The sequence below is a fragment of the Colias eurytheme genome, chromosome 10 (genome assembly GCF_061535395.1).
Source record: "Colias eurytheme isolate Ceu_HAF_F1 chromosome 10, ilColEury1 Martin Lab GWU primary, whole genome shotgun sequence".
NCBI lineage: Eukaryota > Metazoa > Arthropoda > Insecta > Lepidoptera > Pieridae > Colias > Colias eurytheme.
Window position 1 is genome coordinate 6715807 of NC_142989.1, and position 144179 is coordinate 6859985.

General features: G+C 31.6%; 5 protein-coding genes, 1 long non-coding RNA gene and 1 pseudogene across 6 annotated transcripts; 2 read left to right on the plus strand and 5 right to left on the minus strand.

The window, feature by feature from the left end:
- Positions 1-420: 420 nt before the first annotated feature.
- Positions 421-52713, minus strand: TkR86C (Tachykinin-like receptor at 86C). Its single transcript, XM_090106466.1, has 9 exons — positions 52539-52713; positions 30289-30469; positions 24495-24606; positions 20519-20620; positions 16601-16735; positions 10541-10618; positions 9502-9652; positions 7126-7322; positions 421-565 (listed from the first exon to the last, which is right to left on the minus strand). Exons 2-9 carry the CDS (start codon positions 30455-30457, stop codon positions 421-423), a joined length of 1089 nt encoding a protein of 362 aa, XP_089962592.1. The 5' UTR covers positions 30458-30469; positions 52539-52713.
- Positions 52714-55784: 3071 nt separating this feature from the next.
- On the plus strand, positions 55785-65615 carry LOC149905235 (uncharacterized). Its single transcript, XM_090106198.1, has 4 exons — positions 55785-55873; positions 55951-56758; positions 63754-63909; positions 65505-65615. Exons 1-4 carry the CDS (start codon positions 55785-55787, stop codon positions 65613-65615), a joined length of 1164 nt encoding a protein of 387 aa, XP_089962324.1.
- On the plus strand, positions 58824-60681 carry LOC149905236 (uncharacterized). The gene is made up of 3 exons (XR_016457161.1): positions 58824-59395; positions 59522-59583; positions 59658-60681. It is a non-coding gene; the product is annotated as an uncharacterized LOC149905236 (long non-coding RNA).
- Positions 65616-69893: 4278 nt separating the features above from the next.
- LOC149905237 (peptidoglycan recognition protein-like) lies at positions 69894-75593 on the minus strand. The gene is made up of 4 exons (XM_090106555.1): positions 75545-75593; positions 72609-72810; positions 70541-70659; positions 69894-70099 (listed from the first exon to the last, which is right to left on the minus strand). The coding sequence occupies exons 1-4, from the start codon at positions 75591-75593 to the stop codon at positions 69900-69902; spliced, it is 570 nt and encodes a 189-aa protein (XP_089962681.1). The 3' UTR covers positions 69894-69899.
- Positions 75594-101756: 26163 nt separating this feature from the next.
- Positions 101757-107507, minus strand: LOC149905238 (peptidoglycan recognition protein-like; annotated as a pseudogene).
- A 6548-nt stretch (positions 107508-114055) lies between these two features.
- Positions 114056-114640, minus strand: LOC149905239 (uncharacterized). Its single transcript, XM_090106557.1, has one exon. It carries the CDS (start codon positions 114638-114640, stop codon positions 114056-114058), a length of 585 nt encoding a protein of 194 aa, XP_089962683.1.
- A 457-nt stretch (positions 114641-115097) lies between these two features.
- On the minus strand, positions 115098-115979 carry LOC149905240 (uncharacterized). The gene is made up of 2 exons (XM_090106468.1): positions 115841-115979; positions 115098-115643 (listed from the first exon to the last, which is right to left on the minus strand). Exons 1-2 carry the CDS (start codon positions 115898-115900, stop codon positions 115098-115100), a joined length of 606 nt encoding a protein of 201 aa, XP_089962594.1. The 5' UTR covers positions 115901-115979.
- Positions 115980-144179: the final 28200 nt, after the last annotated feature.

Here is a 144179-nt window from a genome sequence, read left to right on the forward strand (position 1 = left end):
ATCATTAAGTCTAAAGCAGAGTTTGTGTGTTTGTTATTTTAACTTCGAAAACACGATTAATCTTGGATCCTAAAATAGCATAAGTTCAAAGGTTTTTACGTTAAAAATGTACTGTTTAATCAGTAAAATGATTGGAGCCCCACGCATGTATATTTAAACGTCTAAAATGGATGAGAATATTGGTTAAAATTGCGAGCGTAGGAAGAAAATATATTAAGAATATAAACTATTTTGGTGACTTTTTCTGGTGAAAAATTTAAAAATCTATCTAAAGAATACCAGACAGTATGTAGAGAATAAAATAACACATACCTACTAGCAATACCGATATGAAATTGTGATGACAATATTAAACATTAATTAAAGTGCTTTCAAGTTCTAAATGACTCTATTTGTTAATCGATTGATACCAAATAATAATTACGTTAACGAGTAAAAACCTGATCGGGATCTGCTGCCAGACTGGGAGACGCATTCGGGGGGAGACTCTGGCAGCGCGGGCTTGCGTCTGATGCAGACGTCCCGCCACCTGCAGAATATGGCTGTGCGGAAGTACGAGCGAAACCTGTCCACAGAAAAGATTTATTTTAGCACATATACAAATAAATTTAAGCATTTCTTAAACAATAACTTATGACATACTAGCTGTGCCGCGCGGTTTCTCCCGCGGCCGAATGTGAAATTCAAGTATTACTAAAATTACGTCAGAATGACTCACTCATGACGAGTAATTCTGCTATATATGTATATTATATAAGCTACATCACTGCCACGTATTATAAAAATTTGCTAAGTGGTTTTCCCGTATAAGAGTAAGAACTAAGAAACATACACACATCCATCCATCCATCCTCTCAAACTTTCGCATTATTAGTTTCAAGCATGTAACTTTTATTATGTGATTTATTCTCTGCGTAGTTTAAAACCATTCTGTGGCTCGACTATAGAACACAAATTTATTGTCAACATCTAAAATTCACCTACTTTCATATTATATTGATATAATATGTAGTATGTACGAATTGTCGGATATGTTATAGGATTTTACGCGAATTACGTGGATTACACTTAAAAATACTTAAATAAACATTGTATTCACAAAATTTCAATAAAATTGTATGTAACCGGACATTGCGGTACAATGATTTATTCTGAGGTTAACCCGTTTTTCTCTGTTCTCTATACATTGTACTTGGTAACTTCGAATTTATACGATATGGATAAAAATCTATTCAACATTTTAGGCAAAAATCTATTTAACAAAATAAAAGCCGTTTGTTTGCTTCATTACACAATGTACAATAAGCTTTGAATACAATAAAAATAATTGTATAATATTATAATAATGGGCACTTTATAAGATACTAGCGGTCCGCCCCGGCTTCGCCCGTGGTACCTACATGTTTAAACTATCCTATCACTCAAGTTGGATCGAACTACACATGGTGTGCGAATTTTATTATAATCGGTTAAGTGGTTTAGGAGTCCATTGAGGACAAACATTGTGACACGAGATTTTTATATATATATATTAAGACTAGGATCCCCTGAATTTCAAATTTAGTTTAAATCCATTCAATGAACGAACAACGAATTGGCATCAATCGAAATAAGTAATTACGTATCTAAAGATATTATTTAAACAAATATTGCATTGCATACCTAAGTTTAAAAGAATTAATGTTAGGCCTATAACTAAAAAAGGCATTGATAAATTTAGAGATAATATTAATAATAAACTGCCTAACCTGAATGATCAATCCTTTTATAATAATCCTTGTGAAATGTTTACAAATCTTTTTAATTTAGTTCATAATGAGTTTAAAGAAATATTTAAAGTTAAATCTTTAAGTATCACCAAGGATTTACCATTTAGTCAATGGGCAACACCTAGTATACACAGATGCAGGAACATTCTATATGAGTTATATGGCATGAAGCAATATAACAAAGACTTGTCATTCCATAATTATGTTAGAAATTATTCAAAAACTTTTAAAAAAGTTTGTTTCACTGCCAAGTGTCTATATGTCAGAGATAAAATACGCAACTCTGATAACAAAGTTAAAACAGTTTGGACAATTATTAATGGTGAAATGGGCAAAAGCCGGACAAATAGTACCATAAAACTTGTAAATGCTGGCAGGGTCATTGACAAAAGTGCTGATGTTGCGCTTGCTTTTGAAGATTTCTTTAGTAGTGTCCCTGTTAGTATTACTAAAAAATTAAATTCATCATCAGTGCTTGCGGAGTCCTATTTGAGGGACCATGTTGCGGAGTGTAATGTATTATTTGAATTGCGACATGTGACTGCAGATGAAATTGTTAAAACTTTTAAAACATTAAACTTAAAAAAAACATGTGATCTCTGGGGAATGTCTGTGAATTTAGTAAATAATATTATAGAAAACATTGCCAACCATTTAGCGTTTATATATTTTAATCAATGTTGTGACTGTGGTATATTCCCTGATTTATTAAAGTTTAGTAAAGTTATTCCTTTATTCAAAAGCGGTGACCAAGAAGACTGTAATAACTATAGGCCTATTTCTATTTTACCAACTTTGAGCAAAGTCTTCGAGAAATTGATTTTAAACCAATTATGTAGTCATTTTGTTTCAAATGGTTTACTGCACGCCAAACAGTTTGGTTTTACAAGGGGGCGCTCTACCACTGATGCTGGAATAGCTCTTTTGTCACATATATATAAAGCATGGGAAAATTCAAAGAATGCTTTGGGGATATTCTGCGACCTTTCTAAGGCTTTCGACTGTGTAGAACATTCCACTCTATTACGGAAACTAAATTTTTATGGTATCAAAGGTTTATCTCAGGACCTCATAGCTTCATATCTTCAGAACAGGGTACAGACCGTTGTTGTTAATGGAGAGAAATCTTGCGGTGCGCCGATTAACATTGGTGTTCCGCAGGGATCTATCTTAGGACCGTTTTTGTTCTTAGTGTATATTAATGACCTACCTTATTATTTGCAGGATATGTGTGAAATAGTACTGTTTGCAGATGATACCTCATTAATATTTAATGTGGATAGATATGACACAAATGTTGACGAAGTAAACTCTGCTCTTTTACGCATATCTAATTGGTTTAATGCTAATAATTTATTATTGAATGCAAAAAAAACAAATTGTGTAGAGTTTATCCTTCCAAATGTAAAAAAGGTCAAAAGGGATATCATTTTAAACGGGGAGGTATTATACCCTGTCGAGTCTACTGTTTTTCTTGGTTTGACACTAGATGAGAAGCTACAATGGGGGACCCATGTTGCCACCACCGCTGCTAAGCTCAGCTCAGCTGCATATGCAGTTCGAAGAATAAGGCATCTCACCGATGAAGATACGGCTAGATTGGTTTATTTTAGTTACTTTCATAGCATTATGTCCTATGGAATTCTACTATGGGGCAGGGCTGCAGATATAGAAACTATATTTATATTACAGAAAAGAGCCATACGCTCTATATATAATTTACGTGCTCGGGACTCACTAAGAGATCTCTTTAAGAATATTGGTATCCTCACTGTACCATCACAGTATATATTTAATAATGTTTTACATGTACACAAAAACGCGGACTTACACACAAAAGTAGGAGATAGACACTGTTATGGCACAAGGAATAGAAATAAAATTGAAATGCCATTTTATAGGTTAGCTAAAGTTAAAAATTCATTTATGGGCCAAGGTATACGTTTTTACAATAGAATTCCTCATAGTATTAAAGAGTTTAGTAGTGTTAAATTTAAAACTTATTTAAAAAATGTATTAGTTCAGAGAGCCTACTACAGCATTAAGGAATATATGGAAGATGAAAATCCATGGAGGGTTGTCGCGTAAGAATAACAGGACAGTTCTTTGGCATATTATGATAATATATAATATTATGTAGTTAGATGTAAGTAACATGTAATGTAAAATTATATTGTATATGGACATGACTTTAAAAGAGCAACTATGGAGTTTCTTGCCGGTTCTTCTCCATAGATACTGCTTTCCGAATCGGTGGTAAATTTAAAGAATGTAATGACGATTCAAAAGTGCTTCTGGAAGAAGTCTAATTGAATAAATAAATGTTTGAGTTTGAGTTTTGTTTGAGTTTGAATATTTTAGTAAACTGAAGATAGGTACTCAATGTATGTACAAAGATTGAACTAAACAAGTAGGTGATACGTATGTCATAGGGTCACTTAGTTTTCGTGTTAATAATATTACCTATATACTTCAACCCATGCACTCACTGAATTAACCGCATTGCATTTTATCAAATAACATTTAAAGGTCGAATAGTTAAAAGCAAAACCTACACTATTGTGTTACTATTCTCTTTATACTTTGATTCTATAGAATTGCCCAAATTTTTTTAGAATCAAATCAAATGCTAATTAAGCCTATATTATATAGTTTATTAAGTTTATCTTCGTTTGTAAACACAGTATATTTAAAATAAGAATAATTTTTAAATTTACTAGATTAATTATTATAAACCATCATAAAAAATCGCTCAAAACTTAAATAAACTTATCAAAAGATTTCTCAATTAATTTATCTCCGATTCTGCGAATAGATCTCTGTGAATTTCGATTGCCTTGTATTAGGAGATTACCAAAACGTCAAGAAAAATCCACGATTTGTGAAACAGAAAGCCGTTCTAATTGGGAAGGCTTATTAGGTACTGATTTATTTATTTAAATTTACATACATTAATCAATTTTTTTAAAGTGAAACTTTTATTACATCGTCTCAAACTTTTTGGTCTGTGTAGCGCATGTCGCGTGTATCGCGGCTGCCGAGTAGGTATACCTAGGCCTTAGAAAAACGTACGTAACGCCATGGAATAGAAACTGCTAACGCTAATTATTGACATAAGCTCATGACATTTTGGTAATGATTCGGTCACACTACCAACGATGACGACGACCACGACCAAAATTCCAATCTTGCCGAAATTTGTTCAAAATAAAATATTAAACTTTCCCGTCATACTGGTACTCGGAAAGAAAAAAAAATTGAGTTCAGTTAATATAAAAATAGGTTTTTTGCGATTTTCGCCGAGACGGTAAGTTAATCATATAATTACCTTTTACCAAAATTGTAGTTCATAAAATTATCTATAAAAAACTTCATATACATTTTTATCTAGGAGCCACCGTTTCTACGAAAAATCAATTTTTTTTATTCGTTGAGCTCAAAAAAAAATTCCAATCACCAGAACGACAGGAAATTTTTAATTTTTAATTTTTAAGTGTGTTTTCCAAAATTTTGTTAAATTGCGACTGGATGAAAATTTTGTTTGTGGTCGTCTTCGTCGTTGGTAGGGTGAACAAATCCTTAGCGAAATATCGTACGCTTTTGACAATTAGTATCGCTAGCGGATTCTATTCCATTGCGATTTGACGTTAGTAAAGGCACTACTCGGCAGCCGACCGTCACGCGACATGCGCTACACAAAGCAGTGTTCGGAACCGTTCCAACAGTTTCACTTTTACCGTGGTTTCAAAAAACCACACAACATTTTTTTCATTACGTTTTTACTACACAATATAAAACTTATTAGATGAAAATCGCATATTTTCTCTTAGGAAATGGGTTTATGGGTCGTTACATTAAGATGGCTTCGCTATAAAGTTAAAACGCAAACTTCGAAAAGGCTTGAAGGTTTTATAGCTTTCTGATATATTAACAAAGTATCCTTAAAGAAAAGACGAAGATAAATCGCGTTTAAAAACCGTTAAACGCGATTTATTCATTCAATTTTTTCCCGAAGTTTGCACAATCCGTTCAAATCTTTAATTTCTATGTATATGTAGTGTATAATATATATACTTGCGTATAATCAAACACAAGTAAATACTTAAATATCCTTATGTTTATAAACCACGAAATTTTAATTTAATTACCGAATAGGTTTTTCCAATAATGACTTACTATCCACTGGCAACTTTTAATTAATCCAGACTGATTATAACACGAGAAATGAAATTTTCGGTTTCATAAATATTAATATGAGTATTTTAAATATCTAGGTAGTAGCTACGGATCGTACCATCTTTCTCTAATGTATGTTACTAATATTATAAATGTGAAAGTTCGTGAGGAGGTATGTTTGTTATTTTTTCACGCGAAAACCGCTGAAGAAACTCTGGAAATACCGGAGATACTATAGGCAAGGATGTAGCTTATGTTCCAGATTCACTACATAGTATAAAACAAAGTCGCTTTCTCTGTCTCTACGACCCTTTGTATGCTTAAACCTTTAAAACTACGCAACGGATTTTGATGCGGTTTTTAATAGATAGAGTGATTCAATAGGAAGGTTTATGTATATAATTTATTAGGTTTTAGACAGCGGGCGAAGCCGCGGGTGGTAAGCTAGTAACACATTCGATATAGAACAAAACAATAGTTTAAAGTTACGGATGGGCGTCGGTAGAAATTCTATCCTTTATAAAATTAATAAGAACCGTCACGTTCAATAACGTAGAGCTTTATAACTTGTCAGGATTATAAATTAACTCCAATTACTTTGGTCGACGAGCCAAAAAGTGTAACGAAGCGATCAAGCCTGTAACTTACAATGAAGTTAATAGGTGTTTTAATAATATAATATTAACGATTACTTGACATTTTACTTTTCATTATATTTTCTTATGAAAAAGCCTCTGTATTGTTCTGGCAATAAATGCTTTATGATCTCTTGAGTATACAGTATACTCTCGACTTTACTCTTAATCCTTCTTTATTCCTTTTGTATTGTTATTTGGACTTCTATATGTTTTGTATATGATATTCACAATAGGGATAAGGCAAAACATATATTAAATACTGCTCATATTTGTTTCTTAAGAAACAGATTCATTTAGCTAGTGGCTTTGTTTGGTTTAAATGAACCTCTAGTAAATTAATAATGTGAATAATTAAAGAAAGAATTGAAATTGAATAGAAGTCGAGGCTGTACCACTAATGCCTTCTAGTAGAAGTTCCTACGTGTAAACGGTTACTTCTCACTTGCCAATATTGAGGCTAAGCAGTGTGACAAGCACTAAGCACTTAGTACAAAGCCTATGTAACAGGAAAAAATAGACGTTGATAATTAATGGATACTTACTTCGCATTCATCCAATAATAGATAATAGGGTTCACCATCGCATTGGCCATGGCTAGCCAATAAAACCCGAGGTATACGTGTTGTATATATTTCACATACAACACTGAAGGATTGAAGTGTGTGTAGATGAAGTATGTGTGGTATGGCAGCCAACAAATGCCGAAGATAATTATCACAAGTATGAACATCTTCACAACCTGTTAAAAAACAGAATCACATTATTGATACGAAATAAAATTATTATTAATCATGTTAATGAAACTAAAATGGCGTTTATGAACGGTAGACTAAATTTCTTATAACTAATTGGCGTAATTTCTTATTATACCAATTAATCTATATTCTATACTAATATTATAAAGCTGAAGAGTTTGTTTGTTTGTTTGAATAATCGCGATAATCTCAAGAACAGGAAAAATCATTTCGGTGTTAGATAGCCCATTTATCGAGGAAGGCTAAATAATATCACGCTAAGACCAATAAGAGCAGAGCACTTCGAGTAAAACCGCGGGGAAGAGCTAATCAATTATTAACGCAAAATCTATATAAAACAATACACGAAAATGTTCCAATGTTCAAAATTTCGCGAACAGTTCAAAACTATTTTTTAAGGCTTTTGCCATAAATATTTTTTAAATTATGAATCAATTGTTTCTTAAATGTGGTTTTGCTTAAGAGATTTAATTTCCAGTATTTGTGTCATCAATAATATAGTGTGTGGATAAATTGAAATGAGAACGCAATCTCGCTGCCTCGTGTTGAACTGTTTTCAATTGTAGTCAGTAGCTAATCATTGAACAACTGCTGCGTATTTTTTTGCACATTCTTCTTATAAGTATGCAACTGAATAACGATTAATTTTTCTGCAAAACCTAAATAATACCCAAACTTAATATAATATACATACCTACGTGTATTTTCTGCTCCTCTTTGAATTACTAATAGGTGACAATAAGAACCTTTCCACTTGACTTATAATAATATAATAAGGTAAAGATTTTATTCAATTTATAAATCTTCACCTTTACGTCTCTTTGATAAATCCGCAGTAGTTTTTCATATAAATTGTAATATTCAAATTCAATTTAGTTCCACTCACTTTGGAGACATAGTGAAATAATATGAATACGATAACCCCAATCATTGATGAAATAAACCTTAATTTTCTACTATGTAATAAGAATTTTTTGATCAACTTATACACACTTTAGTTGAATGATTAATTTTTAATTTAGCCACTTTAAACTATAAAACGATGTCACCAGTTATTTTGTGCAGTATTGGAGAAACATCTGCATTCTCAATTAGTATATAATATGTACTTGTGCATAGCAAACCTAAACATCAACTAAACCAATTTATACATTCGTTGACTCTTTTTTTTGGACTATTGAACCTACGTATCCATCATTCTTCTGATGGAAATAAGTGTAATATGTATGTAGTGTATAATATTATGTCATATAAAGGAACTGCTTTACAACTACGCTTGACCTATGTTTATTGGCTGATAACAGATGGACACAAGAAACACGAGACTTATTTTCTAAAAACTATTTCCAAGAAACGAATACTAAAAATATATATGTACTTTCATACCGTTTACCAAATACGAATACCTTTATTTAGAAAATAACAGTCTCTAAAAAAAATAGTTTATCAAACCCGAATTTTCGTAACCCCACTTCCAAGTACAAGCTGACCTCTTTATAATATCAAAGCTTTAACAAGTGTATGTAGTTCTATTGAGGTCACACTAGATTTCATTATAAAGGCAAGTCCACACAAAGCAAGCAGCCTCGCGAAGCAATTGCTGCGCGAAGCAGCTCGATCAATGTGAACCCACGAACCCACACCACAGATTACTAAACAGAACAGAATTGAGAGAGGCTTCTCGCTCTATGGGGACCCACCTATTCAATTAAACATTAGTTACTTAATTTACTGGCCAGTACATTATTTGCCCTTTATTAAGGAAATTGAAATAGACATGTTACATCTTGGCGTGCCATAATCACTCAAAGTCGAAATATATTTAGCACGGCACAAGGGAAATCACGGAAAAACGACTTCAAATGTATTAGACATTTATTTATAATTGATACTAATGAATTAATGATAAAATATAAATAATAGAGCATACCTAATAATTCATTTCAGTATACATTTGAATATTTATCGGGATTATATAGATAGATATTTGTGTCTATTTGAATCTGCATTAGTATACAATATTTAAACCAGATTGTGTCACACACAATCTTGCTGAAAAAACATACAGTGCAAGCATTTATCTTCTGAGGCTTGCTATCCAAATTGCATTCATCTACCATAAAAAAAACTTTTATTATCTAGTGTATGGCAATCGGAATATACCTTTCGTTTCGAGCGTATAGAGTCCAACTGTCGTTGAGTCAGTTCCCCTATAGATCGGGAACCCCACAACACCTTTCCCATGGCTGAATAGAAGTACGTCATACCCAACATTGGAACTGCGTATGTCACTATGAAGAATAGTACTTGGTACCTGTGAGAGAAAAATTATCCGACTTGAAAACAAAAGAGGCTACATTCGGCCGGTATATTTTTTATGTATGAAGGTACACCGTTTTCGCCGATGTTTATCAACTGATTTAGGTGATTCTTTATTGAAAACAATAAGGCACGATGTCATGTGATAATGGGTACAATAATGCAGAAATATGAAAGCGTAGAGTAGCGTAAATCAATTCGTTCATATTTATTGAACTACGATAATTAGCGTCATAATAATAGTTTATGCATCAATATCCAGAGTACAGAAGATTTTAAAACATTTGCATTAGTTTACCTAATGTAATGTTTAGTTACGTAAATATATTATTTGTTCTTTTATTTTTGTGTATATTCTTTTTTTTTGTGTGTGTTAAATAAAGAATTTAAATAAATAAATAAATATATTAAAAAAGATTTTCCTTCTTATACATAGTCTGAAGTAAATTATTTTTACTATAATTTGACTAAGAATAAATAATTACAACTTGTTTCGTCTTCATCTTAATTGATGTTTTAATATCATAGTTCTGGATTTCTGGATCTAAATTAAAAAAGATTCGCAAACAACAGATCTTATTTTAGCGAAGAAATTAAATATCTCTTCTTTTCTTCATTGGTGTTTTAATTAAATCTGGGCAAAATTAATTCATAGAACTGTACTGTCATATTAATAGATTTTGTTCTCCATAGTCAAATCTTCCATTTTCCAACTCTACGTGATAGAAGGTACCTAAATAATATAATGCATTTTTTGTAAATCCAAAGCTTATCTTTACATACTCTCTTCATACAATACTTAGACTACATTGTAATAAATGGTACGAAAAAAACATTATTATAATATGTATTGTACTATTGTTCTAATTGTGTAAACACTTACATAAAATCCAGGTATGAGACGTCTGGCAAACCATCCGGCCATGACAGTAGGCACGCTGTTTTCAGTTTCCCTTTTGATCTGAAAGTATGTATAATGTTACAATAATATCAAACAAAAATATTATATATTGTATTCTATATTGTTTCTAGTCGTCAAAGGAAAATCTATTGTAACTAGGAATATTGAATTAATAATTGATGACAATGTTGTTTGTTTTGTTAAGTTCATGCTGTTCGTTGTTTGAATTTATTTAGGTAGATAAACTTGAAAATATACTCGCCATCTTTGAATGCTCCCCCCACTCCCCCATGCAACTATTTCACTGTACGAACTATTGAATCGTAAACAATGGACTATTGTTAATTATTTAGAATAATAATTTAAAAAATATATTCATGAGTTTTCAATCTTTAGTGGTTTAAAGTTAACTCAAAAATGGAGCATTTTCGTAAATTTTCTAAAAAATCTTAGAGAAAGTGTAAGAAATGTTATAGTATATGCTATATATTCGTGATCTACTCAATAAGCTCTTTCATTTGATTACCGGGGTGCGGGGAGGGGGACCACAAAACTGGTTGGCAACATCTGTCTATAGGATGTCTGGGATCTATACAATATATATCAGAAGTCAGATTTAGGTCCGCTATTTATGCAAACGAACATCTCCTTGGAGCCCGCTCTAAATACAAATCATTCAATCACGTGCTCGATGCAAATTCTTTTTAAGCTATTGCATAGCTTCTATCGCGGGCCTTGAGCGCGGGTACTGAATCCAGAAATTGCGTAACGAAAAACCTCACGCTCCCCACTCCGACGGGCGCGGAGGTGTGGCTTGAAGGCATAGCATGCAATAGCTTTACCGCGGCAGTCTCCGAGTGCCACACGTCTTTTTTTTCGATGTTTTCATTCATTCATTTTATATAAGAACTTTCTAGGTAATATGACTTTTGCCAACTCGCACTTGGCTAGCGTTGTGAACCCTCATAGAAGGCCTGTGTCCCTGCATTGGGAACGTTATATACAGGGTGTCCCACCGTCGGTATTCTAAGCTCAATGGAGGTTATAGTTTTGCATACGCTGAGTACGTAAAAAATACTTATAAAATTCCAGATGCATATTTTTTTCAATTAGATGAATTCTTAAAACTCTTTGTGTACCCCCCAACAAGCAATCCGCCCAACTTTGCCACCCGCACGCATCGTTCCAGCACACATACTATAGTCAACCACATAATATAATACCTATGTTTTTTCTTTTTTATACTTGTACAAACGTGACCATACATAACTACCTACTTCTTTTATAAATTGTAATTTTTATTTAATTGTTTTTGTTCATTGTAAGTTACTTTGTTGTTTTTGCTTTGTATTTTTGTGTGTTGGAATAAATGTATTTTCTTTTCTTTCTTTCTTCTTCTTTCTTCTTTCGTTTAAGATTATGTTTTCATAGACAAAATGCTCACATTGACACATTAGCGAAGCGTTATATGCCGGCTGCGCGAAGCTAGAGAAGAAAACATGAATTTTAAGGAAAAATTTAGCAAACAAATTTTGGCGTAATTTTATAGTTTAAGTATTTTTTACGTGATTCGCGCTTAGTATACCGATAGTGGGACACCCTGTATACAGGTTGAATTCTGATGGTGATGATGATTGTCACATATTAGTGGAGCGCCGTAAGGTTTATACCTCGGAATCCAGGGCCAGTCAATGAATCTTAATATAAACCTTGAAAATATGTTTTTAATAGTATATAGAAAAATGTTAAAAAAATTTTTTTTCGCGCTCTCAATTTTTTAAAAATTATTATAAACAATTATTAATTTTTTGGAGTTTTCATTGATTTATATTAGTCAAAAGTCATATGTAAGGCATAAAAATGGTCAAACCTCGGAACCCAGGGCCAGTCAATGAATCTGTATATCAAGTATGAGACTGCATTATTAAAACCTCAAATAAAAAAGTTAAAAAAAAAATTGACTGATCTCGATTTACAACAATTTTTAACAACAATTTACTGAAAAATAATTAAACTGCCGTCATTACCACTCACTGCAGATAGCGCATTTGAACACTTTAAAAGAGTATTTTTTGCAAGTTCAAACATGGCTTGGAAGAGAAATATTACCAGAAGAATGGGGTGGAAATATGAATGCGGAATATTGACACCGCAAACAATGACGCAACGACCAGCTCCAGAATCTTTATTAAAAATTATTTTTTGCTCATGCAAAACAGGATGTGGAGCATCTTGTGGGTGCAGGAAAAGTGGATTAAACTGCACTGCAGCTTGCTTAGAATGCAATGGTGACAGCTGCACTAATCCTTCACCTACAATCTATATCAACGAGATCGACGACGACGACAATAATGTACAATGATGTAACAATGTGTATAGTTAATGATAAATTTTTTTTGTAACTTATTTTTTACGATAATCTAATAAATGAACATTGAAGTTACTCTGCACATATAATTTATTACAAATAAAATAAAATTTTTCACTATAAACACTTTTTCCCCCTTCCGCCTCTCATTTTTCAGTAAATTGTTGTTAAAAATTGTTGTAAATCGAGAGCGGTCAATTTTTTTTTTAACTTTTTTATTTGAGGTTTTAATAATGCAGTCTCATACTTGATATACAGATTCATTGACTGGCCCTGGGTTCCGATGTTTGACCATTTTTATCCCTTACGGCACTCTACTATATGTATAAAACTAGATCAGATTTTAATAAACGTATCATTTTCATAATGCTGGTGGAAAATAATAAGAAATACCACGAGGTATTAATACTTATAGAGTAGAGTCGGTATATAATTAATATTAGAAGGGTTTTATTCTGATCCTTTTACTGTGTACATTTCAAGGAGGATTAGACTAATTCGCATCTAGAGATGCTCGAGGATTTGCACTCTGCTATTTCTCTCTCATTTTATCCATATACCTATATAGGTATATTCGAAAAGAGATGATGAATATTAATATTATCTTTATGTATAATACATACTATTAGGCACGATTGAGATCAGCATGACAAACTCAATTCGTTAGATTTTTCGCTAAATAAGGACAGGCCTAAATAAATATTACCTACTAATTAATTTTTCTTACACTAATATGACAGGGACACTAGAAAGCTGTTTAACGAAATAATTCTATTTTGGCAAATAGTCAAATTTTTATAGGTACCAATTGACACAAAATAACCAATATTCTTCTACGTACGATTCCGAGCCTTATATATGTAATACAATATTTAATTTAAACAAGTGTGACTATTGAATAATAACTAAAAGTAAAATATTATAATCTGTAATTATTTATAGTATACAACTATTTCTTTTTCATAATTCAAAAATAACTTATGAAAAAACGTATAAAATTGTAATAGCAAAATACGAATTCATAGAGCACATTCAACTTTACTAGAAATATCTCTTAGCTAGTAACGTACCGTTAATATTACACTTTGACGACACTTTTTCCCGCAAAGAGCAGGAAAACGATGTTTTATTTATAGTGTTCGTTTGAGATGAAAATGTCAGTTTTTACTCAGAGGTTTTATTAAGACGACAGCGGATATCTTTATTTCCGCTTTTCTAAATTTACTTTTTACTTTTACATGGTGATAATTTATTCATCTTCCTTAGTCTGTTTTTGTTCACGGCAAAGATAATGTCTCGAGGGTTTAGCAATAATTCACCAAGTGCGGCGCAAAAAGTTCAAAAAAAGATGACATCTATCAACACTGATGTTACACATGTCTCCGAACATTTTGAATATGCCTGTCTTATCACGATGCTTTTCCTGCCGATAAGTATAAAAATAATTTAATATTTTCATGCTCGTCTACTCCTCTCGTTGCGGTCGGTTCTCTATATTATTACTATTGTAATTTAATTATAATTTACAATTAAGGGCTTCCAATTGTGCAAAAAGAACTAAGAAACCACGAGCACGTAATTGCATAATTGTTAAAGTCTCATTTAAAAAAAGCTCTCATTCGGAAACGCCAATTCTGTTTTCGTTAATTAATAGCATTAAATTGTTTTTAACGAAAACCTGACTGCCATTAATTATTTAAACAACTGATTTATTCCGGACCTATCCAAAACATTTTAACTGAAAACTTCTCAGTTTCGTAGAAAAATAATATAAAATGAAGTTAAACTCAATTGAATTTTGCCAAGGATCTTTCAAAACTTTTTCAATTCTTATCTGTGGTAAATAGTTAAAAAGTTATATAAATACTGTATAGACGTAGAAACAGTTATTTTTTTTTTAATTTAAATTCTCTTTAGGCATCGACTTTCAAACGTTCTAGTTCTACGATAATATTATTTAATTCAAAGGTAGGAAGCGAAGATAAACGAGAATGTGTGAATTTATAAACACTGGTGGTCTCGGTGTAACTAAAGTAATTGATAGTAGTAACAATTTAGTAGCAATTACAAGGCTTTTGAGTAATGACTAAAAAATATTTAATTTTATGGACAAACCGTATTGAAAATTTCAGAATAAAAAATTTTGTTATAGGTATCTGAATTTTTACAATTTTTATCAATAAATGTATTTATTGATAAAAATGTATTAAATTTATTTATTTTTATCACTATAAGTGTTACTCTTTTAATTAGATAATAATACTAGTAAACATTAGGTACAAAATATAATATCAATGTTGTATTTTGTTTATTAAGCTGATATTATACACAAGCTAGAAAGTTTTATTGAAAAATTTTGCATCAAGATTTCCTAACTTATAATTCAAGAAACCCATAATTGGAAAACATGAGCAAATTGCCTTAAAACGTCCAACTTAAGCAAAGTTAGGCTGTTTAACTTTGCTTAGCTCAAATTGCTTACGACCAGTGAAACTCAAGAGCCTTGTTAGTGTTGTAACTGCAACTGTAGTGGGCTTCAATATCCAATGTATTTAATTAAAAAGTGTAATTAAATCGCTCTAGTACTTATTCTAGATACCTAATAAACTCAACATCAGAATGTCATATTATACACAATTATTCTTATTTAATTAGGTACAACTATATCATTAATTAATTTGACGACAGTTTAATTTTTTAATTAATGGCTTCAGATATCAAATAAAAAATATCATCAAAATGTTTCACCAAGTCGAAAGTTGCTAGGTTCCCAATAAAATTTTTGAAAACGTCCTCCTTTTTTTAAAGTAGGTTCAAAATGAAAAATATTTTTCATAAAATTGTCGTTGCGAACATTGCAAAATGAAACTATTTTATCATGAAAGTTTGTGCATTGTGTCCATACAAAAACAAAAAACTAATAACAAAGAAGTTAGCAACAGTTTGGTTACATAAAGAAGACAATCATTTTCATTCCGATCATTTTTGTGATCAAAACTTATTTTGTAATTTCTTGTGAAACGTAAATTAATTTTAAAGTCGAGACAAACAAAACAAATAATAAATTATTTCAAGTCTTACGACCTCAACATGAGTATTGTAAATCATATTTCATTAATTTCAAGCAATTTACGGCCCACATTAATTAAAACAATGTACAAATATTAACCATAAGCCCTCTAAACAAACATTTCATTATTTTTTCAAATTACGTGATTCATTCTACTCTACCGTTACTATAGCAACATGCACATTGCGAAGGTCTATAAAACTGCAATAGTCAGGTCTCTGACTCTACAGAGCGAGCAGCCTCGCGAAGCAATTGCTGCGCGAAGCAGCAGTCAGTTTGGATGTGGCTCAGCCGTGGAAAATGACAGGTGCTGTCATTTTTTTCGGCCGAGGAGACGTTACACTAGCGAAAGAGACCATTCAATCTGGAGGGCTCTCCCTCGGACAGCTCTTGGTTTTCTTGCGCTTATAAGGAATAAGCAAAAATAAATATATGAGCATAGATCTTATTTTATCAAAACCATAACAAATATTTTTTGGTGAACCGTCTAGTATAATATAGCGAGCTACATTCACATACATAGCTTTCATTGCTTCGCGAGGCTACTCGTTCTATGTAGACGTGGCTTATAGGTTTTCTTCTCACATTCAACATGCATACTTACTTATACTCCTTAGTGGTTGAATACAATAGACACGGTATGGCTAGCAGCATTCCACACGCCCAGATTCCCATTATCATGATAAGGGAGCACGTCTTGGACATTCTTGGCCTCATTGGTTGCACGATCGCTTGGTACCTAATAAAAATACTAAGTTAGTACTATAGATAGAAGCACTAGTTGGCCTAGTTAGGTCTCGATAAAAAGTTAATTTTGTGGATATTATTGGTCAGTTTGATTTAAAGTTTTATGCTAAAATCACAATTACCATGTTTGCACAGCCTTACAGATATAAAGGTTTTCGTTCAATAATAATCATAATAAAATATATTAAGTGTCACAAATTTTCAATAAAGGATCGGTACTTACAGAAAATGCTAGAGATGAAAATAAATATTATACAAGTAAAAAACACAAAAAAAAAACAGCATCATATTTTTCTCGTTATTAAAAAAAATACAAACGTAACTAAACAAGCTACACATGCTCCAAAAATTTGTTGTATAATTTACTTCAATATCTTAAAGACAATGCTTTAAGATATTAACGGTAATGTGAGTTTAATAAAACTTTAATCCTTTCGTATAACAATATCAAGTTTTACTAGAGCACAATATTATCAGAACTGAAAGTACAAACTTCACAGGATTCGTACTTATTACAATGCAATTTCATCTTTAAACACAATATTTCTCTTATTTTATGTAGTTTCTGAATAACACAGACGTTGAATCAGGGAAACTTGATAAACTTTATTTATTTAAATTTCTAAAGGCTAACTATAATCACCGCATAATATTTATAATTTATAAAGCGTATAAAAAACTTTTTTTTATGCCATAAAAATTTAATATATTGTTGGTCACCAAACTTTTCCCATGCTTTTCCCTCCATTTTTTGTGGAAGTCCCTATTCGGTGGGTCAAATTATAATAATATTTGAGTCGTAAATTTTTTTTTGTACCTCTTAGTAATAAGGGTGTTCAAGCAAAACAACATGAGCAATGTCAGATAGTTATTTATAGTATAAAAAGTAATTTAGGTAAGAATATGTCCTATTTCCCCATTTTGTTTTTTCCATATTTTATTTTTCCCGCTTTTTTACCTAAGTCTTTTACGATGGAAGTTACCATGGCAATTTTCCCAAATAATAGCTCAAGTTATTTTTAACGAGCAATATGTTTATTACGTAGAAAAATAAAAATAAACTTTATTGGTAGATATTTTAACATATTTCTGAATATCTATAATAATATTGTAAATATATTATCCGTAAATATTTAATTCAAATCCGTTTACTAGACACGTTATATCAAACTAGATAATAGATTATCGAGTATAATCTAAATTATGAATATTCTAATACATGAATACCAAACTTCACCTTTGATATAATATTATATCGTGAATATTATGCCGTGGACTAGAGTCGCGGTTTGTGATATTAAAAGCCGTATACTACGAGGAGGATAAATTCTATTCAAGGGTTTTACCAAATTTCTATACGATGTTTCAAAAACTTTATTAATATACCTACACAACATAATAGTGTTGGAAACTTTCCAACAACAAGCTCAAACATTATTGAAAATGAACATCGATAAAGCCGAAATAAGTTTTATCGCAAAATAACATGGATCGTAGGTTTTTCAATCGTTTAGGTTCAGTGTGTGAAAGAGTGATCGTGAAAATACGCCTTGCTATAAAATGGTAGGCGACGTGTCGAACATTCTTGTGGAAAATATGCGTAAAATTTATATATTTTGTAGAGACTATATTGTACAGTTAATGACATGTATAGAAGCCACAGCAAAGATTTCAATACCTCAGATTTATAAGTTAAACTATGAAGTCAGTTCGTATTTACGCAATTTCATCTTATGAGTTTGACATTCGTTCTTAAATAGCAAAAAAGACTTGCGATTTCAATACATTTTGTATTGAATAAAAGGAAATTTCAAAGCTCTTTACAAATCGTTGGCCGTTATTCATGTTAACGTTTACGGCTTTTGAAGTGACTCGTAGGAACGTAACGATTGTTACTTGTCTAGGCGGTTATAATCTCTAGGTACGTGTATACTTGTGTATATTTCAATCTCATAAATCTCTACTAATATTATAAAGCGGAAGAGTTTGTTTGTTTGAACGCGCTAATCTCTGGTCCATTTCTTAAATTTTTTCGGTGTTAGGTAGCCCATTTATCGAGGAAGGCTATTATAGGCTATTATTATTATAGGCTATATAATATTTATACTAACATCATCAACATCTCGCTAAGACCAACAGGAGCGGAGCACTGCGGGTAAAACTGTGGAGCACAGCTAGTAACATATAATATTTATGTTCCTATCCGATACTGTCGTATCTAAAAACTAATAGAATGAGCTTCTCCGATGTTCCTTGAAATAAGTTTTTCGACAAATTACATTAGGTACCTATTTTTTTATTCAATAACATACCTAGTACCAACAAACATTTGCATTATGCTTGAATTGTTATCAGATATGAACCTTTTAAATTGTAATCTTACTGTAAAAATGGAGCATTTACAAAACAATTAACTACTTAACTATAATTAAAAAATAAGTTATAACATCTCGATTCCCACGATTCCTGTATTTATATTATCCAAGTACGCAATTGTTTTCAATTTATAACTTATTGTAAATTCAAATGTTACTTCCAGGATACTGAAATTAAATACAGCGAAAGTTTTGAAAGTATTCAATTAAAAGTTACAGTATTTCATGTCGTAGTTCTTTACATACAGTTCAAATAAGAGACCATAGTACAAAGTAGAAGGTATGGATACTCATCTTTAAGATAACTGTGTGAATGTGATTTATTTATTTATTTATTTTTTACATACATAGATTCCTTACAGCTATTTGTATTACAATATTTATAATTAACTTTAACAAAACAATACGCCAATAAAAAGGAATACTAATAATAAGACAATTAATGTGACAGTAGTTTTACATTAATTATAACAATGACAAAGTGGAAAAAGTTAATACATATTTTTTTTGGACATGGTATACAAAAAAGAGGAAAACGTACCCATTATAGAATGTTTGGTATGGATATTAGTATTATTAGTCCAATTTTATGCTATTTGCTACAGTAGATAATAATTGTATTTTTTTTCCATTGATATATGTATATTATCTATCTCGTGTCTTTATAGATATATGTATAACTTTCATGCATTAATTATTGAATGAAAACGAGGGACGTAGCTAGTAGATACACAATAAAAGTAAAACTCTTTAATTATTTGGGATATTCGTGTTATTTTAGCCACAAACGGGGACATAGGTAGTACATGATAAAGGTAGATCTCTTAAATTATTTAGGATAGGTATTCTATGTTACGTATTTAAGCCTAAATGTCGGCGTTGAAAACCAGTCACGTAGGAACTTCGCGCTAAATTATACTGATGTGGGAAGCCTTTTATAGTCACATACAATTTTTTTCTTTTAATTTAGTTTTACCAGGAATTTTTATGTATCTTCCAGATATTGTGTCGCATAGTGATATAAGTTTTTATGTTTTGAAATATTTAAAGTACTAAGGCATAACTTGAGAATATGAGAAGATGAAAAGATAAATTTCTCTCTCTATTTCAAAATAAACTTGTATAAGTTCGCATTTTCATAAAAAAATGTTTGTAGGTATTACCATTATAAAAACACCCATATTAGCACATATTTTATGATAGACATCGCTTTCTATTTTTCTACTAAAATCCAATCTAGATAAGAGGACTTTCAAGATATCTCAATAGACACTATAAGCCCAATTTTAAAAGTGAAATTATATAAACATTAGCTACGCATATTAGCCATTGCTTCGAGAACCTTCTTGAACGTTCCAGAATAGTTCGCAGTAAGTAGTTTTTCCCAGTATATTGCTTACCTGTCAAATGATATCCCCGTCAGAGTGAACACGCTTGCCGCCACCGTCACGTTCGCTATGAAGTTGCTCAGTTTGCAATATTGTACACCGAACACCCAGTCACTGTAACAAAATGAATGTATTATTGTTCTGTTCAATATGTTTATTTCATATTGTTTATTTAATTAATTTATTATACTTAGGTAAGCAGTGGCTTGATTTCTTACATGAGACATAACATGTTTAACGCCAGAATTATCAAGAAAATTCATCTATTAAATTCCGGACTTATAATACCGTCCTAATAAACAGAGCTTACTATGTAAAGTTAAATACTAAAAGTTAGTTAGTTATACTTAAAGTAAAAAGGTTATTCGTCAAATTTCCTAATATTCTTTAACATTAATAAAAAGTGTATACTATTTCATTCCCTGTACCTGAATGTGACTACTCCACGAAAAGCGAGACCCCGGTAATTTCAGAAACGATTTGCCAAATTGAATACGTTATGGTTAGGGAGCCAGGTGCAAATTTGGTTAACTATTTCCTCTCAAGAGATAATTCGTCAGACGCATGAGAGTATAGTATTATGGCTGGCGTCCACTAGGCGGATCGGGCCGGGCCGCATCGCAACGCAAAAATACGCCGGCCTATGTTTTGTATGAAACATCGTCCATTAGCGACGGATCGGGCCGGGGCGGGCCGCAACGCATTGGCGGATATCGCTTCGCAGGCGGATTTCTGCCGGCGGTGCGCTGCGGCCCGGCCCGCCCCGACCCGTCTAGTGGACGCAGGCAGGCGGATGTGAGCGGCGAGCGTCTGTTAGATAAAATCCGCTTAGGCGATCCGCCGCGCCCCGTACAGGTGGACGCAGGAGCAAACAGCGCGTCCATTAGAGACGGCCCGTTGCGATGCGGCCCGGCCCGATCCGCCTGTAATGGACGCCTAGCATTATAAAGCCTCGTGAACGTCAGCTGGCGCTCGGTTGGGGGGGTGAGCGGTTGTAGCCTCCCACGCACATAGGAAAAAAAATACATTCATTCATTCATTTCCTCTCAGCTAAAAATTTGTCAAATTGTAGCTAACCCAATATCTCAACGAAAAAAAATAGTCAGCTGGTTACAACATGGTGTATTATACGTCAGCTGGTGTCTCGAACATGAAAGTTAAATTTAAAGAAAAATTTATTTTCCGTTATTTCCTCTCAAACAAAAATTTACCTGATGATAGCTTATATGTAACTGTGGATAAATATATATGTCAGCTGGCTGTATCTTGGTGGAAAAACCGTCAGCTGATACGGGAGGCTACAACCGCTCTTCCCCCCAACCGAGCTCCAGCTGACGTTCACGAGGCTTCATAATACTATACTTTGATGCATTTTACTAATTACCGCTTGAGAGGAACTTGGTCATAAAATCTGCTGCTGGCTCCCGGACCATTATGTCAACGAAAGGCCTATTGTACCCAAATTGTGTTTACTTTTCATTTTCAAATTATATGAGAATTAATTGCTGAAAATAAGTACTAGGGACTTAATATTAGCAAGAGGTTTTAATTAATTGAACCAGAGTTCAATTAAGTATTGCTCATTGGAATTTATATAACCTAGTAACAGGTTTCTATTCAACATATTTTCGGATCACTACAACAAAACACATACATTTAATATTTGTCTTACAAGAATAATGTCTGGATAATGTGAGGAAAAGTAACGTAAAGATACGAAATTGGACTACACGTTTCCCTACGGCCTACAGAACAAATTGTCTAACCGCTAACAGTGCATTTGCATCAAACGAGCGAATGCTTATTTTATCCCCACTATGTCAATTTTTTTTAGTGTAAACGGGCGTAGAGCATTCTTTCGTTGTTCTTAGTGCGTTCGAAAAGATCCTATGCAATGTTATATACTGAACAACACTGAATACGAGTTTTCGTTTAGACTAAAAGATCACGAAAGAATGCTCTTGCTCTAGCTCTAGCTCTATGTTCATTTAATGTAAATGCACCGTAATAAACATAAACACAGTCCTGCGTTTCTTATTCGTATTTTTAACATATTTGTATCATTAAGGGCCGATTTTTCAATGCTTGGATAAAACTTATCCGTCCAATAAAGTATTTCACGATAGTATTAAAATGTCACGTAAACTGTCAAATACGGGCAATTAGAATACGTTTTTAAAATGGTAGTTTTATAAATTATTCGACGAATAAGTTTTATCCAAGCATTGAAAAATCGGCCCTAAAATTTACAAAATATCACGCTCCGAATCCAATTGAAAAAAAATGATATAATCGCATTTGTTTTTAGATTCAATTTGTTATTTATTCGTCGCAAAAGGGCACGTAACATTTGTGATTACATAAAATGGAGGTCATGTCGAATGAATGTAGAAGAATTAAAATAAAACGAATCAAATCACAAATGTTGATGTATTCAGCTCACGCCAAGGATTCGATATTGATATTGTATTTTTAGCTGTACTTATTTTTCAGGTTTGTTTGAAAATCCCATGTTTTATACGATTGACAAATGCTATGCATGCAAAGCGTGTTTTTAATCTCGACCTATAATTCAATGAAAGACAACTTTGCGTGCGGGACATAATTGACGATTCTGAACCATTTTTCTAATACTTCTAAAAATTATTATAGCTGGGCCCCGCGATTTTACCCGCATTGCTTCGCTCCTATTGGTCTTAGCGTTATAATTTATCGGCTATAGAGCCTTCCTCGATAAATGCACTATCTAATAGTGATATAATTTTTCTAATCAGTCCCGCGGTTCCCAAGATTATCGCGTTCAAGCAAACAAAATTTACAATGTAAGTACGGATTACTTTTTAATTTGACGGTAATGTCGCAATTCTTTACATTTATATCCATGTGATGTGATTATTATTAATTCTAAGGAGTTTAAAAAGGCGATAGAAAGAGTGATATAAAAAGTTTTGAATTTATTATTATTTTGTATGTATAATGATGATTACTCATATCATGCATGGTAGATCACAGAGGATAATTCATAATATTTTACCGCTCTAGCGTGATGAACTGATAAGTTCTACGAATTTTGATATCGGTTCATCGTTTATATTTTCCTTCACACGTTACATTATTTTAGCTTGTATTACATAGTTATATTTTTTTTAATTGTCTTTTTTAGTCTTTTATAAATATAAATAAGATTGAATTTAATAGAAGGTTATTAATATCTACAAAACTAATTAGCACGTCTATAGTTATTTTCAAAAGTATTCAGAAAATGCCAAGATTGTTAACACAGATATTATTCAGTTCGCATAGTTTAAGACCCTTTCTTACTTTTAATAATAAATAACTTTTAAATTTATATAAGCAATTTTAGTTGAAACCTAGTTTATTGTTACGAAAACTATTTTGCAAGAACTTTAACCTTCACGTTGTTCTGAAACTTCGTGTAGGTATAGGTATCTATTTCGCAGAATATCCAAATTCTTACTAAATCAATATAGGTTAGCTCTTACTAATTACTATATTAAATACTAGCTTTCCGCCCGCGGCTTCGCCCGCGCAGTCAAAGAAAAACCCGCATAGTTCCCGGTCCCGTGGGATTTCCGGGATTGCGTCAATTTCCCGGGATAAAAAGTAGCCTATGTCCTTTCTCGGGTATAAAAATATCTCTATACCAAATTTCATGAAAATTGGTTCAGTAGTTTATGCGTGATTGAGTTACAGACAGACAGACAGAGTTACTTTCGCATTTATAATATTAGTATGGATTATTGGAGTACTTGTGTATCGTAATCTATTTCACACATAAACCAGGTACCCAACCGATATTTTTCTCATTTGATTTAAATATATATTTCTAGTTTCTACCTCAGGAAATAACATACTTTTTGACACATACCAAACCAAAACTGGAAGGTGATCAAAATATATTTACGGAACGGTTGTGACGCGATAACGCGATAAATTATTTATTATTTATTTAATTAAGGCGAAATACCTGTGTAACATGTAGATAAAGTTGAAGAGGCAGTTCAAAGACGACATCATCAAATCAGCGAAGGATAAATTCACCAAGAAGTAATTAGTGACGGTGCGCATCCGACGGTGTGCTGGAACAAACAAAATACATTTACATGTGAATATTCACTATATTATTCGGCACGTAACTTAGCAACCTTCTTGTAATTGGGTTGATTTCGTGTTACTCACAGTTATTTAACGTTAACCTTAAAAAAGGTAAAACGCGAGCGGTTTTGGTTAGTGTTAAAATTAAGAAGCCTTCTGTAAAATTGTCAAATGGTGCAACTCAAATTTTTCCCTAACCCTTTAACATTGCTAAAGTAACATGCCTTAGTGGAACTAAAACTACCTGTCCTTCTAGGGTTGTTGGCATAATTTATGTTTAAAAGAATCTTAAAGATAAGAGAGTTCGTCTCGAATTCGTATAATTATTTTTCACAAAACACTAAACTGCCATGAAATTCTCACAACTAGAAAAAGTTTAAATGGGGCTAATCGGATTCTTTCATATTAAAAGAATCATTAAAATCGATTAAATCGAATGCTCTGAGATAACACACCCAAAATAATACCTCTTCCTTTTTTGAAGTCGGTTAAAAATTATGTGAATCTAAATGTTGCCAAGTTACGTGACTGTATAACTATGATTACAAGTAGTAGTGGCTTTAATTAGGTCAGGCACAATAGGTTACCATAATGTCATGCATTAGCATCAGTCTAATGAGTTGTAAAGAAAACACTTCAATCGAGGGTTTATGATTTTCATATTTGTAGCGAAATGATTGTTTTTCACATCTCAAATAACTTATAAACATTTACGAAAATCGACGCAGATATTTATAGTGCCAACTAACTATTTTACGTTATGATTATTAATTAATAAGGATAATCTCTGGAATTATCGCTATTTTAAAGGTATTTAAATTTCTGCTATCTTAACTAGATAGCACTTGAGTCTAAATTACACTTTCAATAAATCCTGGATAGTGGGTAGACTTATTTGTACTTATTAGAATAATAATAAAGCAAGCGAAGGTTGATTGCAATAGCGTTCTGTCCACTAAATTATTATATTGTTGGTTGGTAGTCTCAGCAATCTCAACAAGTTACGAGAGGACTTTATCACAATTCGGGAGATCAATTTAGTCTACGAAATCAAACTCAGCCTTAGCCATGATTTAAAACCAAATGTTTATGTAAAAGCTAAATACATATAATTACATAACTAGTTGCTTCTGCCTCAAGCTTAACAAATTATATACTACCTAAATAATACTACCTTCCTCGAGAACCACGTTATCATTGCTGAAAACAGAATGAAAATCAGCGCAATAGAGATAATTGTGTTTATTGTGAACCGAAATACAGATTTGCGGCGAATTTCTAGGTACATGAGAGGTTTTGTTTCTTTTTGCTCCAATACGAAAAAAATTCGGCTTTTCTACAACAGAGGGCGTTAATTTTCAATAGATATAACTTTGAACCTAAACACATACAAATAAGGTTAAAATTTGTGTTAAACGTGATAATAAGAACAGTCGACTGTGACATTAATTGTTATTTAGATTTCTATGGTGACACTCGTAATACTTGTAAATATTCTATAATTTTAAGGAAAAAGGGCATTATTTCTAACAAAAAATAATTAATGATGAAATGTTATGCCTTTATTAGTATAATTACAACTTGTGGAAGAATATCCGCAATGGGAAATGCTGAAACGTGGCTTGGAAGTTGGAAGTCACCTGAGTGGCGACAAGGTCACGCACGCTTACGACTTCTAGTGTCTTGTTATTTAGATTTCTATGTGACGCACAGTTATCCTACCTTAGTAATAACTATTGAGTATATTCTGTGCTTTAGGTAGGTAAAACACAGATTACTAAATAGTTACTTATTCTTTTTTTTATTGAATTCAAAGATCTAACGATAATAAATTTTACCATTCTGAATTGGCCTATCTTTCAGCTTAGCACACAAAAAAATTCAAGCATTTACCGCAATAATTCACGTCACCATAAATCAAAATATGCATGGGGGTGATTCGGATAGCCGTCTAGGTTCTCTACCTCCCAGCTTCAGTATATCACTACTTCTTGGGAGACACCCTGTATGGTCAAACATTAATTTTTCATAATAATATGTTTAAACAATGAAACAATGGAGTGCACTAAAACATTTTGGGTAAACATTGCAATTTATAGTTAAAAAAACAATATCCCACATCGATCATATTAATTCATTCACTATAACCTGTGCTATAATACTCTAATCCGAGGTTTTACGGTTTTGAGTGCTACAGGCACTCCATACTACATAACCACGGATTTACAGCTTTATGTCTCACGCTACGTTATACTAGCATTGGATTTAAAAATGGATGTTAGTAAGAAAGGTGAACCGTGAAGGGTTATTTTTTGAGCTCAGTTTTTAATGGACTGCGATTTATTCTATTCGTGGCTAGATTTTAATGTTTTTCATAGTATGATGAGTTCAAAAGCATAAAGAATATGAAATGCAGTTTAAAACAACGTGATTCTAATATTATAAAATGTTTGAATTTGTAAACGTTTAAAAATTATACCTACTGGATATAATATATTTTTTGATTCTTATTGGATATTTTAGTATACAACGATAGAAAACAGTTACCTAAGTATATTACGAATACTGAGAATCAGTTAATTAAATTTTGCAACTTAAAACAAATTAACAGTTCTTGATTTAACTTCTTTGGTCAGTTCAAGAGTTGGTTCGAGTGGTTCTTGTCAAAATCACTTGAGAACAATTTCGTTGAGTAGTTTACGGAAGCCAAACGTTGTTTTGACAAACAATTCAATTCTACCATGGAGTAATTCAAATATTATTATCAGTTCTTAATACTTCAAAATAATATATTATATATTAGAGGTATTATTAGATATAAGATATTTACACGATTTTGTCACTTTAGTAGATGTTTTATCACCCATAAAGTATTGGCAAACTATCCTACAATGGCAGAGTTTTTTAATAGATATTTTAACCATCATCACTTTTTTAAAAACACGTAGGGATATTATAAAACAACACATGATATTCAGACCTTTATATAAAAAGCATTCTTAAAAGGTCATAAAGGAAGTAATGCTAGATATTTTCTCATGGCCTACGAAAAGCCCGTAGATAATTATTTTCACGCATAATAAACTTTCTCGAGTGAAAATCTTTTGTTTAAATAGTACATTTGTCTTATTAAGGTTGTAGAATATATAAATCGTATTTAATGTAAAAATATAATTATTAAAACGGTCGAGGAGTTTTGAGTAAAAGTTTAAAAAACAAACAAAAAATTATCATTGTCGTTGTATTTTGTAATATTATTATGTATAATAATAACTAAAGGAATTTGAGCAACTCAAAAAACATACAATAAATTGTAGCTCATTCAAAAATAATATACAAATAATACTTTACCCTCATCAACATCACGGTTAATTAATTTATTGAGTAACTCAATACAATGCTAGATTTAAACAAAGGTTTGAACCTCATACCTAACAGCCTTTAATTTCCTGTGTAGGGAATTTAATTTTATTCACAATGAAGTATAAATAACTTTTCAATTCTGAAAAGTTATTTAAACAGTTGGTTATAATTTTTTAATGCTACCTGAAGGGAAAGTACTAAGTACTCTTAATACTGTATATTATAAAATACTCTCAAAGAAAATATATATATATTTTTTTGTGTGGTGTCTCTCAATGTTAGCCAGAAGGGCTTTTACATTTTAACGCGGACGCGCGGGTGAACTGAAGGTTCACCCTGGTAGCGACATGCGCAAGGGCGTCCCGCCTTGACGGGGATCTCGAACCTCGGCTTGGGCTGTCGCTTGAGTGGAGGAGGCCGGAAGGGCCCTAGTCGGACGGAACAAAGAAAACAGTATATTATCGTTGATTAGTAGAAAATTGCATTAAAAGATTTGAAAACCTATATAAGTACACTGTACAAATTGATTAAACTATCAATGGTATTAATCCTAGTTATATTAAACTGGCTGTGCCGCGCGGTTTCACCCGCATTGCTCCGCTCCTGTTGGTCTTAGGGTGATGATATATTGCCTATAACCTTCCTCGATAAATGGGCTATCTAACACCGAAAGAATTTTTCAAATCGGACCAGTAGTTCCTGAGATAAGCGCGTTCAAACAAACAAACAAACTCTTCAGCTTTATAATATTATTATAGTATAGATTATTATAGTATAGACCATAGTGCAGGATCAAAAAATAATTTAATGCTAAAATTAAATGAGTTGATATGGAAGCATCATTGCATATCCAAAACTTTACTGCTTTAGTTTAAACTACCTTACCTTAAAATTAATAATATAGAGGGTTTCTGCTTCTGGGCATCTCTAAGGAATAATATATTATGTGCACATTAGTTCCTCTTAAGCTCACTTCCATAGTTTCAAAGCTATTAATAATTATTTATCGTTGCTTTAAATAGTGAGTTTTATTTGTGTAGATTTAGCAAAGGAGTTTAAAAATCGACAGTTTGTAGACTGTACGTTATCTCCACTGCTACGTCGTAATGCTGCTCTTGCTCTAATAAATCATAATTTTTAAATCTAATCTATAAATATATCTAAATTCCCAATTACCGAAACCGTAACCAATATCATAACCGATTCATCAATTGGTGAAGATTTAATGCTCTATGGATTAAGCTCAAAATTTCAATTCTATAGCTAACGGTCTTAAGATAGATAAATGGAACAATCGTACCTTATTAATACAAAATGTTTATAAAGCTCAATATTTTTACTTAGTTTTGAACGTTGAAAACTGTAACGAAACTTGAATTATATATATGAAAAGGGTTCAGATATTAAAGAAGGTTACAGTTTTCATCGCGACCTGCGAATCATTAATTTATATAACATAATTATATCCATAATAATATTATGTTCCTACAATCAGATGAGAAACAGAACCCTCATAATTTTGTCGTATTTTGCTATTCGTGTATTCGCATGAAATAGCCATTTTGCTCAGACATAAAAAATAAGGGGGGTGTGATAAATATAACACATTTTCGTTTGTAAACCTTTTTTATCTATATTCGTATATTTCCCGTACCTTTGTTATCTATAAAGCAAAACGTTGGCTTGCAAAACACATCAAAACCAATATAAAAAGTAAAGAATTTGTAGAAATATTTTTGTAGGAAAACCCTCAATCCTTAATCAACCACGAAAAGTTAAGAAGAAACCATGAAAAATTAAAATGACTCGTTTCGACCTCACGTTTTCAACGCTAATGCAAAAAGTTTAATCACCAACGATGCCGTCAGAATCCCTTTAAATTGGTTCAAATTTTTTGGTCAACTTTACTGCAAATAAAGCTACGAACTTGACCCATTTTCTCTTCCAGAAATACGCATTTACGAAGAACAATTTTAAGGAGAAGAAGAGGTCAAAGTTGCAGGTCAAGCTAAAGAAAACCGAAGCAGATCGAATCGAATTTGAGATAAATACAACGCAACGAGTAAGCGAATAATTAAATAATGAATGAACTTACTATAGCTACTATGTACCTTTGAGTAAAAATAATAATCAATAGGTGAAAAAAAAAAAACATTATAAATGTACACATTTACAAATGCCTTGAAGGAAATTCATAATTACTTCAAATATTTATAACTCTAAAACTTATTTCGCGCGTCACTTTTTCTTTGCGCTAACTCCTAACACTAAAAAGCATGTAATTCTCAAGGTTACCAACGTACCTGCAACAATCCATATGACAATAGCGTTCCCTCCAATGGATATAGCCAGCATGGCTCCAAAGAGGCAGACCCAGGAGTTGTGGACCCACACCGGCATTGTGATGATCAGGGTTGGCGAATTGGGGTCCAACAGCGCCACCCCCGTGCGCGCGCTTTCATTGGCTTCCATCTTCCATGTGTCCTGTACATGTACATAGTATCTTCATTAATATTATATAGATGCTAGTTTGCTTGTATTATTATTAATGTGAAAAATTCGAGCCGACCCCGTTGCACATGCTTTCATCGGCTGCTTGCATGTGTCCTGCATACACAGGAAGTTTACAAAGTAACTACACTTGATTATAAATTATTTAAATGTTCACCCGTTACTTAAAAATCTAATTGACTTTATATATTTTTATAACAAAAAAATTCATGTAAATAAATTTACATAAATCACTTTTTTTGATAAACTTTGTTTCTTTCACTTTCATTTGGAATTTTTGCACCAACTTCGACCATTCAATGTTTATCCTTTTTCCATATTATTGTATACAAATATCACGTACCGTCCAAGTATTTTTTGTCATAGTTCCCCAAATTATTGAGTAACAATTTCTACCCTCAAGTGTTTCATAGAAAACGTGACCGAAACCGCAAACGATGTCCAGGAGAATTCCTAAAAATATAGTTGGATAAAACAGGCTTTTGTTTCTGATCTCGCCATACACAGGTTTTACTTTTTTCCTTTTTACGGCCCAGTGGGGCCGTTCACTGATGTCAACAGTAGTGAAAATTAGTCTGTGAGCTGTGTCGTTCCTAAATGAAAGGACTTTATACACAGGAATTCGATAGCGAACTGCTGAAACGGAATAACTTACAATGAAAGCCTCCAGCTACCAAAGTCTAGCATAATTATTATTATGGGGAAAAAGTAGTAAGTAACCTGATCCTTTGCCACGTTATTCTCAATTACGGAGAATGGAAGTGATTATAATTCCCGAAACTGAAAGTTGCTTACAGCCTTCTCAGTTCCGCGAATAATAAAAGGAAATAAACCCATTGTATGGCTATAATAATTCCAAGTTTACAAGCAAATCATAACTCATGTCCTATAATAAATTTCTTAGAACAATAAAACACTAAATTTTTATATCTTCATTATTATATTGTGTCAATTTATCAAGTTAAAATAATATATATTTTGAAACCCTCATCTATGTAGATACTGGGTTTTCATTTGTTATCTCTTTGCCTTTGCAGTTAAAAACGATTTTGACTTTTCACTGCAAAAATCGGTCAAAAACTTTTTGACCGGAAATTTTAGGCAATGTAACAGCTACCTACCTATATTGGAATTTTATACAAATTAAACGTCGTACCAACTGCAATTCAGTTCGACATACCAGTAGATATTAAACGAACTTGTAACTAGCTGCAAAAAAGAAATAATCCTCTCTTGGTCCCGAATATTGAATCTTTTGTTCGCCTAATTGTCGATGAAACATGTCACGGCTATAACATTCCGTTCACAAAGAGAATTCATATATTTTCGTCTTTGCAAAGAACAAACAATTCTTAGGGTTTAAACGAAAGCTTTGCTCGTCAGCATTGTTAGTCACAGGTTGTAGTTGACTCGACAAACATTCTGTCAGGATAATATAATCGCCTGTCTATGTTGTAAAATGTTATTCATATTTTATAACCAATTCTAATACACAAAAAAAAACGTTACGTTTTTTGTAAATTGTTTCATAAAACAAATAAATGTTACGTCAGTTACAGTACTATAATTTTGTGAGGCAGTTTACGCAACATATTATAATATAATAGAATTATATTGTAACAAATGTATTGTCAATTTATGTACTAGCTGTATAAAATAATCGTTTGGAAGAACTTGCGATGGATGTGGCAGAGATATGTTTATCTACGAACAAAATGTACCTTTACTTTGGTCAACTTTTTAGGTTTTATTCTGAATTTATTTAAGAAATTCTACAATATTCTTCCGTCATTATTATTTTTAAGAAACTTTATATTTATTGAATTAACATCAAGTCTGAAATTAAGTTTCAAAGGATACGAATTTCACGAGCTGTTCAAAACATGCGCATTATAATAATATGTTTTAGATATAAACAAATTATTGAAGCTTGTTCAAGAAATAATGTTTAATAGTCGAGGAAAACTTTTTGTCAATAATACAACTGACTCTGAACTATAACGAACAAATATCACATAAAAGTTTGATACTGAATATAGCACAAATACATGGAAAAAACCAGCGCGTAGTAACGAAGTATTTCCAAAACTAATAAATCATTATGGAAAGGAATTTTCATTTACAAAGGAATCTCTATATTTCTATGTTAGATACAACATTATAATATAAATGTTTAGCATAATTTATGTAATATGGTACTTCCCCGAACCTTTGGCAGATGTCATTGAAGGGTTTTTCAGACAATTTGTTATCCTTTCGCAAAAAAAGTAATTTGTCAAATACTTTTGTAACTATCGTTGTATAAGAGCACGCATCAATTTGATGAAGAGAAACTGTTAGTGGAATTTGTTAGAAGAGAAATTAGAGTTTAACACCGCTACACCAAAAATATTTAGAAAATTCTGTCAACAAACGCGACGGCCGCTATTAAATATAAAATACTCACATACTTATACCTTAAAATTATACAAAAACTAATTATAAGATGCATAAAGTCAGTTTACACTATTTGAAGAAATTAAAAAAAGTAGGTTATAAGAGAACTCCGAGTCTGTGAGGCTGTGCAATCTTCTTAATTAGTCAACAGTTCTTAGAATGTAAAGCGTAGCATGCTACAACGCATTAATTAGCAGCTTCACAGCTGTTTCAATATTTTTGTAAGAACGATGTAACGTGAATATTAACGTCTTGAAACTGACTTGATTACAAAATAACAATAATAGTATTAACAGTGTTAGTAAAGCACTCATACTTGAAAAGCAGCCATTAGTATCACAAACAATGTTCTTTTAAATTGCTCTTATAATTTATTTTGGCGAGTAATTTTAGAACAAGTAACTTCTTAACGACAAGTATACCTATATATATATAATACTTTAATAATATTTATTATTATTTTAACAGTCACTGATTTGAGTAGTTTTTATGATTACTGAATATTCTGAAGGTATATTATAAAATTGTGATATCGGTGGTAGTGGTTAATGATATAAAAATCGGAGTCGCTTCAGAACGGGGCTCATTCCCCTGAGTAGGTATATATTATTATGTTCTGTGGGCTATTTCCTCCAAAAGTTAATTATTATTAGCCATTACTCTACTCTTATTGTAAATTTTAATGAATTGTAATTGAAGTAGTGACGTATTTTAAGTAAGTTTTTTTGTTTTATTACTGAAAATTGCATCACTGGAAACAGGAATGGTTTAGTTTTTTGATATTTTATTTGTACGATGATGAAATCATTAATATAAAAAATTGAGACAATTATGCACTCGCGTTTATGTAAATTAACACAGTATTGTTAGTATCTTTCCTAAATTATGCGAAACTATCTGCACGAACATAGACTATAGGTACTTTGAATAGATAGCGCAAGTGGCCGTGTCTAAATTAAGCGTTTTGCACTTAACGTAAAAGTGTACACTAAAGTTTTGGCAACTTCGTTATTGCACTAGAAAATACATTGTGCTATAATTAATCATAAAAGCCAATTATTATACATGAGCAGTGATAGGTTAGTTGTAAGAGTTCTTCAATTAAAAGTTTGAGACCACATGAGCGTGCGAAACTTTTAACTGCTGAACTATAAGACCTTGGTCAAAATGTACGTCTCTGAAAATAATTAAGTATTTTTGAAATAACCGAAAAGAGGATAAATATGTGAAGACATGAACATACAGCAACGAACATTACATCAATCCATATCTGACCAGTTTACTCGTATATAGAATAATGTATTAACCGTTATATATTTAAATTTGTTACATTTGTATGACACAAATTCTGATGTCGGTACATCTAGATTGACTCGTTCGTTGATATCCTATTAATTTGGTTACAAATTGAACTTTGAAGTACCCAAATTAAACTAGTAAACATTTCATGAATATTCTAGATACTGGACCCAAGATAAATCAAGGTGCCGTTAAATTTTATTACTGTCGATTGATGAAATTCGATATGATATAGATTTAGATTCCTACATTTTTAACTCGATTTTTAATAGGCAAATATTAAGCTAGTTAAATAACATGGGTTTTATTGAATGTATCTTAAATGTTATAATAATTTATTAAGTTATTTATTTATTATTTAGTACTCTCGTATTTTAAATACTAACAAAGTTAATTTATATGAGACTAAATTTATAGTCGTTAAAATGCTATTATTTTTGAAATTAAATCTAATTAATTTGGTTGATTCTATTCTGTCTACATTTTGCCATAAAATAATCTACAGGCTTAGATTTCGGAATTATAATACAATATTGGAAATACTCGAAGGTATTATCAAAACAATTCATAATGAGATTTCTAATGTATTCGTATACTACAGTAAATACCTGTATAAAGATTGCGGTTTCATCTTACTTTTAGAAGTATAATAAATATTAAATGCGATTTACAACGTTTACCGCTTCAATAACAAGATTAACTGAAGAAAGACATGATCGGGAGAAGGTAAGATAGACTTTCCGTACACTGTGAACAGAACTCCCTCTTTACAATATATCGCTAATGACTTTCATCTACGTTTTCTTTGTTAACACCAAATACCAATTGAAATGATAAAACTGCATACATATGAACTTTATGTTTATTTCCTTAAATTTTGAATGTTAACAATGATAATATGAGCAATATACATTATACACACTTCTTTCTATCACTGGTTTATATTAATTACAATTCAAATTTTAGATCGTATTAGATGTGTTCAATACTCAAACGCTGACGACACAATAAAAGCAAATTACAATTCGCGTGAACAAAAATATAAAATAAAATGACGGTAGGTCGTAAACACACTGTTTAAGAGTACCTAGTACCTACAGAAAGTACATTTTCTTCAATACTCAGTATGTGAACTTCCAACAAAGATAATTTCTTATCCTTTTTCAAGATGATATTTACTAATGAGCTAACTAATTATATAATCATAGTAATTCGTAATTCGTCTTTTTATTTTATTTTCAAAATATACCTCGATTAAGCATTATTACTTTTAATAACGTAGGTACCAAAGATATTAGGTTGGTACATATACAAATGCAATTGCAACAGTTATATTTACTAGGATTATTGTAACTTTTCTCATTTAGTTTATACTGGTTAGTTTTTCTCAAATGATGTTTAAATCGTATTAAAACAGAAACAATTTAGTTGATCCGCTCCGAAAGCAAACGGGAAGCGATTATCCGTTTCTATCTTTATTTTAATTGTGTTTTACACTCCACGAAATGAGAATTTGTTCTTACTTTTATTATGAACATTATCTAGTTAGAACCCATATTATCTTCCGCTTCATGGGTAATTGAAGTTGTACATTTAGAATATGTTTAAACCATTTGAAAAATAAACGATTAAATTACAAAGATTTTTCACGTAAAATGCAAATGAAAATACTTCGTTATTTTGAAAAGTACAATTTTTCAGTTTATCATGATTATATTTTTTTATATAAAAGGTAACTGTAATTTATTATATTGTGTATAATTAATGGTACGGGAGCTATTAACGTTTTAAAAAAAGTCATTTTAGTATAGTTGGGTTTTTGATATACAGTAAAAGTTCCTTATTCGCGGGTAATAGGTTCCGTAAATGTGCCGCGAATAGAGAAACCGTGAATAAGGAATGGTAATTTGTATGGGGTTATAGGGAATACGTTCTTAGGTGACGAAATAAAAAAGCAAATACATAAAGAAACCAGTTTAATTTAAGTTTTTGACCAAACATATTTATTAATTACCATTTAATTAGGTATTATCTTCAGGTTTAGGCAATGGCTTGTCACTTTTTACTCGTTTTTCTTTTTTTTTAGTCGACATTATAAATTCGTAGTTGTAGTTCAAGCGCCTATTATGGATAACGAATGGTTTTTATTTAGGTAAATACATACAGTAAAAGTTCTTTATTCGCGGGCAATAGGTTCCGTAAATGTGCCGCGAATAGAGAAACCGTGAATATGGAATGGTAATTTGTATGGGGTTATAGGGGTTGTATACGTTCCTGGGTGACGAAATAAGGAAGCAAATACATAAAGCAATCAGTTTTATTGAAATTTTTAAACATACATATTTATTAATTACCATTTAATTAGGTAATATCTTGAGGTTTAGGCAATGGCTTAGCACTTTTTAATCGTTTTTTAGTCGAAATTATAAATTCGTAGTTGTAGTTCAGGCGTTTTCTAAGGATAACAATTGATTTTTATTTAGGTAAAAACATATTTGTATGTGCCGATGTACCGATTCGATCCGCGAATAAAGAATTATTTTAGGCCGCGAATATAGAAATTAGGTCGCATTTTTTCCACCCGCGAATAGTGAAACCGCGAATGAAGGAAGCGCGAATAAGGAACTTTGACTGTACTGTTTCTCTTGCTATTTCGGTTAGAGTCCGCGCTGTCTGGCTGCCGGTAGTGGTTGCGTTTATTAGTGCGCACAGGAAAATATCCGTAATTTAAAGTCATTTATTAACGCGTAATTTTTAATCTTTTGCCTTTAGAATGATCCATCAGACATAAATTTGTTATTGCAAGACGTGTTTTTCGTTGTTAAATAGGTGCCATACGCAATTTTTTATTTCAAAATCATTAAAATGTCATCGAAATAAGTGAAATTACATCAACATGATTCCGCTTAAAAGGTAAGTAATAACTTTATTACTTATATTATATTATCCTTTTTTAATACTTATATTGAATAATTAGTAAACTAATATTTTTAATTGATGGTTTCATATTTATTACACTTTTGGGTATTAATATGAATTTGATGATATTTGGTTTTTATCAAGTTTACATTAACGTCCTATTTGAGATTCGTTGGGAAAAGGAGGCACCATGGTAGATTGTTGCTAAAAAATTGTAAATAGTAAAATGAATATTATACATAGTATATCCTTCACGGGGACTCATGTTGATGGAATTTCACTTATTTCGATGACATTTTAATGATTTTGGAATAAAAAATTGCGTCTGGCACCTATTTAACAACGAAAAAAACGTCTTGCAATAAAAAAATTATGTCTCATGGATCTATCTAAAGGCAAAAGATTAAAAATTACACGTTAAAAAATGACTTTAAATTAAGGATATTTTCCTGTGCAGATAAGATGCGCACTAATAAACGCAACCACTGCGACCAGCCAGACAGCCCGGACTCTAACCGAAATAGCAAGAGGAACAGTATATCAAAGAACCAACAATACTAAAATGCTCTCTTGTCAACGTTGGTAGCTCCTATACGATAATATTGTACGTACCTATTCAAATAAATTGTAAGTTTAATAAAAAAGCATAATATTACTTCATTTTGTCTATTTAAATAGAATCTGAAGTAGTCTCTTTTGATTGTTTTTAAACTTAACTAGTGCTGGAAAATATTTATTCTAATGATAAAAATGCCCAGAACCATTTCCAAATATCATAAATTGAGCAGTCTTTGAATTAAATATAATTTCATAATTTTTAAGCCCTCTCTTAAATAATTGAACCAACTTTAAAAAAGGGAATTCCTCGCTCTATTTCTCTAACTAACACGACTAGTTACAGTCATTAGTGCTCCTGCTGGCAGAATGAACCTTTTTCTTTTAACATTACTATGTGAAATATTACAGTTAGATATTTTATTTCTCAAATTTTCTCAAAGACCAGCTTTCTTTACTTTCAATTAACTTCCCTCATTTTATTTCGTTTACAAGAAAAGATTTCCACGTAAATTGTAATGATTTTAAAATAAGATGTTATTCTTTCGCTTTATTTGGTTTCGCATTCTCTTTGTATCTTCTGAATCGTGTTTAAATTGGAGTTCATTGTCAACAAAAGTACAAATAGATTTTACAAGGTTTTTGATTCGTCTTCAAAATGTTATTTTTCAAGAAAAATGTTTAACAATTATTCAGAGAATGGAATTGGCTATAGGTACTCCATAAATAAAGTATAATCAGCTAATATGTTTGCTTTATAAGGAAAAGGAAGAAAAATATTATTAAAGAAAAACAATAGACACAATCACGCAATGTCCGTCATAGTTTCCATCAATTTTAACGCATTATCCCATTTCATTCCTGAACGGTACAATAAGCAAGGAATGAAAGCTGTAAATGGATTCGCCATAAATTGAAGGTTTTGCTCCGATTCATATGTATCCTAATATATATAAATCTCGTGTCACAATGTTTGTCCTCAATGGACTCCTAAACCACTTAACCGATTATAATAAAATTCGCACACCATGATCCAACTTGAGAGATAGGATAGTTTAAACATGTAGGTACCACGAGAAAAGCCGGGGCGGACCGCTAGATAATATTATATTATCTTTACCAAGCACAGGCTATTATCCGAGTGATACCGGGACAGGCTCTATTATACCTACTTTTGTGATAGTTAATATTATTGATTCATAAGACTATCAATTTGATTTTAATACCAAACAAGAACTATTTTACCGAGCGCCAATTGCACTATGTACTGAAATTTACGAGGTAGTAGTTCGATTTTTATACATTTATGCTTAGTTTGTATTTATGTGTTGTAACTTACAACACACATTTAAAATTATATATTTAATTTAAGGATTTTTACCCAATTTAAAGCCAAAAATAAGCAAATAGCATTCTTAAAAATTATGTAAAATCATATACCTAGGTAGTTTCATAAACTTTCAATACTATTATAACAAAGCATATTCTGCACTACAAATTGTTTTGGTTTAAAAAAATTTCTTATTTTCCACCATTCGAGATCAACTTTACTTGAAAATATTTCAAAAGTAATAATGAATTTTTGAATCTCAGGAAGTTTTTCAAATATTTAATAAACGAAGAAAGAGTTGAATATCTCAAAAGCTGATAATAAGAAGAAATTATAAAAAGAAAGTATAATAGAACTTATTTGTGTTATAATTATCAAGTCTGAATAATCTCTTTCAAAGTGTGCTCAAACATTTAAATACTATTATAAAAATTTTGTGCACTGCGATGATATTACTAAGATCGTAAGAAACTAATCTTAGCAAGACGGCAGAGCATCCCGCGGCGTGCAATGGCATCCCGCGACGTGCAGTGGCATCTCGCGGCGTGCTGCGTCATCCCGCGGCATTCAGTGGCATGCCGTGGCATCCTGCTAAAAGCCCCACTAATGCTGCATATGTTTCAACCTTATTTCAACTAGCTAGCAATTATAATTCCTCGACCCCAAAGTGACGCATACGCCTCGCGGGATGCAATGGCGCGCCGCGGCATCCCTTGGAATGAAACAGCAAGGCACGTCAGGCCGCTGCATCCTGCGGCGTGCCGCGTCATGCTGCAGCATCCTGCGACACGTCGCGGCATCGTGGCATCGAAATAAAGTAACTTGAATTTGGCCCTAAGGGCCGGCGCCCACTGCCGGCACGGCATGGCATGGCAGGGCAGAGGTTTTTATTTATTTATTTATTTATTTATTTTTATTACTAATGAAGTTATTTTGAATCTTATTTCAATCAGTTTAGAATTCAAGTTACTTTATTTCGATGCCACGATGCCGCGACGTGTCGCAGGATGCTGCAGCATGACGCGGCACGCCGCAGGATGCGGCGGCATGACGTGTCTTGCTGTTTCATTCCAAGGGATGCCGCGGCGCGCCATTGCATCCCGCGAGGCGTATGCGTCACTTTGGGGTCGAGGAATTATGATTGCTAGCTAGTTGAAATAAGGTTGAAACTTATGCAGCATTAGCGCGACGCAAAACTGATGGATGCCAGAGTGGCTGGGCTTTTAGCAGGATGCCACGGCATGCCACTGAATGCCGCGGGATGACGCAGCACGCCGCGGGATGCCATTGCACGCCGCGGGATGCTCTGCCGTGCCATGCCGTGCCGTGCCGGCAGTGGGCGCCGGCCCTATGCCTGCTAGTTATTATTTTCAACTGACCTTAATAGGAGGTTGAAACATTGACTGTATTTTTTTAAATAACCTCAGAATTAAAAATTTGTCCAGATCTGATCAAAGAATTAAGTTTATTGTTAAAATTGTTTTTTTATTAATTTCTATTGGAAATTGAAAAAAGAGAGTTCTACGTTCACCAATATAGAAAAAGATCGCCATTCTGTGGTAAATCAGTTCTGGTAATATAAATTTCCCTACTTTATATTCTTCTACTATATATTCGAGGTATTAACATAACGGAATAACATAAATAAATAACATATATCGATTCCACGACCTCCATTGATCATGGTCACAAACTGCTACGGGCAAAGTGGATATATAACAACTGCAGGATATAAATAATTTATACTTACTGAAGAAAGTAAGATTTTTTTACCTTATTGTTTACAATATGGAAAAATAAGAAGAATAAAAAAAAAGACGTGTGGCACTCGGGGACTGCCGCGGTAAAGCTATTGCATGCTATGCCTTCAAGCCACACCTCCGCGCCCGTCGGAGTGGGGAGCGTGAGGTTTTTCGTTACTAAATTTCTGGATTCGGTCCCCGCGCTCAAGGCCCGCGATAGAAGCTATGCAATAGCTTAAAAACAAAGAAGAAAATAAGAAGGTACATAATCGTAACTATCATATTAAGAAGGTAATATAATCAGAATTTAGAACATAATATATAAATATAGTTTGAAAAACTAAAAAACACACTTTCAAGATAGATACAACTAAAAAGTAAATGCTGAATAATGTACATGCACTTATATTATGATCATATCATTTGTACCTACTAGCTTTCCGCCCGAGGCTATAATATAGTGATTTTCACAACTTGATAATTAATTATAGTCAATAATATGCCAGTTAATATACCAGATATTAACATATTAATTGCAAAAATACGGGTGCTCGCGCTGTAAAAAAGGAACTTGATGAAACAGCTCAAAGATAAAATAAATATTAAACGCTGTAGAATAACCTACCTCACTAAATTTCTCTAAACCTCTTTGAGGAAAATTACACTTTGTTATATTATTAAAACAGGAAAAAATCTATTATAAAACCGGATTAAAATAGCACAATCCATTGAGTAAAGATCATCTATTTAAAATTATATTTTGTTCAAATCCAGCCCCAGGGCACAGAATATGATATATTAGTACTACCCAGGGCCCCAATAGCTATCGGACAATTATTACGGAATTGTGTTGATATACTTTACTTTGTCGAAAAATATAGACTACGCTTCTTGAGTTTATTTAAATTCATTATTATTTTTCATGAATTATACAAATTATCAAATAACAGTTAAATCATCCTTCACGTTTATTAAATAATTCGTTTACACCAAAAATGATACATTCATAACATTTTTAACGCGTTTGATATATAAAAGTAATCCTTTTTATTTACATCCTATGTTTCAAGAAGTAGGTAGTATAGGTAAGCAATCGGCTTTGGCTATAAATACAACACTTATAGGTCTTAATATCACGAAAATAAAAAAAACGATATTTTTAACGATAGTAAATCCCCACTTCCTTACTAAAATATTTTAAATAAAAATGTATTCTCGTCTATTACGTTCTCGTTTATCCTTTCTATTTTCGTGAAAAATCTATAGCAGGAAATAGATTTTTCACGAAAATAGAAAGGATAAACGTTTATGGAAATATATTAATGTACCTACGTCAGTACGTCTATTAATTTTGTCCCAAGGTTTTGAAACGAAACGTTTTCATAAAATTCAGAAATGAAAATCCTGAACAAAATTAAGTTGCATGTTAAATCGATTAAATGTTGCAACGGTTACGCTCACATTTTACATAATAATAAATGATAACTTTAATTTCTTTATTTATCAAGTATAGTATTTATACTTTTATATTTATAAGCATCGCTAACTACGACTACACGCAATGGTTGTTAATGTCAATCATATTATGAATATGAGCATTAATAATTAAATCAAGGGTTACCTAATAATAATACGGGTATTTCTCCGCAACTCGACGTCTATGCGCCTATTTTGCGTGAGAGAGGGAGGTGGGGGAAACCAGCTAAAACTGAAAACACCCGAGCTCCTCCATGAAGCCAAGCAGCTTGTGAGGGCTGCCAAAGGGTTACCTATTTATATTTAAAATGAGGTTAACGGAATTACGGAAGAACAGCTGTAATATAACTCTGATAATATAACGTAGACGCATATTACATCTATACCAATTATTATGTTGCCGACAGATTATTATTGAAGTAATACGATATTATATAAATATGAAGATAAATAAGAGTTTGTTTCTTTGAACGAGCTAATGAGGAACTGGTCCGATTTGAAAAATTATTAACGTGTTAGATAGCCCATTTATCGAGGACGGCTATAGGCTATATTATATCATCACGCTAAGACCAACAGGAGCGGAGCAATGCTGGTAAAACCGCTGTGCACAGCTAGTATAGGTAATATATAATTTTAACTCAACGAGGAAAGGATCTCACAATAACGACAGAAAGATTAATGTGGATATGATGGACAAATAATCTTATCCATTAAGCTGTAGTGGGGTATTAAGAATGATAGGAAAATAAATTGATCGCTTAATATAAATAACAATACTAAAGGTACTACGTTATTTGCTTCTAATCCAGCTTCTGGGAGATAAATGTGATCTTTATTTAATACCTATGTGAGAAATGTTAAAATGTTTTTTAATTAATTTAATATAGGAAGAGAAAAATATAACGCAATATCTTAGCTTACTCTTACCCGCATTATAATTTGATATTTTATCCATCCAGATCTTAAAAAGGTTTTGAATGTAATGAAATGAACAATGAGCCAATACAATTATTTTATACAATTGTAAACTTCTTCTCAAGATTTTGAACCGAAGTAATAGTATGTAAAACTCAACCAAGTTTCAAAAGTTGACGACTTTACAAATTACATTTGAAAAGTTAAGTTTGACGGCGAACCCCAACTCGAGCAGCGCTTATAAATCCATACTAATATTATAAATGCGAAAGTAACTCTGTCTGTCTGTCTGTTACTCAATCACGCCTAAACTACTGAACCAATTTTCATGAAATTTGGTATGGAGATATTTTGATACCCGAGAAAGGACATAGGCTACTTTTTATCCCGGGAAAATGACGCAATCCCGGAAATCCCACGGGAACGGGAACTATGCGGGTTTTTCTTTGACTGCGCGGGCGAAGCCGCGGGCGGTAACCTAGTATTGAATAAGCCTAAACTTGAACTGACTGAGAAATACAGTTGTAGGGCTTTTTAAAATATTAAACATGAAATATCTTATGTCGGTAACTTTATCGCCGTTCTAAGTCACTATACACTGCAGATTACGATTAATAACAGAAATATAATTGAAACATTTCTATTCTAAATTACATAAAACAATTGAGATCATAACACAAATATTTAAAACATCTGCTTCAAGACCTTAGCAATACAGGGTAATTCTCTTCCTTCTTTCTCGTTTCTGACTGATTTAACCATACTACACCCTATCCGAAATCTAACCATTTTCGAGATATTCGAACCAAATCAGTTTGATTTGGTTTGGTTTGATAGTTTATCAATCGTAATATGCATTTTAATAAGGGCAAGTGGAAGCGTAAAATAATATATCAACCTATAGTGAATTAAAAATAAATGTTTCATGTTTATCGTCAACAAGATATTTTTGGAGAAAAATAGACCACTTTTGTGGGGAAATTGTGTATTAAATACTATTTTATTAAAACTTGTCAGAGATGTAACGTGCAACACATAGGCTATGGAAAAACTAGATTTTGCCCTAGTCATAAATAAAATTACTACCATACTTAATAACCATCACTCTGAAATTGCTTGCTCCGCTTTAATTTGAACCCAAGCCTCTAGGGATAGCTACGTATACATAATTACCACTCAGCTACTGCATAAATAAATTAGTAATTTTAGATCACAAAATAAGATAACGATTCTTCGTGGTTCCACCCGCGGACGAACCCATGGGCAAAATCAAGTAAAATTAAGTTTAAGTAAATAATGTGTCGTGACTCTTGGCCGAGAATAATTATTAATCTGAAATTCGGTGACCTAGTTCTCAGTCACTTCGTTAGGATTATAATATTATATTTGTTGAACTTTGTTTTGAGCAATTCAATTTTTTTTTATGGCGTATTATATTGCCTTCAGAATAGCTAATGCATACTGATAACTTAGAAATAATAATGACTTACATAAGCCTTTGCGAAAGCTTTGCGGTGCTCAGATAAAATATTATGTGGTTTTCTACACCGTCATTCTATCTGCATATCAATTTTAATTCTGTTCAATACCTTTTTAACCGACTTCAAAAAAAGGAGGATGTTATCAATTCGGCCGGTATATTTTTCTTGTTTTAACTTCACATGCGCCCATGCAAATATTAAGACTTACAAAAATATTATTAGGTACTATTCTTTTCCAAATACATATTATCATTGATATAATATTGTTATTGTACGATTATAACACAAGCATAAAATAAGGAAGTACGGTTGATACACAACGTAAATGCCAAAATATGGGGCCATAATATATGTAATTCTATTACCATTTGTTAATCAATGTTTATATTCGTACCATGTGAGCTTTCTCGTATTAATATTTATTCTGCGACAGCGGAATGGAATGAACGGATTAAAATAAAAAGAAAAACTTATCAGTATATTTCCAGTTATTCAATGAATCGGAAGAATATTCCCGTTTTAAACCATCACGTAGATAATAAGTGAGTTTCATAAATCAATTAATAAGTCAATTACATTTAGAAACTTCTAGAATGTTATTCTTCATGTAAAAGTTATTTATTGTAAAGCATTGATTTGTTTAAACTTCATTGAGCTGAAAGAAGTGTTTTACAGTTCATATACTTATCGATTTTATTATAATGTTGGCTTGTCATGTCATGTTATGCCTACTTACTACACATCTACCTTTAAAACCATAAATGTACAAAATTAAATATTTCGTAACACATAGGTATAATATCAATTACGAATAATCGTTATCAGCTATTATGATATTGCTAATATTAAGGCTTTTTGTTCGTAATATTGACTCGGGTAGTTATTAGTCCATTGAAAAGTTACATTTGGGGTTGCGTTTTTTAGAGGACGCATTTTTTTTTATGTGTAGGGGGGTCAGTGTGAAGCTATCACCAAGTTTGTGGGGTCGTGTGTGGCCACCCTTGTCCTACGGCCGCCATCTTGGAAATAGCGGTTGATATGGTTTTCAATCTATCGTGTCAAATTTAATCCAAATCGCATTAGTTGTTTTTCATGAAATGTTGTGTGGGTAGGTCATGGGCAATAATAATAATAAAAAAATAAACGCCTACTAAAGAAAGTTGGTTAAGAAAGAGTAACTTATAGAAATCACCTACATATACACAACTAGAGGTCCGCCTCGGCTTCGCCCGTGGTACATATTTCGCAATAAAAGGTAGCCTATGTCCTTTCTCGGGTATCAAAATATCTCCATACCAAATTTCATGCAAATTGGTTCAGTAGTTTAGGTGTGATTGAGTAACAGACAGACAGACAGAGTTACTTTCGCATTTATAATATTAGTATGGATTATAATTATTATTATTTGATAATCTATAACCGTTAATCTGCTTACCTATACGAATTACGTAAATTCGAATGTCAATAATTTGTTTCCGTTCTTGAAACGCTATGAAACTTTTGATAAAGTGACCTGTAGCACTTTTTAATAAAATAAAATCATATTTGCCGCCCACAGTTAACGCAAAAGCGTTACAACAGAGTTTCTGAGAGCATCTCAAAATAAAGTGAGTAATAAATAAACCTTTATTTTCTCACTAAAAGTAAAAGAGTAATTTTTAGTTGAATAAAAACAACCTTAATAAGGTTAGTCCTTACTTAAATTTTTAGTTTTATAGCATTAAAATCTACACTAATTTGTTTGTTTGTTTGTTTGAACGCGCTAATCTCAGGAACTACTGGTCCAATTTGAAAAATTATTTCGGTGTTAGATAGCCCATTTATCGAGGAAGGCTATAGGTATAGGCTATGTATCATTACGCTAAGACCAACAGGAGCAGAGGCACGCGTGTGAAACCGCGAAGCGCAGCTAGTGCTATATAATGGTTGTTAGTTTCCCAGCCATGATTTTAACAAATAAACCTATGTATTGGAAGAATACAATTTCTGCTTTAGTATTGTTTGAATCCTCTTCCAAATAGTCATGGTCATAACGTGGTCATAACCTACGTTTAGCCGATTATTATCAAATGTCACACGTGTCACAAAACGAATAAATCACTTCGTAACAGCTACGTAATTACAACCACAGTACCACCTCCATACAATCTATACTAAACAATTCAATTCATCATAAATTATTAATATATCTAAAATATATTTCAATGAGCTTTTACTATAAGTTCCGTTACGATTTATAATGCGTATAATTTAATTCATGTGTACGTGGATAATGAATAGAATTGAAGAGGTTCGAAGAGGCCTTTGTTAATCGACAAGTTACAGTTGTTTCAAATCAAATTAAATCAAATCATTACAGTTGTTTATATGTAACTTGAAATATTTTATTTACTGTAACTTTTAATTTGAGTGCAAAGCAAAACTGTAGTCTAATTATCTAATAGTATAAGTAACCTAGTAACCTAGTCAATAATAAATAGCATAGCATCATAATATTATATCCTCTTGGGATAAAAGTTGCTGCGTAAACGATACAGTCCTAAGAATGGAATCTAAATCCCCAGTAGAAAATGAGAGGTATGTTTCCCAAATCTTTCAATAAGCGATGTACATATTCAATTATTCTTTCCCACTTTCCCAATGGGGAAAGAATACTAAGTACGATACGGAAATATCTTAAATATCTTATTGAAGTATAGGTACTAAAGATATTTAGAAATAAATGGGTAGCTACAGCACATGAGTAGAAAGACGGAACAGAGACTAAGCTTCATAAGAACGTGCAAAATTGTTACCTATTTTGGTAGGGTTGTCACAATAGGTTAAGACAAATTAAACAAAACGTTTGTTAAATAGTTTTAAAATTACAAACAAATAAAAACATACTTATAAAATATGTTAAACTTGTAATAATAATGAAAGGTAAAAACACACCGTGTACAATTCTCTTCTTATTAAAAAAGAACCTAATAAAATAAACGCAAGTAGGTACTTACTTGAAAAAGTAATAATCAATATATTAACTCACCTATCGTACTCCCTGGGATAGTTGAAGTATGATATATTTTTAGTTTTTCTAGTAATATTCATACACACAGTACAATAAACAACCATTTTTAACAATAAAATATTACGTTTTATATTAAAATATTCAAACTTGCAAGCTGCAACTAATAAAACAAACAACGTGCGTCGTATCAACCCTGAGACTGTCCTCAGCCTGTGCAAGCGCAGCGGCCTGTGGTCACACACACATGCCCCGCGTACTTGTAGTAGTGCAATCGATTCGCGCGGTTGTATGAAGCTTAGTCTCTGTTCCGTCTTTCTACTCATGTGGCTACAGACACCAAATCTAAATAAGCTTTCATCCAAAACATTAATAAAATATACCCAGTTATTAAATGGATAGTATTATTTAAAAAAAAAAGTTAACAAGTTTAATTTATTACTCTCCTAACCAAAGGGTTAACAAGTTTAATTTATTACTCTCCTAACCAAATCTCAGCCAATCACGATTGAAACTATCCAACAATAAATAGTTTATAAGTTTCGGACCTCTTGAATTGAACCAAACAGGCTTCCCTAGGCAAAGAGGCAGTCAAGTCGTCGTAAAGGGTATGTTAAAGGTTAGTTTGATATATTATTATGGTGTGTAGAAAATATCAATTTTCTTTCACCAGTAAATAAAATTATTCCCCAATGAAATGGGCTTTATTAAAAAAAAATATTCCTAATTTAAATAGGCATTGTGTCAGAGTATAAAAATAAGGGTCAATATTGAATTATAATATTGTTTCATCTTTCTATATATAAAAAATTAATCCCTATTTCTCTTGGTCACGGCATCACGTATGAACGGGTGGACCACAGGGGTGGACCGATTTCGATAATTCTTTTTTTTTATAATATTCCTAGGAGTACGAGGATGGTTCTTATGGAAAGAAAACGTAAACATGTAGCACAGGCGAAGCCGGACCGCTAGTGCCAAATAAAGTAGTCGTGGGTCAGCTAGTTTTATTTATATAGATCGTGACGTTTGATAATTTCCATTACCTAGTTTACGCTTCATTTGAAATCGGCTTAGAAAATGGATCCTTTTTTTTTCCTTATAATCTACAGTAATTCTAATAATAAGTATATAAGAAACAATAACTGCTTTACGATTTGCGTGGGTTTTAAACAAAGCTGACGTATTTTATTTACCTTGTGCAATAGTTCCCTCGATTATAAAAAATTCATATCTAAACTATTTTCAGAATTGAAGTAAGGAATGTTATTGGAGTTTGTTTTATTTTTATAAGCTTACAAAATATACATAAACTATGATTATGTTATTTAGTTATTCGTAGTTAGTCTATATTATAATATGATGTGTTGTTTTTATTTTGTTGAAATGTTACAAAGGGTTAGGTTACAGCTAACAAAAGCAAACAAAATAGGTATGTATTCATAGACTCATTATTAACTTTACAACGATTAGATCGTTACTATAGGTAATGTAGTTATCCACAAAACTTCATCAAAACTATTTACTTTATTTATATCACATAATATATTACCTATAAGTCTACTATAAACCATGCCAAAATATCGACGGAATTGCATATTAAAATACTAATAGAATAAACGATGATGCAACCCTAATGAAGCGCTACAGTTTTCTATGCAACCATCGTAGTATCATAGCTTTTGTTAAAGTTTATCATAACTGACTCAATAAGACCCCTATCGACACGTGTGTGCTAATGGAATCACAATTTTATTTCAAAGAAAATTATCTATATTTAGAAATACTAATAATGAAATAATAGACGACCCAATTGTGAAACCTTTAACCAGAAATTTGTAGTAAAATACTTAACAAGTTCAAGAACCATTGAGTTCTTAAAATATCCTACTCTTTATTGTTACAATAATTTATTTATAGGTTCATACTAATGTTATAAAGAGGAAAGGCTTATATATTTATTTGTTTGTAACAATTGGATTCAAAATCTATTCAAACGATTTCATAAATCCTTTTACCTATTATTAGAAAGATTTACAAAGATCTTTACCAAGTAACATATGCTTTGACATATTTTTTTATTCCGGTTTTTCCCATGCGAATTGTTAAGCGTCTAAAAAGCTTATATATTATATCCTTTTATATCAATTTAGTAAGAAAAATAAAATTTCCTGAGTTGTTTACAGCTCAAAATATAATAAGTAGCAATTTATGGAACTCACATTCATAACAATAAATTGACAAATGCTTTCCTCCAAATGCATGATATCTATAGTATACCAATAATACAATTGGAGTGTCTGTTTTTAATATTGAACTAACTGATTTTTACTAAATGCATATGTATGTATACACTGTACATATTTTATCAAACACAATCACGCGCGCGGGTGTAATCGCGGGTCGCAGACCGCAGTTAGTTTATAATAACATTAATTTTATACATCTTTCCAGGAATTGAAAGGCTATTTTTATCACAATGGCCTTTTTGATAGCACTAAAGCTCTTAATATAACAGTACATTAGTACTATTTGTATAATTTATATTGCTCATATAATGTTTTTATTGTTAATTTATTGCTCCTTGTTAAAAATAATATAAGTTAGCGTGTCCAAATAGAAATTCCACGACACAGTACACCGAAATTGTTTTAAATTACCATATTGTAGGTAAGGTTAAGACCAGCTTAGAACACTAAAGAACACTGGAAGGTTTTGTTCGAGCTACATTGATATAAATTTTAAATTTGATGTCTCTGTTTTTTGGCCTGTGTTGCGAAAAACATTCATAAAACTTGGGGCAGTAAATCTTTTTCTTTATTTCATTGTTTTTTCTTTATTATTTCTTCCAAGGTATTTTTAAAGTTAACAATTACATAATATATAGAAACGTTCTAAAGCGTTATTATTTCTTTTGTTGAAAAATTTTCACACGAATTAATTCATAAAACTTATATCTAAGCTTACATTTATTTGTATTTGCATAAAATAAAGCATATAAATTAAAATCCCGTTTAAAACGATTCTACGAATTTAACTTTCGATAAGGCTAAATTGATTTACTACATTGTTATCAGCTGTATAAGTAAAATTGTCACTCATTCCTGATAACTTAAAATTAAATTGAATGATAGCGAGGTCAAGTAATTTCAGTACAAATTGGTGCCAATAAATGTTTACTTGAGTAAATTAATATAAGAACATTTCGGTTTGATGTCATTAATACAATTGAATCCCTTTTTACTTGTATTGAGGATATCTATGGTACTATGATAATACAATGAAAATTGATTAATTACCAAACCTAAAAGCTTCGTAACTACCTACTTATATTATTTTGTGACTATCTATTATCTCGATATTATTGCCATGTTATAATATAAATAGTTAAAAATTGAGAATAATAAAGTAGTAGGTACTTAGCTTTATATTTACGCTTGTATTCAGTAAAAAGTGAATGATAGAAACGTGTAATATATTGAATACGTTGATATTTTATAAAAAAAAACTACCTCTATACTTTTTTACGTGCACAATAAAGTTTTTGAAGTGAAAACTTCTCTTCGTTAATAATCAAGTTTTCACTTCTGCCGGCACTCCCGGAGTGCAACCCGTCTTTTTTTTGTTTATTTGTTTGTTTGTTGTTTGTCTATATACAAAATCTTTCATATTAAGAACTATCTAAGTATTAGATAATAAAGTTTTGTTTTCATGATTTTTCGTTAATTTATGAAGAAAAGTAAACTTTTTCTCAAGAACTAAGTTTATCGAATCGAAACGAAAGAAGTTAGCTCCAGCCTTTTAGAGAACGTAAATCTTCCCCTTTATATCTCAGTCTAACATCGGATTTACCGCCATATCGAACTTGAGACTTTAAAATAGATGTAATAGATACACTTTTCTATTTCCACACTTCATTTGATTTATGTAGTCTATTGAACTGAACCAAGACTCAAATTTGAATTTCAGCTGAATTAGATGGAGTACAATCCTCAACAATGTTTATGCATGAAAACTTTTTCAACTCTCCTACCATCAATTCGGAATGTTGTTTCTTGGTTGTTTCTAATCAAAAAAAGCTTCAAAGATTTTGTTAATCTATGATAAATGCTGTATGGACTTTCCGATCAGTTTTTAACAGTAGTAATTAAATAAATGACCTTGCCATCATCAATCCAACAATTTGTTGTTGATTAGTAACCAAATCTGCATTATATTATGCTTAGGTACGTACTAAGCACTAAATTTTTTTATATTAAGATAAAATGTAAGGAAATACAGAATGTACACAAAATTTAATAAGACGACTTTTATTTGAAAGAAAAATTAAGTACGCAGAGAACATTTTTAGTCTTCAAAATATTTTCTAATTGAAGGTGTAAATGTTTCGAGATTTTTCGTACTCTAATAACTTCGAAAAGAGTATTTTTAATGTTTTCAAAGAAAGATATGAGGCTCTATACAAATGTAAGTTAAGAAATCATGCCTTTTTCATTAAATTAATAATATTGAAGCATATTTTGGAGCTGTTTTTACTCCTTTCTGTAGGCGAGTAATGAAAGTAGTGCCATAACAATAAATTGTTATGAAATAGGTTGGTGTTAAATAATAGGTAAGTATGATTTTATTTATTTGCTTAATTAATTACCTATATGATTATATTTTAATATATTGTAATAATTTCTTAATTACGTTTAATAATAATTAAACACAAATACTTTAAACGACCTAAAACACTGCAATCCTAAATATATTTTTAAATTAAATTAGATTAATTAAAATATAATTAAATTAATTAATAATTTTAAGAAATAAATCCTGAAACATAACATCTATTTTAGTATAATTAAGCGAGTAGTAAATAATAATTACAACTCACGTTATTTGTTTATAAATAAAACCACACAACAGAAAAACATCCAAAAGTTATTAACACACACAAAATTCCCGTTTCAATCACATTTTTCACACTTCCATGCACTTTATTTAGTTTAATTATTATTAAAGGACGATAACTTTATTTCGTATCGAAGAGAGATAGTGTAGACACGACCACTCTGTTCGCGTGCCCGAGTTGCACTGAATTTGTAACTTTACGGTCATTTATGGTAAAAGCTTAAGCTTCTTCTGATCTGAATTTATAAGCTTTTAAGCGTGTTCAGACAGTCGGCTTCGCAATATCTATGTGACTGACCGGTTGGCTTGCTTGGTAGTGGCCCTGCCTTCCAAGCCAGAGGTCGTGTGTTCGATTCCCTACCGGGGCAAATATTTGTGTGATGAACATAGATGTTTGCTCAGTGCCTGGGTGTTAATTATCTAAATAAGTATTGATTTAAAATTATATATGTATATTTAACAACCATCTGGTTTCCATAGCACAAGCGAAAGCTTAGTACCCATACTAAGCTTTCGCTTGTATCAGACCGTGCCGTGTGTGAAAATTGTCCTGAAATTATTTATTTATTTTAGTAGCTTGATTGATGCCGCGGTAAATATTTTTGACCAAGTTCTTCATAAACTATTAAATACTACTAGCTGTCCCGACTCCCGACAAACGTTGTTCTGTCTTACTCTTATCACGGGGTATGAAAAATAGATGGCCGATTATTTCAGTGTTTATCGGCTGGTAGAATAAGATAAGACGGTCAAGTTTGATCAGATTAACGAAATGAATTTCTTGATTCGTCTGAAACATTTTTGGATAATTGTTATCTTCGATGTAGAGTTATTCTAATTTGATCGACAAAAATGTTCACAGAATTTGTTAAATTTGTATATGAAGTAAGATAATTCATGCGGATAGTATCTACATAAATTATTATTCATGTATACTTAAGTTTTTGTATTCATAAAATAATGATACATATTTATAAGTTATTATTTTTGATAGTGCATTTGATCAGTATTTTGCCCCTCAAATATCAAAGAGTATATAATATAATCCATTTTCTATTATATGATATATTTTAAATTAAAGTTGTATTATACACACCTAGCATAATTTAAAAAAATTAGCTATTTTTTGTGTTTGATTTTACGCGAATCATTATTTTAATGGATTTTAAATTTAATTTTATAATATTTTTTATTATGAATAAATCGTGTTCAAAATACTTTTAAAAGTTATTAATTTCTAAAGGTTAAATGGTAGGAATGAAGCTACCTATAAGCCTTTAGTCACATTTGCTTTTTAAATAGCAAAATTCCAGGAAGAGAGAGCTAGATTACTTTTCCATTCACTTGCGTAATGAAAGATTTGTAATCGGATTTAGAATGCGATTTAACTGTATTATTTAATGTAATGAAAATTCTCACACTCAAATGTCATACCTATTTAATTATCACATAAGGAATACAAGAAAAGTACTACCTACCTATTTAAAATATAATCACTATCTACATCGAACTATATGAATTAAGATCCTATAAAATTGTAACTATTTGGTTCCTAGAATAAAAAGTTTTGTGTATCGTCCCTACTTTTAGTTCGCTGAATTACTTTTTATTTCTGGCAAACTAGTACATTTATTCAATGTCCTGGAGCCTACAAGTGACCTGTTTGTTTCAGTGATATATCCATACTAATATTATAAATGCGAAAGTAACTCTGTATGTCTGTCTGTCTGTTACTCAATCACGCCTTAACTACTGAACCAATTTGCATGAAATTTGGTATTGAGATATTTTGATACTCGAGAAAGGACATAGTTTTATCCCGTTTTATCCCGGAAATCCTACGAGAACAGGTTTTTCTTTGAAAACGCGGGCGAAGCCGCGGGCGGAAAGCTAGTATTATATAAATGCCTTTTGAATTATAATTTATAAAAATTAAGAATACCTTTACCTTTTTACCTTTTGTACTTAAACTTTATATTTTTACTTATTATTTCACAGTAAAATGTTAGACTTTTCTTGTATAAGATAACTACATTTGTTTAATATATTTTCACGTTAAAACTCTGTTCTAAAAGAGACCAAATTAAATTATAATAATATTATTGTCTACAAAAAAGGGAGCATTCGAAGTTGACATCGACTGGAAAAATTTAAGGAACCCAAAATAAGTATCATCGCTTCGTATTTTATCTTATGTCTTGAGCTTTTTTAAACAATTAATTAGAATATAATGTATCTGGAAGTATAAAACATAATATATGTATATTATACAGGTTGTCCCAAAAAGTAGTGATGAATGGAAGTGATTCACATGGGGGTGATTCGGATAGCCCTCTAAGTCCTCTACCTCCCAGCTTCTGTATATCACTACTTTTTGGGACACCCTGTATAGGTTACTTACTCATCGTCGTTAAGTTTAACACTGAATTTTGATATTTTGGTTTTATGGCATTCAAATGCTTTATAAATATAAATTTATTAAGAATATAGAACAAATTCGATCACGAGGCGGGACTTGACACTGAGTTGGTCAGGCATCCACCCCAGAATCGCGCGAAAGGATGCGGGTTTGAGTCCCGCCCCGTGATCGAAATTTTTCTATTTTTTATAAATTTATATAAGTTTAACATTATTTCGTTTTAATCGTTACTAGTAGTATTAATGTGTAAACTGATAACTTAATGGTTACGGTATTACGTTGCCTAATATTTTTCTTAGTAAGATCAAGATAAATGTTTAAATGTTTAGATACGGCTTATAAAACTATATAATAAAAGATTTAACCGTTACAATACTGAATACTGAAAAACATTCAATATTATTTCGAACTAGCTTTGAAATGGATATCAGAATTGAAAAACCTTGCTTGGTATAACCTTTGTTTCTTCCAATAAAAACCTGTAATAGCTGAATATTTTCATTTTAACTAAACAACAAATAACCACCAGTTTTACATTTCGTCCATCCGAATCAGCAATACGTATAATAAAATATGAATATGTAATATCAAGAAAAGTCGGCTAATAATACCAATTACTTTTAATCTTCTTTTAATAATTACCTACTTAAACAAATTAGTTCCGATATCCAAAAAGATTCCATAAATTTTAATGTCAAATTTAAGAAAAGGAAATAAATAAATACTGTCAAAGGCACCGAAAATGTATTAAAATATATTTAGAAAAAAATCACGATAAATTAGTAAAAATCATTCAAAAATTCTCGTACAATGCCAAATACGAGGCGTAGAAGATTTTCCGTACAAAATGAAATACGGGGACGTGATATGATGAAGTCACAGAATGGGACGCAAGTGAAGTAATAGTTAATTTTAATATTTTGTATGTTTGTTGTTTTTAGACCCTAAGAATAGATGATGTAATTTTATTTTACAGCGCTAACCAAGAATCGGATATTAAAGCTATATTACAATCGCCGCTAAACATTAAACAGAACAAACCCAAATCAAAAATATGTCCCAACACTTCAAAGAAATCATCCAATCTCCATATTGTTGATCAATGCCAAAGCACTTCTTACATTTTAGCTACTGATGCTATTTCACCAACTATAGACAAAGACGTCACGGCAAGCTCTAGTAATATTGATTTATTCAATATCTTAGGTGCAACAGAGGAAATTATGACCAAAAAAACACAAGATGCTTCCAATGAAGAACAAAAAAATATATTTGAAATGAAGCATGTAAGCGAAAGATTTCCGACAAGACGTGACAAGCATCCAAGACAGCATAGAATTAAAGTACGTAGCCCAAAACGAAAGCCTCCTAATATCGAGAAGCATGAAGTTATGAAGCGATCTGTGGGAGTCAGTTCTATAGATTGGAGTGAAAATGAAACAGTAATACAAGACGAAGTCCAACCTGAAGTGATAGAAGATTCTGAGGCAACGGTTGAAAATGTACAGGAGGAAGAAAGACCTAGTACTTACTCTATGGACGATATGTGTAGAATATGTCACGGTGGGGAATCATTATCTCCGGAGCTGGGTCAATTGATATCAGCCTGTTCGTGTAGGGGTACTGTTGGGAGAGTTCATGTGAAGTGCTTGGAGCGATGGTTAACAGAATCTGGAAAATCTAGGTGCGAGCTATGTGGGACTAGGTATGCTACGCGACGTGTACATAGATATGGTGTACTGAGAGCTTTAGTCATGTGGATTTTGAGCCAAAATGCTAAGCAGGTAATAAAACAATTTTCGGTTTATTTTATTTATTAGATTGGTCGAATACTTCTACGAATTTTAAATCAAATATCCACATCTGGGTACGTAGAAGATAATGAACTCGTTGTTTGAATAGGCATTTTAATTTAAGCCTCAATTGCCACTTAGCAACAGTTCACAGATTTCCCAGAAAATATATCAATATTGAATTATAATTAAATTCTTCGGATATTTTTTTGGGATATATCGCTTGCGCAGTAATATACATGAGGCCGTGTAAAATTCATTTTAATATTTTGTTTCAACAATCAACATTCTCCAGCAAAAAGTAAATAAAAGTAGCTGGAAGCGCTCCTTTAGAAATTATAGCAGTCGAGTTTAATGAGTTTGAATTATTAACTGGTACATGTTGGTCGTTTCCTCCGCGTTAAGGTTATAAGAATCATGTACCTAATCTTTAAAGCCCTTTGTTGACCTCTACGCAAATTATTTTTATATTTCTTATTCGGTAACTTGATATTCCCAAATTAATTTCTTAGTATTTTAGGAAAACATAAAGCAAGAGCCTTTTCTAGATCTTATATATAAAAATGAATCGCAAAATTTGTTGGTAAGCGCATAACTCGAGAACGGCTGAACCGATTTCGATAATTCTTTTTTTATTATATTCCTTGAAGTACGAGGATGGTTCTTATGTAGAGAAAACGTAAACATGTACCACGGGCGAAGCCGGGGCGGACCGCTAGTATTCTATAAATTTACGTTTCATTAATCTTTAATAGTTGTAAAGTTAATCGGTTTTAAGAAACCCTGTCTAAGGGATGTTCTATCTCTCAATTGACGGAGACGTGACATTAAATTTTGCTTCGTAAAAAATACTGAGCTTAAAAAATAAATTTGAAGGAAATCTGTGCGTGTTTTGGTTAGCAACATTCGGATTGAATTTCCTTATTTATGGTCCAAATGTTTACATTAATTCTCGGCGTACAGCTACTACATTTATTGCCCAATTGAGAAATTATGTACTGATCCTATCTGAGCGTAGGTAATTAACTACTCACATGTCTAAAGAGTAACCACCAAATTCTGAATACGATGCTCAGAGAAGACTAGTAATAAAGAAGCAATTTACAACAAACATTGTAAACTGAGAATCATCCTGTTTAAATTGAATCAATAAGATATGATACTATATGAAACAAATATACTAAATGCTCTAGTCAAAGTCAAAAGAAAGTCCTAAGATGATATAAAATCAACTTTAAAAAAGAAATCCTTTATGATTGCAACTTTTTATTGCAAATTAAAACTTTTTATGTAAATTGAAAAAGCACCAATTCGCAGTTATTTTCACCCTTTGCTATTTCAAATTCGCTTTCCTGAGAATCGGTGCCAGGAAGTGAATACAATAGAACTAACAAACCAAATCTTTCACAGACTCAATTCTCAATAGAAACTGCACTATTATGACAGTTTGAGCCATGTTTTTGATTTTTTAAGGTTTTACAATTTTTGCTGTTTTATCGCTTCGTTTTTCCTATGCATCTATCAAAAATTCAATCTCAATTAAAAATTATTTTAGTAGTTAGGAATGTTTTACCGGATTTTTAAACAACTGATTTATTACATACTCACGAGGAATCGTGGCTTAATATCGCGTTTCTAATAAAAAGTCGCGTGTGTTTTGGTACAAGCAGTCTGTATAATCTTATTTTAAAACAAATAATAAACAAGTAAGTTTGAGAAGATCTTGTAATGTCTTAAGCGTTCGCTCTATGAAATCCGTTTAACGTAAGCTATTAAAAACAAATAGTACCAAAGTGCATCAAACGTTGTTAAAACTTAGCATTTGAAACTTTGAGTACCTATTAATTATCCTTTCGAAGTTTACAAAGATGTAGGAGGCGTATAATTTAATGAAGCTAACTCAGCACTCGATGTAATCCATCTAGAAATAGTTGGTAACATCACTTTTACTAAAGTAAAACTGACGTTTTCACAGGAATTCCAATTACATATAACACTTGGATAAATTTTCTGCATATCTCATCGCGCGTGTGAATTAAATCAAGATTTATTAAGGTGATGAATTAATTTTTCTAACATTTACGGCCCTTTTCAAACCTTCCTAATTTTTATATTATTAAAGTTGTCGTGATGAAAATTCTTGACAAGAAAGTTCAATAGTAACACAATACGTCTACCGTTTTAGAAACATGATTCCATGATATTTTCTCGATAGAAAAAAAATACAAAGTTATCATTGTTATTTTTTTTTAATCTCTGGCATCTTCAAAATAACAAACGTAAAGTTACGACTTTTTGGATATTAACTATAAAATATACAACCTATACGTCTACCGTGTTAGAATTTTGAAATAAGCGATGGTTTTGAAATAAACAAGAAATACTTGAAATTAGCGCGCGACCAGCCAATATAGCGAGAGCCGCCCTGTACCTTCCTACCCCGATCGCTGCACGAGTCATTCCCGCTACGGCTGTCACACGGGGAACTTGTGTCGCTCGCGCAATCGTAAAAAAGGGTGACAACACGATAAGACAAAATGAGACAAATGGGGACAATAAAGAAAATAAGAAGAAGAAACATAAAGGTTGGAGGAAAAAGAATGCTTACAATTGGAACAAATTAATGAAGTAAGTTGGTTTTATTTTAAATTTGATGATAATTGTATTATAGACGATGTTTGATATGTACCCCTGTTTTAAGTACATAACGAATGTGTAAGATTTTTTCATTTATAGCATAAATAATCTTTTCAGAAATCCGGAATCCAGAAGGAAAATAAATCCACTGATTGTTCACAATGTGAATCCACTCCTTCGTAAGTACCTTTATTCAGTCAAAAATGTATGTTATCAAAGCTCTACTGGTTTTATCGCATGATTCCATTTTTAGCAAAAAGCAACAAAGTGCAAAGAAATAAAAAATCATGGTGAACTTAGTGGAAGTATGGCGGACATAATATGGAACAGGAGCTCATTGGAGTAGTATTATATTTAAAAAAAATACGAAATAATTTCAAGAATTACATTTCTTAGAAGGTGGTAGATAAGTATGTTGTATAAAGAATTTGATGTTGATATTTATTTCATTTATACTTACTACACCTGTGCGGGAAATTGCTTAGTAATAAAACAGGTTTATATTCATATTTACATAGTAATGTGAGTTTTCATTTCGAAAAATTTTGTGTAAGTATATTAAATTGAGTTCCTGGGTGATCTGGAAACACAATTGGGCCCGGAAGATGGCGCTGCAGTCACTCCTCCTAATGACATGAACCGATTTGGATGAATATTTGTGTGCACATTTCATTTTTGTGTGATGATTGGTTGATTCGCTTTCACATTAGCTAATATTATGTATTTTTGTTGTTAGAAAGTAAACTTAATTTAATGTTTATAATACATTATTATTGGTATAAATAAGCCAGTGTTCGTCTCACATTGCTGTACCTGCCTACCTACCCTACCAGGGCCTGACTTTGTTCTGGCTATTTTATTTTGATTATTTGTAATGAATAATTACAATTATAATAGAGTGCAAAAAATAAATACATGCGTCAATATATTTTGTGTTTTTTTTAAACAATTTTTTTATTTAAAAAAATATCATTCCGACCGCGGCTTTGCCCGCGTGGAATTAGATTATATCGTGAATCCTGTCTTATCCCACAGAAGTGTTCAGTTCGGATAAAAAGTATCCTTTGTGTAAATCCAGGCAATTAGCTATATTTTATCAAAATTGGTAATGTAGTCTTGACGTGATTAAGTAACAACTAACAAAAAAATATACAAATTAACATCCAAAGTTTCGCATCAGTTTTACTGTATTAGTGATATCTTCCACTCTTGACTTTGACTGAGAAGAATTAGGGTTTATAACTTCTTTCAGAAATATTACCTTTCATTTCTGGGCATGACGTAATATCTACGTCAGCATCAAATCTAAATCCATTCAGTAGTCCGCGTTATTGAGTACCATTTCATTTTTTCAGAGTAACAATATTTTTTGTTATTTTAAAGATTATTTATAACCTGTATTATTTTGTAATAAAGTAAACATTACGAAATAATAATAATTATTAATAATGTCTAAGTAGTTGTTAAAAAGAAGATTATTTGTTTATAAGCAAGAAAATAAAACCAATAAATCAACAATTAAATATATGTAGGTATAAGAATATTATAATTGTATGACGACTCCATACATGTTTGTCCCGAGTCGGCCAGCGGCAGCGCGGCGAGTTTGCAAGAATGACTTCGCGCATACCCGCGTTCGCGATAGCGAGCTATTAGACTCCGCCCGCCAAGCAGTAGATTTTTTTTTGTGTATCGTCTTAAGCCTTAGTGGCTTGACTTAATATGCTTATCCGAGTGGAGACTACAAAGCGCTATTTGAATATATTATTTAAGAAATAAATAACGTAATTAACATACACAACGCTCTCTAGTATTTATTCCATCTAGTACAAAGCTTTGTACTAGATGGTACAAGACAACACTGACAATCAAAACTAACATTATTCACTTAAAGAACTATGATGTATATTCAAGAATATGAATTTCAAATGATATGCAAGCTCCTCAACAAACATTTTCTAAATTTTTTAGGGTAATAACATTCACACAAGGAAGTAGTTCCACATTTTTATAACAGAGTTCTTTACAACTCGTCGTTTTATTAGTTTTACAGCCGTGTCACATACGGCCACAGAATAAATAATATTTCCTTCCAAAATTTTACTTCGTCATGTACGTAATAATGAAAGTTGTTGGAACTTATATTTTAACTAAGAATATAGATCATCGAAAAAACATGTCTTAACACACTTCTGAAGCAAGATTTTCTCTACTTTATTCACTGTTTTCTTAAACCATTGTTCCATAAGATAATATAATTCATATTCGGTCTAGCGAGTGACTTTTTTATGTTTATTTAACAAAATTAAAATAACTTCTTGTATTATGTGTCCATAACGCACTTATATCAGTGACTCTAAAAAAACGACTGCTTTGGGTAAATTATTTTAAACATAATATTATTATAATACCGACCGAATACGACCCAAGTTAAAGCCTCTCCAAACTAGTACGTTTATTTAAAGATATAATATTAGCAATTGTTTGTGTAAGAAATACACACTGAAATTATTGTAAGATATCTATGAATGAGTTGAACAAACATCTAATGGCGGCGGTACAAGGGTTAAATTTTAGCCCTTGAGGGATAATCCATACTATTAATATTATAAATGCGAAAGTAACTCTGTCTGTCTGTCTGTTACTCAATCACGCCTAAACTACTGAACCAATTTGCATGAAATTTGGTATGGAGATATTTTGATACCCGAGAAAGGACATAGGCTACTTTTTATTGCGAAATATGTACCACGGGCGAAGCCGGGGCGGACCGCTAGTTATTAGTATAAATCTCATATTTTATCAAGCTTTTACAAAATAAATTGAGAAGAATTCTCATATAAGATATAAGTTGCTAGTATATTAATTTTTAATGGCTATATTTTTTATGTATTTTTGTGTTATTTGAATTAGTTACCTACCTAAACAGGTTTCGTGAAAAGAGTAATTATCTCTTCCAACATCTTTAGCAATTCGTTTAGGTTATATTTTGACTACTTCTAGTTAATAGTTACTGGCTAACTGCTTCTATAGTTAACATAAAAAATTGTCACGTTTTATTACAGACATCAGACGTGTCAAAAAAGGTGTAGAATCGAGGAATAAGGTTTTTGTGCAAAGCTCTAACATTTGCCAGAGTAACATCTGTTCGTACAGCGTTAATATAATTTGAACCCGAACGAACATTGGGAAGTGGATCAAAGTAACCTTGTAAGACCATTGAGGTATTATTACTACGTATAGAGAGGACACCACACAACAAAATATTATGTGCGACAAGCGCGGCGGCGTGGGGCGGCTAGTGAGTCATACACTTTGTAGATATTCTGCCTCTTATTACTTATAAATTAAAACCAATCAATGTAACAAAAAAAAATTGGTTTGAGACGATTGACTCTAACTCGTGTTACAAATAATGTAGTAGCGATGTCCTCTCTAGTACGTAGTACATAGTAACTCAATGTGTAAGACTTCCATTTGCATGGTAACAAATGGGTCAGGTGGAGATAATTAAGCGCTTGTTAACAGTGGAAAACTACGTTGTTATTGTGTACGCTTTCTTGTAATTTCTAAGAAACATTAACATTTAGCTCACGAAGATCAACCTACCAAACTACACTAATTAAATCACAATTATTGCGAAATAGCTTTCTTTCACGTTTATTTGTTATTGTTTATTCAATGTCTTGAAATAATGTCCTTCGTTAGTTTTGACTAGTCTTGCGTGCGTCTAGGTACATACATATCTACATTTAATATTATTGTTCCATAGTATAAAATATTCCACCGAATCTCATCTGCAGAAATATTGGCCTCTCGATGCAAAGTCCATTCATTTATTCCAGTTAGTTATTAATATTCTCCTTTGAAAGTTATGTAATATGTCGAAAATATTATTTTCTTAGAATTAATTATACCGCCTAGCGAATACTAGAAGTTGCTTCGTGCATAGACAAATAGGAAGAATTATACATACTAAGGTTTCATAGCCGTATATAACTGTTCATTTCTTTATTAATATTTACAAGCTCAAGAAATTTCCTTCGAAATTCTATTACTGGTATAAACTATAATAAAAGTTTCAAATGTTCAATATTAATAATGCAATCGGTGACAAATTCAACAAAGCTAAAACCAACAACTTCGTTATACCCCACTTACTAAATATGGACTAGCTGATCCGCTAAATATTGTTATGTTGCCTAAAAACATAATATACTTTATCTATTCCAACACCTAATATACACAAAACATAATAAAAATCAGTAAAGCTTTTTTTCAAATCTGTTACGCGACCAGATAATTATATATAGATTAACACAATTTCTACCAAAGCTTATTATTTTCAGTTGATGGTAGACAGCCTGGGGATAATGCTGATGTCACCGCTAGCAGTGTTAGCGGCCTGGCTGTCTGGCAGAACCCTGGCTGGTCTCATGACGCAGGAAACCCACGTCACACCCTGGCCCTTGGCGTCGACCTTTGTGTTGGCTTGCATGACTCTGGTAAGTGGTTAAAAAAGCAATGCATAAACGATATGCCGTGGACTGGAATAGAAAATAGCATATCAGTGAGAGCTTACACCTGTGTGCCTTTTATGAGTATCATAGAGATGATTATTCATAATTATAAAGCAAAGCATACACACAAATGGCAATTGGTGTTTTTCCCAGAAAATAAATTCAATAATAAAAAATAGTGAAATGTAGCATCATGTATAGGTATATTTCTAACTTCAAAGATACAATTATATGAACAAGAAATACACACTTCTGTTAAATTCAAAATAGGGTTAATTGGGCGATGCCACAGCTGCAATTGGCGAAGAACGAATTAAATTCATACGTGTAATCCTGTATCTGGAGTAAAAACCAGAACCGCAGGCGCCAAAATAATTACGTAGCCTCAATATAATAGTTGTTCTAATTAGCGCGGCTTGTTATTAGCACCGTGCTCCATTAATTTATCAGTTTGGCGTCCTTTTAATACCTAAAACTTTATCGTCAATAGGCCATTTTATTACCTATTGCGCGAAATGATCTAGTTAACTTATATAATTAAATTACTCGTGGTTCTCGTTTGTACTAAAATGGTGTGCTGCTTCAAACGCGATTCTAATTCCCTCATTGAAATGTCACCGCAAATATTCCTGTTATACTTACCTGGAATCCTAGGTCATTAATGCAGGATTTGGTTCAGTATTATGATGTTATACGAGGAATTCTTCAATTACTTATCGGATACGAATACTGAAGATGTTTTGTTGACGAATGAATAGCATGTGGGCTATTTTGATAGAATATTTATAATATTATGCAGAAAAGTGAAACGTTGGGCATATAAACAAACAGCCTATTCTACCCATTTGTTTATAGTGTTTTTGTATTTACCACAAAAATGAAATAAATATATGATAAACAAGACCCAACAAAAAAACTTTACCCATTTATTCGGAAATAGTAACAAAACAGAATTGCTGCAATTTGAGTTTTATTTCCTCCTTCCTCTTTATTTCGTGCCCCGTTACTAGAATGCAAATGTTATGTGATTCATTCAGCTTTTGGAAGTAAATCTCGTAGAAAAAAATCAAATTTGCTGCTGTCCAAAATAAAAGCAACAAAGATTTTGTAAACATAGCATTCATTTAAATTAGACATGCAATAAAGTATATTTTTACGACGACCAATATTTCAAGCGCTCTGTACGTAGGAATATTTCTTTAACATACCTACATAGTTATAGCAATGAAATCACCATATTGGTTTTTTTATCACGTGCCATAAAATGGAGTAAACAAAAATGTTTAAAATTCCTACAAAGTTTTGAGATAATACAATCATTTTATTAAACGAATTTCAGAACAAACTAAATTTAAAATAATTCTACCTTTTTCAATCAATAAATGACCTGGGGTAATGACCCCAAGCCCGTTGGACGTTATAAATACTTATTAAAAAAATCTTGTGATTTAATACGTAAGATACCTGCAAGATACAAACCAACATTTTTACTTAGCGTACATTTTTATTTTACGTATCGTACGACTCCCCCTTAAATTTATTACTATGATTTGATTTCAAATGAATATTATTTTCTTCAGGTATGTTACTATTGTTGGATAGTCTCAGCTGCGACTCGACACGCACTTGGCTGGTGGATATGGTACAGATCACAGTACGAAGTAAGACTGCAATTCGCTATCGACGAATAAACTTGGCTTAATTAAGAAGTGTGGGGATGTATCTAAATTTTCGGTGCTTATAAACGCCTCGTCTGAATATTTGACGTTTCATTTCTGCCCTTGAATTTGAAAATTGTATTTGTGACACGTGTAGGTTGTATATTTTATAGATCAGATTTCGTTCATCTCAATCTTCTGATAGGAAGTCTAGCGAAAATTATATACTCTACTGGGAAATTTAAAACAGTAACAGATAATAAAAGACAACCCCCTTTTTTAAACTATCACTTACAGTCACAGCCAGACAGTCTGCCCGTGACCACGCTTGCTGAAAAGTGTTCGAAACGTCGGGAAAATAATTAGTGTCCGACCGAAACTGGTTTCCAGGCCGAAACCGAAACCGAAACCGAATGTTCGGCCGTGGCTTCAGTTTCGGCCGAAACCGAAACCGAAACCGAAACTCACGTGGTCTAGTATGAAATTTCTAAAAATACTGAACTTTGGTGCATTTTACCTATTATTTTGCCTTAATTAGGGCATGAAAGGAAAACACAGTATATTAAATTTGTTGTAATCATTTATTTAATATAAAATAAAAAAAATAATATTCTTAAAATATTAATAATAACAAATTTAATTTTTATTATTTTTTCAAATTAAGTTCTCGGTAAAATCAGTCATCTAAATCAAATCAGTAATTGTTACTGTTACTTTAAATACTAAGTTTTGGTATTTTGAGATCTTTCTCTTTATTAAAGAGTCTTTAATACTTTGGATTGGTATTTGTACTTAGAAGAATAATAAGTCTCTTTTAGGTACCTCTTATATAAAAATAATAATTATTAATTACAATTACACCCAGTTCCAATCTCAACATAGATAATCAAAAATTGTTTCCACCAGCGTGGGTCAACCAACGCTTTGACAGCGTCCGTCAAAGCGTTGTTCACAAAGTTCACTGAACTTGCGAAATAAGTTTCGGTTTCGGCAAAAGTTTCGGCCGATTTTGGCCGAAACCGAAACTGCGGCCGAAACTTGATTTTTGGCCGAAACTCGGCCGAAACCGAAACCGAAACCGAAAGTTCGGTCGGACACTAAAAATAATATTATGAATAAATCGCGTTTAAAATCCGTTAAAAATCTTTTATTTCTAAATGTAATACTCGCGTAAAATCTCACACTAGAAAATACTATCACTTACATTTAAGATTTAATTAAGAATTCCGATCATTTATCCCAACGCGACGGTCGCTGCACTCCTTTTTGCTCTTTCTTCTTTTGAAAAACAGTTTATTGCACCCTTGTTAACATCAACATTCTGAATCCATTAAGGTGTGAAGATATTTAGAACAATATGATGCAGTCATGATCACTCTTTGACGTTTAGGAGGTTATTGAACGGCTTCTTCATTATTAATGAATACCTAAAATAAAAGTTAACGTCTTGTTACAAAAGACGAACAAATCACTTATCACCGATCGTCTCCAGTCTTATTAACATTTAATAATAGGATGGAAATATTTTTTTTGTAGAAACTAGTTCTACGAGATAGAGTTTAGTAACATAGGATTTATTCCAAAAGCAATAGAAGTACGTTACTAAACGATATAACTATCACAGTTGCTCCAAGTAAAACTATTTGAAATAACAATTTCTGTTTTTTACGTGAAATTAATAAAAAATATTTTTAAATCTTAATACAAATTTTCAACAGTTAAATAACACTCTATTATAATAAAAAGATCATTACGTCGGAGTTTTTATAATTATTTTCTTTATGAGCCACAATGATCTACGGTCGACTTTGATCCTGTTGTTTGAATCTTCGACACGAAACGTTTCAGAAATTATAATATTTATTCCTGTGATTTATTCAGTCAAAATCATCTTTATTTTTGTTTAATTAATACGTAATTTCGTATGTGAGGTATCATTTTCAATTCAATTTTCGTGTTTGCTTGAAGCTATTAAAATCACTTTTTGAACTAATATAATTTAAACTACTATAATATTATTATACATATAAAGCTGAAGAATTTTTTATTCGTTATGTTTGAACGCGTTAATCTCAGGAACTACTGGTCCAATTTGAAAAATTCTAATAGTTATGATCTGAGTCTTATTAGATAGCCCATTTATTGAGGAAGGTATAGCCTTCCTCAATATTCTATATTGAGGAGTGCTGCGGGTAAAACCACGGGGCACAGCTAGTGTAGGTATAAAGTCTACTATCACAGACTAATAATAATATACTACGTATACAACTACTTTAAGTACATTATTTTTATTTGTTCTGTTAATTTACCTCATCTACCAAGGTAAAGCTGCATTCCAATTAGTAAAACAGTATATCTAAGAACTAATTCATCAAGTTTTACTCTAATTACCATGCCTGGCTGTCCGTCAGAGACTAACAGTTGCAAGTTTCATAGAATTAGTTGGCCGCAATACCGTGAACGTACCTACTTGAAATTAAAATTTAACTTTTTACAAAGTTAACTCACTTGCTAATAATTTATGTGTGTCTACTTTTTTATATGTGCTTGGAGTAATTGTGTATTCGCTTACTTAAATAAATGTTACTATTGTTAGCAAAACCCAGTTTAAGTTTTTAATTATTATTGTATGAATTATGAAATCGAATTAAAATAACCCCAATACTAATTTCATGAAGCAACCACGATTCATGAAAGTTAAAAATCTTTCAAGTATTCACACATCCTCCTATAGAAGATTACGTATAAAATCCTTCATGAAATAACCTCCACGAAATCCAAACAATGAGTTTTGCAAGTGATTAAAGACGTGATGTACATTGTACATCTCTCATGTACGAAGGCCAAATTAACGTAACAGGATAAAGTGTATTTAGCAGAGACAAAAGCTCCTTTGTACCAGGTTTTGGGAATTTCGGAAACATTCTGTCTTCATTCGTATTGATTATTGTAAATATTTTTGCGAAAGCTTGGCTAGGGTTTACAATGTTAAAGATGTAATTAGCATTTTACAGTTATCGATTAACTTAATTTAAAATTTATCCTTCGTTGTGATATACGAAAAACCCTATAACATCACAATCTATAAGTCAGTAATATTAAAAATGAGAAAAATTGTCTATCTGTCTCTTCTTTACGCCTAAACCACTGGAGCGATTTGGGTGAAACTTAGTACACAGACAGGTGAGTATGTGATTGAGCCCGAAGAAGGGATATAAGATAGACAGTTTATTCTGGAATTGCCACGGGAACAGAAACTATGTGGGTTTTATTTTAGTCTTGCGGGCGAAACCGCGGGTGGATAGCTAGTTTTATATAAAGCAAGTTACAATTGTTACAAATATCCTGGCTTTCTCTGTAGATTTATTGTACTTAGATGCCTGTTTCCATCGGCCAGCACTTAAGACTTAACTTTGTGGCTTAATAGCTCGCAATTTATAAATGCCGTTTACTTGACGTTAATAATTTTATAGTGATTAAAGAAAATTACAGTTAACAGTTCACTAAATAAAAACAGTTCGTTCATATTTTTGATAAATAGAATTTTGTGATTCCATTGTTGTTTAAACGTTATGATTTCGTTACTTTTGCAATTAGTCTGGTAGCTTTTAAAAATTAGATTCATTCAAACATTAAGCATTAAATCCTAACTTTTCAATGTCAGTTTAGACTCGTTTAGAATTTATAGAAAGATGAGTAATTTATTTTATTTTCTGCCTCTTATCCAAACGGCTCTATAAAATATAGTCGAATTGACCGCCTTCTTTTTCGAAGTCTACATCTAATATATCCATACTAATATTATAAATGCGAAAGTAACTCTGTCTGTCTGTCTGTTACTCAATCACGCCTTAACTACTGAACCAATTTGCATGATATTAGGTATAGAGATATTTTGATATCCGAGAAAGGACATAGGCTACTTTTTATCCCGGGAAATAGGATAGGTTTTTATCCCGGAAATCCCACGGGAACGGGAACTATGCGGGTTTTTCTTTGACTGTGCGGGCGAAGCTGCGGGTGGAAAGCTAGTATTATATAAATCTCGTGTCACAATGTTTGTCCTCAATGGACTCCTAAACCACTTAACCGATTATAATAAAATTCGCACGCCATGTGCAGTTCGATCCAACTTGAGAGATAGGATAGTTTTCATGAAAAAAAAACGTAAAAATGTAGGTACCACGGGCGAAGCCGGAGCGGACCGCTAGTACAAAGTATATAAAAGCTTCAATTTACTTAATACCTAACTTATTGTATGAATATTTTTTATTTATTTACATATAAACCTTCACAAATAAAACTCTGTAATAATGATCAATTTTTAATCGACGTAACGTCTTCCATCCAATCAGGCCAAGTTCTGAGAACTTGGTACAGGCGGCGTCCAGGGCTCTGAGTCGCGATCAGCTGTTTGTGAGCTACCACCTTGTAGTCTGGTGATAAGTGACCGTTTTCAACACCACAACGGATCAGTGCTTTAGTAGCTTCTAGCTGAGCGGTTGTTGGTGTGTCATCTGAAATTGTAAGGATATTGATTAGATTTCTTAATTTTTTTTGTTACTTAGAATAACTTCTCATAAGATGCAGATTTCTTTAGAAGTTAAGGTAGATAGATTTTTAAAGACGCAGACGCAAGACCACTCGCCTTAGAAACGCTAAATCTATCTTTCTTCGACATTCTATAAGAAGGGAAAGCTGATATTTTAGTGCTTTTAACTAAAGCAAAAAATATAGATACTTATTTCATTTGTTTTTTAAAACAACTATATGAAGATTTCGTTATCTCATCTTCTATCTCAATATTTACGGCAAATTTCGGCTAGTAGATGCTACCTAGATTCTAAAGGTAAATCAATTCATTTCGAAGCTCATTTATCAAATTATGCGGCAGCACGTTCAAGCGTTGTTTCAAACTCTATCTATTATAGAATCATCAGAATTTAATCTATACTTACTGTTATAATTTCCTATAAAAGAAATCGCAATGGATTTCGTATTGTAGCCTATGGTATGTGCACCGACGTGAAGCCAGCCGCTGCCTTCATATATTTTACCGTTACCACCTACGAGAAATCTGAAACATAAAAATATAATTTAATAGATAAATTATAACTTTTAATTGCCTATATTCTAGTAAAACAATATTTACCGGGGGATAGAATTTCACTTAACTGGGACTAATTTCTTATACGGTTCCAGACACAAGTTTTAAATAAGTGTGGATGTCCAAGAGTAAGTGGGCGAATGCAAGATTATTCTATCTTCACGTAATCTTCATATTTTAGTCGTCAAATCATTCATTAAATGGTTCTACTTAATACTTCACTATCTACTGCTAGTGTGATTTATTTATTTTATTTGTAAAAAAGAATTTGTTTTTCATTTAGTAAAAATAAAAAAGTATCTAGATTCAAATTCCAGGATCGTTATAAAAAATTATGTACAACTTTTCAAGATCGGTCGGGATATATTGTGATCAGTAGGTACGTATGTAATATAAATAATTTACTGTTATCCTTTGATTTAGTTAAATAACTAGGTTGAAATTGACTTTCTTTATCTCAAACCTAACTGCGACAGGTTATATTTGGATTTAAGTATATAAATAAACGGAATAATGAGTTATTAGCTATACATGATTGATCAACGGAAAATTTCATCAATTTAGTTCGCAAACAGCGAAATAATTAGAAGTAAGAAATGAAAACAATTTTGAGCTTTTCATTTACGATAAATCCCTGAAAATTAATATTATATTAAGCAATATTAAATAATTTCTTAGAAATTGGTCATATAAATATATACTTAAATCGATGTGCTAAGATTAATTTTCCAAGAATTATAAATGCGACTTTACAGTTGAATAATATCAAAGCCCACTCATATGTAATTTTACATATATGAACGGGACTGATTTTGCTACTCACAAATTTAAATATTGCACGCCTCATAAGCGAAGCGTTGAGGTGGGTACTACTGTCACTTCGCGCAAAACATCTGATTTTTCAAACTTAAAATGTCTTTATGTATCATACATTGCACTTGTAAGATAATACATACACACACATATTAAGAAAAAACACTATTTTTAACATTCATGATATTTTTGATGTCATTTTTGTTATTTAAACTAGTTAAAAAACAGTTTAAAAAAGTTCTGTCTTGGACGTCCGTGTGTCTGTATGTGCGGAGGATTTTCTTGTTAACACGATAGCGACCGAAATACTTTACTAATCGAGTCTTTTTTTTTCTCTTACGCTTGAGTATGCTCAGGAATATAACCCTTTCATTTTTCAGGGTCTCATTCGATGTGGTTTAATTGTTATTAAATAAACAAAAATAATAATTAATAAATAATTATTTAAAAAAAATTACGAGGCGTGCACTTTTGGATTTTCCAAATTATTAAGTATGTCTATACTAGCCATATTCGCATAACATAATATGAATATAACGAAACGTCGAATAAAAGCCAATAATAAATTGTTATTCGGCAAAGGAATCGGAATTTCCCATAAATATATGTCCATAAACATTATAATATATTGTATATCATCAGTTTCATTGTATGCCCAATAAAGTTCTATCCCTACGGAAGTCGTACTCAATCTATTTCTGGAACTATTAATTTAATTTCAGTAATGAAATTTCTTTTAATATTGAGTATCTCCTTGAGCTCTAAAGGATCTTTTTTATTGCTTTGTGAACGCAGCTTGATCAAAGTCCGAGGAACAATTAAGAAATACTACACTGTCTTTAATAAGATAAAACATGAAGTATGTTTACTTCTCCCTTTATATTTGATTTTTTTTATATTATACGACCTAGTTGTAACTATTTTACAACTGTACAGTAAAAACAACTGATTGAATGTAGGTACATATACGAAAAGTACACTAATGAAATATTATCGTCTGGCTAAGCACATGACTATAATTTTTCCTTACAGCATGTGAGTAAAGCTGCGGGATCCAGCTAGTTTATTGATAAGAGTCATAATACTATTTATCTATGTTTACTTACGACATTCCAATATCCCAGAATCCCAGCTCATCCATGTGAATATTCTGTATGTTCCTCACGGTGTCTGCACACGCGGCGTCCGTGGAACAGAAGGGTGTGACTGTGTGCTGGATGATGACCAGGTCCACTGGCCTGGGTAAGTACTCCACGTGCAGGGGTAATAGCCCGTCCCACTCCTTTTTGGATACAATGTGCGGACATGCTGGAATATAAAATAAAATAAAAATTTGAAAGTTGGTGATAAGCACACTTTTGGACAAGAAGGAATATAATATGTGAAGATAATTGATTCGTAGGTGAAAGTCATTTTGGGACGAGAATATTGGGCAAATCTAGCATAAAAAGTGGATCATAAAGTATTGTAATGATAAAGAAAAACAAATCAAGCTCGACGAGATATATAGGACCCTTAATTTACTTTTATTCTATCTATTTATTATATCTCTTGGTTTAAATAATATTTTTTACGCAAACACGTTATACATAGCAGAAATTTAGACGATGCTACAAATTAAACAAAAGCATGTTTTGTTAAATATATTATGTAGAACATATTGTGACCCGGTCTCCATCATGACAGCACCATCCATTACCCAGTAAAAGCCAAAGCAATAACGGACATAGCACATGTCGCCGACATTCGAGACTGATATAAACCAAAATAATTTCCTCAAACCGATATGGGTGAGCTAGAATCGCTTTACAAAATTCCGGTTCGGTATATTGGTGCTATTGGTATTTGGAATAATATTGTTGTAGGATAACCAATATTGCTATATATAGAAATCTAAAAAAAATATTAATTTTGGTATAAACTAGAATGAAGTTGAAGGGAAATCTTGAACTAAACTAAATACCAGCATATTTAAAAGAAATATTAAGATGCAACTGAACTATTGATATATATTTTTATGTCAATAAAGATATAGTCATCATACAATGATGATATTGTGTAATTGTGTAATAAATTAAATACTATTTAAATTACAATAGTACCTATAAGATAGACTAAAGCTACAGTTACAGCTAGTTGAGGTGAACGTTTAAACAACCAGTTTCACAATTTAATATAGCTTTCTCATACAGTTGCATAAGGCTATAAATAATAGGCATGTCAAAAGTTCTATCTTCTACTATGTTAATTCAAAAGAAAGAGATACAATTAAGAAAATAAAGTCAATTCACGTTTATTTTCTCTCCTCAATGTAGCATCTTTGATATTTAAGTATATATATGTTATAATTTTATTAGAATAACATTTAAGGAGCAGTTCTACGAATACACTCACCTTCTAATACCAGATGTCACAAAGTACCTTAATAATTGAAAACCAAAGAATGATATTATAATACCTAGTTTTGCTACGCGACATGAAAAAAGAAAACATTTTCACTCAAAAGATAATTTGGCCACTTAATGGAATAACTGTTGAATATTGCACGTTTTAACCTAATTAATGAGTTCTAATTCCTCTAAAATATTTTGAAGATAGAGTTCTTACGGTAGAGGTTCTTATGAAGAGAAAACGTAAGCATGTACCACGGGCGAAGCTGGGGCGGACTGCTTGTATTAAATAAATCTAAACTGTAATGACGTATGGCAAGAAGGCTGAGGTCACACATGAATAAAGGTCGCAATATAGATGTAACAATTCCTAAACCATCTAAAAGTAATATCAATTTGATACTAAATCCAGTATTATCCAGTTATGGCTACGTTTTATTAACTCAAATCACGATATAGAGTCGTTTTATAAAGCGTACCAATGCATCATATTTTACTTACTATACCAGTATTTTTGTAATAAAATCGAAATAAAACTGTAACTAGTGATTTTTGTGTTTCTCTAACCCATTGAGCCCCGAACGGCCCGATCGGGCCACGACACAATAGATTTTCTATTGTGTCTGTGATTCCGGGGCCTGAGTTATTAAAAAATGATGACTTTTGTTTTCATACCTTTAATATTAATAATGATAAAAAGATATGATAAAAATGCAAAAGAGATCAAAAGGATTAACAATCTCAACTACTCACGATCATATCAACAATTCATCAATTCATCTTTCAATCGTCAAAGTCTTAAAATGCCTCTAAATCTCTGTTAAAAATTTTAGGCCCTATGCGTTATTCTACTGCACTAGCTACAACATAACTAAGTTACATCCAAATATGTTGAGTAGTTTTTCTCGATTGAATTATAAATATCCATACTATTCATCCAAAACATTCAAATCTTTTGTATATGTATCTATCAGTAAAGATATTATTCTCTCTAAAAAGAAATAGGTAGTAGGTAGGTCAGGTAGAGGTAAGGTTAGTTGGTTTAAAATCTTACCAGTTATTTATTTACGTAGCCATTCTCAGAAATATCAATCGGTGCAGGGAATTCACCCAACGTAATCGCAACAAATAAAAATATTTGGTTGATATAATACCATATTTTTATACACACTTGATAAGAAAAAATTAAAATATATTATAATGTTATATTGGATTAAAATCCATGTCTCAAGCACATTATGATTTAAAATAGTAGGTAATGTTGATAATTGTTTGTGTAATTTTAATACTAACATAGTTTTTAAGGTAACAAGATACTAACAATTATATGGATATTGCAATTATCTGAAATAAATCAAATAAATAAAAAATAGGTACATACATATTTTATATTTGGTACTTGTGTTGTGGAGAAGAGAACGGTGTATGATTAAAACATTTTTCAGTTGCTTTATTACTTCAGGTCAAGGGGCAAATGTGCTTAATATTGAACTTGAATAATTTATGTAATGAACTTGTAAGTTAGTTAATATTAACGATTTTTATACTTGATAATTTTAACATAAATATAACTAACATAGCCATTATCTACATATAAATAAAATACTAGTTTAATACATGACAAAAATAAACACAAAATAAAATAAACTCACACGCATCCACAGCAAACAAGTCGGATATCAACAAAGCAATGAAGATCATGGTGACCTGCGCACGCGCTCAATGTCAGTTAAACACTGACCGTAAGCCGCTAGCCGTTTGAGTCTAGACGGAGCCTGTAAGATTGGCTTGTCTTGAGGTTAATCATCCCTGCGAAGAAAGACTACTTAAAATATTATGTACATATGTCAATTCAGGACTTTTGATTTGATTAGTCATAGTATTTACCTAGTATAAAGTTTGATAGTGCTGACTCTCCTTTTTCACACATTAAATGTATAATATTAAGAATTGAGCGCTTTTCTCTTTATGAGATACATTGATTTTGCGCTATCTAGTTCCATCATGTCTTGTTTAAATAAGTAGGAGTGATATTTCTGAACACTTTTTCCGAGTTATAATAATTAAAATTAAGAGCTCTCATCGAATTTGACTACAATCAAAACATTGTTATTGGAATTTAAACTAGCCTTCTTATTATATAGTGGGCCTTCTTCACAATGGGCAGTGTTGGCCCAACAAATGATCGTCGATGTTTGCTGCCAGTGCCCCGAATATGAATAAACATCTAATATGACAACCGATCATAGACATTAGTCCCTCTACTCTATCGATTGCCTCTACCATTGTGAAGAGGGGCCGTAAGAGTCAGGAAGTAAATGGTACTTACCTAGTCAATCATAGATGACGTAGGGCTCCCGGTCCTGTACTGACCTTTATCCAATCAACAGTCGGTTGAGCTATAAAGATGATGGAGTAAGAAGGACACTAGTTTAAAGTATTAGCACAGATTACTAGATACATAGTTACTGTAATGGCATTATAATATCTCCGTGCAATGTATTTAGCCTCTGTGTACACATTACTGTTCTATAACACACATACTACATAATATAATGTAACTAGCTGTGCACCGCGGTTTTACTCGTATTGCTCCGCTCCTATCGGTCTTAGCACAGTATTACAATATTATTTCCTATGGTAATACTGTGGTCTTAGCGTGATGATAATAGCCTTCCTCGATAAATGGGCTATCTAACAGTGAAATGAGATTCAAATCCGACTCGTTCCTCAGATTATCGCGTTTAAGAAAGCAAACCAACAAACTCTTCAGATTTATTATATTAGCATAGATTAGAGTAAGATTAACTTTAAGACTGTTGTCAGATGTGTTCTATAAAATACACAAACGAAACATAAGTATCATAATGTATTGATGATTGATATACAATATGCCTCAGAAGCTGTTCTCAGAAATATGTCAAATACAAAATTAGTCAATCTAGAAATTAAAGACTTTTTAACGAATTTTAAACGCGATTTATTCATTATATTATTTTCCCGACGTTTCGAACACTTTAGTATTAATATTAATATTAATTCTCATAAGTTATGTAAACTTTATATCGTTTTCCTTTTAAATTTACTTCAATTACTTGTTTAAAGCAATACAAATTACAACTACTTTACGATGCTTTTGCTAATGAAATAGCACTAACTTGTGAAATTATATAATACCTACCTACTTATCTAAATTATATGGAAATGTGTATGATAAATAAGTTATTTAATCTTTCGTTCGTTTATACTTCGACTCATATTTTAGTAATTTAATTAAATACTCACTGGCAGTTTTTGGATATCTACTGTAACAAAAGTTCCATCCATAGAAACTTCAGACACTGAACTTTTAAGTGGTAGCTCTAATTTAGTATTAATTATTAGCATTGTATTATTTTCGTTATTAATCCTTCTCTACTTCCAATCTCAACAAAGATTCAAGCATAAGATGGCACTCTAAAGTGTATGCACACAATACATGCATTTGGTTTTATTAATCACGTAGGACCTATGGGACTAATGGGACCGGAGAAATAACTTTTGAATTTCCGAATCGTACCCAATTTTAATAGTAACTAATTATAATTGAAAATACATGATCATATATTATATTGCTCAATTGCCTAGACTTAATGAGGTTGGTTACACACATATTGCTATTTTAGTAGACTACAATAAAACGATGATGCCAACTTTCTACACGCTTTCCATTCTTGCTCCAATATCATAAGATATAATTCAATACAATACATTGTGTACATACAGTATATTGTGTTATATCGTTTCGCAGCTGTTTATCACTCTCAGTGCATTTGGCCGTGACCCCAGTTATTGTGAATCTGCTGAACTTATAAATATTGTAGAGATAAACTACGATAACATGGCGCGCCCCTCCAAATTACTGTTTCAATGTGTGTAGTGACATCCTTACGAAGGAGTTTGTATGTAGTTGTATATTCGTCTTTAGTACTTTACGTCCAGATTTGTTGGTCAACTAATCATAAGTTGCCGAGCGCCCAAGACAACGCACGTGTCGTTTTCATAGAATACGTCAGTGCAGCGCCATTACTAATAATAATGAGCGATTAGAGCGTGACTAGTCGAGCAACAAATCCGTGGATTTGTTTTTGTTTGACGGCCGTCTCATTACGCACACAATATGCGTTGTGAATCTTGGTGGTGCATTGTAAATACTTTCACAAATACTTTCAAACGTTTTGAATTTTGGAGGGGCGCGCCATGTTATCGTAGTTTATCTCTACCGCGCTATGATAAACTCAACTATTGATGTGTTTATTGAATGACGTTGTTAACTGCTTGTCGATGACACTAGGAAATATTACGCATTTTTTGGTGACACTGACAAAGGCCAGGGGGCGTTGGTTGGCTTCACTCTATTGTTATTAAATCGCTTGTTTTTTTTTTGTTATCGTATCTGAGTTTCATTTTGTAATAACACGAATTATTAAACAAAATATTTTTTCAAATTCGATCACAAGGCTGGATACGAACCCGCAAAAGGCGAAAGACGCTGTTTTTTTATTCTTAAAAAAAACTCATCATTTTCAATGCTATTTATAACTCGTAAACTATTTTACGGGTAATTATCCTGATTGAATCCTTAATAATTGTCCTTCACTTACCTATTTAATAACATTGGTTTATAATTAATATTTAATACCAATAAAATATGTAATACTATAATAGCAAAAAAAAAAGCATCATGTTAGGTATAGGCATAGAGGTATTATTACGTACGTACATAGTAACTCAATGGTTATAGGTACATATTTCATAAAAATATGTATAAAAAGCCTAATATAATGAGAAGAATAAATATTGATGACTAACAGATATTATTGATGTGATAAACTAGGGACTGTACCGCATTTTTTGCAGAATTTTTTTGTATACTTTATTACGGTACGGTACGGTACGGTACCAAAACGAATTAGGTATTAATTAAAATCCAAACTGCGCATCGCATTCATTGACAGAATACTTGTTTAGCAGACTGCAAGATTTTTAATTTGGATGAAATAACAACACAGTTCAATTTAAAAATATTTAGAAAGTAATAATAATATATAATTAAAATTAAAATAATATATAATTATATAACATTTTGAAACTTAATATGTTGTTAATAATGTAATAAATCACAAAAAAATTACGAGGTTACTAATATAAACAAGATATTTCTTACAAATAATTTTCAACGTTCAAACTTCAATGAGACTTTCATAAGAATGAACAAACCTGCTCATTGAAATGATTTTAAACTGCGTTTTCCATATTATATGCCGCTAATCTTATGATAAGTTTAGCATTATTAACATGTTTATTTACAGTTTTCATAACCCGTTCAGTGTGAACATTAAAATACGCCTGTAATTTACTCATGGAATTAACCGCAAACACAATATTTGCGTATATTAGAGTATCAGGCGTAAATAATTAAGATTTAGAATAATTTAATGATAAGGTGAATTTAAATTAATACGACGGGACACACGAACGCAGCGCCAAAACCTACAGGTATGAGATACGACGTACACGGGAGTAGCTAGCTTCAGATATCTGGGTTGCACGATAACTGATGCACACACCAGAGAGGAAGAAATTAAAATCCGCTTCCAAAATACCCTCAAGTGTGGTGCAGCCTTGCATAAAGTGCTCGTGTCCAGGCTTTTAAGTAAAAACACCAAACTGCGGATATACAAGACGGTTATAAGACCAATACTTACATATGGTTGTGAAGCCTGGACCCTAACCCAGAACGAAGAGCGTAACCTTTTAGTTACCGAACGAAAGCTTCTTAGGAAGATCTTTGGTCCTATCCAACAAGAGGATGGAAGCTGGAAAGTCCGTAAGAATGCCGATTTAGAAAAACTCATGGCCGAGCCAAATATACTTGGGGAAATAAAATCACGACGCCTGCGTTGGCTCGGTCATGTAGAGCGAATGGGTGAGGACCGAGGTCTGAAGAGAGCATACTTGGGTCGTCCATCGGGCCGACGGCCAGTTGGTCGACCCAAGTATCGCTGGCGCGATCAAGTGGAGAGGGACCTGAGTAAGCTAATGACAATTGGCAAGAGACCGCTCAGGACCGGGGAAGGTGGAGAGTTCTCGTCTCGGAGGCCAAGACCCACTTCGGGGTTTCAGCGCCACAGGAGTAAGTATTGAAAATCGGCCCTTAATAAAATATTATTCGCGAAAAAAAAGAACTTACAAAAAAATTTTTGTATCTACTCCTTTATTGTTGCTGTCAATTTAAATACAGGGACTATACAATACGACACCTTGCATAAACATTAATGAACTTAAATCTAGATTTCCTAGGCCAAGTAAACAATAGGTTCCTAATTAGATACAAAAATATAATGGGATTAATAAAATTCAAATTTAATCGCAGATTAAAAGTGGTTCATACCTATCTTACCTCTTATTTAAGGCACATTGATTTGGTTCACAATTCTAATAAGTGTTTTTTATTTTAGTACTTTCAAATATACAAAACTATTGAATTTTATAACAATATGATACTACATAATATTTTAGTACCTATTCAGACTTAAGTACACAACTCGTACTCAAAACATCGAGTTTTTTTAGTTGACCAGACGATCTTGAATTTAAAATTTGTTGTTTTTACAATATTCTTTATAAAATAGCGACCAAATTATAATTTCAAGATTAATGTCTACGAAACTTAATTAAAAAACAGATATCAGAGAAATCTTAATTAAACTAACTTAGTCTAGCCTTCTATTGGAATAGTCTAGAATCAAAAAACCAATACAAAAGGCAGGTCCCACGGTTGGTATTATGGTGTGCACTGTTCAAACAAATAATTAGGAACTGAAAAATTATTGAACAATCCATACTAATATTATAAATGCGAAAGTAACTCTGTCTGTCTGTCTGTTACTCAATCACGCCTAAACTACTGAACCAATTTGCATGAAATTTGGTATGGAGATATTTTGATACCCGAGAAAGGACATAGGCTACCTTTTATTGCGAAATATGTACCACGGGCGAAGCCGGGGCGGACCTCTAGTAGAATCATTAAAAGGCGGATCGAGCCTATGGCCCTTATTGTTGCTGTTGTTTAATTTTTGACGGGCCCATCGAAAACAAAATTTTCAAACAGACGATAAAAAAATCACTGACTCTTAAATGGAAATTACAAGTCTAACAGTATAAAGAAACTTTGTAAGTAATATTTATTGTAAAAGAGACAAAGTGACGATTGCGATAGACGGTGAACCAGAATAAGTACAAAAAGAAAGTTTATAACTTTTTGGAATAATAATTATTAACAGTCTAGCGATTTATAAAACTTACTTTACGTTTTATTTAAATTGATTTTCCTGGAATATCGTGTCTCGCACCTCCGCTATTATAGTCCTTTCCACCTAAGATGATTTCTGTGACACATGGATTTTTGACACGTGTAGAGATGTCTTTACTGAAATCATATCAATTGTTTTCGATAATCGATAATATTTTATATGGAAATGAAATCGATTTGAATAAAGTACCAAAATTAGTTTTTTCGGCATTTCGCCAACAATTAACTAAGGAAACTTAGCAAACAACAGCAATAAAAAGTCAACAATAACAATTAGTAATAATAACAGAATACCACGTAAAGTATCATTATAAAAATGCAACTTGTATGCACTCGTACAGACGATTGACTCGATTGACAAACGATCACAAGATGGGCGCCGATTATATGATTTTCCAACTCTATGATTTTTCAACGATCCATTTCATGTACACAAATTGCGTAAGTATTATATTTTTGTGTTATTTTATTTTATTTTTCATTATATTAAACTAAACAATACTGTTTTCGATTTATAAGTTTAAGATGTTTTATTTTTATATTTTTGGCAATAATTCCGCCATAAAATAAAAATATTATGCACTAAAATTATTTTGGCGTTTTAAACATAAAATACGTAATTCGGAACACGATGAAGTGTCACAGGAATCATCATAGGTGAAAAGGACTATAATATGAATTAACTTGAGTAGGTACTGAACTTGAAGCCACTAATTTTATTAGGTACATTTAAAGATTGTATATGTAATTAATTTATTGTATATTTTGTGTAACGCTGTTTTGACAGTGAATATAATAGGCTTGAATACACCGTCTGGTTGGTAGTTCAAATGGAGGATTAATAATTTTATGATCGTATGTAGGTACTTGTAGTAGTGAAGTCCCGTGTCCCCTAGTGGGGTAAGGGGCAGAAGCATTATGCATGCATCTGTTTCACTGATCGATTTTCTTTAGGGTCAAGTAGGTGATCAGCCTTCTGTGTCCTGCCAGACCGAAACATTTTTTTTTCGCTCTACGCTCACGCGTCAGCCACTGTACCAAGGCGGCGGCACGCGGCGGTATGTACTTGTGCTGTAGCCTGTAGCCTGTAACCTTATTCATTCTTTGGTTATAGAATTATTTGTTTTACAAATTTACTGATTTTAACATAAGTGGTGTTGAATAATCGATTTTGAAATCGATTTTAATTAATGCGACAAATGACAATGTTTAATTAAAAATTGTTAATCTACACACAAAAATCGAAAAATAATATACGGCGTAAAATATAACTCGTAATATTACATATTTTTGTTCAATTAAGCTCCTGATTTATATATTATGTTTTAAATAGGTAACTTTAGTGTGTGTAAACCGGATTTTGGATTTTCATATTTTTTGCAGGCATAAAATATTATGTATAAAAATATAAAATAGAGTGATTTATTATCAATATTATCAATATTGTAATTAACTAAACAATAAACAAACTGATATTTTATACACTAACACAACAAAGTTTTCTTAACAACTAAGTTTTATTACGTTTACGTGATGATACTGGCATGGTATCGAGGTCAAATTTTAAGGAATAGGTATGCCTAAATGTGCATATACTCTATAGTCTATACTATAGACTATAGGCACATTTAGGTATATATACTATAGAGTCTATAGTATCTATCTTTCAGTATCTTATCTATTTATGTTTTTAATCTGTTTTTAAATCCTATTTCAAAGGACTTATTCAAATTCAATGTTCATATCAATTAAAAGGTTTCTCATTATGTTTCAATACAATGCTATAGAGAACAATAAAGCAAAACAAAAATACTTGGATCCTTACAGATAAATTATAGTAAATTAGATATTATTTTGACTATTTAAAACAGCTATGACAGAAACTTTCACGTAATATTGAATTATACAGAAGTTATCAAACGTATTTTGATGTTAGAGGTCATTCTATTCGGCCAACAGTGTGATAAGATGCATAAATACTAAAGTTACGGAACAAGATGACTTCAAAACACTGTTACCGACTTTTTCCTTCATCGATAACCTATTACTTTTTAGATAGATTCTGCTCTCAAATTGACATGAATGGGTCAATGACCCAATTGATAGTTAAAATTTTACACGTTTAATCAGGCGTGAGTGAGTCGTGACACGATAACAGCTTAAATAATATTATAATTATATTCATTTAGAATATTTTGAGTAACTCACGAACATAAAATTTTCTGATAGCTCTAAAAGTTTTCAAAAAACAAACGGTACGAACATTTCCTGGAAGATTCTAGACCTTTCTAGCGTGACGTTAATTTCTAAAAATATTAAAATGCTTTCAAAGAAATTGTATACATTTTGAGATAAGTAATAAATTATATGGAAGAAACATAAATAATAATAATTTGACTTCGTTGCTTTTACAACAACAACAACCTGAGGACAGTTATGCATCCCTAAATAATGTGTATCTATACATATAATAAAATCGTAGGAAAGTCAAAACTGTACATTGAATATTTTTTTAAAAGAATACTTGATCCATGATCTATAATCGATATAGAAGCCAAAAATATAGTTTTTAGAATTTTTGTCTGTTTGTCGGTTTGTCTGTTTGTCTGTTTGTCTGTATGTATTTCCGGGCTAATCTCAGAAAGTACTGCATAGATTTACTTCAAATTTTGCATGAATATTCCTAAGAGGTCGGGTGAGGATAGTTTAAACATATTATCATGATATCACCTTCGCGGGAGGAGCTGTGAACCTTTATTTTTCTTACATATTCCGTGTACTACGACAGCGTACAATCTAAAGACTCATGTTTAAATGTTGGTTTCGAGTAAGCCATGCTATTATCTAGCTTTACAAAATAAAAACTATGTCATTTACGTAATTTGGGCAGAGAAACAGTTTAATGAATTTAGTAGTATAAAGACAAATTTGAAACAGCGCCATCTATGAGATTTCGTAAAAATCAAATCAATTTACATGTTATCACTACTGAACAACTGTTGAAAATTAATAATTTAAATATAATCATGTTATTTATTTAACTCTTTAACCCATATCTTCCCTTCCCTATAAGGTGCGCTTATATTTCGTGTGAATATACTACATTTTTAAAAGTGAGGGTAGATGTTTATTATTTTAAGTCAAACTAGACACCATTACAATTAATCTACTATTGATTGTGTTCATTGGTTACATTTTTAATCTTCGTGTTTTATACATTTATAAAGAATAGAAAAAATTCGATCACGAGGCGGGACTCGAACCCACATAATTTCGTGATCGAATGTTTCTATTCTTTATAAATTTATTATTTATAAATTTATATTTATAAAGCATTTGAATAAATAAATAAATAAAATTAAAATAAATGTCATAAAACCAAAAATATCAAATTCAATCTTCGTGTTTTGTGAATTTTCACCATGCGTTCCCACAAAAGGTAAGTTGTTACTTTTATAGGTATTTATTTTTATAATGATAGCAATTCATGTTTTTTATTGGTTTTATAATGGTTTTATATTACACTTTTAGAATGAAATAATAAAATGATGAATTCTTTTTGACTTTTACAAGATTTTGAGGTGCGTTGGGAACAGTAGTTTGTTGATAAAATTTTATTTGTAAGTAGCTTTTTTAATATAAATATAAAACAATTTTTCTGTCTGTATTTATTTGAAAAAAAATTGTACGTACCATGTCAATCTTGAAAATAAATAGGTCTTGTGATATGCAATTAATGTCTATATTGTTTATCATGCAAGACCCAATTTCTTACTGAGTAGATTCCAAATGGGTTATTGAATTATTCCTATTTTCTATTTTAATTTTACTTACACACTTGCAATATCTGTAATTGATTTCATACTTTAGCATGATAGCTTTTTAATTCAATAGCTATAATTACAATTTTCTTTATATACTATAACGCAAAAATAAAAACATTCCGTTTTTTTAAGTGAAAACTCTTTCGACGCGTTGAGGGTAAAATTTCAAGGCCGCGTCTTGACAATACCATACCGTCATCTCATGGAGTAAGGAATGGAGTAAGGCGACGATTTTGGCATCTTTGTATCTTGCCAAAGAAGTTTCACTTCTGACACGTGTTCGTCACACACTCTTTTTTTTAATTGCTTGTATGTTATAATCTGTTTACGCAACTCACGAGCAAAGGTCAATTGCCAAAAAAAACACGGAAAAGTTTATCTTCTTATATATAAAAATGAATCGCAAAATGTAATGTAAGCGCATAACTCGAGAACGGCTGAACCGATTTCGATAATTCTTTTTTTATTATATTCCTTGAAGTACGAGGATGGTTTGTATGTAGAGAAAACGTAAATATGTACCACGGGCGAAGCCGGGGTGGACCGCTAGTAGGTACTATAAGTACTTAACTTTCGGACATAAAGCTGAGACTCTGTTTCGACAGCCCACCCCTCGACAAATTAATCGAGGACATCTTAATATTTTTCCCTTTATTAGGTATAAAGGGATTTTAATAGTACATAAGTTCCATTGTATACGAAATTTCACGAGGTACGCAGCATTCAAATTCTTATAAATAACATGTTTCTGGGTAAATATTGGCTTATGTCTGAACTCTGGAGCACGACTATTCATTGAGATTTAAGAGCATATTGTGAAGCTATTTATAACATAACCTATAATATCCAAAAATGGAGAACTGTTAAAGAATATTTACTGTACTGTCGTCTTTTCTATTGTTTAGGTATGTGGCAGTTACACAGATTATAGTGAGCTAAATTTAAGTTAAATAATAAATATTATATTTTCTAAGAATGGCCAACATACGGACTCATACTTCGTGCTGATATAAATTAAATTAAATTATTTAATTGATATAGAACATGCTGCGAAAGCGTGTATTTGTTAATATGTTAAATGCGTACATCTGGAACTTCTAATATTGTAAATTACAAGATATTTTTCTCTATTTTATTTATATCACATCTTAGTTTCTTTCTTCCATAATATGTCAAATAAAATTAAATATTCACCATCAAATCAATATAAAAAGATAGGTTTTTATATTATTATATCATAATTTATAAAAAGTTATAAGCGTCTACGTTCTTGAATTAAATAACATCAAATTAATATTTGAAATATACAAAATCCACTAAGTATAAAAATACATACCTACCTAAATTGACTTTTTGCAGTCCAACTTTATATCATAATAATATATTTACATAAAAATTAATACTGTTAAATGCTAATAATATAATATAAGAAATACTGACAATACCAACATATTATTTAACTTAATTTACATACAATTGTAAAATCTCTGAATAGTAGACAGCTATTAAATTTTATTACTTAGTCATTGAAACCTTCTGACACATTGCGACCTTTTTAGGGTTCCGAACCTCAAAAGGAAAAGTGGAACTATTATAGGATCACTTTGTTATCTGTCTGTCTGTCTGTCGGTCTGTCCTCTAATCAAAAGATTTATATGCGATAGATTTATATATATTTATATGCAATATTTAGATTTATATGCGTTGGCTTATATCTATAAGCCAACGCATATAAATCTAAATAACCAACCAACGCAATCTAAAGATATAGCCGTTTATAGTGTAAATTTTCGCAAATTTCGACATTCGCATGGGAATCAAAACCTACAGGGTATTTCCCGTGAACACAGAGTCTCGAAATTGGGAAAATTCAACGTCATAATATAGAACAGATAAAGGAAAAATAGGTGTGTTCGGAGCCCTCTGTGCGCGAGTCCGAATCGCACTTGACCGGTTTTATTTCTATGTTTATTTTATTTTTAATTAATTAAATAAATAACAAGTCCAATTTAAACTAATTTTAAAATAAACTTGCTTTTCGCCCGCGTAGTAAAAGAAAAACCCCAAAGTTTAGTTTCCATGTGATTTTTTCTGAGGCATCTTTGCGCCAAATTTTATACAAATAGGTTCCGTAGTTTAGGAAATAAGAAAATATAGACAGGCAGGGTTACTTTACCATATTAATAAGGACGTTTCAAACGATCTTCTTGTATAAAATATGGTTTACATTTAATATTGTGCCTAGTAAATTACGTAGAAATAAATTCTCACTTTCACTTATTATTATGATAATACTAAGATTTATATTTATGTCCTCTATCTCATCAAAAACTTCGAGGACTCATAATTAAGGTTTAAAGACTTTATTACTCATAAGAACAATTTGTTCACTTAAAATGAGTTACATGCTATCTTAAATTAAATTAACTTAGTTCTCTAGTTTTAGTTATCATGCAATAATTATACAAAATAAGCATAAATTCTACTGTACTATTCTAAATTACAGTAAATGTGATTTTTAAGTAATTTTTTAAATACATTTAGACTTTTACAATTTTTTAACTTGTTTGGCAATTTATTAAACATTTGTGCTCCTTCAAAGAGTATGGTTTTCTTCCCGTAGTTAGTTCGAGTCGAGATAGGTTGAAAATTATTTTGGCTTCTCAGGTTATACTTTGTTGATTTTTTATGTAGCTGTAAGTTTGATTTTTTTGCGTTTGTTGTTATTTTTTTTATAAGGATGCATGTGGAATATGCGTAGATTTGTGAGAGTTTAAGTAATTTTGTTGATGAATAGAGCGTTTTTGTGGGAGTTAGGTACGGGTAATTAAAAAGCGTTTTTATAATTTTGTTCTGAGATCTTTGTAGTGTATCTAAATTTGTTTTGGAAGCTGATCCCCACATCTCAATTAAGTAGTCTAGATGTGTCTTTACTAAGGAGTTATAAATCATTAAACGTTCTTTTTTCGGAATACAATGTGTTACTCGATGGAGTGATTTTAGTAATGATGTAAGTTTATTTTTGATATGATTTATATGTACTGTCCATGTGAGTTTATCGTCTAGCCAGAGTCCAAGGTATTTTTCACAGTTTGAATGCTGTATGATTTCGTTATCTATGGTAATAATTGGGGTAGAATTTGGAAGAGGTTTATTTTTTGCTTTAAATATCATGAATGAAGTTTTTTTAATATTGATTGTGAGTAAATTGAATTTAAGCCATGTAGAAAGTAAGTCTAAATCTTTTTGAGCTAATGATATAATGTTATGTAAGGATTTTGTCAAATATTATAAAGGGCCTAGGTAGGTACTTCTAGATATAATATCATAGTATTATGTTCTTTTTTTGTCACCTAAAATAGTGAAATTACACAGGTCAACTTTTTTTATTTTTTTATAAAATACAAAACTACCTGTTCTGCGAAAGATGAATAGAACATTTATTTTTTAGAAATTTATATTAAAAATTCTTTCACGTTGATAGAATATTGAATCATTTGGCGTCATGATGGCGTCATGCAAATTATATTATATATTAATAATTATATTATATGTTAATACTATTTAATATTATCAATCACTTAAACAAAATATATTAATAGAGATGACATTTGAAGCTTTTGACTATCTATTCTTCTTTTTTAAATGCACAATCATTTTCATCATACTCAGAAAAATGTTATTAATTTAAATTGATACATAAGTGGAAAAGTGTTCTAATAAATCAACCTTATTTGGTAATCTAATGCTTTAAGAATATATGAATGTATAAACACCTAACACCTAATTCTAGTATGTATAAAAATAAATATGACAAATTCTTATGAAATTGATGTTCCGCTATTATATTAGTTTTGTCTATTTATTACTCTGTAGCATAAGCGTTCTCAGACGAACGGCAAGTTGTGAATCAGCCGTCGCCACATGTCGACGGCAGTCGTCAAAGTGTCGGCGGCAGCAGTCAATATGTCGACGGCTGCCGTTCGTCTGTTAGAACTCTAATTGTTACTCAATAAATTGACAGTTTTCTAAAGATAAAATTATTCTTAAAATCAGTTAAGTAGATCCATTACAATACTACAAGTAATAATCACAAAATAATAATAATCCCTCACCAACTCACAAACTCTTCCTCCTTTATAATACTAGGTATAAAATAGAATATTATGATATAGGTACTAGTTGTGCTCCGAGGTTTTACCCGCAGTGCTCCGCTTCTGTTGGTTTTAGCGTGATGATATTTAACCTCTAGCCTTCCTCTATGAATGGGCTGCTATCTAACGCCGAAATAATTTTTCAAATCGGACCAGTAGTTCCCGAGATTAGCGCGTACAAACAAACAAACAAACTCTTCAGCTTTATAATATTAGTATAGATTAACATTTTAAATATTCTAGAGCAAAAACTCTTACAGCCGTACAAATAAACGAGTTATAACATTTTATGCAAAGAATAAACTAAGAATAAGGAAAAATCATACAAATAAACACGAAATAAATGTAACCTAGTATAACTTCGTAATAAGTATTCATACTAATGCTATTCCGTCCTTATTACGGCTACCACCCTAGTATAAGTCTGACATAACCGAGTTATAACATATCTTTTAGTACATTGTGCTGTGTTTTACAAGTTTTAGAAGCAATTTTCAATCTAAATTTGAGATAATAGCAATGAGAGTAATACGACAAGTAGAAAAAGTTGAGCAAATTAATAATTTCATTACGTACCTATTGAAATGGAAAATTTTGTATGAAATGTCAAAATATACGAAATTATGAAAAACCCTTTTGATATTTATAATGATTTATTTATTTACAACATGCGCCAAACCATACATACATAAAACTTATTTCTAAACTTATCACAATAATATATACACTTTCGTTGAAAATATAAATCTTCTAAGCCTGGAGTTGTATGTTTTGAGTACCAGTTATTTGGCAACTCTCTATCTCAAGGTGGGTTTATCTTCGTATAGCGGATCGCGTTATCTATCATTTGCTTGCATATTTAATGATATATTTAAATTATTTCCAATAAATATTTAAAAAATAAATTAACAGAACATCGTATGATGAAACTTCACAACAAATTCGACGAAGTCAAACGAGCGTCAGCAAAATGACAGCACCAAGGCTTAACCGTAGACAATTTCAATGTTTTTCATAATTTTGCTCGGAGCAATTAACAAGCCTGGAGAAGTAACAATTAATTGAACGTTTCTTATATAGTGGCTCTCTTTTATTCAATACCCTAATTAATGCGATAGAAAGAGACAACACACTGTTATCGGCTTGGCATTCAAATCCACATGTAGCCACTTTTTGTTCTAAAAAGGTAGTGCTTGCCACTTTATCGAATACTAAAATATCGATAAATAAAAAAAATTAAGTTATAAAATTGCTTGAAGATAATTTAAGATTCTTTTAATTTTGAATTAGGGATAGGTAATTCCAAATTTTAAGATTCGTTTAATTTGGAATTATTCATTTACGATGCGTATTGCATTGTATGGTAGTGGTATTTATAAAAAAATATGGTTGATCTTTTTACAAATCAATAATCGTATCCTACTAATATTATAAAAGCAAAAATATATAAGAATGGACATTTGATATTCTTTCACGTAAAAACTACTGAATGAGTTTTTATGGAACTTTACAATTATACATATTATATATTATAGATTAAACATCAGAATAACATATAGGCTACAATTTACCGCGGGAAAATAACTCATTCCCACAGGAAAAAATTGGTAAAAGTTTAAAATAAATTGCTTCAAATAAAACAAATAAATTTTTTTTTTTTACAACATTTTATTTCGATACTTAATTAACAAATTACAATATTTATTATTTCAAATAGATGCCACCTTAAACTTGTGGCACAGCATCTCTGCAAAGCACTTTACGTTTCTTCCCGTCTGATTCGAAATGATTTGAACAAGGCCGAGAATGTTTTGAAGGCTTCCAATTTTCCCTGTGCTATAGCTTTAACCCAAACATCTTTTAATTTTTCTCAAGCCAGAAACCTGCAAATAACAATAAAATCCATACTTAAATACCTTTTTTTTTCTCCTAACCTAAAGCAGTCATTATCAATGAAGTACTTCGTACCTACTCAAGTATCGATAATTGCACAACACTATGGAAGTTATATTTTGCATTTTTTCTAAAAACTAAGCTGATTATGATTTCATTTCAATGATTACGGTTAGATAAAACATAGATGATTATGAAAATAACGTAAATTAACTTATATATAATACAATTAACAAAAAAATTGATCAAAACACTAACCTGTGAAAAGACAAATTCCAATCTTCATCCGATTTCCCAGTACTACGGCTTTTACAGCCGTGAACAACACAAGCCATGTAATCTTTAGTAAATTATCTTTTCAGAAAATAACATAAGAAACTAGAAAACACGTTTTTCACTTCAAAAACAATAATTAAAATCACCATGCGTTAGTGACCAGACTGGTCACTAAAACAAATTTCAATGGCTACATGTCATTTCAAACTGTCGAACTGACATATATCTGTCCTCTTTTTTCGCATGACATTTTGCCATAAGCCAAAAAGGCCAAACTAGTGCTTTATTGTTCAATTAATTGTTACTTCTCCAGGCTTGATAATTGCTCCGAGTAATTTTGTGAATGAATTGCGACGTTGCCGCTTCGCGCCTATTGCATAGCGTGAGCAATGAGCATAGATACATCGAAGTTATTCCAAATTTATTTGTAAGAAATTATGACATCCTTATTCTTTATTTATTCTTATCATATCTATGCATTGCATAAGGTTTGAATAAGCAAGTTTTTATTTGTACGGCTGTTAGTAATAAAAAATTTTAAGAATCATCAAAATCCATTCCACATAAAAGAAGGGGATAAGAATGAAATAAGAAATAATATTACGTGTAGTTTATTTACTTAATGTGCCAAATACAGGTCCAGATTGTCAGCTGCTCTATATAATAATATATGTTATCATACCATAGTAACATAATATGTAATAGAGAATTAATATGAGGTTATTATTACTCTAAAAATACCTCATGAAGGCCAGTAAGTAGATATGTCGTATTATATATCACCACGCGACAAACTAAGCAGTGATGCAGATGACAACATGAATAAGACTTTTTAACGAAATAATTATTAATATTATAATAAAACTCATTTAAAGTAAGTAAAATATTATGAACTCTGATGATAATGTAAGCGTAAACGATGATGCATGAAAAATAATAATAATACAAAATGTAAAACAGTCATCAAAATTGAAGCGTCTGCTCTGTTGCCTCCTATTGCATTAAAATATGTATTGCCAGAAATTTTAATAATTTACTAAATATTGACTTTCTAGGTATCGATAGGCACTCTCAAGATATATTGATAAATTAATAGCAAATAAGTATGTACCTAGTTCATATTTCATAAAAAACAAATAGCGACTTACTAGGTGATAGTTAAAAAGGATAAAAAAAAGTCTTCAAAATATTCCAAAACCTTGTTTCCTATTCGATCACACTTCCTTATTACAATTATAAATTATTTCTGCCAAAGGTTTTATTAAATTCCTGTTATTAAAAATATATTTGCATTAGATAAATAGTTTAATGAATTATTCATAAGTGACATGAAATGTGAATCGACATAAACAAATCTGTTCATAAAATTTAAACATTTGACTACTAAAATGAAATAGAATTAGTCCATGATTATTCATTAGTTATTAATAGACTTGAAGGTAATAATCGAAAATTTTACTTGCATTTTTAACTCATTTACATTTTGCAGGTGCCTTTTACAATTATTAATATGTATTTTAGACTTGCTTTTTGGACAACTTTTAGCATACCTATCGAAACTATAAAGATATTTTTTTCAAATTCTAATATGCGCTATTCAACTTAAATCTTAATTTAATTCTGCTTATGAATAATTTATAATATAATGAACTAATTGCAACAAACAAATAAATAATCTTATAGTCAATGAACGTAGAAGGTGAAAAGAAACTTGTATAATGTCATTTAGTACATGTAACTCAATGCATTTACGGTATGTGTATTTTTAATCGTGTCAGATGCAGAAGCTTGATAATTAGCACGATTAGAAGTTTCACACGTCCTTAGAAAATTAAAAACAAAAAACATTATTTTTAAAAGCGAGATATTCTAAGCAGCCAGCTATATTTTAAAAATAGAACAACATATTATATTTCAAACGCCATCGTCACATTCTATAAAAAAAAACATCTGTCATAAATAGAGATGTTCTCGAATGTTGATATCGGAAGTAAATACCTACACCGGTAATACAGTTAAAGGCCTTCAACTCTTGTTCGGTCCAATGTGTGAACCCATTATGTTAATGACTGTACTATGTTAATGCAATCACGTGAATTGCTATGTTGAACTTATCAGCGAATTATTAAATTTTGGTAAACATAACATACTAATGACATAAAATCTCTTTAAAAAGGTGTAGTTTTCTATTTACAATTTACAACGGTATTTTCACCATATAGGTAATGTACCTAGTATATTCTTAATTCGTGTAATGTCAGATATCGTATCTAATGTAATAACTAAAACTAAGTATAAGTTTTTAATTTTTTATAATAAATATTAAATTTTACGAGGTACGAGGATTCCCCATTTTTATATTTTTCGTTTAACGCGTTTAAAATCTCTTTATGTAGCAATTACTATTAAAATATTCAATTCAGTGTGGCTTCGAAATATACAAACCCAACTTCTTATCAATTACGTTCTTTCAAGTTCCCAATGAAAAGTTTTCGTTGGTAATTGAATTTCTAAAATGCAATTACACCTTGAACGAACCATTGAACGAACTGACTTTTCAAACTGTTTCTAGAAGAATAAATTCAAATAAAAAAAATTCTCAAGAATAAAAAATATCTAACATGGGACTTACAAGAATAATTACTTAATATGTTGTTAAAATGTTTGTGTTTTTCATCCTCTAAAATTTAATTTCTATTTTTCTTCAAAGTAAAGAAATGGTGAATATATCATTGGCCATAAAGCAATTTCTACGACGATATAACGACATCAAATCAAATAACAAATACAAATTATTTTATTTAAAAAATATTTGCATTAGGTATAATTTAGAAAATTAGTAAATACTTATGGGGAACTTAACTTAATTTAAATTAATTTAAACTTAATTTGTAGGCAGCTAAACTTACTTTACAAAACGTAGGAACAATAATAATCACTACATTGTATAAAACAAAGTCGCTTTTTCTGCCCCTATGTCCCTATGTCCCTATGTATGCTTAAATCTTTAAAACTATACGCAACGTATTTTGATGCGGTTTTTTGTAATAGATAGAGGAAGGTTTTAGTACATATATAATTTATTAAGTTTTAGACAAAGCGGGCGAAAGGCTAGTATATTATATAATAATATAAAGTACGTTTTGTTTACTACAAACAATAAATTGTAATCGACACGCTATAAGAAATAATAAACGAAGGCATTGAACAATCAGAAGAGTACAAACAATAAATTGTAATCAACACGCTATAAGAAATAATAAACGAAGGCATTGAACAATCAGAAGAGTACAAACAATAAATTGTAATCAACACGCTATAAGAAATAATAAACGAAGGCATTGAACAATCAGAAGAGTACAAACAATAAATTGTAATCAACACGCTATAAGAAATAATAAACGAAGGCATTGAACAATCAGAAGAGTACAAACAATAAATTGTAATCAACACGCTATAAGAAATAATAAACGAAGGCATTGAACAATCAGAAGAGTATAGTCTTCAACTAAAATATATTTATCGGTTAGTTCATTTTATAAGTGATCCCTACCAAAGTATCTAATTACTTCCTTTTCTTAGTTCATCGACTATAATAATGAAATCCAATAACATAGATATTAAAACTTTATAAACTACTATCCTACTTTGAAAGAACTCTTTCACAAAAAGAATTTATATGTATTCTGAGTCCTTGCACGAGCAACAAAGTTCGTTTTTGAAGTGAAAACTTCTTTAGCGGCGTTGGGTATAAAATCTAAACTCGCGTCAGGACACGTGACCTGATCGAAAAAGCGTAAGACGGATGGATATCAAACATGCTCAACGTTAATAATCAAGTTTTCACTTCTGCCGGCACTCCCGGAGTGCAACCCGTCTTTTTTTTTATTATACAGGGTGACCCAATATTGGTATACTAAGCGCGAAAGAACATGTAGTTTTGCATACACTGGACACGAAAAAAATACTTAAACAACAAAATTACGTCAAAAATTTTTTGCTTAATTATTCCTGAAAATCCATGTTTTCTTCTATATTCATATACCGCTTCGCTATAGCACATAGAGTTCTAAGAATTCATCTATTTGAAAAAAAATGCGTCTGCAATTTTATAAGTATTTTTTACGAACTCAGCGTATGCAAAACTATAACCTCCTTTGAACTCAGTATACCAACAGTGGGACACCCTGTATATATTATGAAATTAGTATTTAGGTGGATACCTAAATACTAATTTCATATATAAATAATTAATACTACCATGGACGAATAATATAATTTTTTTTTTGGTTATATTCGTCTATGATACTACTATATAATTACTTACTATAAAAATTACTCTTATTATTTCCCTAAATATTTAAGAGGCCCTGTGTGTAGTGAAATATGAAATAAATAAATATAAACCTTTTTTAAGTGGGGAAATCTTGCATAGATACCCACTGTCTCCGGGGAAGGGGCCGTGGGTTATGTCGGATTCCTTCCGACCAAAACCCCACTGTGTTCCGTCAAGCCGCATCAACGACGGGGCCACGGGTATGGTAGAATTCGTCCGTGACCCCATCAGCGGCTGCCCAAAAAAATAAATATACTGCAAAAAATAAATATACACCTACTGGCTAGTAATCATAATTCATATGCTGGTATTTGTACTAGTTTTTAATAGAAAGGCATGCGTAGACCCCGATGAACGATGATAATCCATTCAAAACCACTTTCGAAGAATCTTGTTCAATTCCCATATTTCAAAACAGTCACAAACAAATAATTCAAGGCATACTTTCTTCATTATAATGTGAAAAATAATCTTATTTATTACGGTAACCTGATTGGGACGAAAAGTATTTTTGATAACTTGACCGTGTTTCGCCGTCTTAAGCTAAAAACCACACAGATTAGATAATAGTATACACACATGAATGTTATAATATAAAAAATATGTATAAACAAAAGTGCATTTCATGATAATAATCATAAGCCTGATATATGAACTAATTTTATAATTATTAATAAGTACGAATCAGTCACCTCAACAATATTTATTTATTCTTTATTGTACATAATATACCAAACATAAATAAGCTATTCTATAATTACAATTAAGATACAATGAAAACACACGGCACATACGTACTAAAAGGCGGCCTTATTGCTTAAAAGCAATCTCTTCCAGGCAACCCTGATTGGTAAGGAATGTATGCTAGAACGCGACTTGGCGCAAATTCAATTAATAAATTAAGCATTAAAATATAATTAATAAAAACAATATATACAATAATAACAATAAAAATAAAATGAAATAAGTATATAAATTAATATACTTACGTAAATATAATAAACTACTTACATATTTTATAAATATACATACACATAATAGTACATAACCTACTAAATACACTACTAGACTGGGGTAGAAGCCTTTGAAAATAATGAAAAGATAAAAAAAATCGCAGTCGGATGAAACCCATTAGAAAAGGAGGGGAATATGATAAAAATGTATGGAAAAATAAATTACGGTCAATCCGAGTTCGGGAAGCGGGAGGGGGGAGCTTTAAAGAGAAAAAAATGGTTTCTCTCGATTTCCGACGAAACTACAAGTCCTATAGAAAAAAGTTCAATGGCAAAGTTGTAGGTAATTAAAAGTTCTACAACTTTTGTATTCACAATTTTTTCACATAACCTAAAAATTTAGGTGAAAAATTCAAAAAACCAAGTTTTTGGTCTTTTATTTCTATCTACTTCAAAATTTATTTTTTTTCTACGAAATTTGGTGGAAACTTACTTTATTATGTCCCAAATACACTGTAATTTATTTGATTGAAAATATTTATTTTTTCGCCTTATTTTGAATTAATACCAAAAAAACAACCTAATTTTCAATCGAAAAGTCACCCGTCAAAATATCAGCTTTTTTCAAAAACTTGGGGTGCCTTTTATTCATTGAAATCTCTACTTTCATATGGTGTAAAAAAAATAAACACCACCATAGTAAATGTTCTCAGGAAATGCATACAAACAGTCTGAAAATTAGCTTTTACTAAATCAGGCACACTTCTTGAACTCTATATCTTCTCTTGTATCGGCTTTTCGGTAATATTTCAAAAGAAAAATAATTATCTGTTCTAAGTTTAATATTTTACAGCATATTCAAAAGCAAAATGATGTCGATAAAAACATTTCAGGTAGTTCGAGAAGTGTGCCTGATTTAGTAAAAGCTAATTTTCAGACTGTTTGTATGCATTTCCTGAGAACATTTACTATGGTGGTGTTTATTTTTTTTACACCATATGAAAGTAGAGATTTCAATGAATAAAAGGCACCCCAAGTTTTTGAAAAAAGCTGATATTTTGACGGGTGACTTTTCGATTGAAAATTAGGTTGTTTTTTTGGTATTAATTCAAAATAAGGCGAAAAAATAAATATTTTCAATCAAATAAATTACAGTGTATTTGGGACATAATAAAGTAAGTTTCCACCAAATTTCGTAGAAAAAAAATAAATTTTGAAGTAGATAGAAATAAAAGACCAAAAACTTGGTTTTTTGAATTTTTCACCAAAATTTTTAGGTTATGTGAAAAAATTGTGAATACAAAAGTTGTAGAACTTTTAATTACCTACAACTTTGCCATTGAACTTTTTTCTATAGGACTTGTAGTTTCGTCGGAAATCGAGAGAAACCATTTTTTTCTCTTTAAAGCTCCCCCCTCCCGCTTCCCGAACTCGGATTGACCGTAATTTATTTTTCCTTACATTTTTATCATATTCCCCTCCTTTTCTAATGGGTTTCATCCGACTGCGATTTTTTTTTGTTTCAAAAATTATCTACTCTAGTCTATACATACAATACGAAAAAATAAACACTATAATATAATCTAAAATAAATATAAGCAACACATTATAGAGATAGGAAATGATTTTTGACAAGAGCTTTAAAACTTTTAACATTTTGCGCCCGCCTAATGGATTCAGGCAGAGCGTTCCAAAGTTGAATAGCGCGAGCAGTGAATGAAGATCCATAGAAATTAGTGCGGCGAACCGGTACAGAAAGAAGCAGAAGATTAGAAGAGCGAAGAGAGAGTGAATTATTTGAACTAAGGTAATTAAATTGAGTTTTAAGATAGCCTGGCGTTTTAGGGTCAAACAGAACACAGTACAGAAGGTTAAGTATGTGGGCATCCCGGCGACGACGGATGGGAAGCCAATTAAGTTTTTTACGAAATTCGGTGACATGATCAAATTTACGTAAGCCAAAAATAAATCTGATGCAGAAATTTTGCACCCTCTCAAGGATGTCTAACTGATACTCAAAAAGATCGGGAAATGAGGAATCGGCATAGTCAAGGAAAGGAAGTAGAAGGGATTGAGCTAACGCAATTTTGGTGGAAATCGGTAGAAAGTTTCGTAAGCGGCGCAAACAGGATGCAGTAGCAAACACTTTTTTTCGAATTTGCTTGATGTGTTCCGACCAGGATAAGTGCTGGTCGAGGTGCAATCCAAGACTTTTAACAGTTTTGCAGATAGGGATGCGAGTACCATCGACCACTACATCCGGCAAACAATCCCAATTAACTTTGCTCATAAGCGGCTTGCTTCCAATTATAATTATTTTAGTTTTTGAGGGGTTTACCTTTAAACCATGTTCCTTGCTCCAATTGACGATGGCTGCGAGATCAGTGTTTGTACGAAAAATCGCTTCAGAAAGTTCAGGCAGGGCCACGTGCGAATATAGTTGGAAATCGTCTGCATACATATGATAAGGAGAAGAAATGTTATTGGAGATGGAGTTAATAAAGATTGAGAATAAGAGAGGAGACAACACGCCACCTTGCGGAACCCCGGCATGAACATTGCTCCAGGAAGAGGTTAGGTTCTCCACTAGAACACGCTGCCGACGTCCCCGCAAGTAACTTTGAAACCAGTCAATAGCCGTTGGAGATATGTTAATAGAGCGTAGCATAGCCAACAATACCTCATGGTCGACGGTGTTAAAAGCATTGCTAAAGTCAAGCAATGAAAGGATTGTCAACTGCTTATTGTCAAAACCCAGGCGTATGTCATCAGTGATTTTAATAAGTGCAGTGGTCGTGCTATGACCTGGGCGGAAACCAGATTGATAGGGGTTAAGGAGATTATGGGAATTAAGGAAGCGACTTAACTGCTCCTGCACCAGCCGTTCTAACACTTTCGACAGGAAAGGAAGAATAGCAATGGGGCGGAAGTCAGAAGCAGAGACAGGATTCATGGTTTTAGGGAGAGGCAAGATATGAGCATCTTTCCAGATAACAGGAAATGTACTCGAGGAAATAGAAAAGTTAAGGATGTGTGTGATGACAGGATTAACGATAGGTAAAATAGGAATAATCATGCTCCGACCAATGCAATCACTACCAACAGCCTTCGAAGTTATAGACAATATGCTCTTCTTAACACCACAATCGGAAAATTGACTTAAAATAAACGGAGGATGGCCAGAAGAAGATAATGAATTAAGAAAACTTAAGGTGCGCGCTTTAGAATTTGTGTTAAAATCCAAGAGAGGATTAGAAAAGTGAGAATTTAGTTCATCAATAGTAACTGTGTCTGGAATCGAATTTTGCGCGGCCTTTCCAATACCGAGGGATTTGAGAAATTTCCACGTTTTGCTAGGGTCGCCGTTTTCGACCGATGTAGAAATGTGACGTCGTTGCGCATCCCTACATAATGTATTGCAGCGATTTCGAATACTCTGATACTTTTCCCGGTTAACATCAGAATCGTGCATCTTTAATTTTGTTTTCGCACGGGCCTTCTTTTTCAAAAGTGATTTCAGTTCAGCCGTCATCCATGGCGCGGGCAAATGCTTCAACTTGACTGGGCGCAAGGGAGCATGCTTGTCAAATAGGTTCAGAAGTAAAGAGTTAAATAACGCAACCTTCTCGTCAATGGAACCAGCAGAGTAAATGGCTGACCAGTCGGTATCAGCGGCATCTTCACAAAGACGATCTACATCGATTTTACCAAAATTGCGCTGCATAATAATTCTAGGCTTAGATTTAGGAGGCTTTAATTTATAGGAAAGGAAGATTAAATCGTGGAAGGAGAACAAATCAGCTGAGCACTGACCATGCTTAGCGACAAGTTCAGGAGAGGAAACTATGATAAGGTCAAGAAGAGAAGGAGTACAGTTTGGAAGGGAATGGGTAGCGCTAAGAGGAAGGATTTTTAGGTTAAAGGAATCAACGATGGACATTAACTTTTTGCTACGTAGATCATCCTTGAGAAGGCAGGTGTTGAAGTCGCCCATAAATATTATATGTTTATAGGCAGGGGTATGAATATCTAGGAGGTGGTCAAAAGACGAAAAGTAATTAACGGTTAAATTGGGAGAGTAGAAAACACCAAGAAGAATTTTCGTGTTGGATAAGGATACCTCAAGTAAAAGGTGCTCAGCCGCATCAGCAGGTGGAGGTTGAGGAGAGCTACTAATTATGGAAAAAGGAATATGCGAACGTAAATAGATAGCTACTCCACCCCCGGTCCTACCAATGCGGTCATTGCGAATTAATTGGAACCCTGGGAGACTATAAGATAAAGAAGGTAAGCAAGGTTTTAGCCAGGATTCCGAAATTAAAATGGCATGAAGAGAATTACAATCAAAAGAAGCTAATAGTTCGGGAAAGTGAGCCGGGATACTTTGAGCATTGATGTGAACAACGTTAAAGTTCTTAAGACCATTGTCGAAAAGGGAGGGGACATTTAAAGGAGATGATGTACTGTGAAAGCTGTCTTCACCTGATTGCTCTTCGATCGACGAAACTGAAACAAATGTGTCGCTAGAAATGCTGATGTCTAAAGACATCTCTAAATAAAATATAAATAAATAATATATAAAAATACTACAAATAAATAAATAAAATAATAAAAATACATAAATATTTAACAAATATAAAATAAAATAAGCGTAACCAGTAAACACTCCATTACCACCAGTATCGTAAAACATGAGACACTTAAAAATTTACTACAAGATTATTTTAAACCAAAAGACAAGTATCCAAAACTATAAAATTACAAACAACAATAATTCACAAAGACATTGCGTTGACATTTGACATTGTTATCACTTGTCATATTATTATGTCAAAAACAGTGTTATCAAAATATGTACCTACGTGATAGAATAAAAATAATCGAGTACTACCTACAATTATTACTCAAAGTAGACTAGCTATTTAGTTGCATCATAAAACAATTTAGAGATTAGCCACGGAAGAGAAAACAAAAATACATTATACATATATTGTATAAATATGATACTACAAAGAAAATTAAGATTGAAGTTAAAAAAAAAAAAAAAGCACATAAAAATTAGGTACAGCGATTACTTAGCTCGGCCAGGTCTCTTCGGTCTAACATTCTGTGCCAATTTGGACCCCTTATGAGTGTTGGAAGTGGATCCAGTTGCACCTGGGGACGAACTTGCATGGTTGGAAGGAATGTTATCCAGATCAGCCATCACAGAGATCCTATGCTTAGCACCGTCAGCACGTTGTACAAAGATGAATCCTTCTTTGGTCCAGCAGTTAGTTATACCAAAGCGAGCCCTTGCTGCCACAAAAACATCATGCCTATCTTTGGTTAGGAACTCGGATAAAGTGAAACCGCTGCCTTTTAAATCAGTTTTAGCATACCAAATGCTATTTCTCATAACAGCATCTTTGAATTTGATGACTATGGGTCTTGGCTTGTCTTTCTTTGAAACACCTAAGCGATGACACCGTGAAATAGCATCCTCTGTCAAGTCAAGATTCTTTAGATGATCCGTCAAGATTCTTATGTAGGTACATGTAATTTTATGAAAAAATAAAATAAAAAAGCGTTCCCTTCACCATCAATAAGCCATTATCCATTAAAACAACACACGTCTTCTAAAACACACAAAAGTGAAGACTTTTGTCACTTCTTCGGTATTTTTATAGGCTTTGGGGCAAATGCATTTCACATGTTCTTGTTTATTTTCTTTACAATTTTCAGATAACCGGTAGATCTAACAAAGCTATTTTAATACTAAAATATACGTCTTTGCTCTGTGACCTTTCGCCTTTTTTATTTTAATAACACGCATAGTTTAGCTTCACTTGTATTTTTGTTTGCAACCGACTCCATTAATTTGATTTTTACCTACTATGATCGTAAAAAAAATAATTTAAATTTTGTACACTCATCAAAAAATGCTGACAATACAATTATTTCAAGAGTTTGCCTTATTAAAGCTTTTTTATTTAGTTATTTTTATAAACTTATGTATTACTTCAATGATTTATTACATTTTTCAATTTTTACATAGATATATTCTGCCGCCAATGCGGCCATGTTTCTATAAGGCTTTGTAGTTTAGCCCCAGGGCTACTTGTCGATGTCATTTGACCGTGTCCCACTAGGTCGTAGTCGTCAGACAAGTTATGGTTTTTCACACTACAATCCAGGAAGTCCTTAGCTGCTTGCAATGCTTGCTCAGTTGGTGATTCCTCTGGAATTAAAAAAAAAATAAGTAGATAACAAATTATTTAAGTAAATATAGGGCATTCGATCGCAAATCACAATCCTACAATTTACAAAGTGTAACCGTGTTACAAACCATTCAAATATATTTAGCAAATAAAAATATATAAACATGGAATTTCATCTGATTTTTATAGGTATAAATTTTGTTGATTACATATTTCATCGATATATTAGTCTAATTAAAATAAAAGAATTCCATGGTACATATATATAGACCGTTCGCTTCACCAAATATTTGTATTCCACAGACACTAATCCGTATAAAGCCGCACTTTAAGTCCAAGAGAAGTTTCGAGAAGATTAAGCTCGAAAAAATACCGCGTCTGACTTGAAGTATGTGGACTTCTTTCAGTCGTTTTTACTAACTATCTAATTAAATTTAATCAATCAAAGAACGTATTCTATAAATTTTTACCAGATAAAAACTTAATTACAAGTTCTAGCTAATAAAGATAACTGAAAAATCACTAAGAATTATACAAAGAATATTACATGACTTTTCTATGTTATGCAATTGCATTTAAAATTAATTTCTATAAATAAACTACCAAACTCATAAATCAAGCCTATTCAATCCTTTTCTATAAAGTTTATAAGCTCTTTAAGCATAAATCAGATTTAATTAATACTTCAGATTAAGGCAGTCGGGTTAACCAAGACAGGGTATTGTCCCTTATCGTAGTATCTGCCATGAAGTATCTTAATTTACGCGCTGACAACAATAGAGTGATATTGTACTAAATATCATTAAAGAAAGGAGATAGAGGTCTCTATTCTCTCTTTACACACGCTATATAACTGAAAATATCAGGTTATCTGAATCCATCACGTCATAAATATGCTTATAATTCACACAATTATGTAAAATAAAAATATAATATTATAATGATACTAAACTGGCACATCAGCAAAATTAATCAAGAAAGTTTCTGTAACACTGGTTTTCAGTAACGACCTTATATTATACAATGATGCCAATAAATGATGCTGGACACAATAACATTAATTAATCGAATTATTTATTTTATAAGAAAATATCAATAGAGCACTTACTCCTAAGATCCTATTGTGTCTTATCAACAAAGAATATATAAATAAACTAACCCCTAAAATCCCCAATGAAGGATAAACCAATGGATTTGCTATTAAGCCCCTTTGAGTGCGCGCCGACATGCCACCCGGAACCTTCATACACCTTTCCGTTGCTGCCGACGTAGAAACTGAAACTAGGTAGTGTATTATTTCATTTACCACCTTTCCTTAACATAAATAGTAATAGGTACCACAATATTGTAAAACGTCATCCAAACTTGACAAGGTAGTATAGAATAAAAGAAAGAAGCTTTAAAACTATAGAACTGTAATTTTGATATTGTATGTAAAGTACCGGTCAAAATTCGGGTAGCCCGATTTCAGTGAAAATGATGTCTTGGTAATTTTCGATAAATGCTTCGAATCTACCTCTAAAAGAACCGTGATGTACACCCTCAGTATAGTTATAATAATGACAGAGATCTCATATTATAGTACTTATCCTCTATACAACTAAGATTAAAAATAAGCGATCATTAGAAAGCCTCCCGATATTTGAATAAAAGAAAGTTCAGCTTGCTACAGTTTAATACATTCACGGAGATGTCTTTGAAGTTTTAATTTTAACCATGGACGTATAAAAAAAGACGGACGCCGTATTACGAACAAACAACGTGAAGCCACCATAGTAAGCTAGCGATCGTGTAAAGACAATAAACACGCACACACTCTCACCATAGTAAGCTAGTCGGCCGCCATTACGTCGTGAACTACCGACTGATTAACTGCGTCACTGTTTCACAAAAAATATTTAAAATGCCGTCTTGCGTGGTTAAATGGTGTCGCAACAGTACAATTTTAAATAACAAAACACGAGGGATAACATTCCACAGGGAAGCAAGTTATTTCTTTTATGTTTTAATTACAAAATTATTACGGCAAAATTTATAGAAAAAAATACAGCCGCCATTGTCAACAGGACAGCTGTTGCCATGGCAACATGGCACACACACATGGATGTTTCGCCGCCATTACTAGGCTTCACTCAATGTTTAGGCGATATACCGTCCGTCTTTTTTTATACGTCCATGATTTTAACCTTTTCTTTCTTAGAATCTAGGTTCATTCACTGTACTAAGTTGTGTAAGTACTCTTAAGTTAGACGCAGATATAATACTGAACATCTCACCGCTTTATATGTTTTATTAGTTTAGTTATTTTGAAGAGTTTAATATGAATGGACCTAATTTTCGGGAGTAAACAGGAAATAATAATATTATGCTTTATTTATTAATTATACAAAAGCCTTGCACAGTTTTCCTACTATTAATAATTAAGGCGCGGGACAAATACAGGCGGCGCGGCGCGCCGCGGGCGCGCCGGGAGCGCCCAATCTGTTCTGTATCTGTATCTGTTCAACCAAAAATTTGGTCTGTCATATTATGGTACGGGAGCCAGGAACAGATTTTATGACCAAGTTCCTCTCAAGCGGTAATTAGTAAAATGCATCAAAGTATAGTATTATGAAGCCTCGTGAACGTCAGCTGGAGCTCGGTTGGGGGGAAGAGCGGTTGTAGCCTCCCGTATCAGCTGACGGTTTTTCCACCAAGATACAGCCAGCTGACCTATATATTTATCTACAGTTACATATAAGCTATCATCAGGTAAATTTTTGTTTGAGAGGAAATCACGGAAAATATTTATAATATAATGTATTTTTTTTCCTACGTGCGTGGGAGGCTACAACCGCTCACCCCCCCAACCGAGCGCCAGCTGACGTTCACGAGGCTTTATAATACTATACTCTGAGGCGTCTGACGAATTATCTCTTGAGAGGAAATAATTAACCAAATTTGCACCTGGCTCCCGTACCATTATGTATTGATTGTATTTTATGTACTTCTTATAGTGAAATATAATTTAAACTGCACTAATTTTGTCGTTATTATTAGAATCGCTTCGATACATCATTGTCAGGTTTTACGATGCCTTATATGATACATTTTCTAAATAAATTCAATAATTGATACGCTTATCGAGTCTATTGAAATTATCAAAAGATCAATCCTATTTTTATGAGTTCAAAGTACAAATAAATTACGGGTAGGTACCTATTAGCTTTGTATACTCAGTAATCTTGATATCTCTTTTTAACGTGAAAAATAATCCATTTGAGAGAACACACTCACATAGCCACACATATTATTATGATTTAGCACATAGTACTCACATAGTCACTTAGCATAATTTCTCACATACAAATAATTTTTAACCGACTTCAAAAAAAAGGAGGAGGTTATCAATTCGGCCGGTATGTTTTTTTTTTATGTATGTACACCGATTACTCCGAGGTTTCTGAACCGATTTACGTGATTCTTTTTTTGTTTGATGCGGAATGGTGTCGAATTGGTCTCATAAAAATTTTATTCGGATAGGCTCGCTAGTTTTTATTTTATGAACATTTTTGTCTGATCTCGATGACTTAATTGAAATGTAGCAAGTAACTTTGATTCACTTCCCGGTAACCGATTGAGCTGAAATTTTGTATACTTACGTATGTAAATTGGATAGCGATGAAACATTATCATGACATAGAGCTGATTTGATGATGATAGGAACTCAGTAATATATTGACTCAACTTTATCGAGTTTGGGCTCGTTTGATTCGTGTTGAAAAATGCACTAAAAAGTATGAAATAAAAATAACTACGTTAAAAACAACCGACTTCAATAACGGAAAAGAAAAAAAATAAAAAATATTGATACGACATCAAACATCAATTTAGTAAATAGCACATCTAAATAATATGTAGTAATTAATAATATCAATATTTTTTTTTCTTTTCCGTTTTTGAAGTCGGTTGTTTTTAACGTAGTTATTTTTATATACCCCTGACAATGCCCATCTTTTTCACCTTACAAGAAATTATACTCACGAATTGCCAATATCTGAGAATTTCAGCACATCAACGTGTTGTTTCCTAACATTCATTTCGTCAGTGAAGCATTGGCCCGTAACCGTATGCTGAATGACTACTAAGTGTTACTGGCTTTGACAAATCCACAGGATTGTTCAAGGGCGTTGTACCCCATTGAGATAGGGGTACGACTCCGCAATCCAGATCTGTTCAATTCGAAACGGTAGGATTAATTGCTGCGCCAAATTACTAAGCAATGCGTTAATTACATTGAGAATTACTAATATTCAGGTGTTGACGGTTTAATATTCAAAATAATATATCAGTAAGGCTTTGTTGGTTAGTTGAGTATAAAAAATATAACTTTAATTGGTGTCAAAAAGGAGGCGCGATCTCTTGAGATACATTGAAATTAATGTGTAAGCTTTATCTAAGTAATTTTATGTGTTTGTGAGATGTTATGAGCAATGTTTTATTTAGCTGTTATTTATTAAGTAAAAAAATCTGTTTTGTTTTACCATTGCGGAGAAGGGAAAATTAAAACGCTGTATATAGTAGGTACTGTACATACCTGTAGCGACCACAAGTTTTATAACAAGCAATAAAACAATATACATTTCGTTTCCTTTCATTGAGCACTAATCTTAATCTTAATACTATTATAAAGGCGAAAGTTTGTATGGATGTATGGATGTATGGATGTTTGTTACTCTTTCACGTAAAAACTACTGAACCGATTACAATGAAATTTAGCACACATATAGAGGGTAACTTGGATTAACACATAGGATAGGTTTTATCCCGGAAATCCCACGGGAACGGGAACTATGCGGGTTTTCCTTTGAAAACGCGGGCGAAGCCGCGGGCGGAAATCTAGTTGAATAATAAACACAAGTACTGTTTTTTTTATATTATGTTAATTCCAAACACCATTTATTAAATTAATATGTTAATAGTAATCAAATACGTATATATAATAACTAGTAACATCCTAAAGGTCCTTTTGATTGGAAAATCTGCTTATTATATTCACGGCTTGGTTACTCATCAATACTTAGAGCATTTGGTTGAATGCTCTAAGCATCAATATATACGTAAATGTGACTGTAAAATTGTTTTTCCCTGCATACGAAGAACGCTATTAAATTTACATAGTTTTTCAATCGATTGTTTCTGTTATTATTTGTCATGCTGTGAGTGTTATAATGAAATGAAATATTTTGTAAATTTTCAAAATATTTATGGTGGAATATAACAATTATTGTAGACCCCTCTGTACAGAAATTGAAAGGATTTTTTAGTTATATGTATATTGTTTTAATTTTAAATCAGAAATAAGATGTGACGTTGAAAGGATGCGAAGTATATAAGGGGGTATATAATAAGGGGGATTTCTAAAAACCAAGAATCAATTTAAATGAAAATAATGTTTTGTTTAACGATCTGCGAAAAAGGGAAATCTATGAGGTTTTTCTATTTGTACACTTGAAAACCTGAGAATAATCAATACAATCATTGACAATTTTATTTAATTTCAATAAAGGGAAGAAATAAAGACTAAACGTGTCATTTTATACGTTACGGGGATAATATTATGTACCGGAATGAAATAATTAAATGTGTTCAGCAATTATAGAGTATTGATTTTATTTAATAATAGAGCTATAATAATATAACATGATTGTGTGACCAATTATAATATAATTGGTTTCTTCACAAAAAGAACACATGGTGTTAATGGGCTTCAGCTTAATGACCCCTGTGAACCTTAGTTCTCGTAAAAATAAACAATCAACACGGCAATTTATATTCAGCTCTAAATCTTCATATTCAGCTAACAGCTTTAATACAATTATTCACCTTACAATTAAAATTTTAAGCTTTATTTATATACTTGGGTAGTTATAATTTTATAGTAGGTATCTAAGGTACTTTGATGTAATTTCTGAAGATGGATTTAATTATTAAACAAGAATGTAAAATTAACACGCTGCTAATTAATATTTTTAAAACTTGCAATGCTATTAGTGCCAGTCCTGTGGGTAAATATATTAAGTATATTATGTACCAAGTCCTATATATCAAATAAATACACATATTATTTATTATTTACAAACCGTCGTAGTAGTTACAAATGTTGAAACCAACCTAACCAATCACTAGCGAATTATCTATTACTCTACCAACATCACCACCAGACTTCATCCATTTATTCAATTAGACTTCATTTGAAGCGCTTTTCTCCCTAAGTAGCATGTCGTTTCATAATGCGCGGTTGTTCTGAAAATTACCCCTATTTATTACTTACTCGATAACATATTTTATACATTTTTAACTCCTGTTCCTTTGCCTGATACATTTAGATGCCGTAGACCCCGTTTTGGCTTATGTTTTTGTATTTCATAATGCAATAGTATATAACAGACAGATGTTTTACAAAAAAATGTCTGAGGTGTCACATGTGGGACACCCGATTTTTGAAATAAGTATTAAGCGCGTCACACACGATGAAGATACTATAATATTTTATCTTAAGATACTGTTATACATATTTTATATTACAGTATCTTAAGGTATCCGGTATCAGCGTTCTGACCATCATTTTTCTTTTTGTCATTGCGTACTAAGACCCCTGTAGAACCGCCATCTAAATATTATAGTATCTTCATCGTGTGTGACGCGCTTTAAACGGGCTACTCACCTACCTGCAGCAGGGGCAATATTGGAAAGCAGGGGCAATTTAGAGAACAGCTGAAATTGCTCCGGCCGCCGTGCAACCAAAAAAGATAAAATAATATACCATCAGTGAAAATGTTTTGAAGATAGGTCTAAAGAAACATATTTGGAAAAAACACCCAGACAAAATTTCCAAGATAGTCTTTTATTTAACTGTGATAAATAATTGACGCCTTAATTATTGTAAGCTCTTGTCTATAGAGCAGATAAATTACCTATTAAAGTAGACGGTCAAACTGTATAGAAATGACAAAGTATCGAATAAAGTTAAAGTCTGCCTGCGCCACACCCAGAATGTATCGACGACGAACTTTCGAAGTTACAAAGTTTTAAATTTAGGAGACATTCTTGAAAAGCTTCCGAACACTTGACATACAATGAGTTAATTTAGAAAGGCTTAAGGGATACTTATAAATTGTTTTTAGGAAAAGTGGGATATGAATATGCTTTAAAATTTCTTAGACTTTTATAGATATTTTTTTGTAATATTGACTGATCCCCTAATATAGGTATTCTAAAGATTTTTATCGTGAAGATAAATGGTCAATTATTTTAACATTTGAACTCAATTACGAAAATATATTCTAATTATATATTCTAATTAATATTTTAAAATATATTCATTTAAAATTAAATTATTTAGTAGGTATTATTATTCTGACGACAGGCCAATAATAATTGAACTCTCTTAGTAGAATAAATAATAAGTAACAACGTGGGATGAAATTCAAAATGGTCTATGCGAATTATTTAATCGTTAACATTCACAATTTCTTAATGTTAAGAGAATTTTAAATAATATAGATACTTTATTATTAACATATATATGCGTAACCTATGATAATATATAGGCAGAAATGGTAATTATAAACTACATATAATAATAACCACAGATACCACAAATTATTTATAAGAATCATAATTACTTGCAGTCTCTCCACATAATAAGGAAATTCATATTTATCTCTACATATACTATAATAACTTTATACTTAAGTATTGAATTAAATGGAAACTAACGTATAAATAGCAAGTTTCTATAATTACGAAATGCACATAATGTACGAAATTTTTTCTCACCTTTTGAATACAATAAAACATCTTTAACTTCTAAGCTTGTTTTAGCTTGTTTACTAAGCTACCCCTTTGATTTACTACCTACTATACCTAGTAGTAGAGCACTTCATACAACGCGCTTGGATTCTATCATATAAAAAGTAAAAACATATTATTATTAACATTATTTCGCACGCCTAAATCGTGTTTTAAGTAATATTTTTAACAAACCCAACACGTTCCGAAGATAACAATTCACAACTGAATTACCTACTTGAGCTAATGGTGTACGGGTATTGACAAAGTTTTCTAGCACAAGCATTTGAATTCAAGCAATAAGATGAATATTCATTTTTATTCTGTACCAACTTAGATCATTAAGTAATGATCTAAGGGTACCAACATTATTTTATTTTCATTAATTTACTGAAAACATTATTTTATCAAGACAACCTTTATAAAATGTACATCAAAATGGTTAGGTACAGATAAAAATAAACGACGTAAAAATTTATTTTGCCGTATCAATTTCTTTTCAACAACAGGATTTTATTAATACACCGAACTACATATAAAAACTTATATATTATAAAAGCTACAATCCCACATCAAAACGTTCAATTCAGGATGAATTTGATTCAAAAATATCAGTGTATAAATAAAAAACATATAGGTTACCGGACAATGTAATCGGAAAACCAAAATTGTAGCTGCAAAACGAGAAATTTATACCAGTAAATCAAATGCTTTTTAGGTTGTATTTGTATCATTGTGACTTTATCTATAATAATTTATTATACAAATACTACCTACTAATCCTATCCTACTAATCTATACTTCTATAATACTAATATTATAAAGAGGAATGGTTTGTAATTATGTATGTATGTATGGTTTTCACGCATAAACTACTGGACCGATTACAAAAATTCTTTCACCATTAGAAAGCTGCATCTTCACTGAGCAACATAGGCTAGGTTTTATCCCGGAAATCCCACGGGAACGGGAACTATGCGGGTTTTTCTTTGAAAACGCGGGCGAGGCCGCAGGCGGAAAGCTAGTATTATAGGATGGATGTATGTGTATGTTTAGGTGTTTATGTTTGTTACTCTTTCACGCAAATACTACTGAACCGATTACAATGTTTAGCACACATATAGAAGGTAACTTGGATTAACACATGATTAACACATAGGATAGGTTTTATCCCGGAAATTCCATGGGAACAGGAACTATGCGGGTTTTTCTATAATGAAATATGAAAACGCGGGTGAAGCCGCCGCGGGCGGAAAGCTAGTTTTATGTAAATGCGAAAGTTTGGGAGAATGGATGGATGTTTGTTACACTTTCACGAATCTACTACTGAATCGATTAAAATGAAATTTGGTATTTAGGTAGCTGAAGACCCAGAATAAGACGTATGCTTATCTCGGAAATCCCACAGGAACGGGAACTATGCAGTTTTTTCTTTCAAAACGCGGGCGAAGCAGCGGGTGGAAATGTAGTTCAAATAAACCTTTGTTATCCACTCGATTGTTTAGGTACAGTAAAGTAACTACCGAATTGTTCGCTTAATTATTTAAATAATTCTCATTCTATCACTATATAAATAAATAAATAAATAAATAAATCACAAATATTCTAGAATACGGAATTTGTCCTTGATAGCTTAACAGAATCTTATCTTTATACATATAAAAATGAATGCGCAAAATGTGTTGGTAAGCGCATAACTCGAGAACGGCTGAACCGATTTGATAATTCTTTTTTTATTATATTCCTTGAAGTACGAGGATGTTTCTTATGTAGAGAAAACGTAAACATGTACCACGGGCGAAGCCGGGGCGGACCGCTAGTCTTAGGTATATATAAAAATGAATCGCAAAATGTGTTGGTAAGCGCATAACTCGAGAACGGCAGAACCGATTTCGATAATTCTTTTTTTATTATATTCCTTGAAGTACGAGGATGGTTTTTATGTAGAGAAAACGTAAATATGTACCACGGGCGAAGCCGGGGCGGACCGCTAGTATGTAATAAAAATATGGTAATTATAATCAAAATGACACTGATATTAAATCCCTATTAGACATAATATAAACAAATGAATCGATATAACTAGAAACACGAAATTTTAATTAAAATAGCTACATAATACATCAACGTCTAACATTATTAAGATCTTCTCGAAACCGGAACTAATAAAATTCCATTCATTAATCATAAAACATATTTCTCTTAAATTAACATCAATAAGCTTAAGATATTTTTTTCTTGTTTGAAAAAAAAATAAATCCTTATTAAATATCTGTGGAAAATTTAATAAACTAAAACAACTTTTTTGCAGACAAATATTAGGTGATGTAAGGAAATTAGTAGAAATTTTACAAATATACTCATAACATTATAATAAAGATAATATTATTATATATGATCTCTTCATGTTAATACTACGCGTGTTATTTACAAATATGCTGTCAACAGAACTAGCTGTGCTCCGCGGTTTTACCCGCAGTGCTTCGCTCTTGTTGGTCTTAGCGAGAGGATATTATAGCCTTCCTCGATAAATGGGCTATCTAACACCGAATGAATTTTCAATTTTCAAATCGGACCAGAAGTTCCCGAGATTAGCGCGTTCAAACAAACAAACTCTTCAGCTTTATAATATTAGTATCTATAGATTAGTATAGATTTCGTAGATTCGATTGTATAGACACGCTATCCAGAATTTCAAATATAAATATACATTTTCGCGGTTAAAATTACAAGTGTATATTTTAGTAGGTTGAAAATGCACGCTACTAATATTATTGCACGTGATGCAATTAATTACCGATAAGTTTTTTAAAGATTACGGATATGAAACTCTGTAAATATATAAGGTATAATCGTTGAACTCTGCTATGAACTATCGTACTTGAGAATATAAAATATTTTTTTTTCGAATCAAGTCGCGTGATCATTTTTTTGTTTTTGTTTTTTTAATTCTCATTTATAAAGCATTTGAATACTATAACTATATATCAAAAAGTCAAAAACTATCGTACTACTGAAAATCTTAACTACAATGTTATTTATTCATGTTGTATATTATTCATGTACGGCGCAAAGTGCAAACATTTATGTTTTGTAATGAATATATACTTTTTTACGTTTAAGGATAAAAAATATTATTTAATATTTTTCGTATACGTGAAGCTCATCACGCTTTTTATCACGTGACTAAAGTAACCGTCATGAGAAGCTATAAATTTTGTAAACAAGTGTTCAGGAGTTCACAACATTTGGACCAACAAAAAAAATGAATTTGTTTAAGATTTAATAAATTATTAAGTAACAAATATTAATTAACATAAATATTATTTAAGAATAATTATTCGTCAGATTCAGATGTTTCCATTTCTGTGTCAGAATCAGTGACATGTATCACGAAGCTGTCTACAGTTTTATCAATCATCTCATCGATTTTGGAATAAAAATTATCTTCTTCCTTGATAACATGCTCCACACAACGCTTCCAATTTTCCGAAGTAATCTGCTGCAGTCCCTCTTGTAATAATTGTTTTACCTCGTCAAATTTAAAATTTGTATTTTTGCGAGCAACATATCCTTTTACGTTGGCCCAAATTAGCTCAATTGGATTAAGCTCACAATGATATGGCGGGAGTCTCAATACTTCCACCTTATATTTTTTTGCAAGCTCGTCCACTACATAAGTTTTAAAATTGTCTTTAACATTTTTTACTTTTAGCAGTAATTCAGTCTTAATTTCATTGTCGTCGTAAGAAATATTCTTACTTACAAGCCAATTTTGTATATCATTTTTTTTCCAGGCAGTAGTAGGAATTCTTTCAAGACGCCTTGAGTGGTATGGTGCATTGTCCATTACCACTACTGCATTTTCTCCAAGTTTTGGGAGAACGTTTTCGAACCATTGTTCAAAATGTGTTGCATCCATTGATTCATGGTAATCTCCCGTCTTCTTGCATTCAAATATATTTTCACCGCCCTCTACAAAACCGTTCTCATTGCCGATATGGGTAATTATTAATCGTTTACCTTTTGACGTTGGGTTACGTGCACCAATGCTAAGTCCTTCTAGGAAAGCCTGCTTCTTACTTTTAACTTGTTTGTCTACCCAAGTTTTATTTACGGTATGTCCTGTAAAAACAATTAAACATTTGTTAATTAGCGTCTTGCGCAGTAAAAGAGTTGAAGTACATTATTATTAATACACACTTGTGATAGCCCTTAAGAACTAATGTCTCAAGGTCGGCGGCGCGTGGGTTATATTTATTTTGCAAATAGATTTGCAGTATCATACACATCACTTCACGGTAAAGGCGACGGTATTTGCTTACAATCAGGCGAACCGTATGGTAGTCTGCCGTTTCACTGCAATAAAAAAAAACACACTAACCTGCATTCACCCATGTCTCATCCATGTAAAATATCTGGCGATTTTGTTGTCTATAGTCTTTAATAGATTTCAAATATTTTCGCCGCCATATTGTTATGTCATCTCTATCAATAAGTGCGTTATTTCGCTGTCGTTTTATATATTTAAAGTTTAAATGCTTTATTAGCCGCCTGAGAGTTGTTTCGCTAAAATTTGGCATATCTTCATCGTCATTGACTGCCTGAAGAATCTTGGGAATTGTTGGTAATTGGCCATTTAAAAAGAAACTGTGAATTTTTTTCCTAATTACGGATTTATCAAAATCGTCTACTTTCTGATAAAATTTAGGCCTGTCTTTAGACTTGATAGGTGATTTTATTCCCTCTTCTGATTTATATTCTTTTAATATATTATACACAGATGCTATGCCAATTCCCAAAATCGATGCTGTTTTTTTATTTATTTCGGTTTTGTAGGGATATTCATTCGATGGCCAATTTTCTTTCACGTACTTATATACGTTGATCACCATATTTTTCTCATTAACCGTAAAGCTCGTCACCTGTAAAAATCACCGGTAGTCACTTGTCACACGAAGCTCAAGCTATATCTCCAGGTATACCAATTAACCTAACCAATTACTTCACAATTTAAAACCTACTTCTAATATTAACCTTAAGTTTCCAAAGATTAGCGCGTTTGAACAAACAACTCTTTCTTTTTACTTATTATATATTTTAGATAAATTGTATTACGCACCTTTTGACGTTTTTTTCGTGGCGAATTTATTTCCTTAGATGTACTGGCTACTGGCTCCATTATACGTAATAACAAATAAAATTAACGCAACAATTAAAGTAACAACAATAAAAAAGTGATAACGAAACAATAACAAAATTAACAATAACAACCAGATCCGCGATATATGCAAAGCAATGAAACAAACTCGTACGCATTCGAAACTCGAATGATGCGTTTATTTCAAAATGGCGTCCCGATAGTTCACAATCCCTGCGACGGACGCGTTCCGGTACCAAGAAACACAAACGATAGCGCTTTGCGTCGTTAAAATATGATCCGACTAAATTAAATAGGTTGTTACTTTCATATAACCCGTCTATATTTCATGTCGATTGAATATGGTCAATTTATTATTATCTCGCAGTATAAAATGTTTACTTAGTAAAAGATGTTTGTTTACATAATTTATAGCTTCTCGTGACGGGTACTTTATTAATATTGGCAATCCGAAAATGTTCGAATGAGATATTGGCAATTTGGCCTCCTAGGTTGATTGGTCGTTGAACCAAGAGGTACCTATCTTCTTCGTTAAAGTTGAAACCTAACAATTAAATTTAGATAAATGGAACTCTTTATGGAACTCGCAGTAAACTTTTATAATTATTAATTAGTCAATTTAACGCGCAAACTAAGACATCCATTATAGGAAAATTGGATAATCATTTGTTGTACATTTAAAAAAATATAATCTAAAAAATTGGCACATAAACTCAAACGAATATCATTTTTACACGTCTACTTATTTTCATAGTAATTTTATCAGTAAAATTACTATGAAAATAAGTTATAAATAAAAAATGTTTTCCCTTTCTTTATATTTTATTCTACGGTCAAAAATATAAAGTTCTACTTTAGCCAATAAATGCCAATACAATGTAACCTTACATTTTTTAACTAAATTTCCTCGAGAACTAAAACGTACTCTATCTATTGGTGAATACAGCATGAAAAGTCAATGCAGTAGTTGTTGAGTTTATCGCGAACAGGCAGATAGACGCGGCGCTGAGGACTTTGTTTTATATATTACTAGCTTACCGCCCGCGGCTTCGCCCGCTTTGTCTATAACCTAATAAATTAGGTATATACTAAAACCTTCCTCTTGAATCACTCTATCTATTTAAAAAAAACGCATCAAAATCCGTTGCGTAGTTTGAAAGATTTCAGCATACAAAGGGACATAGGGACAGAGAAAGCAACTTTGTTTTATACTATGTAGATAGTGATTATATTATAGTAATATGTCCATACATATCGATTTATCGTATAGGTATACATCCAGCAAATACTATAAAGTGTAACGGAAACGTTAATATAAGCTTCGTTCATTTGATATTCTAACCATTGTTTATCAAATCGTTAGTGGTTCTTACACGTCAGTTGATGTTTAATGAATACCGTTATCCATGAATTGATTTCAATAGACAGAACAAGGGCTCCACATTTTATAGGTCATGTTGTTGGGGGATCGTGTATTATTCGCTTATCATTAAACTGCGTAATAATGGATAATTTCTTGTGTCCTTGCTTTATAATCCGACTGATCGGAACAATGCAACCTGAAAAAAAATGTATTTTATTTTTAGAATGACATCTCATACATAAGGGAATTATTATTTTGTATATTTTGTTTTATTTTATAGTTATTGGCACCTTCTATACAAATCACTATTGTAGGAAATAACAACATAAAATTAATTTAGAAAACCAAAATCCCTGTATACTTTGTTTAATTAAACCCGTCACATAGACATAGGATATGTGCTCGGTGACACATCGTTTCAAACTTGACAGTATGACCCCGGCAGGCGAACTGTTGAAAAATCTTTCATTTCATTTACGGGTAAAATGCCATATTAAAATTATAATCTCTATGTAGATTACATTGATTTACTCTATACATAATCTGAATACAATATGAACCTATATAATATATACTAGCTGCGCTTCGCGGTTTCACCCGCGTGGCTCTGTTCCTGTTGGTCTTAGCGTAATGATATATAGCCTATAGCCTTCCTCGATAAACGGGCTATCTAACACCGAAAGAATTTTTCAAATCGGACCAGTTGTTTCTGAGATTAGCGCGTTCAAACAAACAAACAAACTCTTCAGTATAAGTAGATGTATAGATGAGTACCTTTCAGTGTTATCTACACTATAATAATATTATAAAGCTGCAGATGTTATATAGCCCATTTATCGAGGAAGGCTAGGCTATATTATAATATCACACTAAGACCAAAAGGAGCGGAGCAATGCGGGGTACAGCTAGTTATCAATTATACCCTACAGACTCACGATCAAATAACATGAACCATAGCTGTTTATACTACGCATAAACTGAAGAGGAAATCAGCAAAGTTCGAGTAATCAATATTATAAAATATTAATAAGTATTAAATAAAGAGTTCACAAAAAGGGAAATGATAGAACGTAAACATTTTCTCACAATAAAAGATAGTAATGCATTATAAACACTTGTGCTTTGAACTCAAAACGCACCCGTGCTTCAATTAAATTTAGGTAACAAAATGTAAATCATTATTATGAATATTTTGCGTTTTTAAAACTCTAAAAGCATAACTTTGAGGCAGTCGGAAAGTTTTCAACAAAAACGAAAGCAAATTCAAACGTACCCTCACTATAAAATACATGACACTGTTCTGTTTAAAATACTACCTTAAGAAAGTAAATATCAACAAAATTGGGAACCCCAGTGACGTAAGGAATATCGTACATAATTAATTCATGCATTAGAACAAATGAATGAAAAATATATTGGATAATCTAGAAAGTTGTTCAAACGTGATACTTAAATATAGTAATGAAAATCTACGCAGTCGCGGGGAATCTTGTCCCTACGTCACTACGGAGGTCATTGTCGCGTCATATTATGTGATATTATTATGTTTTGTTTACAAAGAAACCTGACATAGGTTTAACAGATTCCCCTTTAAACCTGTTTGCGACATCATGCATATAAAAGCAGTTACTTACTTAATCAAAATATACATATTTATGTAGTTATAGTCGCTTTGCATGCCGGATTGAACTTTTTTACGTACCTATTCGCTGTGTTTTTATCATGACGCTGTATAAATAGAACTTAAATAGAAATATAAAATACAGCGTCATTCATATACTCGGTATAATGAATGAATAATTAAGAATGAAACTGTAATTTTTCACAAGAGAACATTTCCACGATTTTTGTAAATTTTATTCTATTTACTTTAATAGCAGTGTATGTTCGATAGCATCTTTCCAACTCAAGCGGCAATGTTTTAATGAGTTTTAGATCAAAAGGACAAAGATGAAACAACATTCGAACAATATGCGTAATTCATCTAATTACTACATAGTATAAAACATACTTACATACCTACATACAACATATACAACAAAGTCTTTATCGCTGTCTGTCCGTCCCTATGTATGCATCTTTAAAGCTATTTGCGGTTATTTTAATAGATAGAGTGATCATGGAAGATATTAGTATATTATAATTTATTATCTTGTAAGCAAAGCGGGCAAAGTCGCGAGGGGAAAGCTAGTATAATATAATGATCCAATTACTCAGTATCAATAATTATTATTAGTATCTTAGCATCCTCTGTCCTTACAAGGCCAAGTGACTGTTATTAACGATTAGCCCTACAGAATAAACCTTATTATGTTTATTTCCATTTAAACATCAATAATGAGTCATTAACTTGTTTACCATGAAAACTGTCATAGGTTTTTACTTTATCCAAGAAGCTTATATCTAATACACTGGAGATTTCAGTATGAACATTAACTTGTAACAAGAAAATATGACCTTGAATGACGCCTGTATGTTTTTTATCCCTTTCACACTTTCACCTTTCAACTTGGCAAGTTAGGTGTGAAAGGGATAAAAAAACATACAGGCGTCATTCCATGTCATATTTTCTTGTTACAAGTTAATGTTCATACTGAAATCTCCAGTGTATTAGATATAAGCTTCTTGACTTTATCCATATTAATGAATCGATGTCGTTGTCCTACAAGGGATTGACATATTAATTACGTTAATAGTAATCTTAGTTTGGCATTACATACCTGGGGGAATTACTTGGAATCTTATGTTAAGAATATTTTAATGCATTTGGTGTACTTCCTTCTTAAGTGTAATGTTATTATAATCTACAATAATTATAAGATTGATCTTGGTTGACATTCAACTTATTAGATAAGAGCAGAGCTGAATATCTTATTTTTAAGATATTAAGCTCTGGGTTTATTTCATAACATAAACTCCATAAACTCTATTCATGTAATATTTTTATTAATTAATCAATGTTATTATTATATTTAACATTGAACCATCTTGTTGTTCTAAACAAAATTACAAGCACATTAGTGATGTATTTGTTATGATGCCTTTATTTATAAGGTTAAATTATTGCATATATTAAACTTCTTTATATACGAATTAAATCTTACATATTTAAGTGTTTATCACATGTACATCAATCATGCGTTAGATTAAAATTTGTAGATATCGCTGTATATATAAAAAAATAAAAAATATATTTAAATGTTACCAGAGGCTTATGTCTCTGATTAACTGAATCACAAAATGTGAATGTAATGAGAATAAAGGATGTTGTAAATGTATTGTGTTCAAAATCAAAATAAAAATAAAATAAAAATTTGGTATTAAAAATATTCCACTTCTTAATGGCAAATATTTATAATTGAAGGAAAAAAACTTGCAGCAAACGTAGGTTGTTTACAATTTTTCTGGGATTTCGCACTATTGTGTAAAGTTTAACCACTGGGGCAATTTCGTTTATAACAAAAAGTTAATTGAGTCAATAATTAATGTTTCAGTACATTTAACTTACAACGTAATTAATCTCGACATATTTCTTAAAATACTTTTTTAAATAATTTTGGGTTTAAGTATGAACGTAATTCTTTTTTAACAAATCTTAAACCGTCTTCAAATTGTCAGAGTTAAACCAAATTTCATAGGGACTTCACGGTTTTCAATTAAAAAATAATGATCATCATCGATTCACCCATTTAAAGTTGAGAGCTAACAACGCAAAAAAAAAACAAAAAAATATATAGCCAAATTTAGAACCTCCTCCTTTTTTGATGTCGGTTGAAAAAAATGCCTTCATTAAATGATATTCATATACCTATTAACAATAAAATAATAGTGGACATCCTTTTGATACAAAAATTGGCTCAAGTTCATGATGCTTCCTGTTGCGGCCTGACCAATTTTAGTACATTTATACTATTACAGATGTGATCATAAGTGAATACCTAACAAAGTAACTTCAATGTTTCCCTAATTTATAGTAAAAGCAATAAAATACAAAGGTGCAAATGCATTGATTCATTTTATTGAATTTTATGGGTGTGCCGATGACTATGTGCTCTTGACTTACTTGACTTATTGTCCTATGTCCCCTATGTGGGGCAGAGGGCGTCCACAGTGCGCCGCCATCGCGTTCTGTCTTGGGCTACGCTCTTCACCTCCGGCCACGTCAACCCAATCGCCTTAGCTTCCGCCGCCACCGAACGACGCCAGGATTGCCTAGGACGGCCACGCTTCCTTTTCCCTTGGGGAGTCCACTCCAGGGCTTGCCTGGGTATATGCGATGTGTTTCTTCTGAGAGTGTGGCCGATCCATTTCCACTTGCGGCGTGAAATTTGGCGCAAAATCAGCGTCTCGTGGCAGCGTTCCAGCAGTTGTTCGTTTGATATTTTCTCGGGCCAGTAAATTCTTAATATTTGGCGGAGGCATCGGTTGACGAAGACCTGGATTCTTTGCGTGATAGCTTTAGTAACTCTCCACGTTTCACTACCATATAATAGGACACTTTTTACGTTGGAGCGAAATATTTTAAATTTCACTCCACGTGTTAGCTTCTTCGATTGCCATATGGATCGTAGCTGCGCGAAGGTTGCCCTTGCTTTGGCGATTCGTGAAGCGATGTCCTCTTCGGTTCCTCCTGTATTGGACACCACACTGCCTAAATAAGTAAATTGCTGGACACGCTTTATCTGCTGGGATCCTAGTGTTAGCGCTTGTGGATTTCTTCCTTCGGTTCGCATTTCTTGCGTCTTCAGGGTGTTAATTTTTAGTCCACATAATGCAGCCTCGCGTTGAAGGTCGTCGAGTTTGGATTGCATGTCAGCGTGTTTGTGACTGAGCAGACACAGGTCGTCAGCATAGTCAAGGTCATCTAGTTGCTCGGTCAACCCCCACTCTATACCGCGTCGCTTTCCGTCGTTGACTTTGTGCATTATGCCATCCAGAACAACTAAAAACAACAGAGGAGATAACAAGCAGCCCTGCCTTACCCCTGCGCTGACATCTATATCATCGGAAATAAGCCCGTCATGTGCCACCTTGCATGCGTATTTTTTATAAAGTGCTCTCAGCATGTTGATGATCTTGCTTGGAGACTATGTGCTCTAGTGAATACTATTTCTAATACTATTTTTATTCTATAAACCAAAGCAAGCACTTTATATTAAACCAAGCAATTTATATCATTTTCATGTTGTTTTCTTAGCTAAGCTGAGAGATCTTGCTATTTGCATCCTAATTTATTTTGAATTTAAATAATCTAAATAATAGTACGTGATCTTCCAAGTTTGGTAAGTTAGGGCCGTAAAGGCACAGGTTACTACAGTAAAGGTAGATTTTGATAATTACATCTTATTATTATCACGCAAAAAAATAATGAAGGGGTTTCACAATTGTGTTTTATTTATGAGTATACAGCTGACCTTTTCCTGAAATCAAAAAATAAAAAACAAAACTTATTTCGTATGGTACTTTCACATTGTTTTGGTTAAGTGAATGATCTGTATAGAATGTTATAAATACCAAACGAAACCTTCTTATTTATAGAAAAAACTATATTGCTTTATTTTAAAATAACTATAATTGTAGTAATATCTAATAATATCATTTCATTTCTAAGAATAGAAAAATATGTTTTAAGTAAAGTAATATCTGAATTCTGTAGTAAATTCTAAGAATAATAACAACAAGGATAGCCTTCACAAAGCTCGTTTAATTACATAATGTCATGCAAAAATTGCTCCCAATACGCTGTTAGTTTCATAAACCAATAATTATCGAATCATTTTCCGATAACCCCGCTGGACACATAATAGAATTTTCTTCTTTTTATTAATTTTTTCTTGAGCTACCTTTTTAAATTTATTGACCTGATTACCTTATGAACAGGTTACGTGGAAGAGCTCATAAATTATAATTTATAACATACTTAGTGATAGGGCCGCTAAATTAATTAATTAATTATTAATTATTTAATAGGTATACATTTTTTTCCCCTTATGTAAAAAGCTCTTGTTTTTCTGCGCTGTACCATTTTGTATGTACCGCGCGAAATAGCTAGACAACATATAAGACAATTGTTTATTTAACGTAGCTGCAATTTTTTTTTTAACTACCGATAAAATGTTTTATCTTCCAACATGGTTGTACCTATTTTTTTGTATTATCGTTTTTGACACACAAAAAAATATATTCTTCTAAATGTAAAAATTACATTTTAAAGTCGATAAAATGTAAATGTTACCCGAACTTGCAGTGCACGCTTATAAGGGCCGATTTTTTCAATCTTTGGAGAAAACTTATTCGTCGAATAATGTGTGGTATAAAACTACCATTTTAAAAACGTATTCTAATTGTCCGTATTTGACAGTTTACGTGACATTTTAATATTATCGTGTAATACTTTATTGGACGGATAAGTTTTATAGAAGCATTGAAAAATCGGCCCTTAGTATATTATATTTACTATAGGTTTAAAACTATTTTAATTATTTAAGTGCCTGTCAAAAATGATAGAAGCTATAAGTGCTTATCTAAAGTGACTTTATAATAGACTGTGATAATAGTCACCTTTGATAACTCATGGCTTCTGACAGAATTCAAAAACCTTGAAAATAAGTAGCAGGTAATTAGCTTCATGACGCACTTTCGCGGTCGGCTATGTTGATAAGATCCTATAACATGGTATATAGGTATCTAGGTACCTATATATTTTTGACTATATGACGCACTTTCGCGGTCGGCTATGTTGATAAAATCCTATAACATGGTACCTACCTATATATATTTTTTGTGCATAACCGCAAAGAAGCAATCATGTCATAAATTAAAAGTAAAATACTCTATCCATATGCTAGATTAGAGTGAGGACTCAGTGACGCCAGACCTTACTAATTATTAGACATATCACCATGGAGCGAGCAGCCTCGCAAAGGAAGCTAGCTCGTCCGAGGAAAATGGCTGTCAAATGTTCTGTCATTTCAGCCGAGGCACGTCCACACTGACCGAGCTGCTTTGCGCAGCAATTACTTTGCAAGGCTGCTCGCTCTGTAGGGATTCGCCTATTTTCTAAAAAACAAAATGTGGGGCATCAAATAGTGTTTATAAAAGCAAAGCTTGCATAACTGCAAAGTTCGTTAGACGGCCATTTTGTTCGGCAATTACGTTGAGAAAACAGACATAAAGTAAGTCCAATATTCATACATTAAACCAATAGCCATACACGCTACAGTCTACAGTACAGGTTTAATGTACAGGTACTGCGCAGGTAGACCTATCAAGTAGGTATACCATAGCGTGTATGGCAGCCATAACGAAGATCCATTGGGTTATTAATTGTTTAGAACTTTAGCCGCCAAGCGAATGAAAAAAATGCAAAAGCAAATTAAAGCAATCATAAATTTAATTTTCAAAATATAAACGAGATCTTTCGCTCATGTCTACATACGTCATACGTGGTTATATTCAAGTTTTTTATAAATTATATTAGCATATAAAAAGGATAACCGTCGATTGAATTATATAATAATACTTACCTACGTCTTGATATTTATGAGGATAAATAATAAATAATAACAAATTTTGAAGACTAATTTAAATGTTTTTGAAAGCGAAAAGTTACCTTATTTACACCGTGACGTCATTCCAAGCTGAATAACGGGTACATAATCCTATGTAAGAAGTATATTACGTATACTCAATCTCAGGAACGATTGGACCGACTTCAAATATTCTTTCACCGTTAACGAATGGATATGTATCACAATAAGACCAATAGGAGCGAAGAAATGCGGGAAAACAGCTAGTTTAGTATACAATAGAATACCAATATGTTCAAAATATCTGTGAGAAATAATGTTAAGTTGCTACTGGTGATTGTTATGAGTAATTATTCATTATAATGAATGCTCTTTTATTATGTATCGATTCTTATAAATACGCCTGAAGTGGACTTAATAGCTTTCTGAAATCATCCAACATTTTAACGCTCTGCACTATATATTTTGAGTTATTAGCGTTTTAAGCAGCAAAATCATTCAGTTCCTTTTTACATTATAAAATTAGCAACCTAGAAAATTCACTGGAATTAACAGTGAATTATTCAAGACTAATCACAATTTTCACTCCACGAGGATAATTGGCAGAAAGTTTTGGGATCTTATACAATATTGATGAAATTATTGATAAGTTTTACATTTGAAAAGGCACTTTGGCACTTTCGGGCTACAGAAATATTTGTATTTTCAAAACAAACGTTCTTGTATTACAATATAAGAGCACGGGGATGTAATTCAAACATTTCTTAAACTTTGGTGATGATCACGTTTTTTATTGCATTATTTCTATCGTTTTTATTTGATCATATTAAAAAGACCGTGTGTGCCGAACACACGTGTCAGAAGTAAAACTTCTTTGGCAAGTTTCAAAGATAGTAAAATCGTTGCCTTACTCTCTATGACGCGATCGTGAAATTTTACACTCGATTCAATTAAAAAAGTTTCACTTAGTGATTTTTAATAAAAACATGTAAATATTTTAAGTCCCTAATTGTAACAATTTCAAGGGGCCAGTCAAACAATCGGAAGAAGGCACCGGAACCTAAATATTGAGTCTAGTAAAGTTATTGAATTCTAGTAATGAAGACGAAACTTCATCAAGTTTATTCCTAAATTGTAATAACAACACTAATAGTTGTTGTACAATCTTGTTTATCTTAGGTATATAAAACTATCGATCAATTAAACTGTAGGCAATATAATGTACTTAATACTTCCAATTTTCTAAACAAGAAGAAGAAAATTATTAAAATGAATTATGTAATTTAACGACTGTAAATTGCATATTTCCGATTAATTCATTATAAAGTTTTACATAATACAGGTAGAGATAATTGTAATCCGTAGCGCGTGCCTTTATACAAGTCATTCTTATCAATTACAGTATTGTAGCATGTTATTATTTGTAATCACTCATCTGAATCGATTTTCATAAAATACGCAAGTCATGAGAATCAACCAGTGACATATCTCTCTCTCAAGAGCATGAAACAAGTGAAGTCCCATGTCCCCTAGTTAGGTAAGGGGCAGATGCATTAGGCATACATCTGTTTCACTGATCGATTTTCTTTAGGGACAAGTAGGTGATCAGCCTTCTGTGTCCTACCAGACCGAGACATTTTTTTTTCTTCGTCTCCACCGGGAATCGAACCCAGGACCACTCGGTACTAAGCTCACGCTTCAACCACTGTACCAAGAGCATGAAAACAATCGTCAAAGTAAAAGCATTTGTATAGATAGGACTTTGAACAAAAGAAAACATTAAACAAAAACTAATTTTTTATACTAGTTCCTACTAATATTATAAATGCGAAAGTTTGTGAGGATGAATGGATGTTTGTTCTTTCACGCAAATACCTACTACACAACCGATTACAATAAAATTTGGTATGTAGGTAGACCCAGATTAAGACATGAACTAATTTTTATCCCGGAAATTCCGATAATAATAAAATTTAGTATGTTGATAGCTGAAGATCCAGATTAAGACAAAGGCTCAAGGCTTTTTATCCCGAAATTTTTTCTTTAAAAACGCTGCCGAAGCCACGGGCGGAATTCAAGTATGTACCTAATAATGACGTGCCGACGAGACCGTGTTCTGGTTGAAGACACGAATATTTTCATGAAAGTAATATTCGTGATCTCCCTTCTGGTGTACATGCTAAACGTGGTAACTCAAGAAAAGCCTATTTCACGCCGAATGTTTTGAAAATTAGGAAGGTCCTGAAATGGAAATAGCTCAGATATAAAAAGACTATAACAACTTTCGGTTCCAGGAAACATCTCAATAATAGATAAATATTATTATAGACAATTTGTGTTTGCGACTCAGTTTGTGTAGGTGTATTTTGAAATGTCCCTATTCCCGCTTAAATTCCAGGATATTGCTATATTACTATATTCCAAAAATTATCCCGAAAAATCGATGTATGACAAAATGTTATTGTCATACAATGCCCTGATTTCTAAATACACAGTTATTGCACGCCTCATAAGCGAAGCGTTGAGGTGGGTACTACTGTCACTTCGCGCAAAACATCTGATTTTTCAAACTTTTTAGAAATCAGGTTGATACAAAATTTTATTTGCTATACGTAAACATATGAAATTATATACTTTAATATTTTATAATATTATGGGTCAAAATAACATGCGATACAAGGAAAAGCTACCGTAATATTGGTTAGAGCGTCAGTCCACCTGAATAAACCTAAACCAGTAATTTTATGAGCTCTAGTTTTTTATTGTATTTACATACATTGTATAAACATAGATACATATATAAAGGCTTTGATAATTTACGTCATAGAATCAGTTATATTTTGTAAGCTGTCCCGTCAGATGTCATTCTGTCAAATGTCAAATTCCTCCAAATCATTCCTATGAGTCCTATCAAGTTACGTAATATTATGATAATCCATGGCTATTCACTATTGGCTACTATCTAATAATGAAAATCCGAAGTGAATTGATGTTAAGGCATTTGTTATCTACTTTAAGCTTTAATAATCAATTGTTTGATAATTTTGGTTTGGAATATAAAATACGTCAGTTTATGGTTTTATTCATTTTTTTTAGTAACGCCGATTTAAAAAATATTAAATTGTTAAATGATACGATTACTTAATAGGTACATCATGTTTGTTTATTAGTTAATTATAATCCAATTGAAAATCATTAAAGACTAATTAGGAAAATTAACTATTTCGAACAAAACTTCAATACAAATGTGTTGGGCACTTTAATTGAGACAAAGACGTGCTTTTGAAGTGAGGAAAATGAAGTAAATTCATTAATTTGTTTGTATGTACGTGAAAATTAACAAGTGACAACTTTACACAAGTTTCTGAATTATTAATATTTAGGTTGTTATGCGTTTGAAATTCCTCTTATAATGTCTTCAATCAAATTGTTTTTAAAGATTATGCTCATCCTTTAAAAACAAAACATATTTTTCAACATTTTTATCAATATTATATCGTATGAATTAATTACAACTCTTACAATATTTATTTATAACATAGTACCTATTTGGATTATTTAGTGTTTGCAAAACTTTGAGTTTGAGAATTAATTAAGCTATCATCAAATTATATATTTAGTTCAAAAAACAACAATAATTTAATAACAAATTTCTGTTATGAACCTAGCTTATTTATAGATCAGTTTTTAGTTATTAAAGACAAGAACTTTTAAATTAACTTGAATAAAAACATAGGTGTTCACCGACATATTTTTTATATTCGTTCGCAGTTATCGAGAAAAACTCGTCTTGTCTATTTTGGTCAAAGAATGTTGTTTATGTACATCGCAAATTTAGTAGCACCTAGTAGGTATATATGAAATGAAATGAAATGAAATGAAATGAAAAATGAAATGAAAAATATTTATTTGGACCCACATTATAAAAAGTTTACATACATGAGACACGACGATCGCCTAAACTAGGTACTAGACCTGTGCTATAGGCGATCGACGCTTTCCACTCCTATGACACAGTGCCATTATAACGTGAGCTTTTTTCAAAAACTTAGTAAAAGCTAATTTTCAGACTGTTTGTATGCATTTCCTGAGAACATTTACTATGGTGGTGTTTATTTTTTTTACACCATATGAAAGTAGAGATTTCAATGAATAAAAGGCACCTCAAGTTTTTGAAAAAAGCTGATATTTTGACGGGTGACTTTTCGATTGAAAATTAGGTTGTTTTTTTGGTATTAATTCAAAATAAGGCGAAAAAATAAATATTTTCAATCAAATAAATTACAGTGTATTTGGGACATAATAAAGTAAGTTTCCACCAAATTTCGTAGAAAAAAAATAAATTTTGAAGTAGATAGAAATAAAAGACCAAAAACTTGGTTTTTTGAATTTTTCACCTAAATTTTTAGGTTATGTGAAAAAATTGTGAATACAAAAGTTGTAGAACTTTTAATTACCTACAACTTTGCCATTGAACTTTTTTCTATAGGACTTGTAGTTTTGTCGGAAATCGAGAGAAACCATTTTTTTCTCTTTAAAGCTCCCCCCTCCCGCTTCCCGAACTCGGATTGACCGTAATTTATTTTTCCTTACATTTTTATCATATTCCCCTCCTTTTCTAATGGGTTTCATCCGACTGCGATTTTTTTTATCTTTTCATTATTTTCAAAGGCTTCTACCCCAGTCTATTAGTATTGAGCTAGGTTAACAACGTCATGGTGATTAAATATAATTATTTTGTGTGATAAATGTTTATGTTTATAGCCATGATCGTATCTTCTCCCGGATTTCATTCTGCATCTTTAAAATATCAGGTTATAAAGGGTGTTAATGCAATTTAAAAGTCATTGATTAATGGAATTTTAAATTGATAAAACTGATCCTTGATTATCCGTGTTAAGAGGTTCTTTTACTGCATCTTACGAATTCCTCTTAAAACCTTTTAAACAGGTAACCAAATAAACAATGTTAATAAAGAATCTTGGTTCATTTAAGAATATTGGATGTAATAACGGAAAAATATTAATTTTGACACCACTTTATCAGCACTCGTGACGACTCATTTTTAAACTAAGATAAATATCCTCCTAATAGCCTTCTTCCATGAGATATATTACCAACCTAAAAAGTAGCCATTTAGAAAGGCATTGAGACTAAAAAAGTGTAATATTAGGAAAGCGTGCGTATCAACTGCTTGAAACTCTCATGACGACTCTAGGGAACAATTCTTGAAATATGTCAGAGGAGACTTGAGCTTGATTACAGTCGAAAATTGTGAGGTAAACTAATATCTGATTTATACGCTCAAAATATAATATAAAAATTTAATTAAATGAAAGCAGTGGCTAAGTCGCCAAGTGTAATAAAAGTATGAACTCTCAAGCAAATGAAACACTTTTACATTTTCATCTGATTTGTAGTAGTTACGAAATATTGGTTCGGAAAATAGTTCTACAGAAGAGTATATTTAGTTACTCCTTATATAAAATATGAAAGCTATAAGTAATAAAATATTTCTACAACCAAAAAAATCTCAAAAAAATAATAATATCAAAAAACTGTCATGTGGCTTATAAGCGAAAACATTCCATGGGTTTATAACTTTCAAATTTATGTAACAAAACTATAGATTTTACGATTTCTAATCCATGGTGAAACTTAATTTACTAAACAGTCATAAATAAATTATATGTATTTTGGAAAAATAAACGTCCAAAATATACAGAATTCGCCAGTTACGTAGGACCAAAAAACCGGAATAAATTATATCTAAGTAATACTTTATCAGTCATCATACTTATTAAAACCTGTTTGTTATACGTACCTTTTGTAATAAAGTCATATTTAACAATTAATCACTAACAACATTATTGAAATTGCTTGTAACAATGACGTAAACCGCACCTGCAAATGTTCATGCGAGAATGTCAGTTATAAATCGCTTACATCTAATTTTTATTATTGTTATTTTCAACTGACTTTTTAATAATTTATAATAGTCTTCAAGTACCTATGATTTATGTTCTGAAAGCTCTTTTAAGTATACTGATGAAATATACCTCGAATCTAATGTTGTATAAAAGGATCACAGAGCACAGGAAATTAATTAATGAAACGGATATTAAATTCATTTTCATTACGCATTCATGTTCATGCCATTTCCCTGTTTTTCCTGCTTTTATTGTTTATTCTGTGGTTTAAATTTGGGTATTTAAAATTAGCATATGTATACAGAAAAAGGGTTTCCATTAAAGAGGATTCCAATCTTTATTCGACGGTCTTTCTTTTTATAAAACATACGGATAAATAAAACTTGTAGATCTCTAAAACACAAACATGTTGATACAACTAATTGGCTACGACGCTACGTTTGTAGTATATTATGAACTACGCATGTAGTACCTACCTAGTGTTGTTTAACCGCTTGTGTTTTTATTAAGTGTAGCTCGTACATATTTAATTTATTGTGGATTGTCATAAATCACATCTTCTTATCACTATTAATTTGTGTATACGATATTGTACACTATACAAGATATTCTTACCCTATTATTATGGGATATAAACAGGGATTTTCTAAAAAAATATGTTCCACATATTTAAAATTGAAAGGTAGAGCCAAATTGGGTAAGCCTTACATGGCCATACACTATAATGCTCGTATTACAATTATTTAAACGCGTATTTAATAACCTTAATTACGATAAATAATAAGAGTATAATTTACTAGCGGGGTCATAAAAGGTGTAGAAATTAGTATTATTACAAACAATGGACGAACTCAACGCATATTATTTTAACGCGCCATTAAAGCGGTTTAAATTAACATTCTTAATCGTTCAAGGATTTGATAATAAAATTCCAAGATATAAATTATAGAACAAAGCACAGATAATATACAAATATAAACAATATAAAAACTTAAATTGTACATAATATTTACCTTTTACATGATATTTAGTTAATGTTCTATGAATAGCTGCGCTTACCGCGTATTTATTGCGTTTTTATTTTATTCTTTCTTAAATTGTAAATATTTATTTTATCAACTAAAATATTTCTGCGAAATGAATCGTTTTTTGTCCAACCACGTATCGCGATGACACATATATTGTTTATTTGTTATTACAATGGAAATTCATTGAATGAATATTTCATTGTGATTGAAAATGGCATATATTTTAACCTATCGAAAAATTGCTTATTCGAAATTTTATAATTACTTAGTAGTAATGTACTATTACACAATGCTCCATTATTCAGTGTGAAATGCGATAACATACTGTTAATATTACTTAATACTCAAATACTGATGATATTCTATGAAGACAATGTAATAGAGAGTAACATCAGATAATAATCTATCGATCAATCGACCCTCATATTACATAAACACATAATATAATAAAGAGCACGTTCCTATTGAAAAAAAACTTAGTTAAGCTAATATAATTCAAGTGATATGAATAATATATTTAAAAAAAATACCGAATAACTTATCGACCCATGTGATCAAAAAAGGAAACCTCATTAAAATAACAGACAGAAAGATTGTGCATACATGACATCACTATAGACTAAAAAGGCATGTACCTACCTATATCATTAAAATGATTTTTAATCGTATGGTTAAAAATACAATGAATAGGTTTGATTTAGTACACGCAGTAAAATTCTTGCGTCACAGATGAAAGAGTATAAATTAAATATCTATTTGCGCCTCCATTTAAAACATTATAGTTTTGTACATCGCTAAAAATTAAAACGAAGGTACCTACGCCTAAGAACACCATTTGGAATTTTATAAAAAAAAATGCTGATAAAACTTGCAAATCATGCGTATATTGATTATTTCATCATGACTTACTAAACACTTTTGACACGTTGGCTTACGTTAACAAATGTTCCAAACAGTTAATTTTTGTTCCTGATTATGGACCATTGCAATCGTTATATTCACTTGAATATAAATTATTTTCATTCCACTTTATAAGCACAGCACATAATTGTAAACTGTCAAGAAGAGACTTTGAACGGGAAATATAATTTAAAATGTAGTGAAGATAGGAGTCCATTTACATATTTTTCTGTAAATTTCTAACTAAATCACAAGTTGATATAAATTCTCTCCCACAGAAACTACTGCATAATATTATTTTTAAACACTACACTAATAGAATAACATTCAAAAAATATAGATTATACATTCAAAAAAAATATACCTGAATTAAAAGATTCTGAGTTAAATATTTCTGCCCAAAATAGCCTTAAATAAAGAAGATTTACATATTTGCTTGTAAAGAAACTTAATCAATAGAAGAAACGAGATGTGCATAGGTCGTAATGTATAATAATATGTTAACTATTTATAAATTCATATTAGGTGTTCACAAATTAATCTATAAATAACGAATCACACCCACGCTAATCTAAAACTTGTTCCAATATTAATACTGATGTTTCATTACAAAGAGATAGATAGGGTTTTAAAGAGACAGATCAGATATTAAAAATTCTTTTACAATTTACATTTATGAAGCTATTATTAGTTCTGATATTTAAGTATAATGAACTCCTACATAGTCAAATACTTGGCTTATTTAATACTAGCTCTCCGCCCGCGCCTTCGTCCGCGTTTTCAAAGAAAAACCCGCATAGTTACCGTTCCCGTGGGATTTCCGGGATAAAACTTATCCTATGTGTTAATCCAAGTTACCTTCTGTATGTGTGCTAAATTTCATTGTAATCGGTTCAGTAGTATTTGCCTGAAAGAGTAACAAACACACACATACACATCCTCACAAACTTTCGCATTTATAGTACTACTAGATATCCGCCCGCGGCTTCGCCCGCGTTTTCAAAGGAAAACCCGCATAGTTCCCGTTCCCGTGGGATTTCCGGGATAAAACCTATCCTATGTGTTAATCCAAGTTACCCTCTATATGTGTGCTAAATTTCATTGTAATCGGTTCAGTAGTTTTTACGTGAAAGAGTAACAAACATCCATACATCCATACATCCATACATCCAAACAAACTTTCGCCTTTATAATAGTATTAAGATTAAGATAAGATATTAAGATTATAAGTAGGAAAATCAAGTTCAATAAAAAACAAAAATTAAATCTACAATGAAGACTACTCTACTGTTTTTTTTTAATAATCTGTTATAATAAGTATTTTATTTCTTTATCATTTATTGCTTTTATTTATGAGAAAATGAAAAAAAATACAAATCAAACGCGATTGCTTCTACATAATAAAAACACAAATCATAATTTTGTTCGTTTGTCTGTACTGTATCAGGTATGTTTGTAACTTTCGTAACAAATAGCTGCAAACTTTTGTATGTATCCAAAGATATATTAGGCTACTGAAACACAGCGAAAGCTGTATTAGGAGTATTGCCCATACAAAAAATATTGTAACATAAATTGGATCATAAGATATTTTTTACATAACATATCAAAAATCAAAATAAAAAAATCAAAAATATTTATTCTGTAACAAATATGTTTACAATTTTACAGTCATTAAGACATCCTTGTAAGCATTTTAATGCTTGTGTTAGAACATCTCGCTCTTCCGACAGTACATTATGCTTTATTGTTACACGAATAACATTTTCTTAGATAAAGAGAAATATCAAATAGTCAATTTATATAATTGCACCTGGCAACAGTATCAGGTTGACAATGACCTAGGATACCGGCTCTGCATACACCCTTTTAAAGCTTTTAGAGTCAAGAACATGTCATGGACGTCGTCTGCCGTTTACGTCTCGTTCTGATATTTAATTTAGATCTGTATCAAAGTATAGCTGATAAAATGCATCTTTAGAAGTATCTATTTTTCGTTAAAATGGCTTGTTTCCTATATGCACCTTGGATAAGCATTTTCTATACGTTTATTATGCAAGTAAAACCACGGGCAAAAGCCCTATGTAATAATATTATAGATTCATCCAAGTTCTTTAACAACTGAAAAGGAAATCATTTCGCAGCGTTACCTTTTTATTTATAATAAAAAAGTAATAAACTTTAGGAGGTACCTCAATATTAAATTCCTTATTAGTACATTTATTCTTGGAGGAATATTACTTTCTGTGAAAACAGTTTATTCAGTGTTTCTTAACGAATTAGACCTCTACAAAAATGTTATATTACGCTGTTCCTACTTGAATATATTTTGTTTACTTTGTATCCAAATATATGAATCTTCACAACTGTTCTTTTTTTCTTACAATGACTATTGAAAATTAATATCATCATAACAAAGAAAGGTTGTTATTGCGTTTGAAATATTCTTGAGAAAACTACGAGAAATCGTTGTTTTTCCATACTTATATTGTGCTAATATATTAAAAAACTAACGCTCTACTTATCTGTATAGATAATAGGTAACTAACGTTTTGTAGTATTTTGAAAGATAATTTTATGATTTAAATACAAGAAAATATTTGAGCGGGCTAAAATACCTTAAAAACATTTTTTTTAGAAGAAAAAGTTATTTCTTTCTTTTCTTGTTTACAAATCTCGTGAACTAAGGCTTTGTTAACAATTAATGTAGATTTATACGAAACTCGATTACAAATTACCTTGTTACTTCTGAATTTATTAGCCTACTTGGAATTATTGCTGGGATGGCTCTGTTAAATTTAGATACTATTATTTAGATATTATATTATACTAGCTTTCCGCCCGCGGCTTCGCCCGCAGCCATAGAAAAACCCGCATAGTTCCCGTTCCCGTGGGATTTCCGGGATAAAACCTATCCTATGTCCCGGGGTAAATGTACCACAATGTACCACGGGCGAAGCCGGGGCGGACCACTAGTAAGAATATAATATTGATAAAGAATAAGAAATCAGATTTGGGTAGGTAATTAATATATTATTTAATATATTGTGTTTAAAACATCTCTGACGATAAAAACGTAGAAAAATTGTCCCTTCTTCAGTCTTGAAATAGGACAATGTCAGAAAAGTTTATTTGAGATTTGTTTGGTTATTTAACAAATTCGTTTCGTTTTGTTTTAATAATTCTTTCATGTATCATAAAACATAGTAAAATAAAGTTCCTTCACCTTACACCTTATCTTATTCTTGTTCATTCGCCTGTCAAAATGATATTTTACAGATCACTCCGCCATATTTTATGCAGCGCGATCATTCGTTAGAATATCGAAAGAGACGATAAACGATGTAAAATCAATCATGTACTTAATATTTTATCTTTCAAAATAATGATATCAATAATGTTTAACTTTTTGAGATTTCAAATCTAATAAGTCTAATAGAATCAGAATCAGTCATAATTCTTTATTAGTTTTAGCACGTTTTAGTCTGGAAGACGACTTTTCAGTCATTTTGATTTAAGTATTCAAACATTTTATTTTTGATTTTCTTACTGTTCGTTATTGTTATGATCAAGATTATTGTTTTTTGATAACATAAGTAACACGTTTCCATGTTAATGTATTTTAGACTTTAAACTGTTAAATTATGGATATTAATTTGATAACCTAATTTATAAAGTAGGTTTATATTTTGAGTAAAATACTAGATAACAAAATTACTAGATTTATCTATTCATTAAATAAACAAAGAACAAGCGTGGGTTCGATATAATTCTAAAACATCTTCAAATAATCCAAATATAGAGTTATCGTCAATATAATTAACATTTGCGATACAATAATTTATTACAATTTACTATTTCATTTTTGTTATGGAAAATCACTTAATATCTTATTAATGGAGTACAATAAAACAAACGAATCGCTAATATGTATTTTATTGGCTTAATAAATAATAACATAGACGATTTTTCCACGAACGATAACTGCTGATTTGGCCCAGTTTCTCCCTTCATCACCATGTACCAGTTAAGTGGAACTGTGGACAAAAGAAAAATAACATAAGTAAAATTATTTTAAAATTATTCTAGTGTTTTAGGGGATTTTCAGTTATTGCTTAGCGGGGACTTTTCTTATCGGGGACTTTAAATTATCAAATTATAATTCTTAATGAAATAATACTGTTATCTAATATTTGGAATGGATTTAAGTCATGCACGCTTATCATTTTTATTTTCTATTTATATTTGTTAATAAATAATAAAGTTAGAGTAATCTCTATTCAGTTCAATAACATTAGATTTTTAATATAAAGAGTACCACGTTGATTAAAAATACAAACGAAATCGTAAAAATAATGCTATCACAATAATTACTAGGCCAGTTTTATTAAATTCATAGATTCTGAATTTATTTATTTCCAATCTAGTTCCATTAACTACCAATTTTCTGAGATTACTTTGACGAGACATTTATTTTTGTAATAGTTATCGATATCATTCCATTCATAGATTCTGAATTAACCTATTTATTTCCAATCTTCCATTACCAATTTTCTGAGATTACTTTGACGAGGCATTGATTTTTCTTTTTGTAATAGTTATCGATATCAATGCTACATTATAATGATATCGTTTGTTCCCTTAACAATTTGTGTTTCTATCTTCTATATTATTACAAGGGGTACAAGAGAGGTCAATTATTAAACGATAGGTAGCGTTCAATGATCATCAATATCATAAAACGAAGGACACGTAACATTGAACTCTAATAAACCGGACGCAGTGATAGCACTGATAAGAGAGGAAGCATGTCATTGCCATGGTCCGTGCTACCGGATAGCAATAGGCGGGTCCACACAGAGCAAGCAATTCCTGCGCGAAGCAGCTCGGTCTATGTGGTCGTGTGTACCACCGATTTCTGAGCCATGTCTACACAGACTGAGCTGTATCAAGCACAAATTAATTCGCGAGGATGCTCGCTCTGTGTAAACTCGCCTAATGAAAACAATCACGCACGTGTCTTGATGTTAATTGGTAAATAATGGCAGCGGAAAATGTTGTTTGAACATGTGACTGAAGGGACAACATTTTTAACGATTAAGACACTTAATTCTTGTGTAACAATAATCTTAACCTGCCTTCAAATTGTCAGCACTAAACCAAATTTAAATGGACCACATGGCAGTCAAATAATTATCACCCTATCGAAAGTTAGGTAACAAATTCAAAAATTACAGTCCAAAAATTACAGTCGAAATCTTAAATTTCTTTTAATGTGTAACAATCAATCTAACAAAATATATGTGTAATTTATTCGACGTTCAACCAAGATTCACGTGGTGTGATGTTTCGAAGTTGACTCTATTGAAGACCTATTTTACACGTGGACTTTAAGCGTAGGTGTATATATAGCAACCAATTGTTACTACATATATCAGAAAATAAACTTAATTCAGTTAGCAACGTGCACCTTTTTAAGCCTCTTCATATGTGTGATCTTTAGACTTTTATAATGAATTCGATAAAAATTGAACAGTTTATTCGATTGAGGCCTATTATTCATTATAGCTTAAGTTATTGATCAATATAATATAAATTTAATAAATTAGCATTGAAGCTTATCCAATTTAAATAAAATAAAGGTAATTTCATTCGGTTTGTGAATTTAGATTAATTAGGAAAATTATAATTTGTAAAGAAAAAAAGCTGTGTTAATGAACAACGAGATAAAAGGTTGATCACAATTTTATAGAATTACTAGAAGAAAACTAATGCCAAAGTTTTCATCTTATTGTGGCTCTTCATGCTATATAAATAAGATCATTTACATTAAGGGCATTCCGATTCAAAGAAGAGCCTCGGGTTGTTTAAAAGTAATTTAAAAAAATGTTAAGAAACCTCCATTAAATAAATATCAAAGTTGTTCTTGACGAGGGTTATAATAGTTCCAACAATTTTTTCTAAGTTCCTATTACTGTTGTAGCCTGTAGTTATTAAAATATTAGAAACAGATGTAGAGTCTAAACAAATTATTCAAAAACAAACATTAGTTTTTCCGCAGTATAACCATGTTATTTATGTGAAAAAATGTTATTTATGAAAATGAAACGAAATACAACGTAACAAAAAGTAAAAACCATAACAAACTATTATTAGTTTACAAACTTTTGACCTTTTACTTTAACAAGTTTTGTTATAATTTTATATTCGTTTCTATGCAGAGGAAGGGAAATATGGAAATTATTAATATACCTAGTATTGCGTTCTACATTAAAGCTATAAATCAGGTTGTAATAAATTTAATTACATACAATAGTAGAGATTGTTGTTTACAGATCAAAAGCAATTAAAAACCACAATTGCTAAGGAATGCACTAATTAATAGAAATAATATGTATCTAGTACAACTGCGGTTTCGATATTTATTTATTCCTTTTAAATGATTCATTTAGTTTACGGCCTACACTTCGGTCTAGTAACTATTGTTTTAACACCAAAAAATAGGATTTCACTCCCACTATAACTTTTAATTCTTAATAACTTCTATTCATAAATTATTTATTTCTAATCTAATTAGGGCAAGCAAATTAAGGTACCAACCTGCTTCGAAGCGAAGCGTATCAAAACTTTTCACAAAACACATCACAACACATTCCTTCACCGCTTCTCATTGTTGGAGTACACAGTGGATGAAGACGACACTGATGATGCACTACTGGTTGTCTTCGATAGATTTGTTTTCTTTCTAAAACTCAATCTACCCTCCCCGCGGATTAGACGGTCGAGTGTCTGCCTCAACGCGGAGTGTTTCCTTTCGAACGGATTTGTATACATTTTGTTTAATTGGACGTGTGCACTCTTTGAAAGCTCAGTTCAATCTGAATCGATCTGACACCGACTCACAATATATATTGACGCGATGACGCGGGCGCAGGTCAACATGTCGTCTACGTACGTCACACGTTTTTGCTCATTAACGATCGGTTTCAATACAAAAAGTTACATGTGGATTTTCTTTTTAAAACAAACTCACATTTTTAAATCCTGTTACGGATATTGATAAATGGAAGAATTTTCAATTTATTAATGGTAATTCTGCTGGTTTTTCTCCGGTCTATAAAAGCCTATTTGTTAAATCCATACTAATATTATAATTATGCGAAAGTAACGTCTGTCTGTCTGTTACTCAATCACGCCTAAACTACTGAACCAATTTTCATGAAATTTGGTATGGAGATATTTTGATACCCGAGAAAGGACAATTTTATCCCGGGAAAATGACGCAATCCCGGAAATCCCACGGGAACGGGGACTATGCGGGTTTTTCTTTGACTGCGCGGGCGAAGCCACGGGCGGAAACCTAGTAATATATACCTACTTGCTCTATATAGAGTTATCGGTACTTTGTAATTTTTTAATAACCTTTGAGGGTTTTCCTTGCCTAGAAATTGAATCATAGAAGTAGATAAGGATTCGCATACTTTTATTACATTTTTATTTTATAACCATGATCCAGTAACTTAACTCTTAGGCACGATAACGATAGGAAAGCTTTGTTAAGCTAAGCTTAACTTTTAACGGTCTTACTAATAAAATGTTACCCATTCGTTTTGCAATGGATTAGTTATTGCAATAACCTGTCTTGTTTTTATGATTGACGTTTCATGTGAGCAAGAGCAGGACACAGCTATGGTAGAAAATGGTAGAAATTTATCCATTGTTTAACTTTTTATTAGTAAGGCCGTCAAGGTTTCATAAAAATTATCTATTAACTTTTTAGTATTCCGATAATCCGTACATTAGGTAATATGTATATTATAATGAAATATAACAGTAGGGTTTATTAATAAATGTATGTATGAGCTAATTAGTTAATATTATGAGAGAGAAAACGGTTTTACAAAATGATAGCCATCATTTTTAGATTAAAAGAAATCAAAGATGAAGATATAATCAGATACACTTTAAACATTTAAGTAAACATAATGAGACTATTTGTGTGGAATTTTTTCTCCGCCGGAAACCGAACCGAAAACCCCACGTTTGTAACCCTGACGCAGTTTAAATTAAATTATATGCGTAGTGTAGTGGTTATTATTAGATTTATTATCATGATTAAATAAGGACGTCGAACGGATTCGCACGTTATCCTCCGATTGTATTATCATAATGCAATATAAATATTTTGTTTCAACAAGTAACATTCTGACGTACGACTTTAGTAATAAACTAGCGGTCCACCCCGGCTTCGCCCGTGGTACATATTTATGTTTTCTCTACGTAAGAACCTTCCTGGTACTTCAAGGAATATAATAAAAAAAGAATTATCGAAATCGGTCCACCCGTTCTCGAGTTATGCGCTTACCAACACATTTTGCGATTCATTTTTATATTATAGACTAGCGGTCCGCTCCGGCTTCGCCCGTGGTACATGTTTACGTTTTCTCTACATAAGAACCATCCTCGTACTTCAAGGAATATAATAAAAAAAGAATTATCGAAATCGGTTCAGCCGTTCTCGAGTCATGCGCTTACCAACACATTTTGCGAATCATTTTTAATTTTCGTATTTATATCTCAGCATAAATGCTGGTAGCAGCCACATTTACGGGCGGAAACCAAGTAAATGCAGCATTTGTAATTTATGTATGTGTCTGTCTGTCAAGTATTGTCATTTTCTTCTATTTGGAGGAATCTTCTTACTATTCTGCATGTGTTAAGTATTACTGCTTTTTGTAGTTGAATAAATACGGTTTCTTCAAGATGAATTTGTTTTAGACTTTGTTTTATTAATTAGACATGACTGAAATTCAATTTTCAATTCTAATTAATATCAAACATATTATCTTCAACCATCAACAAAATATTGTGTTTTTCAAAATTCACACAAGAGCAATGTTCAAAAGTACCCAGATTCAAATGATACACTCGAAATTGTCTAACTTTCTGGCTCAGTGTACAGTATTTGGTCTTAAACAATATTATCTGTTTAAACAAACAATTTTCACATTTTCAAAAGTAGGCCGTCATGACGCTCACATACATATGGCTCTAATAAATCATTTCTGTTGAACCCTTAAAGGAATAGATAAACATTATATTGAAGAAACAAAAACAAACAATATTCAAACACAATTTACAATTATTCGTAACAACATAAAATAACTTGTAACTTCCACAGTAATTAATGAATATTTCCTTAGAGATTTCTTATTGAAAGATAGCTTCATTTGTGTTGATTAGTTTCAAATAAGAACTTATTTATCTGCTGTAATAACGAATCTATTCTAAGAATATTTTAATACTACGGACACAGAAAGTATACAGTTATAGTATTTGCGAAAAAATAATTCCATGCCTTGACCGTGAACGTGACGTGACCGGATAGACGTACCTATGTTTGTTAATTCTATTACGAATAAAGTGAAGTCTTTAATTCCGTAACATGTAAACATTTGTCGAAATAATAAAAATAATATTTAACTAAACGATTGTAGATTAGATTAAACAATCAAACTTCAAAGTTATTTAAACGCGAGCATAACCAGTTACATTAAATTTAACAATTACAAAAACAATTAACGTTATTCGCAGAACAAAACGACGTCAACATAACATACAACTTTAATTACGCACAAAATTACTGGTTTCTTTTTAGTACCTTCATGAATGAATCAACGTAGTAAACAATAAAATACCCAAAAAACACACGTAGTATTATAGTTGTTGAACATCTTAAAGCGCAGACAAACAAATCAATCGAGTATGTCTTCTCATAAAAAATATCATAACATGTTGACCAAAAATAGCGCGTCCGTCGTATGACGTCACGATACGTCTAAAGAAACAAATCGACTTTCCTAAACATGACACCAAAACTAAAGCCTTAATGAGCTTTAACTCTCTCATTGCGTCTTGAAAGCACCGTTATAACATATATGCGCTTCTTATGAAAAAAATTGACCAAGATAATATTTCTGAATGTCTCTTCATTAAGATTTTGGTCATTTTCTTCGTGGTATCTTATGAATTGTTTCTTGAAGGCACAAAAAGTACGAATTGAGGACATCGTGCTAACATCGGTTAAAAAGACTTTAAATTATTTTATACGTAGTATACTTATTTTCAATATTAAAAAATAATTTGATTCTAAAAACAGTGATTAATGTAATAATTTTGTTTATTATTTATTTTATCTTGCCTTTGCTTAGGTTAATAAAAAATGGCATTAAAATATACCTAATTACATTTGTACCTTTATACTTTGGATAAAACTAACTTTACAAAAAGCTTTATTTATCGTTTCGTTTTAATAAATACTTGCAATGAACTTTAATATTCATAAGTTTATCCTCAACATTTATTCATAATTCTTGTTACAGAACATGTTACAGAGTTTGATAGAAAACTATGTAGAAAACGAAAAACTATATATGTAACACCTAGTCTATTATAAACGTTGAAATTCTACGGTACACTGTACTGCTTGATTGCAATATTTCATTTATTTATTTATTTAAATATAATATTATATTATTTGACTTTAACCAAATTCAATGAGAAAATCAGAGAGAACAGAAGTAACAATTGCAGGCCTTTCAATGATAGGTGGAAATTCCATAGGCATCATGACTATTAATATTTTTTTCTCGGAAATATGAATGCCATGTCTAAATATTAAAACACACACAGTGGCAGTGACTTCATCAATCATTGATTCAATTCGCCTAAACTATTTGGTAGAGTTAATAACAATTCAGAGCTTCTGAGAAAATATAAAATGATACACTGTGCATTTTACACCATTTAAAGATATTTAATTATTTCGAAGTTTTAAAAATTGGATTTACATAAGGTACCTACCTATACATAAACCATTCAAACGACATGGGTACAAAATACAATAATATTAAATTTATAATTTGTTACTATGTTATTCATATACTAGCATAAACAATAACCGTAACTGTACTCATACTTTCTGATAAGGGATAAAAATTACACATATAATTTTCATGTGTCCAAAACTCGATTTTATATTTTCGTTTTGATCTATTTCGCACTTCGTAAATTATCTAATTACTCAAGTAAATAATATACTAAAGAATATAGATCAATCTTGAACAATCTTCAATAGTTTGAAGGGAAATGAAAAAGGATTCCCAAATACGTGTCAAAAAGTTTCCATCGAAAACACCTGTGGAAAACACAAACTTTGACGCAATTTACAGCTTCGTGTTAATATTTTATCGAAGTAAATGTGAAAAAAACGTATTTGTTCGGACACTTTTGGTAACAGTCGCGTAATATTTTCCAGTTTATTTGCGGTAGAAAACCCGTTATAATTAGTAACGACCTTCAAATCTGACGTGTTCACAAGCCCCCAAGACCACAGAGCGATATAAAAAGTATGGGTCTCACTATGGAGCATAGTTTAACCCTTATACATATAACACAATATGTTCCAACCGAAAAATATGTTTAAACTTCTAAGGGCCGATATTTCAATCCCTGGTTAAAACTTATCCGTCCAATAAAGTATTACACGAT

Bases quoted from the DNA above. Each gene is read 5' to 3' on its own strand.
- TkR86C (XM_090106466.1), bottom strand. From the start codon at position 30,457: ATGGAAGCCAATGAAAGCGCGCGCACGGGGGTGGCGCTGTTGGACCCC. The intron at 16,736-20,518 runs GTAAGCAATATA...TATTTTTATTAG, and splicing joins ACGGGGATATCATTTGACAG to GTACCAAGCGATCGTGCAAC. The intron at 9,653-10,540 runs GTAAGTGTTTAC...TTTCTCTCACAG, and splicing joins GTCTCATACCTGGATTTTAT to GTACCAAGTACTATTCTTCA.
- LOC149905235 (XM_090106198.1), top strand. From the start codon at position 55,785: ATGCCAAATACGAGGCGTAGAAGATTTTCCGTACAAAATGAAATACGG. The intron at 56,759-63,753 runs GTAATAAAACAA...TATTATTTTCAG, and splicing joins TGAGCCAAAATGCTAAGCAG to TTGATGGTAGACAGCCTGGG. The intron at 63,910-65,504 runs GTAAGTGGTTAA...TATTTTCTTCAG, and splicing joins TGTTGGCTTGCATGACTCTG to GTATGTTACTATTGTTGGAT.
- LOC149905237 (XM_090106555.1), bottom strand. From the start codon at position 75,593: ATGATCTTCATTGCTTTGTTGATATCCGACTTGTTTGCTGTGGATGCG. The intron at 70,660-72,608 runs GTAAGTAAACAT...TTTATGTTTCAG, and splicing joins TTCTGGGATATTGGAATGTC to ATTTCTCGTAGGTGGTAACG. The intron at 70,100-70,540 runs GTAAGTATAGAT...TTACAATTTCAG, and splicing joins TTTTATAGGAAATTATAACA to ATGACACACCAACAACCGCT.
- LOC149905239 (XM_090106557.1), bottom strand. From the start codon at position 114,640: ATGGATGCAACACATTTTGAACAATGGTTCGAAAACGTTCTCCCAAAA.
- LOC149905240 (XM_090106468.1), bottom strand. From the start codon at position 115,900: ATGGAGCCAGTAGCCAGTACATCTAAGGAAATAAATTCGCCACGAAAA. The intron at 115,644-115,840 runs GTGCGTAATACA...TGATTTTTACAG, and splicing joins CACGAAAAAAACGTCAAAAG to GTGACGAGCTTTACGGTTAA.